Here is a 142,289-nt window from a genome sequence, read left to right on the forward strand (position 1 = left end):
GATGATTGAGCCGCACCCTGGCGTTTTCAAGGACCTGCTGATGTCCAGAGGCAGCCTCACCCCACCCAGGCTCTCAGCTTAAGAAAGCAAATGCCAAGACAGAGTAAAGGTATGTGTGTCAGAGGAAAGGTGATAAGCAAGTGGCAGGTGCAGGGGAAGCAGAGGCAACATCTGAAGATTGGCAGCTATTACAAGCAGACAAGAGGACTAACACTCAACTGCCAGGACCACAAGTTACGGTGAGCAGCATATCCTGGTGGGAGTCCTACCTGGATCTTGGAGCTCTGCCAGGAGCTCAGTAACAACTAGAAGAAGAACAGCCAGACTGAAGCAACACTTCACACCATTTAGAGTAAGAACCTTTGGAAAAAGGCAAAGGTTGCATGCCACTTTTACAGACTTTTGCTTGAACTAACTATTAAAGACTGAGTATTAAAGACGGCAACATCACCTTGTAAGTCCTAGATGGGTGGAGAGCAGTAGTCTGTTGTTGGGGAAGGTGAGTGCTGCAATAAAGCATTTTGTACAGATTGGCTATGCTGTGGTGTGTCCAGTCCTTGGAAAACAAAGAACCCTCACAGACCTCCAATCTATTAATCCAATTTTCAGCAGATTAATTTGGGAAAGGATTTCTCACTAGGGTGGAAGTAGGTATGGAGGAGGGGTTTAATGTCCTCAACTCTTTATCCAAGCTTTCCTCCACGTTAATTGGAGATGAGACTTTGGAGGACATTGTTGGGAAAATATGACTTCAACAGTAAAACCAACAGGGGCTACAACTAAATTTTGTACTGTATGTCTTCTCCTCCTTTTTAAAATAATCCTCCCAGTGTCTGAATAGTCTTTTTGGAGTCTTTGCTCTGTTTTTTGTTTAATGAGATTTGAATTTCAATAAACTTTGGAACTTTCTTTATATGTTGAAAATCCCTCTTGTTTTTCAGTGGCCCAGTTCTGGCTATTTTCTTCTTGACATTCCTCACTGACATTTGCTGTTCAAAAGATAAAACTGCTATTAACAGTTATTGAAAAGTAAAGGCTGGCTAGCTCACTTCCTGGATCCTGCTAAAAACCTAGTTTCTATTTGGACTGTGTAACAGATCAGAAGCTATTTGTTTTGGACGTTTTTCTTGATTTTTTTCATTTATTATTCATTTAAGATGCTTTCGAAGTGCTCTGAAAACTTCTGCTCACTTGTGATTTTTTTTTAATCTTATGTAGATTATATTAAACATTACAAAGATAGCCCTTTTTGTGATGTTACAAATTCCAGAGACAGCAAAAATGTTTTTCCCCTTTTAATATGTAATTTAATTTTTATGTGGCTGATTTTTTCCTCTCAGTATACTGTGGAGAAGCCAATGTATAATGTTGATTAATTTCAGTACCAGCAGATCCTTTCTATATTATAAAGTTCTGCATAATAATTGTGAGTTTGAGAATTAACTGTATCTGGAAAAAAATTAAGTAGGCAAGACAGACTTAATTTATTCATGAAAATATTGCTGTATTTACAAAGTATTAAAAACCCATATTATAAAATACATTTATTCAATTAAAATAGAAATTTTGGATGGACAACAAATGACATTATACATATGAGTATATAAATATGTTACATTCAAGATGGAAAAGCCATAATACTTTGAAACTTTTTACAGACTTGCATATTTTTAGAAATCTCAAGTGGGAAACTACACAAAGCAAAACATGACACTGTACAGTATTTAAGTAAATGAAAAGGCAGATTTAAACTATGTTAACAGGGCAGTTCTCAATGTCCTGCCATTAAGCATATTTCAAATTCTGCCAGTTCATGTCAGCCAGGAGGGAAGGGATAGCTGGGTTGGTTTGGTGGGCTTTTCAGCTTTGTAGGGCTTTTTATCTGAAATTTTCCTTCACTGAAAGCAGGAAGAAGGATTAGCCAAGTCAGCTTCAGACTGGGGGATCCTGGCATCCTGTTTTGAGGATTTCAACACCTCCGATCTTTCCACAGGCACAGAGGGGGCTTTTTCAGGGATAAAGTCTCTTTGGCAAATTCCTCTTTGCTGGTAGAGAAGCTCCAGCAAAGCTTCTTCAGCAAGTTAGATTTTTGGTTTATTTAGCTGAAACTGATAATGAACATTCCTTATGAATTTTCCATCCCTTGTTTTATACATTCCCCTATACTCTGTGCATGGGAACATCTGGTTTTAGGGTGGTAAAGGTGGGGTGTGCTATCATACCACTTGAAGGAAAGATGAGATATACACAAGTAAATGAATAATTCCTCCTTTTTTCCTTTTCTTTTTCTTTTGCTAGGAGAGAGAGCTTTCCCCATTGGAACTGGATGGTGAGTTGGGCAATCTTTTAGGAAGATGATGGGGTGGACTAGGATTCTGGCCATGAGGGGGAGATGAAGTATGTACTCACTTTTTCACTGCTGATACAGTAAAACGACTTCCACAGTTCCCCGTCCCCACTTCTAGTAACTTTAGGTTGTTTTTCAGTGTCCATTTTGGAGGAGACTTAATAAATATTTTCATCAGAGCAAAGAATATTCTAGTTTGTGATTTAATCAAAGATTGTTTGGTGTGTCAATATTATGGGCATTTTTAAGAGAGGTAGTGACCAATGGAGGATAAGCAGTTCTTGATGGGCAAGTAAAAATATGAAGCAGACCCAGTTTAGTCATTGTGATTTATTCTGACTAATTATGAATTGCCATCAGCTAGGCAAAATGCATAAATTATCAAGTTTCCAGATCCATAGCCAGGTGTGTCTGTTGCAAAAAAAATTTAAAAAAAGGAAAAAGGAAAAAAAAAGCCAAATACTTTTATAAACACCATCATAAAAGTATTGCTTTTTCCTTTTTTTTTTTTGCATCAATAAATGTTATCCAAAGAGCACATTTGCCTTCCCTTTAAACATTTTTGTTGTTGTTTAAAGATGGAAGATTGTAAGGATGTATATTAGAAGAAAATGAAGTACAGACAGGAGAATCAGTGATAATTATAATTGTTTATGGATAATTTATGCATAGGAGTTTATTAAGATGATAGTATCATCACCAAGAACTAATCACACTGTTACACTGAACAGTTAAGAATACAGAGAGCTGGAGAATTGACTGTCTGTCCTGCAAACTGTACTGTAAATGGTCATGAGGGGTCCAAATTAGCCAGTGTGGCAATTTCATTTGTCAGAATGATTATGACAGACACGCTAGCAGGGCAGTACATCTCTACAGAGATTACTTGTGCTGTTCGCCTGAAGGCCAGCCTCTCAGTTTCTGGCAGCCTCTGAAAGGCCATGGCTGTAAGAGAGCCGAGGGGCATGCTGGTCTCCCAGGGCCATGTGCCTTTCCTGAGTCCCAGTGTGAGGGGAAAGGTCAAGGCAGGACCCTCGGCTTTACACATCCAGAGTGTCTTTGGGGTCTTCCTGGCAGAGCTGCTAGATGCCTTCAAGGAATATGACACAGATCAGGACGGCTACCTCAGCTGCAAAGACCTGGGAGAGTGCATGCGGACCATGGGCTACATGCCTACAGAGATGGAGCTGATTGAGATCTCCCAGCACATCAAAATGCGCAGTGAGTGGAATATTTATGTACTTCTTCACCTTCCAAGACTTATAGTCAATAATAGTCGCAGGACGTGGCACTGACAAGGCTGCTGAGGTAACCCTGCTGGAATTGGGTAGTTTCTCATGGTCCCAGTATAATCCTAATTTTATTTGCAGTTGATCATTTTAACTGCAGCTGTTAAAAAACTGCTCTGAATTTTTTAAGCAGCATATAAAATGAAAAAAAACAACAACCTGATTGTAAAAGACCTATAGCAAATCTTCAAGTTTCAGTTTCTTTTGCAGAAGTTCTGATTGTAAGGCATGATGTGTCAATTGAGTGGTCATATGTGCACCATTTTTTGCATACGTGCTGGATGTGTTTTGACTCCATCCAGCATGCATGCGTATAAATGTGCAAAAATATCAAGTGGATTGCATGACTTGACATTTCACAGTTCGTGTCTGGTACGAATGATACTTTCTAGAACAGAATTGGCTTTCTAGTATGTTTTCAATTAAAACAATAAACATCAACTTTGATTTGAATAATATAATTGGCCCTTAGCTGTTGTTCAGCTGTTGTTTTTTCCTCAGTTGTCTAAATGCAAAATGATACTGCTCTGTTTCCATTTCCTCCCATCCCCACCATATCTACTGACATACCCAGGTGCTGTTTCCAAAAGTGTTTGAGTTGCAATAATTCTGTAAACAGTACAGTAGACTTGTTGTAAAAACTCTGTTTAATTTCCATAAATACCTTTTAGAGGATAAGTGATTATAGTTTTTGTAAAGCCTCTGCTTCAGAAGTCAGTGCAGGAATTGTGAGAAGCGGAAGGATGGGAGTGGGGTTCATCTCAACAGAGAAATGTGGTGCATGAACAGAGCACTACGTAAGATTTAGGCATATCCATGAAATGTTATTTAGAGGATGTAAATTAGGTTCAGAGTTATGTTCATAGTCCATTACTTTCCTTCTTAAGTTATCCACAAACCATTTGAATATCTTGCAGAAAGGTAGTTTATATATATTTAATAACACCATCTCCTACCTCATTCAAAAGTGATTCTTCCATCAAACAAACTAATCATTTCTTGTTATCTTTCCTCATAGTGGGAGGACGTGTAGATTTTGAGGACTTTGTAGAGTTGATGAGCCCAAAACTGCGTGAAGAAACAGCTCATATGGTGGGCGTGAGGGAGCTGAAGATCGCCTTCCGTGAGGTATGATAGGAAAGTTATGAATTGGATATATAGAGTTGTGCTGAAACCTATCATGATATTTCCATAATTATTGATACTAAATTGATTTATAGAATGAAAGAAGAATAGAGGCTTGAATTAGAAAGGGTTGCCCCCTAGCCAGAATGTATAGCACACAAAGTTACACTACTATTTTATTACTGGAATAGAATTAAGTTAAGTAACAATGGGCATTTAATTATTTAATGATGTAAAATGTATAAAACAGAGGCACTTACCAAATAATCTTACCAAGAATAGAGAGGGAGAAACTGAGGCAGAGGGGTACCACTTCCTAATCCTGCTAAACCTATGCTGGAAAGATTGAAAGTGATGGAATCTGTGGCCCTTACTCTCTGTGGGAAGTCATGTGGTCAATGTTCTGGGCCATTTCAGAAGAAGGTATGGATCTGCATGTCATCCCGCACACCAAACTTCTTTTTGCCTTTTCTACACTGGAATTCTGAAATTAGTTGGTACTGGCTGCCAACCTTATAGAAGAGGTTTATGAGGTAAGATTGATCTTCCTTCTTTTTTTTCTCTCAGGAGGGAAATCTGAAAAGTGGTATGGCTCCTGGGCCACCTCCATCTAAGCTCAGAACCATGGGGTTTTACTTTGATTAACACAAAATGTCACCTCTCAAATATTGTTGTGGCTCAAAGAAAGCTACAGGGCTAGCAAGATGGTATCATTAGGAATAAATACAAATGTTCTTTTGATCAATTGAGAGTCTTGAAGTAATCTTACTCCATGTACAAATATCCTATGTGTTTGCTATTGTTCTTTTCTAGTCTGCCAGTGGCATCAGTCTTTATCTAGCTCATTTTAGCTTTGCATGCTTATCTCACACTGGCTCCACAACATTAGAGACTATATTTGGCAAAATGCTTAACCCCTTCCCATCCCCATTGCTTGCTCTGGTTAAACAATATTAACAAATTGAAAAATATTAGTGCAGCGCCTTTTGCTTTACACACAAGAATAACATTTATTTATCTGATTGATTTGTGATTGATATATTTCTGAGTGACATGATTGGGAAAAACTCTTTAAGTGAATAGACACAGGGACAGGAAATATATGTTCCAAAGCATATCTCCCATTGTAGTGCTATATCTCCAATATTCCTTCTCTGTTTGCAGATCGGACATCTTAAAGTTATATGTACTTTGATGTTTTGGAATGAGGAATGAATTTTAAGATAAGAACAGACAGTTAATTATAGCTTTGCAAGGAGTTGACAATCTAGCTTATAAAATGAGGTTGATGCTTGCTCCATACCAACAGGGCTATGAAATGTATTTCCTGTTTGTCCATTGTTACACTTGGGAGACAAAGGACACATCCAGACAACCAGTTTAATATGATTTCTCCAATCCATGAGGCTGCATCAATCTAGATTTGCTTTATCTATATAGCCAGTCTCTGCTTTGCTTTGGTAAAGAGGCCAGTGAGTAATACTGTTCTAACAGTATTGCGGGGCTTAATAAGGTGCAGTAATTGGTGGATTTTCCAGCCAATGGAAAAAATATCCATCATTTGCTCCCCCTGATGTGGGCAATGGCTGGGGAGGAGGAAGAGGCAAGGTTTGAGAGATGGGTACCCAACTGATTCCTGTTCAATGACATGACTGGCATTCATTAATAAATAAAATAACATCACCAATCATGGCACTGCAGCAGAAATGGGTTAGGTCTGCTGATAGGACTTTGTCGTCTTTAGGTTGGAATTTGATAAAGGGATTTAGCAGGGGATGGGTGTTGGAGCTATGAAGTGCCCTAAGAACATTACACAAGGAAAGGAAATGAAGAGCCAGAGCTCTGGGCAGCTGTGGCCACTAAGAAGGGAAGTCCCTGCCAGGGAGGCTACCCAAGGATGTAAGACAAGTTGTTTCAATTACATGTTTAATTAAACTAGGGACAGGCTAGTCAGTGCTTTGTATTTTCTAAGTCAATTGGTCAATCGCTGGCCAACCCATTTTAAAAAAAGAAAAAGAACACAGTGGAAGCCAGAATGTTGGTCTTCTTCACAGACAGAGGAGAAGTGAGAGGTGAGAGAACAGCTCAGGAACCCGATGGAAGAGGGCAGTCCCACAGGAAACTGTCTGGAGTGATTGGAGCCACTAGTGTGCTGACATGGAACACATCATTTCAGGCCATCTCTTCCATGGGCAGTGATGGACCCTACATTGTCTGCACACTGTGTCTGGAGGCAGGATAAAGGGGAAGACATCACTTCCAGAGCAGAGTACCTAAAGCAGTCCTCAGGGTGCCTCGGCTGCAAGTGGGCAGTAAAATAAAGGCAGTGGCATGTACACATGGATTGTCTCATGCTAAAGCAAGAAAGCTGTGTGGGTTTGTCCAGTGCTAAATTACAGTACTATCAGCTAAACAGACCACACCACTGACCTGGCACTGCTGGGTCCAGCTCTTTAAGGAGACCACAGTTGAATGGTGGCAAATGAAGCTGACTAGGGATGACACTGCTCTGATCCCACTCACTACTGGTCACCTGACTTTGCCTCCAGTATAATGGGTGGTGAAAAGTAATAGATTTTACATATCTCACAAATGCTGTTGAATGCTCTCAGTTTAAAGGGGAAAATGCTACTTTAACACCAGTACTCCCAAGGACAACTTAAAACTATCTCACTGATGAGCTGAAGGCTATGTCATGGGGAAGTGGCAGGGGAAAAAAGTTGCCAGCATATGTTTGTACTATGATTACATGCAAGTAGGAAAAGGCCCTAAGATTCTTTTCAGATGCCATTTTACTGCACCAGCAAAATGCTTGTTTATATAACATTTAGTTATTCAGATGATACCTGTCCATCTACCACTCTGGAGGTAGGGTGATACATTTTTATCCTTCTCTCATTTGCTTCTGTGCAGCAGGAAGTCTGTCTTTTTTTCCAGAAAACTACCCCATTAATGCCATCATTCATAGCTCCAGACCTTTCTAAATACTTCTCCTTTCCTGGAGGCTAGTCCTTCTATGATGTCATGTCCAAAGACTTAATTCCCTTAAGCATTATTGTATTTGCCCTCACAGTCCCTTCAGAGTTCATTCAAACATCTAGCTGTTTTCCAAAAGCCTTGCGTAGTCTTTATGGAAGATAAACCGATGAACCAAGGCAAGGAAAAGCAAATGGTTAGCAAGTTGTATTATTTTCTTCCTGTGATAGGGAAAGTAGTCTTGTTTGTGTCAGAGCAGAGCTCAACTAAGCTCAAATGAAACAGGAAAGAAACCTGAAAACAAGTGGCAAGACAATAATTGATTAGTCAACTTGAAAGGCGCCAAGGACAATAATTAATTACATGGCAGAGTCAGTAAATATGCTGGCATTCTTCACCCATGATAGGCACGATCTTGTCATGAGATGTTCTCTTGGTCAGAGAGGAGTGGCCCATGGGCTACATGTGGTCCTCTGCACCCCAGTTGTGGTGGCAGAATCTTGAGATTTCACTTCCAAAATTTGGTAGCTAATGTCCATTTTGGGCAACATGATTTTTCGGGTTTCATTTTTCAGAAATAAAGAAGGAAATGGGAGAGAGAGGCCTGTGGGAAGGAAACTGCACTGGCATTAAATCCTCCCCCCCCCCCCAATTACAGAAATTTCAATGTGGCAAAGGAGTTCTCATGCTACTGTTAGTGCATGCCAAAATTATCTAGGCTCATGCCAATTGTCTGTCATTTTGGATAGAGAAGCAGAAAAAATTAGCAGGACTGGGGAGTTTGGATAAGTAATAGAAGAGAAGGTAGAGGAGGAAGATAGGAATGGGAAGGATAGATGAATGAAAAAGAAAGGAACACTTATTTATAATTTAGATGTATGCAGGTACTCCTTGCTTAACGACTGTTCATTTAACGATGGTCTGGAGTTACGACAGCCTTGGGAAAAGTGCTTTATGACCCCCCGCGGTCATGTGATTGTAATTTGTGACATTTTTTACAATGGTCATTAAGTGAATCACATGGTCATTAAGCAAATTCCAGCAAAAAACATCCATTGGGGAAGCTGGATTTGCTTAACAACCATGCAACTCGCTTAACAACCACGGTGATTCACTTAATGACCATTGTAAAAAATGTCATAAAACAGCCCCGATTTGCTTAATGACCAAATTGCTTAGTGACTTAATTCTGGTCCCTATTGTGGTCAGATAGCAAGGACTACCTATAAAGATGTCCTGCTCCAGACAGACTGTGGATGGCATACAACTGAACCAATACAACATCTAAAAATAGGAAAAATAAATACATAAAATAACATTAAATTGAACATAATTTGGTACAATATGCTGCAGCTAAGACAAACTATACACCAGTGGGCATGACAAGAATCTATCTCAGAGCTTGGGGTAAGAGCCAAGTTTTGAAATATCATCTCAACGTGTGTGGGCAGTCCAAACCTTCCCCGAGAAATGTTATTCCAAAGAGCAGGTGCCGCAACAGATGTTTGAGTGGGAAGTAAATACAATCAGTTCCAAGGCAATTCCTTCTTTCTCAAGTTTGATACAGATGGAGATGGAGCTATCAGCAGTTTAGAGCTGCGCCAGGCTGTGACTGCCCTCTTAGGTGAACAACTCAATGCCCAGGAGATGGACGAGATCCTGCAGGATGTAGATCTCAATGGGGATGGAAAAGTGGACTTTGATGGTGAGAAAAATCACATGCTTTGTTAACCCTTTTCCCTTAAATGCTGCATTCTGAAAGGCAGGACCTGTTTTCCATAAAAGAGGCATTGTGCTAGAGGGGATTTTTGCAAAATGCAATTGCTGCTCAGTAGCTGCATGAGAAATAGTACAGGACAGTATCAGCTGGGTTGTTCAAAGGATGCCTACCAATTCGAAAAATAACCTGGAAAAGCCAGAAAGGGATAGCACTGCAGTTGCAGGTTCCAGTAGGCACCGCAGTAATCTGTTTTCAATTTTCTCTATGAAAACATGTACAGGTTTCAACCGTGCATTTAATCTAGATTAAAAAACAAAACAAAACAGAATCCTTTCCTACTTGTTAGTTTTTTAAGGGAAGCAGCAATTGTGGCTGCTGCTGTTTCCCCTTGAAGCTTTGTACGGTCTTTAGTCAATTTCATAAGTACCATTTATCAGAGAATATGGGCCAATGTCACAATCCACAGTTGGCTAAGGATGGCTACCTGATTTGATCATCCTTTTTATACAAGTAGAAGCACCTTTTCCATGGAACAAAAAATAGACCTGCACCTCCGAAACGTATTGTGATCACCAAAGCATGCAGCTGCTCTAAGGATCTATCATAAATACAGCCAGGGGAAGATGATTTTTTTTTTTTGGGTGGGAGGAGAGGGAATTGTGTAGGAAACTAGCTTAACACCTGCACAATATATTCCATTCCATACCTGAGGGAGTTATCACACGGATAGGATACAATGCCTGTCTTGATTTTCCCAAGGACTAGGATGCAGGTGTGATGGTTTATAGCACTATCCCTCTTTTGCAAGGCCCACCCCCACTTGGCTTTGTGATTTTTGTCACTTGCTCTGTTCTTACCAGAAAGCTATGATTTTGTATCCCTCCTCTTTTACTAACAAATACTGGAATCAGTGCCAGGACTAGAGGGAATCAAACAGGCCCCTTGAGAGGAAGGCACATTGAGAAGAGGATGAGAACCCCTCGTAAATACAGGTGGGGGACTGATTTGACTCTTCCCGTCTCTTTCAGAATTTGTGATGATGCTGTCCTCCAGGTAACAAGAGCCAGAGGAGGAGAATGGAAATGTCTTTTTGTTTCCAGTATTACCTTGCACAGTAATAGGAAGGAATTGCTTTCTGCTGCCAGCTTTTTTTACTTCCTGGAGATAGGAGCATCACTACAGAAGGTGCAACTCTCTTCCCCCAAGTCTGGATCCAAACTGGCAAAGTATTTCAGGGAGCAGACGCCAATTGCATCTGCAGGGAGGTTTTGTGCTTTGAGGCAAATTGGCTGGGCCAAGCCTAGAGAACTCACCTGGCCCCATTCTTGTGGTAGGGACAGAAAGCACTTAAGTGTCCATACCTGTGTGGCTAGGCCTGGCAAATTCTGTCAGGCATGGAGCCATACCCAGGTGAACTTTGACTTCCTCTGTCATTTTTTGCCCCATCAGCTCAGAATTCTTGGAGATTTAAAATAAACTGTTTGAATTTAATAGTGCATTCATCCAGATATATTCTCTTGAACTGGATGGTGACATTTCTAATATCTTGGGAGCAAAATGAATAAATGAGTGCCAAGCCTCTTCCCAGATATTTTAAATAAAGGGGAAGGGACTCCTGGATCTCATCCATTAAGACCCCTCACTGGAAACTATAAGGATGTGTGTCCTGTTTCAGTACACTGGTTAAACAAAGATCAGATTAGCTCTGAATGAGCAAACAAAGCTATCAAAATTCTAAAGGGCAATCCCTGAAATGCTTCCCAGGAATTACATTAATTCGATGTCAACTTGGTGCTTGGAAAAAAGTTAAAGATCACTATATGCAACCATAAATGTATTTATTTCCTTTTGACAGCTGCATAAATATTAGGTATGTGTACAGTTCATGCATGTGCAAAAGCAAAGTTAGACTCTGGCTGTCTTCTTGAATGACTGGCAGTGTTATTGAAATGGTATGAAGCATAACTGAAATATTTATGTCCTGTTTTTCTGAGGCTCACGTATTAAGTAAAATAGCTGGTGATCATGAAAAGTCACAATATTAGATTACAGAAGAAGTCAAAAATCTAATAGCATGGCATGTATGGCAGACAGAACAAAGTCTTAGTTAAAATCACTTCAACCTGACCAATTAAAAGCCTGCTTCCTACCTTAAAAAAAAGTATTCTCAGATTGACAAAATGAAATTGGAAAGGAGGTCTTCAGAATTTCACTGTTCCAAAACAGTGGTGGATCTACAGAGAATGTCCTTTGTCCAACCAATTGTGCCTCCACCATGGATGGGAAGATAGAAGGTCTCCTCATCTTAATCTTAGTGGGTAGGCAGACTGGTTTGAAACGAGCTACTACCTTGGGGATCCTTGATTCAGCTAGGACGCTATAGGTCAGTGTTGTCCAAACTTGGCCACTTTAAGATGAGTGGACTTCAACTCCCAGAATTCCCCAGCCAGCCATGCTGGCTGGGGAATTCTGGGAGTTGAAGTCCACTCATCTTATAGTGGCCAAGTTTGGACAACACTGCTATAGGTAATCATCAACAATTGTAATTACACCCATAAACATTTGGCAACCAAAAGGCGTATGGCAGGATAGAAGTAATGTGGTCCCACAGGTAAGCACCTACAACTCCTTTGCACCAGCTGAAGCTCCTGAAAACCCTTCCAGGGATACCTCAGGCTGAGTGCATTGCCGTAATCAAATCTAGCAAGAACTAAAACGTGCGTAGGTCAGTTCTCCTCAGGCATCGGCACAGCATTCCAAATTAAGCTAAGCAAGGGTTGGCCATGCTGGCTAAGAATTCAGGTATTCCTCCTCTGGAAAGCATTGAGTCACTGAAAGCTGTTCTTTGGTCCAGAGTCTCTTTGCTCCTTTGCTGCAAGAAACAATATTCCCAGACAAGTAGCATCCCTTACCATCTGATCACTCTAGCAGTCAAAGAAACTCTGGGCAGAAACAGAGATGGTGTGTGTAGCTTGGCTGTGGGATGTGGTGCTCCAGAAGACTAACTACAGACATTGTTTCATGCAGGAAGAAAGTCCTGCTTCTGTGTCTGTTCTCCCTGTCACAGATTAAAAACAGGAAATACAACTCCAGAAAGGCAGAGTTTCCACAGATACCTCCCATTTCACCTTGCATGCCTCTTCTTTATCTGTGACTTCTCAGCGTTTTTTTGGAGATGATGGGTTTAGTGCGTTTTTTTTTTTTTAATGCTTAGGCCCATGGTCAGAAAAAGCTCATCTAGCAGGTACAACATCTCTGTGTTTGGGATATATTTGTTGGACAACTTGACAGGTAGCCAAACCTATTATTCAAAGCACCTATGCTTGCTCAGCCTCCCCCCACATCATGATAGGGAGGGAGCATGACTGGTAGCTGTTTTTCCCACATGCAGGGGAAACTACAAAGACTGACCCACATGCCAGGCTCATTACTGAGGCAGAATAAAGGTTGACCACTGGGGGCAGCACCCTTTATGCCAGGATACTTTTCTGTTGCTCAAGGAGTAGTGGATTGCCCTTAGCAGGGTCATCTGGCTGTGCCCTAAAGCTCTGAAATATGCAGAAAGACCCTCTCATTCCTGGTGCTACAAGTCAAGTTCCTGTATCTTCCCTGCTAAGCAGAAGGGTTGATGCAGTGCAGTTAGGCATGGGGCATGACATAAAATGGTGAGTTCTGAGAACTCACTGAGAAGTTTATACAGGATTATCTAGATCGGGGTCCCCCAAAGTGGTCAATATTGACCCTCAAGGGTCGATGGGACTATCCAAGGGGTTGATAAATGGCTGGGGGTCAAAGGGGAGTCAGTAAATGGCTGGGGGTCAATAGGTGGTCGATAAATGATGGGAGGTCAGTTGGGGTCAATCTTTTGGGGTCTCTGTAGAGCTCCATGCCAGTCCCTAGTCCTGAAGGTGAAGTGGCTAGCAGCGAGACAATGTTACTCAGGGTTGGATGGTCAGCCATCAGTGACAGCGGTGAGTTGTCTCTATCAGCTGTGTGTAGTTACTGGTCTCATTTATCTATTACGGTTGTTGTTATTTTTCATATTACTATTATTAAAGTAGTATTTATTAAATTATTTTCATATAATAAATGTTTTGGGGTCAATGAACAAACTGAAACTTCATGAAGAGGTTGATGAGCTGAAGAGTTTGGGGACCCTGACCTAGATGTTTTAGATCTGAGAGACAATATTTTTGCCGGAGCACACTGGCTCATCCAATACAACAGGTTGGCTGCATGTGCATCAAAAAGTTATCCTAGAAAATAGGTTGAGCAAGCACCAGTCTAGCTCAAAATCCTCAAATGAAACCTCAAGGGGATATAATTGTTTTAGAGAAGCACATACTCTATTGCCCCAACATGGGAGATAATTGCATTGAGCAATAAACTAAGGAGTGATTATTGTTCTTTGTTTGTTACAAAGGTGTAGATTCTTGGATTAAATCATGCATAGCTTCTTTGATTATGTGCCATCAAGTTGGTGCTGATTCTTAGTGACCACATCGATACATTTTCTCCAGGATCACTGATTCTTAGAATATACAAAACACAGAGACTTCAGTTGCCTTCAGTTATAAACCACATCATCATATTTAAAATCCCTTCTGTATTGCTGGTTGGGCAAATGTGCCCTTTTTTGTCTTGCAAAAGGCCGTCTTCTTCTCATAATAGGCTGCTTCATTGATGAAGACTGGGAAGAACGTGTCATCACTATCATCCAGAATATCCTCTCCATCGAAAGTCTGGAAAACTGGGTCCCCAGGCTTCAGGGGCTGGAAATCTTTATCCTAAGGGAGATTATTTGATGATATACCAAGAACAAAATAGCCAGAAGGTTTTCACACAGCAAGCCTTTCAATTCCCCCTGGGTAGCATCCTTTGATGAGTTGGAAACAACCCTTGCGGGAGATGAAACTGTTTTAATGAGTACTGTCACTGTTGGATGATTAATTGCAGACTTCCTTGAAGTCTGATGTGTTATCCTACGCTTTCTATCCTACTCAAGCAGACGACTCAGTGGTCAGGAACGATCAGAGAACACAAGGTCAAGAAAAGGAAATTCTGACAGGTGAAATTTTCCTCTGTCTTGCAATGCTATGGCACGCTTACCAAACCTCATGGTTTTGCATGCCTAAAACTCCAGTCCCCTACCACAACATTTCCACTCCCCAATCCTTCACAAGACAATCTGAAGCTGAACAGCAATCCTTGTCCTTTCTCCTGGCCCTGAAACACTGAGATCATGAAGAAGCAAATGAGTGCTCTCTCACTGCCCAAGGGGAGATGCAGAGAAGGGTGTTTTCCCAGCTCTGCCCTGCCCTGCCCTGCCCTGCCCTGCCCTGCCCTGCCCTGCCCTGCCCTGCCCTGCCCTGCCCTGCCCACCACAGCCTCTTGGTGTTCTGATGTAACAAACATCTCCACTCCACACAAAAAGGAAACACAGTCATTTGCTGGTGCATCCATGCTGCTGTGGTTTTTAATTTTACACTTTGCTGTGGATGTTGTGATTTTGATTCTGCTCTGTGGTTGATTTTAGTGCTTGTTGAGAGAAAAAAAAATATTCATTTTTTATGGCATGGAAAAGCTTCTGAAGGTGGAAGGATAACAGGATGCAACAAGAAAAGAGAAAGAACCTAGGAGGAGAGATGGACAAAAAAATTTTCCCAAATGGACCAACCTCAATCTGCAGTGTTGCAAAGGAAAAAAAACTCAGATTGCTCTAATTTCAAATAAAATGCAGTCATGCCAGGAAAAAAAAAAAGACAGGTCCAAGGCTACCTGATGGGGTGTGATTGCACAGGTCCAAAGTGAGGTCATACTGATACAAAATGCTCATGTAACAGATATCCAAAGTTTTAGGGGGTCCGGGTTCCATTGTGTTCTAAAGAGCAGCCAGAAAGCTGCAAACACACGCACACACACGCACACACACACACACGCCCTTTCTTCTTTCCTTCTTTTCCTCATACTCACCTGTAGATTTGGATGTATTACAGCAGAAATCTCCCCATTGGGATAACGGGGGAAGTCGGTACGTCTAACCACTTTGTATGCCTCAATTTCAAAGGCTGGGAACAAGGTGCCTAACAAAAGGAAGCAGATGGACAACCAGGCCACAGAAAGTTTATTCTCAGTCTTCACAATCAGGACTCTGTGAGGCAGGAGGATGGACAGTCTCCTTCCACACCACCCTGGACAATCGATAATCACTGTTCAGGTGTATGTTAGCTCCTGCATCTGAATGTATGTCTAGGCTTCATATTAAAATTCATGCAGAGTCCTTGGGGTTGGAAGACCAAACTTCCAGGAATCCCTTCGTGTTTTTGGATTTAGCTTAGTCTAAGATGCTGACAGTTTCCCAATTAACACTGCTATACATCAGAAACATCTCAGAAACAGCCAACAAACTCTTACAACCACATGGCATCACTGTAGCATACAAACCAACTAAAGTCCTCCAAAACATCTTAAGTAAACCAAAAGACCCAGCAGCCAAAGAAAAAAAACAGGAGTCATCTACAACATACAGTATAAGGACTGTTATAGCCATTATGTAGGACAGACAGGCAGAAGGCTAGCAGAGCGCATCCATGAATACCAACTAGCAGTCAGAAGACACAATGAAAACTCCTTAATCTCACAACACATGGACAGATTTAGTTTCAACTGGGAAACTGTCAGCATCTTAGACCAAGCTAAATCCAAAAATGCGAGGGAATTCCTGGAAGCTTGGTATTCAGACAAGTCAGCCATCAACAGGCACATAGAGATAAAGGACATGAGATGGGCGGCCATATAAATATGATAGATAGATAAATAAATAAATAAATAAATTTACACGCTATTCAAAAAAGACAATAAAAAGGAAACAAAAAGACCAGAACACCTCCTTGCTGGCAATCAACACCCAGATAATTAACACCAGGCTTAACACCAAACAATCAACTAGTAAACAATACCCTAATCAAGAAACTACCAAGGAGAAAACAACACCCCCTCCAACACTGACAGGGCAAGCTATTGTATACAGAGAGCAAACCCCACTCCCTTCCAGCACTGAAGATGTTACCTAGTTGGGTAATGAAATGTCTGCAAGAAAATAATCAAGCTCAGAGAACCCCAAGGACTCCACAGTTCAACCCTGAGCTATAGTACATATATTCTCTTCTATTGATTAAAATTCATGTCAGACGTAGAGCCTGATCAGTATAAATCTCATTACAGACCACTAGAGTGTGATACATTAGAGAAATAGGATTAAATTTCAGAACGTATTACTGAACAATGCATGATGGTTTGTTGGCAGCTCAGTGTTGGTTGTTTCCCACTCTGACTTTGAAAAAGGGAGAGATTATTGATATAACTTTCAGTTTTTTCAGTAAAACTGAAATTCTAATAATCTCTAAAATTGGTCTCACTAAAGCTAATATTTCTCACTCACACTGATGGAGCTTCCCAGTCCAAGAATCAAAATAGGTCACCTTTGTTAAAAAGTTCAATGAAGTCCAAAGCACAGGCCATAATCGATTGCATTTTAGCAAGCTGGTCAGCTCGTGCCACTCCTTGGGGTTGGGGGCCCAGCTCTAATGCTGTAGGGGATTATAGGAAGAAAGGAGGGTAGATTACAACACCACTGGAATTATGTTGGAGCGCCTTTGTTTATATTACACAGACCTTTCTTTCTTAATCTTCTACATAAATCACACATGGCAAACAAGGACTGGAGCATATGCATTTCCCACTTTTTGCTTGGGGAATACCTATGGGACATTTGAAAACACTATAAACTACAGTGGAACCTCGGGTTACGAACTTAATTCGTTCCGTGACTCTGGTCGCATCCCGAATTGGTTGCAACCCGAAGGAAATTTCCCCATAAGGTTCAATGTAATTACCGTTAATCCGTTCTGGCATGGAGGACAGGGAGGCGGCTATTGCTTGGAGGGAGAGTCCCCCTCCCTACGACCACATGTCAGGGGCGGAAAAATGGCCGTGGACCACGTGTCAGGGGTGGAAAAATGGCCGCGGACCACGTGTCAGGGGCGGAAAATGACCACAGACCACGTGTCAGGGGCAGAAAATGGCCGCGGACCACGTGTCAGGGGCGGAAAAATGGCTGCGGATCCTGTTCATACCCTGAGGCGGAGTTCGCAAACCGAGGTTAATTTTTGCGGCCGGAGCTGGTCGTAACCCGAAAAGTTCGTTAGCAGAGGTGTTCGTAACCTGAGGTTCCACTGTACTAATGTAGGAATGGTCGTTGTCTCTCAGCCTGTTTCACATTATTACTATACTGCAGTGTTTCTCAACCTTGGCGACTTGAAGATGTGTGGACTTCAATTCTCAGAATTCATGGCTGGCTGGGGAATTCTGGGAGTTGAAGTCCACACGTCTTCAAGTTGCCAAGGTTGAGAAATACCTATCAGATTCTGAGCACCTTGGAGGAAGCACAAGACAAACATTTGAAAGGCAGAATTTCTCTGTCTTATTAACAGCTGAAAGCACTTAATATGCATTCAGGAGAAAACCAAATAACTTGGGCTAGCAGAAAGGTTGCCAGAGAAAAGCAAGAAGATTTGAATAAAAGAAGAGTTTGGAAAACAGATGGGAGAGGAGATATGTGAATTACATCTTCATTAGCTTGTTGTATATTTATAAAACATCATTCTAACCTTATCTTGCTTAATTTATCTGAGCTCTCTCAGTCTCTTCCAACAAAAAGCAGCGAACTGTTAGAATATTTTTAAATCTCCCCCCATAGAAAGCAGCCCTTTGATATTATGACTCTATTGTATCTTGATACAAAGATTTCAAAATAGAAATGGGATCAAGAAGACAATATGAGAAAAAACCAATGTAAGTAAATAGGCTTGAGACATCTGCTGCCTCAAGAGACTACATTGCACCAACTAAGGAGTCAGTAGGTTCTTTTTGTGACGTTGCAACTGAAATTCATGAGCCACGGGCATCTTTCCCACTCAGTCTGCACACTGCTTCTCAGGGCACTTCTAGGAAGGGACACCAGTTGTTATCCATTAGAATTGTACAGACGGATAATTATTCCTTACCTAGCCCATTTTTAGCCACTGACATGGTGAAATTAGCCTCCTCTCCGGGTGGTTGACAGAATAAGATGGGACAGTGTCTCACTGTGCAGTGTTTCTGAGAAGGCAGGAAAAAAAAGATTGCCTTTTTAGAAATCCCGGCTTTACTTTCCTGAAAAGAGGAGAAAAATTAGCTTCTTAGGAAACTGCAGGAGCATGGCCTCACCTGGATGTAGTTACACATGTGCATGGATAACAGGTTAGATTCAGAGTTCACTAAGAGGCAGGAACCCATGTTGGCTGTGGTGTTATGTAGGTCAAACATGAAGTCATAGGCTTGAGATGAACCCTTGGGTCCAAAGATCTGGTTGATCTCCTGAGCACGTTGAATCTCATAAAGGTCTGAATCTGAAGCCTTGGTGCTGAGAAAGAGACACTCAATGCAACGGTAATCTGGTACATCTGTTAGGGGGCAGATGCCCCTTCTAATCTGGTACTATGCAGATATATTGGACTACAACTTCTACTGTTCTAGCCAGCATGAATAACATCACTTTGGAGTTGGTTGGAGATGCAGATACACTAGTAATTCTGGAAGACTCCAGAATGAGGAAGGTGAGTTTAAATTCTTATGGCAACAAACCTTGAGTGAAGGCTTAGGCACCTAAGAATCTTCAGATCTGATGCAGAGAAATGTGAACTTCAGTGTATGTCCCTCTGCCCAATAGCTCCTGAGAAGGATAGTCCTTGTTTTCCCTACAAAGCTTCTAAAGAATGGAGCAGAGTGTAATACTCACTTTAGAAAAGCTGGAGCAAATGTACGATTAAGATCCCTCCCAATGTAGCGCACACACTGCTCAACTGCACGTGGGTTGCCCACAAAAGGTGTGACCTGGAAGGTGCTGCGCTGCAACTTGGATGGATCCTGTAGCCAGTGCTTGACTAGGTAAACACCTGACATTTCATTCCCATGAGTGCCCCCGCATACTGCTACACGTCTCAAGGAGGGAAGGTATTGTGGGTGTGACATGACTGGGGGTTTCAGGCCCTGTTGTGAGAAAGAAAACCACATGGGATTATCAGCAACCCATTTAGCAATACTGGAGTGTCCTCATCTGCAGCTCACTGAGCCAAGCCCCTAATCTTACCTTTAAGTCTTCCTCAGTACCCAGTTCTGCAGTGTTTTAATGCAAGAGTGGAGACTCCATGAACCACTAGATCTTCAGCATTCAGTACAATTCACAATGATGTCACATGTGTCACGATGTCATTGTGTAAATGATACATATGACATAATTCACATCATTTGCACATTGATATTATAATTGCCCCATGATGTCACACACACATACCCAGAAACCCATGCTCCAAATATAGCTGGTCTCTGTCACCCACTGACCTGATGGGAGTGGTACAGCAATTCCACACAAGGATTCTGAGCGAGTGTGAAAGCACCTTTAGACCTCTGTGTGCCCGCGATGGCCCCCTGCCCATGTGAAAAGGCTACCCTTATCCACATTGCACTACGGCATCTCATAGGCCTTCAGAAACTGAGCCTGTTAACTTCTAGCTCAGCTCCTGCTTTTGAGAAACTCCTCCAAAGGGAGTTTTGTAAGGCTTTCTCTGGAACTGCAAGGTGGCTGGTTTGCCAGTGGTGTGGAAAACCACTTTGAGGTGTGGTCCTCAAAGTTCTTGTTTCCCTCCTGAAACTATGGAGCTATTGCCCAATCCTTTCCAGGTGCTCTGAAGCCAGCAGTGAGGACCTTCATATAGTAGTGTAAAATGCTGCATAGTTTATGAGGAATAAAGCCCCACATTGGAGAGTTAAGCTGATGTATTTCTGACTCAACTGTGGTGTAACTGAAATTGCAGCAGAACTACTCCTTCTGTCATTCCATACCATGGCTCCGTTTTCCCATTAGGAGGAAATCTTCTTCCTAGCTCCTGAGCTTCCTGGCTTTGAAGCTCCTCCTCAGTAGCCCAGACAAAACCCAAATGGCTGAAACTAACAATGCTTTATTTGTTTCTCCCGGTTCTGTAACACCGGAGGAATCAGAATGCCAAGTATTAGGCTATCTCTTTGCTTGTTTGTTTTCCTTCCTTTCTTTCTCTTTTGCATGGCATGGAGGTAAAGAGATTTTTGTAGCTACAGAACCAGTAGCAGCTTGGGGATAGGCAGTGATTTTCATTCTTTTTTCTGAATACAGGTAGTCCTCATTTAGCGACCACAATTGGGACCAGCCACTGGGTTATTAAGCGAAGCAGTTACTAAATGAAACCACAACTGTGCTTATGATCTTACTTCAGCTTTCCTTTGCTTTACAGACCTTCAAAGATCATAAATGCGAGGATTGGTCACAAAGTTACTTTTTCATCCCTGTCGTAACTGCAAATGTTTGCTAAATGAGGCAGTCACTAAGCAAGGTCTACCTGTATATGAGGTCCACAGATGTGAAGAACATCACTGATTAAACTAAGAGTCTGGGGAGTAAAAATGTCAGTAGTCTGGAAGTACCAGTAGCTCAACCACCTCTAAGAATCACATCTGCCCCACTTTTGCTTTAATGGGCCTGTATCACTTCATTTCTTCTGCAGTATCTGTGGCGAGCGAATTCTCCCCTACTTTTATTTCCCTGACTGTACCTTGGCACATTCCTCCATCTTTGACTCATCTGCTGCATGAGTTATATGCAGAGATGCTGTTTAGGGAGAATGTGGGAGAATGCCCTCCTCAAGATCACCTATTTCTACATTCAGAATAGATTAAAAACAATTCCAACGGTCTTGGGTTATTAGTACATATACTGAAATTACCGATTACCCATTTGCTTGAAAGGAAGTAAGAGAGAGTCAGAAGATGGTGCTTTGGTTGGTGACAATGTAACCTTGAGGAAATAGCCCTGCTCTGATTATTGTGAGATATATTAGGAAAAAGTACAATGTATGTTCTAAAACCAGGATATCTCTTGCAATTTAATCCTCAAGCATTTGGCATTTTGAATATGTAATGAGTTGACATTAACAAAAGAACCTTTACAGTCTTTTATCTTATACTCTTTTATCAGAGTGGAGATTCTGATAGCTCAGAATCTCTGGTCTTCAGAGTGCAATATCCATCCACCTCTGCAAGGCTGGCTCTCATCTTCAGGTAGGGGACAGAAAAAGAGCTCAGTTGCAACCATTTTCCAGAATCTCAGAGAAGACTAAAGGGGCCCAGAGGCAGTATTTAGCACTGTGCAATGTCTGATAGTGCAAGTTGGTGGTTATCTGTGAGAATCTGATACAGAGTTAGCAGACTGGCAGCAGAATAACCACCAATTAGCATGTCCTATAAAGGTTGCTAACAACCAACACTACTACTACCAAAGATTCTTCCCCATCCCTTTTCTGCTTAAAACCGTATTGATGCTTATGAATGTTACAGCGTGAGAACTTACCCAACCTGAAATTCTTGTCTACTTGCCTGATCCTGGCAGCGAGAACAGAGAGGAAATTGGTCAGTCTCCTGTCATATCTAGGAATTCTACTACAACAGCTTTGCTGATATTTATGCGTGTGTGTGTGAGTCCAAGTCAGTCTTGACTCCTGGTGACTGCCTGGACTAAACCCTGCAGTTTTCTTTTTTTTTTTTAATAGTAATTTTATTGAGCAGTACAATTAAAAAGATAAGAACTAATACAAACTAAAAATAAAAGAATACAAAGAAAAATAGAAAGTGCAGGAAAGAAAGAAAGAAAGATATATATATAAAGAAATGACTGTCCCCTTCATAACAACAAGTATAAACAATGTTAGTAACATATCACCTTCTGTTAAAATACAACAAATGATCTTTTCTTCCCATATCTCATCTCTATCTATAAATAAATCTTTAAAGCGTTCAGTCCTGGTCAGCAAGTCCATTAAGGGTTACCAGAGATAACATATCTGTTTTAACCTTGATCAAATAAACCAAATTTATGTTCCTTCCTTTTTCTTTTAACAATCTTGGTCTTTTTATATTCCTTTCCTTTACTTTTAACAATCTTGATCCTTAATCCCCTCAAATAAAGTCCTGGAACATGATTTCTTTGCATTTTTTCTTCGTCCCTTCTCACAAAATTCTTCAAAGCTTTAACAAGCCTCTTTTGTAAATCCAGTATAAGAAAGTTATCCAAGTTACTCTTTTGGTTTGGTAAAACATCAACTGGTTTCATTTGTATATCCAGTGTAGCATTTCCTTCTACATCATTCCCATAGCTTGTCATTTTTAGATCCACTTTTGTCCCTGCAGTTTTCTTGGCAACATTCAGAATTGGTTCCCAGGGCTGAGAGGGAGGGACTGACCCAAGGCCACCCAGTTGACTTTGTGCCCAAGGTGTGACTAGAACCCACCGTCTCCTGATTTCTAGCCTAGTCCTTTTAACCACTTGATCAAACTGGCTCTCTGTTGACCTTTATGTCTTACTCATAATTTTGCTTTACTACTCAGCTGAAGCATAATCACTATCATTGAGATGGATGTCATTCTTAATACTAGCAGTTATACTTCCGGGCTTGCCTGGCTAAATCTGAGAACCAAAAACCCATGGAAGTACTGGGTATGCAAGCACAATGAAAAACAACAACAACAATAGCAATAACAACAACCAAACTCAAGAGCAATTATAAGCTTTAGGACAAAGAGGACTCATTGGCTGAAGGACACACTCAGCAAGAAAATTCACTACCTTAAGTTCAATGTAGATTACAGCTTTCAGGTTAAAGAGTTCCCAGTGGCAACTGTTTAAATTTAGGATATTTGAAAGATCAGTTAAAAGCTGCATAATGAGAGGAATAGAAATAGTGTTCCCTGCACAATTGTTTCCTGAGGGCTGGTGCAAAAAGTATTACTGGCACATTGTCAACTACACTGAGGCTTTGTTTAGGATGAGGCAGAACAAAGAGATTGATAGTCTGATTCTGACGAGAGAAAGGAAACCTTAAAGAGGTTATTTGTTTGAATTAAAGCAGAGGTAGGTAACTTTTTACAGGCTGGAGGAGATCACACTTGGTGCATTTGTGGAGGGCTTTGGTGCTGGTAACATCAGGAAGTCAATTGCTGTGAGAGGTGACTACATGGGATGGAGTACAGAAATATATTCAGTGATTATTTGTGAGAGAAGGCATGTCAAATAACGGCCCATGTTTGAGTTTATGTCCTCTTCTCTGTTTTTAAAAGTTTGAAGAGCAATCTGTTTTCTGCCAACAGTGACAGACATCTGTGTTCCCTTTTTGGCAATGCAGCTAATTGAATGAACTGGATGAAACTCTGAAAATCAAGTTGATTCCCAGAATAAAAGGTATATTTGCTCAAAACAGTCAAGGGGGTGGCTGCAACTGTGTGATCAAAGCTGTGCACCTTTTTCACACGCACAATGTGGTCACAATTGTCCTCTTAACTTTTCTGACCTCTCTGCAAATGCCCCAGAGCATCATTTTAACGTGTCCAAGTTGTTGCGTTATAAACAGCTGTTTCAAAGGTGAGTCATTTTTTTCTGCCAAAAGATGTCATTGGAAGTTATTTGGTTGAACAAGGATTTAGCAGACAGGCAGGCAGTTACACAGCTCCCTTTAATTTCTTCCATGGGGGAAACACATCTATAACTAGATTGTAACCTCATTATCAAGACAAGACCATTTCTCTAATGACAGCTTTCCAAGCCTCAAATTCTACTGCCCTCAAAAGGGAGTCTTGAATCAAGATATCATGCAGACAAAATCACCATGTATGGCACATCCATAAAAAGAGCCAGCATGTCTGAGTTTCTCTGGTTTCTGAAAACCAAGCCGACAAAACTTACACCACATTTTTGGAAATCACTAAATACCTATTGCACGAGTATTTGTCTTTTCCATGTTAGTTATCATTAAAAAATCTGGGAGAAGCTGTTTCTTTCTAACTCTGAGTCAAGCTTAAACCCTAATGGCTTTGTGGGCAAGTTCATGTAATGTTATTGGCAAGTAGTATGGAAGGAGTTGGCCGCTGCCTTCATCCAGGATGTTTGTCCGATTTTTCAGGCCGGCCTACAGCCCTGATATTTCCTGGGGCTCTCCCAACCAAGTACTAACCAGTATCAACCCTGCTTAGCTTTTTCTAGATTAGCCTAGGTCAGTCGGGTGTTGCCACTTAATAGAGCAGGTGGGAAGTTAAAATACTACAAATAAACAGTATTTATTCTATAGAATACCTCTGGACTCCCTATATTCCCCAGAGGCAGTCTTTGAAAATCAAAATGAGGGTGGACTGCATTGTTTCAAAGTTTGTTTAACTGTCCAGAAAAAAACGGCAGTGTGGAGAACATCCTGGGATGGCAGAGTGGGCAGGGGGAAGCAACTGTAGCGAACTGCCTTCTGGAAAATGGGTTTATTGGGCTCAAGCAGTGAAATGCAGCAACCATTTTGTGAGAGTGCTCCTAACACGACTTCCAAATTCCATGTATGCCCATGGGCTCAAAAAAAGTTGGGACCTCTGCCGTAATATTGCCATCCCGTGGTGCAAAGGGATAGAATGAGCAATCCTGCCCTCTACTCCTTAACCCAGGAGAAACTGCATTTCTTTCACTGATGTTTTGGGGACTGTGGGACATACAGCCCATTCATGCCTTTGTGGGAATGGGAAATGCCTTTGCTGTTCTTCCAAAATGCCTCAGCTGAGGCCTGTTTTCAAATCAGCGACTTCCCCCCAACTCTTCTCCTTTCTGGTGAGTGATTTTTTTCCCCTCCTGCTGATAGCACCAACTCTTCACCCACGTCCCGATTTGTCTCTTACGCCCGTGCACACACATACACTTCTTGGCTGCCCATTTATCTCCCTCTGTCACCACCCATGGCAGCTCTAATATAACTGCTAGGCAGGTATTGAGCAGCGAGATGAGCAGGTGTGAGAAAGGACCAGGCGCAACTGTCACTAGCTTGGCAGGAGAAGATGGATGGTGAGAAAAGGAGGACCATGTCCCAGAGCCTGAAGGCTAAGCAGGAGGGGAAGGAAGACCAGACAGCTGCTCCTGTACTAGCCCACTTTTCTTCTTCAGTGGGCTTAATCTGGAAAGGCTATTATACACATAGATGCTATTATCTCCCCTTGACTTTTATACATGCCTGGGGCTCACCCAAAATCTACCCCAGATTTTGAAATCTCCTTGGCCAGGATGGCCTCAGTGAGTGATACCCCACTACTACTCTCCACATTGCCCATTCACTTGCCATCTCCATGCCCTTGCCGTTGCCCAGGCAGTAATATGTAAGAAGGGAGGACCAAGGTGCCCTGATGGCACCTGGATGTGTCAATCATCCTCAGAGTTTAGCTCATAACTGTTTCTCCCTTTTGAATTACCATTTTGCATCTGTCTCAGCCTACCCCTAATTCAGACTTTGTATCTTTCTCCAGATGTGGAGTATGAAAGCCAAGTACATTTCACAGATCTAAGTAAAAATATATACAGACTAGGGAAGACCTACTCCAGGGAACTGGAAGGAGAGAATTTTGAATTAAAACGAATGTATTTGAGGAGATAATATAGGAGAAGAATAAAACATGTTTATGGACCCAGTGAAAGTGCAATTCCAGAGAAATGGCAACATATGGGTCATAACTTTGAACAGTTTAGCATTCTCATATGAGATATCTACAACATTATGGCTGGATTTTCAAAATGCACTAAGCCATCACATGAATGGTTTGGGTTTAGTGCTATTGTAGTTTATTCAACAAACTAGGATTAAATAAACCAATTTAATAAAGTGTAGAAACTCAATCATTGCAAAGCCAACTTCCTAGGCCAATTGTACAGTAAAAGATGTGGCCAAAACAGCCAGCTTTGTACCACATAAGATTAAGGTCTCCTCCTTTGAATTAATTTTTTTTATGAATAATTTGTATTAAAAGGTTTTTCCATAGATTTAAAAAACTACAGAAACATAGAAGAAATAGAAAAATGAAAAAGATTATAAAAGGGTAAAAAAATCAGTGAAGAATAACAAAAAAAGCAAGAAAAAGAAAGTTATCTAAAGTAGCAACTTCCGATCTTCTTTGCAGCAGTTGCAAGCATAGCAATTACCATCTCCACCCTTCCATATTGCATATAGTTTCCTTCCTCCCATAAAGAAACCTTTTAATCAATACATCTCAAAATCAGCAGTTCATATTTATCCATTTTCAGTAAAACTCTATAAAGGTTTGCAGTCTTTTATAAAAGTATCGGTAGTTCCCCCCCTTAATCCGCCTTTGAATTAATGAAGCCTGCAAGTCTGTGAACATGAACCAGAGAACACTCATAGTAGATTCAAAGTTTATGTGGCAAGCTTATGCATCTTGCCCTGGCTTCTCTCTCTCTCTGATTCCAGTTATCTAAGAACAAGGGAAAAGCCATTTAATTATATAGAGTTTATTATGTTTTCTGATGGATCTTTGGGGGTATTAGGTGCCAGCTGTGCTTTAGATGTCCCTGGCAACCAAAAGTAACACTACTCTGAATATCTACTCCACAGATTCCCCGGATAACGTTCCTGGAAAAGAGAATGGCCTTAGCCACTTGGCAGCTGACAACAGGATGCAAAGAAAGTTAGGTTGGGGAGAAGACAGGTCCTATGCCTGTAATAGTTTCTTGTCTAGCAAAGAAAATGTACAAAGCTATTCCACCCTGCTGTTAAACTGCCAGGGGTAAGAAAAACTGTATTTGCTAAACTCTTCTCTTCTGTACAACATGGAAAGGCACTCAAGAACTGACCAGAAGCTCGCTGCTCGCTTGACGCTAACCACAGACTTGGACTCTTCCATCAGGGCTTCTGTTTCTCTTCCTATGAGAAACGCTAACAACAATTAGAGCTGTCATGCCCACTGTACCTCAGAGGCAGCTTTTTGCCCTCTGGCTTTAGCAATATTATTTCAGCCCAGGAGGTGGTCCCAGGACTGCTGCCCCTGGTCACCTGCTCATCGGGCTCATTAATCGATGGGCGTTGGCTGCATGGATGTGAGCACCAGATGACTCCAGCATGTGCTGCTTTGCTCGCCAAATCACCCAACCAAGCCTTTATCTGATTCACCCTCCTCCCTGCCTTGCTGCTCATTGGAGGGAGTTAAAACCTCTCTTGATACGTGTCCACCACTAGCCCCCCAGCCCTGCAGTGATGGAAAATAAAATCGCTCACACCATCCTGGAGATCCTGCTCAGAACATTACGGAGCAGGATGTGGCAAGACTGAGAAGAGAATGAACTGAACAAGGCAGAGTCTTCCCAGGGCCTTCCAGCTGCATACAATGTCAGGTAATGTTTACTGGGGACTGCCGGACCCAGCAACGCACTCATCAGTGCTTTGGATCTTGGTGGTTTTCTCTTTGGGCATTTTGATTTCTTCTATATGAGCCACGAGGTTCTCCTAGTGCTAGGACAGACAGGGAGGCAGTTATTGTGGTAAAGCTGCTTCCCCAACCTAGTGCTATACAGAAGTGTTGGACTACAACTCCCATCATCCCAGATCTAAAGGTTGGGAACAGCTGCATTAATGCCATCTTGCTCTTGCATTGCTATGCAGAGGAGCAGCATGGTTGACACTTGCGAGCTGGGCCTTTCCTGGGATAATATTCCATGTGTAGCTGCTCAGCAAAATCCTTGGACGCTGGAGATAGTAAGGTAACATCTCTTTTGCCTAGGCCAGTTGGGAATCCTAAGAGTTGAAGTCTGGGTCATCTCAAGGGAAGTCTGTTCTAAAGCTTCACCGGGAAGGTACTGATGCTGCAAAAATCTGAGTCAGTCCTCATGAGTGTCTGGAGGCGCTGCTATACCTAGAAAACAATGGGGACATTAAGCTAAAGGGGTTGTGGTAGTGGTGGGTGGAGCCCTTTGTTCCTATCACTATATGGGGAGGGCACACATGATTAAGCCACAATAATGAATTCATTTAGTTACATGCTTGTGTGCTTTTAAATGCCACCAATGGGATGAAATACGGCAAATGCCTAGGAAGGAAGTGGTGGGAGTTGCCATTTCCTGAAGCCATGATCACTTCAGTTGGAATCCTGAAGCAGTGGGAATGATAGCATATGTGTCCTTGCAGAGAAAGGTAGGCACACCTTGGCTTCTAGCAGGGAAGGCAGGTGAGGTGGTAGGGTCTCTCTGCTGGAAACCTTAGGTGCATCTTCCAACAGCCGTACCCAACTGGCAGTTCTACCCAGTGACTCTTCCTTTGGGAGAATTTGCAGGGCTGTGAGCATTGGCTGTAGTGGCTGGAAGGTGCTTGGAGCAGAATCCAACCAGCTCCTTTTTCCCCCCTGGTTCTTATTATTATTTGCAGCCCTCGAGAGCTGCAAGAGGATGATGCTCATGTGATGGATGGGATCATTTTTAAAAACCATTTTGACTGGAGAGATGCTAAACAAAGTTGATACATTAAACTCCCCATATAACTGAGGAGGTTCAGTTTGTTTTCTTTTGTAAAGAAAACCAAATTGTGATGCAAACCACCCCCACCCCCCTTTTTTACTATTGAAATATGGCAATGTAATCCAGGAGGTTGTAAAGCTGAATCTGGGGGCCGTATGTGCGCAATGAGCCATGAGCTGACCCTCCTTGTTTTAAGGGAATTTGCTGGGGTGGATGGCCTTGAACTCTCCTGATGTTCTCAGACACAGGGAAATGGAAGGAGGTTAGACAAGGAAGTCACAGGTAGATGAACACTAAAAGAATAGCAAACCGGCTTGAGCTTTGCTTGTAATAACATAGTCACAAGTTTTTCAGGGTTCTGGGGAAAGCACAAGTGTGTGAATTGATGGCTGGAGAGATTAAATACATCTCTCCAGAAACCTTTGGATTGCTGTATAGGATCAATACAACCGAACTCAATACTGCATTACCCATATTGCCTGTAGCACTGGGTCCTCAACCATTAGCAGTGAAACAGAGACAGCAAAATATGTCAGCCTTGCGAGGTAGTCCAGACAGGAAGCACAGCCAGATGAGCTAATTCTACTTTATTGTAAAGTTATATTAACAGAATCTTGCAAATCTGAAAGTACGTTTCTCTCCCATCGCCTTTACAGTCCAAGAAACTAGGGAGGGTCCCTTCTCAGATGTTTGCCATTCCCACATTTGTTCTTTGGGCTAAGCTGCCTCTTATCTGACCATTCCCCTGGCTGTGGCTCTTCTCCCTGCCTCCCAAGGTCATTCCCACATACCATTGCAAAACATTCCTTGCATTTTTGAGGGCCTGCTTTAAAATATATAGATAAATTATACATGTAATTTTTCTGAGGGCTATAGATAGGGATGAAGAAAACAAGGGAGAACCTAAGAGAAGATTTGCACAAAAAGAGCAGGACATTAATCTCCTCAGCTTCTGAACTGGGCTGTACCAGATTCTTCTTGCATACAACAGAAAGATATCCCAGGACCAGGTATTTGCCATAGCCCTGTGGTGGTGACTCTGCATGGCTGAACCTAGATCGCTAGTCAAACAGCCCTGAGGTAAAGTCCCCCTTGATTCAGACTTGACTCTGTGAATTTCATGGACCTGTATGTATATTTTTCTTGCCTTTGCTTCCTTCCCAGATTTTTTTTTTTAAACTTTCAATCCTCGTATTTCTTGGTTGTCTCCCATCCGAACACTAAATATGTTCAACCTTGTTTAGCTTTTTAAGATCAACCCAAATTAGCTAGGTGCTGCCACCTAGATGGGCATATCAAACAGTTTTAGGAAGTGAAAGTTAGTTTCTTTATCCCAAAGGAATTGCAGTTCTAATTAGATCTGGACAAAATGCAATTATTTTGAATATTTCATTTAAAGTTTGGAGCCAAAAGGTAGTACATAAAAAATAAGTATTATGCATAAACAAACTTATTTGGGAAGAGAAGACTTAAAGCAATATGTATATAAAAAGGGAAAAGGAAAATGGAGTAAGGAAACCACAAGATGGAGTAGTTGCTACATGCAAAGATTAATTTAAAGTTTACAAGGCTCTAGTGGAAAAAGCAATGTGAAAAGAAACTAAGTTAAAGCATTAAGATAAATAAGATATTACAACCATTAATTGATAAAGACTGATGGTAATAATTGATTTGTTGTTGGACAGAACAATCTTAACTCCTAGTTTCCTAACAGGGGCTGCATGGGGTGACAGTCTTTCACATCAGCTGTAGGGAGTGTGCCCTGATGGTCTAGATCTGCTCAAAGAAAACTCAGTGCCATAAAGCTATCAACAGCTGGGTGGTTCACATCAGCAATACTAATCTAAAGAAATGATAAAGCCATGTTTGGATCTTCTGGATCCAGAACAGCTCCTTTCTTCTAGCAGATTTCTCATTGGTCCTCCCAGGTACTCCAGCTTGGAGCTCACACAGCTAATCCCACTAGCACTTCCAATGTGGGAAGTACTGTTGGGGCTTCAGCTAAAAAGATCCACCAGGCTGTGAAGCCCCGCAAAACAGTCCTCACTCCTGCTCCAGCACCCATGAGGTATCAAGGCTTGGGTTTAAGCAGTAGATTTTCTTCTTTGTTGCTCTCTGATCCCACTTTATTGCACCATAACTCTGAGTTCACCTAACGTTCCTCCAGCTTGGCTAAGAAAATACAACTCTAGAATTTCCTGAAGTTTGGCTGAGAGAGAGAGAGAAAGAAAAAAAGAGAGAAGGAGAAAGAGAGAGAGAGAGGAAATTATAATTACCTGCTCCATAGCTGAGATTCAAGCGACAAACTCTTGTAGGCTCTAGTGAAAATGTTGAAACTACAATTGAAAGTCCAAAGTACAGACTTCAGGAATGTCCTGATAGAAAATTAAACCAAATGAAGCTGAGAGGGAAAAAAAATAAAAATAAAATGCTGGAACCTGAATCTCATAACCTGAATATTCATAACACAGGGGGGAAAAATTTCACAACTGAAAGGAAAACTGAATTACTGCCAAATTCTTCATGACCCAAATATCCAACTTCAGAAAGCTAGTTCAGAAAAACAGTCAAGAATAGCCTTGACACAGAAAGAACATTTTCACAGCAGGAAAATCATTCTTCTACAAAGAAAAAGCCTAAAGCAATTTCTCCTTAAGGGACCTCAAAAAAGTAAAACAGTAAAACTATCCAAAGGAATACTAAATAAAGGAGAAAGATGGAGCCCCAGTAGTGAGCCGTGGTTTCTTTTAATCTCCCAACACTTCAGGTTTTCTTGCCAGTGCAACCTTTTATTTCTTCCTCTCTTTTTTCAGTTAAAATTTAGTGTCGATCTGGATGGATAAATGGATGACTGAAAAGTTAAGGGCCAGAAACCAGGAAAAGTATCAACTTCCCCTTGTGAAAGAGGATGGCAATAATGTATTCCCATGATCTACAGAAGACAGTGTGACAAATTATTAAACTTTTCTTATACTATCTCTGCCACGTGATTTGCTAGAAGCTTTCTCAGCATAACTCTTTCTTTCCTGATTCAAGGGGCCTTTTCCCCATTGCTGAGTTGAAGGTCTCTCTATCCATCCTTGAGTCCGAAGAAAATTACCAACATAAAATTTGCTATCCCCACTGCTAATCTCTTTCAGGCCTCTTATTTTCATGTCACTGCAACCACCTGATTTCCCAGCAACGGAATACAGGACAAAACTTAACAGATTTTACACATGGTGAGGCTGGCCTTAGACCTGTGTTTCTGGCAAATTTAAGATGCGTGGACTTCAACTCTCAGAATTCCCCAGCCAACATGGCTGGCTGGGGAATTCTGGCAGTTGAAGTCCACACATGTTAAAGTTGCTAAGGTTGAGAAATGCTGCCTTAGACAATGTCAGAATACAGGGAGAAGCATTGTTTTAATACCGACATGGCCAATAATGAGTTAAGCCTCTCTCATTCCTGAACTGTGAACCAGATGAAGGCAATGTTGTAGAGATACAGCCAAAGGAAGTGGCTGGAGCATTTGGTGGCACAGCAACATGCAAATGGGGGAAGGACCTCTGAATCCAGGCAAAGTAGGAACTTTATCCTCAAAACAGCAGGCGTGTTTTGAGAATCAAATTTTGCTCCCTTTCCATCCTATGGCTCTCTTGCAAGCTACCTGTATCCCTGTACAGACAGTCCCCTACTTACGAACTTTCGAGTTGTGAACTTTCAACGATACGAATAAGATGGACCCGGAAGTCAGAAGGCAGGAAAGGGTTAGTTTCTGGCACACTGCAGATTAACCCTTTCCCACTTTCTCCCACCTTCCGGGAGGTTGGAGTTTGGAGTTAGAGTTCCTGGAAAGGGTTAGTTTACTGGGTGACGCAGGAGAGGTGGCGGTGGCTCCCCGGGCGAAGGAATGAACTGGTGGGGCATGGCATGGCCTGCTCCGTCACCATCCTGGCTCATCTGGGAATGGAGTGCACTGCACCCCACCAGCTCATCCCACTGCGCTTTCCAGAGTCTCCATACTATCACTCTTTGCATTGGCAGCAGAAGGCAGGGCTCCTCTGCCCACCCCGCTGTCCTGCCTCCTCCTCTTTTTTTTACTTTTTACAGTACTTTTTACTTGGTTGGGCTTATGAACAAAACGGACTTATGAACAACCTCTTGGAACGTAACCTGTTCATAAGTAGGGGACTGTCTGTAAAAGCAACCTGAAACAGAAAGGGCATCACCCACCCACTTCTGTAGCGCTCAAGAGGTTTGGATAATGAAGAATTTGTCTGGATGGATCATGTGTTGTTTTTGGGTGTGATTCCCTACACTCACTTTCCCTCTGACAAAGCTGGTTTCACAGAATCTAATGTAGTTCAGCATGTTGTGGGAACTGAGCTATTGTCTTAGTTTATTGTGTGAACTAAGCCATCATGCTGATCTATAATATTGTTTACTTGTTTGGACACAGTATGTTATGTGATCATACTAACTGTGTTTTGCTAATCCAAGTTTAGTGTTCAATGTGTTGTGTGAATCCTTGGTGAAGCACTGGGATTTTAGCTGCTTCCAGGAGGACAATTCCTAGTACAATCAATCAAAAAACCCAGTGCACTTTTCCATCTTCTCTTAATTGAGGAAAGCATTCTATTTCAGCTCATCCCCTTGGGATATGGCACATTCATTGAGGTCTGCTAAAATGGCATGAGAGTCCCATTCGCAATTTACACAGTGACAAGAGTACATGGTCTTTGCAATTGCATCAGGGTCTCATCTCAGCTGGATCTTCAGAAGATGCTGGTACGGTCTTCTCCTTCTGTTTTGAAGGACATAGCTCAGCCTTCAAACTTATTTTTAAATTCATAACTCAGTCTTAGAACATGTACTGATGTTTTTAGGAAAGGACACCTCTGAGTATGTGCAGACATAATTACTTATAATCAGTGAATAAGCACCATTCCCAATCATTTGCAGTGAGGGGCCAGGACTTCCATGTTAGGTAGATACACATGTTCTGGCATCTCCCCCTTCAGAAATTAACAACAGCATAAGAGTTTAGAAACAGCAGGCATGTTCTGAGAATCAAATTTTGCTCCCATTCCATCCTATGGCTCTCTTGCAAGCTACCTGTACCCTTGTAAAAGCAACCTGAAACAGAAAGGGCATCACCCACCCACCCATTCATGATTAGTCTTCTAATCTGGTTGGAATTCAGAGAAAAGCAAATGCCATCTGCAACAAATACATTTATATTCATCTAAACAATTCTTCCCTGCTTTTCAATTTAAAAACAAAAAACAAAACCCACAGGAGAATTGGAACAGAGGTTTACTTTTAGAAGAAAAAGCCCCAAGCTCTATTACGACAAGCATTTTTTCTAAGCACACATTCAACAGCTAGTATCACTGAGCTCTGGGGGGGATATTGCTGAGACATCTGTGTGAGGTTGTGCTTCAGCATAACCCAAGACTGAGTGTCACTGAGAGGCAGTTGCAAGTCACAAACCACAGTCTAAAATAAAGTCAAACAGTTTACATCCCACCCTTGTGATTATCCCACTAGCCTGTAACCACTTTTTATACAGAATAATACAAACTTTGGTTGAGTTATTCTTTAGCTAAAAAGATGACCTGATAGTTTCCTTTTGCACTCTTACAACATTGGGGGTGGGGGTGTGTGGAATAAACTAATACATTAGGAAAAAAATTAATTGTGCACATATGATTGGGGCATGATATTACTTAGGTCATCTATTTTGTCTGTAGGGATTAGGAGCATGAAATTCAGCCCCACTCCATCCTTCAAAGTTAATCCACAACTTTAAGAAAACAGAATATCCATAGAGGGATGCAATTATTATTTCTGTGGTTCCCATTCATCTGGGTCTATACAGAAAAGTACTGGGGGTTCTTCCAAAGAGGTAGCTACTTCAATGAAAGCCAACATTCAACTGGTGTAGACTAAGCTGCAGTGGCACGCTTAAAATGTGACAATGATCTTCCCCCATGGCCAGGGATTTTTCTGAATCCTGATTCTCCCACTGATGCTTATGGAAGGCTGGTCTCTGAGGCATCTGGAGCTGATGCTGTGGTTTTCTTCTTTCTAGCATTCATTGCCGCCAGTCTGAGTGTACTGACCTCTGAGGGATGCCCCTTCTCCCCCAGCCCTGTGGCTGCATCCTGTCTGCTGGGGACAGCAGCAGACTTTGAGCAATATGGGACGGATGGAGCAGGGAAGCAAGATGGGAGCTCCCAGTTAGCCAGGAAAAACCAATGTGTGTCTGGCGTCACCGTGCAGCTGGAAATGAGGAGTCTTTGGGAGGAGTTCAACAGCCTTGGCACTGAGATGATTGTCACCAAGGCAGGACGGTAGGTGTCATGCTTTTGGGATCGCAGGTGCAGGCACCATGGCCACAGGGCTGGAGAAACACAGCTTTCATCTAGTGCAGCGTCTCTCAGTCTCAGTGCCTTTAAGATGTATGGACTTCAACTCTCAGATTTCCCTAGCCAGCATGCTGAAGTTGAAGTCTACGCATCTTAAAGGCGCTGAGATTGAGAATCATTGATCTAGTGAGTGACTAAACAGGGACTAGAGAAATCATTGGCCTCTTCTAGCCTGACAAGGCCCGTGATTATTGAGGGAGGGAGGGAGGGAGGGAGGGAGGGACCCATCTTGACTCCTGGCACCTACATGGACAGGTTCCAGCAGTTTTCTCGGCACCTTTTTTTGGAAGTGGTTTGCCATTGCCTCTTTCCTAGGACTGAGGGGAGGGATTGGCCTTAGGTGACCTAGCTGGATTCCTGCCTAAGGCAGGGTTAGAACGCACAGGCGCCTGGTTTCTAGCCCAGTGCCTTTAATCGCTACACCAAAATGGCCCTCAACGTTAAATTATAATGCCCTAAATAAGTCTCCCTATAATGTGAACCCTCTAAATCTAAGCAGTCTTTAAGTAAGCATTGGCAACTACCAGCAGTGGGGAGGGAGGGGGCAGTACAGGTTCGCTTAAAGTGGTAGAGGGGACCAGGGATAGTGCAGCTGCCTGGCTGAACTGTGCCTTTGATTAAATATTGCAAAGCAAGTTTATTTAAATGGACTAAATTAAGCTTCAAATTACACATTGTACCGAATAATGCTGTGCAAAGCATTTGAAAGAGCTGCTTTGCAAAGCTCATTTGCAGGAAGAAAACCTTCTCTCTGAAGCATTTGGAAGATCTGCATAGCTGCGTCAACAGCTTCTGTGGTTGCCTCTGCACCCGTGTGTGTTCACGGGCACTTTCTTTCACCAGCAGACCAGAGGAAGTATTGCTGGTTCACGCACATGTAGACAACTAGGTAAAGCTTTCAAAGCCGACATGCAATGGCATTGCTCTGGTGCCACAGCCTCAACCAACTTAAGATGATGCCAAGTTGCAATAAACCACTTTTATGTGGCTCTGTAAAGCCACACAAGCCAGGTGTCGGAAAAACAACATTCAGCAAAATTCACAAAGGAGGTTGCCAAAGCCGCACCTATACAACATTTAGAAGAACAAAGTAAAACACAGTTAATACATTTAAGGAGATTACACCACACCGCTGAGCTTCCCAAAAGGGTGCAGCTGTTTTAATGCTTAAAAAAAACCACATTTAATATATGGTTTCATTGGTAAGCTAACTCTCTTTCAAATGCTTTGCCAGAGCTCCCTGCGTGCCATGGGAGAAATCGCCCAGCTGGATGTGCTTGGCTCTCTAAGGCAAGACTTGCAGGGGGTTTTCCTGCTTATTGGGCACAAGATATTTGCCCTTCCCTGACCAAGAGTATGCCATTTACTCAGCTCAGCATTATTTCGTCCAGATTCTGGGGTGGCCTTCAAAGCACTGAAGGGCTTAGAAAACAAAGAAAGGGCTCAACCTAGGAAAATGTCCATGCCCCACCCCACCCCCACTCCAAATCTACTGGCCCTGCACAGCATACCCAGATTCATCAGTTATCAACAACGGTCCATCTTTTTGTGGCTGGCAGACGCTAGTCATCTAAGATCCCTGCAGCCTACTGGAGTTTCCAGGCCATCATAAGCCCTTTCCTAATGCAACAGGGAGGTTAAACGAATGATCTTGCAAAGTCCTTTTTCTCTGTGGCAGGAGGATGTTCCCTACTTTCCAAGTGAAGATATCAGGCATGGACCCATTGGCTGACTATGTGCTTCTCATGGATTTTGTGCCTTTGGATGACAAGAGATACCGGTACGGGCTTGCTCTAGGGCTGTAAATTTGGAGCTATCAATGTCGATGGGACCTTCAATAAATGATTGAAGCCAATGGGACCTCAGCCAATTTTCTATAACCAGAGCTTTTCTATCACCAGAGTTCAGGGGTTCTGGGATTTTTTTCTTTTTCAAAACTAACGGGTTCTGCAGCCTGAGAAAGTTTGAGAAATTCCACTCTCTTCTATTCCTCCTCCTAACCCTTCAGATATCAGCCAGGCTTCCATTACCACTTCAGAAGGCTTCCAGGGAGGTGGGAGAACCAAGGTTTGGGTTTGGGTTTGAATCTTTCCCTCAAAAGCATTTGTGCTTCTGCAAAGCCTGAGGTGCAGTCGAGTCAGCTGATGCCATCCTCTTCTGGCGTGTAGGTGGTGCTGCTGCAGCTTCATAAGGACTGGCTTTTGCTGACATAAATATATGGCTGCGATAAATATATGAATGGGAACTGTGCCACCCTGAAAATATTGGCATTTCGCCAGAAGGGTTTTTGTAACTTTAATGAAAGCCAAGATTCTGTACCAGAATTCAGTTTCAATTCTCAGACCTTGAAGATAAGCAGTAGTAATATTGCTTGTTGAGGCAATGGCCTCTTTGAACTTGCAGGTTCCACACCCCAAAGGAACCATAGTGTCACCCCAGGCCCATCCCTGTGGAAGAGCTCAAGGTCATAAGGAATTACTTCCAGGCAGTTAGAGTGTACCTTCTGTTCCAATTTAACCATTATCCCTGACGGGGGGAAAAAAATGCATCCCATATCAGGCTCTTTTCAGAAGAGTAGAGTTGCTGAATAATGAGATACACTCTAGGGCAGTGTTGTCCAAACTTGGCCACTTTATGATGAGTGGACTTCAACTCCCAGAATTCCCCAGCCAGCCATGCTGGCTGGGGAATTCTGGGAGTTGAAGTCCACTCATCATAAAGTGGCCAAGTTTGGACAACACTGCTCTAGGGCATAACAACTCCACACCTGGATTCTGAGGATAAAAGCCACATAGGTATTATGCATTTATTTTGGATTAGTTTTCTATATTAACATGCAGCAGAGAGTCAGCAGCGATCAGTCCTTAATGCAAATCTAGCTGGGCATCAGTTGCTGACGCCAAGAAAAAACTGGGAGTCAGAGTTGGATTTATTATTATTATTTGTTTAGCACGTCTTCAGGGATGATAATCAATTTTGGTCATGGCACTGTCAAATATGCCTGAATATCAATACAAATGGAGTGTGAGTTTTTATGTGTGTGGGTGTGTGTGCGTGTGGGTGTATTAATCAATGTATGTTGCACCCTTTGGCCTTGTTCCAGGCTGATGGATGAGGCCAGATTGTTCTCACCTCTGAGACATCTAGGTGTTGGGATGGAGGATTCTTCCTGGCCCATAGCAGGAAGGAGGTCCTACAGGTATCATTTCACTATTCCATGGATGGAACTGGACTGATCTGGCCTACTTTTTTCCTTGGCCTGGAAAGCAAAGGAAAGCTTTTGAGCTGACAGGTAGAAAACAATGGGACTTCCTAGCAAACCAAACATGAATGAATCTAGTACAAGCCAGGACTGTGACAACCTGGCCCGGCATGACCCATCTTTCCTACAGGTATGCATTCCACAGCTCTGCTTGGCTGGTAGCGGGCAAGGCGGATCCTGCTACACCTGGCCGGGTTCACTTCCATCCGGATTCCCCTGCCAAGGGAGGCCAGTGGATGAGGCAAATTGTCTCTTTTGACAAGCTCAAGCTCACCAACAACTTGATGGATGACAATGGCCATGTAAGTACTCTGGACTGCTGCGTGATGAATAACTATTTAGCTTCTTCACTAGGTTCCTCTAGAATTAATGTGGCCTAAGGCAGTTGCTTCACATTCTTCCCCTGTTCTTGTTTTAAGAAAGGCAATATTATTCTTTAAATGCAATCATCATAATACCCAGATTAAAAAAATCCTAAATACCTTGCTAGCAATACTTCTATTAGTAAAAAACAAAAAGACATAAAAGAGTTTGTAAACTTTTAAAATTTCTCCAAAATTCTTTTCAGACAAGATGTTACCAAAAAAAAAAAAAAAGAGGGGGGATGGAGAAAAAGCCCAAAAAGTTATAAAATCTGACCAGATGTTGAAGAACTTTAACTTTCTGTTTCCTTATTCCATTGTTTGTAAGATTTTACAAAAACCTGAAAAGATGTGCATTCTTTGTTCAGTAAAAATGTTACCCAGTTGGGAATAAAATTGTTTTTGAGCTTCCTTATCAATATGTTCTGTAAGTCTTCCATGGCAACTACCCAGAGGTATTTTTGCAATGGGGAAATAAGGAAAGGTTAATCTTTTAAAATGCAGCCATTTTCTACCAGAATTTTTTTTTTTTTTAAATTGAAATAAATCTTCTTGCTTCTGTGCAACTCATTTTTCATATTGTCAGAGTTAGAGAAGAAGCTTCTCTTCATTTACAACAATATCTTACATTTGGGCTGGCTCAAGAAGTTTGAATAAGCAATGATTTATTAGGGCTAAACTAGCAACAGGACCCTGACCCCAAGACCCAACCAAGCTAGACCAGTTGCTCCCCCCAACTGTGTTGTATTACTGTTTCCACTGTTTCCATTCCAGAGTCACTGGGAGTACGGCGGCATATACATTATATTGTTATTATTATCTTCCCCCCGGCCTTCTCTATGACATATTGACTTTTGTAACCCAGTATATCTGGCCAATGCCAAGTTTTGGGAGTCTGCTGTAGGTTTTTTTCATGGAGACTTCAGTTATGGAAACATATGAAGAGAACCTGGGTGAATTATTTCTTCAGTACAGTACTAAAAGTTAATAAATAAAAAGCATCTTACATGAAATGTAAGATACTTGGCTGACAGCATATAAAGTTTCTGGCTAGGCTTATATGGGTGCCTGTGTTTGTACTCTCACCTGAAAGCTTTATCCTCTTAATCAAACAGATAATTCTGAACTCCATGCACAGATACCAGCCCCGCTTCCATGTGGTGGTGGTGGATCCACGTCCAGACAGTGAGCGCTATGCCCAGGAGAATTTCAAATCTTTCATATTCACAGAGACTCAGTTTATGGCAGTCACCGCCTATCAGAATCACCGGGTGAGAACACAGTGTATCACGGTTGCTCCTCCAAGAGAATGGATTTATGGAAGAGGGTTGGAGTTGATGCAGGACAGAACCCCGCTGAGTTCTTGCAGATAAATCCGGATGGCCCCCTCTGCTGGGCAGTATGCCTAATACATCTCTCATGATCCTAAGCTGATAACGTAGTTACGAATCTTAAACCAAGATACAATCTTGTAAGGGGATACAATCAATATAGATGAAAGGGACATAGCTCCCAGTCCCAGTCCGCCACATGGTTCATTGGATAACTTTAAACCAATACTTCTCAACCTCTTTTTGCTAGGGTAAAATGGGATTGATAATCTTTTATAGACAGATGTATCAATGAAGCCACTGGGAGTCAAACTCAATTTGAAGGAGACTGCCTTTTTTAATACCATCCTGCAGTCTTCAGAAAAAGGGTGGGAGGGATGTAAATCAATTAAATGTTTGTTGTGCCCCTTGGCCTTCTACTAAACAGTTATGTGAGGTATGTGGAGGAACTTAGGTCAGGGTGCTGCTTGACTGAAATTCCCTTCTCTGGGATTAGTGAAAGCCATCTGAGGAAAGATGAGGCTGGCAGGGAAGGTAGTAAATCACTGATAAAGCTCCCTCTCTTGACAGATCACCCAGCTGAAAATTGCTAGTAACCCCTTTGCTAAAGGCTTCCGGGAGTGTGAGCCAGATGACTGGTAAGTCTCTTCCTAGATCACTGTTCTACTAAGCCAGAGATATTTCTGTCAGTTTGAGGAGTGCATTGGCTTTGCACAGCATATTGAGAGCAGCACTCCAAATGTAGACAGAAAGAGGCTCTAAACTGAACTTGATTTTAGGAGGGAGGGTTTAAAGAGGTAACATGGACATGTTGGTCTCTACACATCTTAAGGCACCTATTTTGCTTTCTTAAATCCTCCCAAGCAATCATATCTTTGAACTTAAACACGCAACACACCCAGAACATACAGAATGCATTCACTGGGACTTGGTATGTAATTATATCTCTATATGTCCAAAGGGAACGGAGAAATATGAATAAATAAGGCCCTGGCAAAGCTGCACCTGTGTGAGCTGAAATGGATTCACCTTATCCTGAGTATGGACCTTTTACATTCTCTGCTCAAAAGTCAGGGCTCCCAAGTGTCCAATTTCCTGATTCTTGAGAATTGTATATATTTCCCTTCTGTCTCCTAACCCATGAAACAAAGGGCTCTTCCTCATAGCTGCATTCATGTGCATTCCTCTAATCTTTTGAGTTGGCAGAAAAAGATGCCAGCGCAGTTTCGGCTATCCTGAGGCCTGAAGTCAAATCCGCCTAACAAGTGTCCTGCCCTTGCAGCTTTCATGGGGCAGAATTTAAGGGCAGCCACTGGTGGATTCTCCTCCCATCCAGCATCACCAGCCTGTGGGGAAAAACACGCATTGCCTTTCTTAAAGGGTGTTGGGGTAGGCTTGGGCAAGTGTGGGCAGATGCCTGGCTTTAGCCACTTTTCAGGCTGCTGGCGTAGAGGGGCTCTGCAGCAGTTATTTGGGCTCTTTCTGAACATAGGTCTATGATGGGCCTGTGTCCAAGAATGACCCAGGTGACAGGTCGGTGGAATGGAAGAGAGATGTGGAATGAAGGCAGGAGCCCTGTGCAACTCATTGAGAGAGCTCCTTTCTTAATTAACCCCATCTGTCTCCCACTCCATTCGTCAGCTGGACTACTATCACTGGTAGACAGTGATTTACCAGTCTTCCAGAAGACTGGTAGACTGGTAAGGTAGTTTTACTGGCTTTGCTGTCATTCAGGCTAGAAGAGAAAGCTGGTAGAACTTTTTGTTGAATTTCACCCCGGCTAAAGTACCCCAAATTGAGAAGGGTTGCAAGGCAATGGCAGTGCTGGCAGTAACTGCAATCAGAAGCACCCAGAAGTATTCCATAGATGTGCAAAATGATGTCAAAAGTAGGCAAAATGGTATTGCCTCCCTCCCCAGAGCACAGCCGTGCAGAACCTCTTGTTGGACGAAGCAGGAGAAAATCTTTAATGCGCTAATTTCCCAGTTTAAATCAATTGGTGCTTTTTTTTTAACAGACCAGCAAAATGACCTGAAGAACAATGCCTAGTGACTGGTAGGGAGGGGTTATGCCCACAGTATCCTCAACCAGTCAAATTGGCAGATGCCAGCCCCTGACTGTATTAATATCTTATCGATACCTTACAAAAGATCTACAACGCCTAATTCATGATTTTGGCAATGATGTGGTCAGGGGCTAGAACAGCTAAGGACAAATTTATGCTGCCTCCACAGTTGTCTAGGGATCAAACAAAGGTTGAATCATGAGGACACACCCTCTAAAAAGGGTAAGTGGGACACAAGGATGAGACCAAAGCCATGCTAGTTCTGTCACCAACCCACTTTGCCCCATGAGGCTTTTTTCCCCCCTTTATAGTGCCTAGAACTGCTATAGAATCCATTCCACCAATATGTTTTGAGGATGATTGATTATATCAGCTACATCTGCATCATCCTGATAACCCAACAGAAGGGAGGACCGAAGACAACAGTGGTGGCTAAGGACATAGTTCCATCTGGGTCAAGTTCTACTCCCAACAACTTTCTGTAGAGTAGTGCTTGAGGGAAATTTCCAATTTTCATTCACAAACCTCATCATATTTAACCTTAACTGATTATGTTGTGTGTGTATAGGCCAGGATCCTCAGGACAACTCCTGGGCTGTTTATCACGGAATGTGAGTGCTTCCTCCTTGGCCCAGCTTCAAGAGATTCCAGAGAAAGGTAAGATGAAAAAATAATTTCCCAGCTTAGCAAGAAGTCTACAGGAAAGCACAATCTTAAGTCTCAGTGATGACATTGAGACTGTAGGGCCTACTAGTATCTGAATAAGGGCTTAAGGTAATGAAGCTGTACCACTTCCTACATCACTATTTTATAGTTTTTGTGAGTAAAAGCTGTCTGCTTCCATGCTGCCCTCATTGTAGGCTGAAGTCAGCTCTTTTTTCTGTTCATTCCATCAAGCCTGACTCCAAGTTTGGCCATAATCAAGTTGTATGTAATCTGGATTTTTGCTGAAGCATAAAATTATTATTAGGTGAAGAACGCAGAGGAGAACTTGAACTTTGTTCTTTAAAGATCTTCATCTTAAGGGTACCAAAAAATGTTTAAAAGCCTAGGCAATACCTGGAAAAGTACTGGAAGTTGAAGATTACGGCTTCCATGATTAGGAAATAGTATCTTGGCATCTTTTCACTTAGCAACCTCACAATTAGAAGAATCAACATCAACAAAGACTTGCATACATTTGCTTTTTCTTGAGGCAGTTTGATTCTATCCTTGTGCCTCTAACCACTGCACCAAACTGGTTCTCCAAGTTTAATAAGCTTAACTGTTAGCAAGAGAACAACTTGGACTAAACAATGAACTGGTATTTACTTAAATTGCTACCGTTTCAACAACGTGAAAATAGTAAAATGCAAATCACACTATTGTCTTCTGAGATCCTAGGTCTTAGTGAAATCACATAGCACCAGTAATCCCTGCAGGTGGATTCCTCAGTGGAAGTTTTGCATTTCCCGCTCTGATTAGCAAACAGCAGACAAGGTATATTTCTGGAGTGTCACACTGTATAGAAATGGACTAGGGCTTCTGGTAATAGCTTTCTCTCTCTACCTCTGCCTTTCTAGGGTTTTCCAGCAATCACCACCTCTCTCCTGCCCTCCTCAGAGAAGCCTCCCAATTCCAGCATCAACCTCTGGTGACATCGGCCAGCCTCCCAGATGTGTGTATTGCACGACGACCCTTGAATGAAGCCTCAGGGGCCCTGCCCTACAAGCACCTCTCCTATCACAGCTTCTACGTGGGAGCTCGGTCTGGGGCAGCACCCTATGCGCTGCCCAGCAGCCGGGCCACCAGCTTCCATACTCTCAACATTTACACAGCTGGGGGCTTTGAGCAATGAGAGACAGCCAGAACAACAGTTCCCTCTCCCCTGGCCCAGTTCAGATCAAACTTTCCCAAAGAACCCCTTTCATCTCCTGGTGGGTTGCCAGGAAGATCTGCCCATTATACAGCTTCCTCTTCACTGAAGGCACTTTGTGGATGGTATTTTTCATGCCCAACTGATACTTCTAACTTATCCCCTGCCCTAGATAAACAGAGTTTCCCATTGTTTCCTCAACTATATAGATATTGAATGCAAGATGTAGTCCAGCGCGAGACCAATCTCTTTTCAAAGGTGTGGTGGGACTCAAAACAAGAATGGAAAATGGATTTCACTGAGGTACTGGCCACCTGCTCACAACTGATTCTGCTCCTTGCCTCTCTGAAGCAGCCCACAACCCCACCCTCAAGCCCAGCAGACTGAAACCCGACAAACACACCCACCCCAAATCCAAATCTGCAAAGCAGAAATCCCAAGCACATCTTGCAACCCCAAATGCTCTTCAGGCAGAGATAAAAATGCAGTGAGTTTTATTTTTATTGCTGAGTTAGTGCTACAGGGGTAAGGATTTCAATGTTTTTAGCACAGAATTCTATGAGGCCTATTGAATGCACTGTCCTTCTCTTAATGGGAGGATGTGACAGAGACATGCTTCAATGCCTTCCTGTGGCCTCCCTGCCTTCAATGTGAAGGAAGCTTGTAGTGTGCTTCATGCCGAGAATCGCTCTCTTGTCTTTGGCAAGGTTAAGCTTGCAACTCCGGCCCACACAGGAGAGGTGCCGTTTTCATTTGCTCCTCTCTGGTCCACGTTCCATGGATGCGTTTTACTAATAGCCAGTAAGCTGAGCTCAAAAGATGGAAAGGATATCCACAGTCACCTCAATCCCCTTCCCTGTATTAACCTCCAACATGTCAACTGCTTTGCTTTAGATCAAGCCTGCCCTGAGGACTTGGATCTCACCAGTGCCTCCATCCCACACTTTGGCAGGTGCAGCATCAACTTGAGGTCTTTGTCATGAGAAAAAGCTTTTTGAGTCTGACCTGGACATTAACACCCAATAAAATTCTAGTGTAGATCTGTAGAGGGCAGAAGGTAGTTAAAAAAGTGCCTAGGCCAGGTCTCTTGTCAGCTAATGTGAGTAAGTAAACCACTCCCTTTCAACACAGATGAATAGTACAAATGGACAACGTCCTGGTACTCCTGTTGGATGATGCTTCAGTATTACCTATATTCTAATTCTCTTTAAGGTCCCTTACCATCCTTTCCCACCAGAGATCTCGGGTGACAGAGATATACATAAGAAGGTTATTTGAGCAGCAAATCATCTAGATAAAAAGATTTGGAAACGAGGTGGCATGATTCAAAACACAGATCTGGAAAATTGTTCCTTCAGTTCCAAAACGTCAGCCTAAATACTGATATTTCACATGTGAGTCAGTACAGGATCTCGGTTTAATTGTAACAGGCAGTTAAAGGCTAGCGCATGTTCTGCCTGGGCAGGAGTCATAACCAGTAGAAAGGGGGAAGCAAGAGTCAGTTAAAAAAAAAAAAGCAACATAAGCAGATAGCTTTGCCCATTAGTTCAGGATGGCACACTATATATTCCCTCTCTGGAGAGAAGCAGTCACTCTTCCTCTTAGATCCAAATGTCACTGGTGAAGGTGAAGGGGCTGAACTGGTACCCAGCACCTGCATAGAATTTGTTCTGGAACTCCACCCTGAAAAATACAGGACAGGTCAGTCCAGATTTTGCAAGATCAACTCTATGCCCAATTTTACCCAGTTCCAAGATAGATGCACTGTGTTATCCCAGGACCCAGCCACCCATCTAGGATCATAGCCTTGATCTGTTGAGGAGAACCACCTATCATCTCTATGATTCCTGAATGTTAGCATGGAGGCACTTAGCAATCCAAGCCAAACAAGGTAGTAGCATTCACACAAGACATTCCTGTGTTTGCCAAGAGAAGGAGGATTCCCTCTCTTGTGCATGCATGAGCATACATGTCTCACCAATGCAGGCGAAGGGCGTGCAGGAAAGCTGAGAGTCCCTCCATCACCAGCAAGATTGCCACAGTCAATACTGCGAAGAAAGCAAAGACAGGTACAAGGACAACCCCGCCTTGGTAGCCCATCATCTGAAAGCCATTCTTCATCACCATGGTCCACAGGACCTCTGAGAGCTCTGTGAACAGGAACAAGTGCAGGAGTTACCAAAGATTACCAAGTGGGCAAGTTCTCTTCCTACTGCATACCAGAAATCTCTGCAGACAGGACATGCACTTAAGGTTTAGCGCTGATGCCAAATCACTGGCTGGATATGTACACTGTGATATGGTTTATGGCATATCGTGTGTCAATCTGGCTAACCACATTGACTACTTTTCATGATTGTCTGGGTTTACACAACATGCTAAGCCATACACCACAGTACACAAAGCAAAAACCAAACAAATCACATGATGCAATACACAGACCCAGCCACAGCCACCATCACCTTTCCCAGGAGTTTCAGCAGAGATTCTCACCAAGCAAATAATCAGCCTCGCACAGAAGTTTGCATCCAAAGCCTTCCCTGCATCCCTCACTTCCCACCCCCAGGAACTCACGTGCGTGGGCCAAGCTGAGGGCCCAGAGGCGCAGGTACGAGGCTGTGTTCGAGATGCAGCCCAGGCAGTACTCAATAGTATGGATTGCTTGATGCATAAACACTTCACCGAAGTCAAACTGAAGGTGAGTTGAGAAAGAATTGGGGTGGCAGTGAGGACGAGCCAGATACTCTGAACTACTGGACTCCAGGCCCAACCCTGCCCCCCCCGAGCTTTTTCCAGAATCCCTCTAGAGTTAAGAGTTCAAAGGAAAGGAAAGGAAAGGAAAGGAAAGGAAAGGAAAGGAAAGGAAAGGAAAGGAAAGGAAAGGAAAGGAAAGGAAAGGAAAGGAAAGGAAAGGAAAGGAAAGGAAAGGAAAGGAAAGGAAAGGAAAGGAAAGGAAAGGAAAGGAAAGGAAAGGAAAGGAAAGGAAAGGAAAGGAAAGGAAAGGAAAGGAAAGGAAAGGAAAGGAAAGGAAAGGAAAGGAAAGGAAAGAGGTGAGCATACAGAGACTGGTGAATGAAGCATTCAGATCAGAAGGTAGCTTTTAAAAATCAACAGTATTGGAGGGGGCAAATGATAACATGAATATCATGGCAGACATGACATGACTTACAGACTTGCTTAAGATCTTGGGACACAAGTATTAAGTTGCATCCTTTATGCAATGACATTATGACAAACGTGTTGTCCTTTTGACATAATTGCAGCTTCTACAGATATTGCTGCCTGCATCCCTTTGTTTAGAACATAAGTACTGATCTATCCCTCTATGCTGGTTATTTCAGTTGTTCCATAAATTTCAGCCTTTCTTCTATTCTCCTACCAGTTTCTAAGAAATCACACTAAATTAAGTGAAAATAAACTCTTCAAGTGATGGCAAATCTGCACAATGTTCTGGTCAAACGGGTGGGAGGGAGGACACGGAACAAAGCTCCAGCCCTCACAACCAAATTAAAGATGTTACCTCCTCCTCCTCCTCCTGGTTGGTTTCCATGTGATCCATGTCACCTTCAGCAGTGTTCACAGATCTCTTTGGTTCCCGTGAGTTCAGCAGAGGCTGCCGCTCTCCTGCTGTGGAAGGACTGTGCTGCAAACATCCGAGAACACATCAACCATCAGAGAAGAGGCCCCACATGGAGAATTTTGCTGCATATGCTCAAACATCACCCAGCTTCACTCCACAGATTTAGCACCCAGGATACCTAAGCAAAAGGTCCCCCAAGAATCATAAACCTGGTATCTTCCCACAATGGCCTGTACCTTCTCTGGGGATACTTCAATGTCCATTAAAGGCCTCTCTTGAACTGGCAGGCCCAAGAGATGAAAGTCTTGGAATCCACAGAGCTGGTACGTGAACTAGGGAACCAGGTTTGGACAAAAGTCCTAAGTTAGTCCCAGGGAGGGAGTCTTACCTGAGACTGAAGAACTGTCCGGCGATGTTTGCACCAGAAATACAAGGGCGTCCCCAGCAGCAGGATGGGCACAGAGACCAGAGCCACCAACATCAATACTGTCTGCACTATTAACTGTTGTGGACAAGAGGACCTGCTGTAGTTATTGCAGCCCTATCTAAGGCATTTAAAACTAAAGTAACTTTGCAGGAGTGAAGAAAAGACTTTTCTGGGTTGGATCTCACAATTAGAACAAGACAACCGAAACAAAGACAAGTAGAGCATCCTCTTCTCCCGTCCTCTCTTTCTCACACTTTATTTCAATTCTTATCCTATGACACTTTATTGATGAGGATCCTTCTTACACTCCAATCAGGTTGTTATTATTATATTGTCTTATTAACAAAACAAAGCAAAACAAAACATGACAGTGAAAATGGTCTTATTAGCTGAAAACTAAGAAACCATTCAATGCTTCCTCCAAAGTCTTAGGGGCCACATGATCTCCCTTAAAAAATGATCACCTGCACAACAAGCTTGAAGCTACATTACCCAGTAAAGGGAATATATTCCTAATATTGAACAAGGCATTAGTAGAATTTTGACTACTTAGTTCCATTTTAATTATTTTCCTTGACAGATTTAAAATGCAGCAAAGGCAAAAAAGCAGCATCTAAAATAGCAAGCAGCAAACCCACATGGGGCCTGTGGGATCCCAAAATTGAATATTAAAAAAATTAAATGGCAGAAATTTCATGACAGTGCCAAACCACATGAAATTTCAATGTTCCCAGCTGAACTATTACTAGATTCTGGATAAGAGCACTAAAATTGTGTAAGATTTTAGGATGAGAGAATCTTGCAAGATTTATTTATTTATTAAATCAATTTATATAGCCGCACATCTTACCACAGGCAACTCTGGGCAGCATACAACAAACATTTGGCAGTTTTGTGAAATTTCTGATATTTTTTAAATTTAAGGGGTTATTTTGGCACCACCAAGCAAAATGGAGCCTGGAGCCTCTGAAGTTTGCCAATTAATGATCAAATAAAACCATTTTATGGAAGTGATTATGGATGAACTTGAGGTTTTTGACAAGTGCCAAAGGCATTTTTGGATAGCTCTCAATAGCTAGAATTACTTTTGTGCTCAGGTTCTCAATTTATAACTATATTCAAAAGTATTTTTCCACAGGTCTTAGGGCTTTGCACCTCAGGTTGACTGAGGATCAATTCACGTGTACACATTATTGATCAGTACAAAATCAAATGATGAGTTGCTTTGTGAAACCACCATCACCATTTGGACAGAAAATTCATCTCAAATAACATTTCTCAAGAAAAGCTGGTCACAAGTCCAGCATTAAACAGCAAATGCAAAAGAGTATCAATGATTGAATAAAACAAAGCCATCTTGGTATGTAACAAGGCCACCCTCCTTTGATAGTGGATGACACAATCAAGTTGGTACATATACCGGATCTGGGTGGACCCAGAGGGGATTATCTGAAGGTAGAGGATATTATCATTAATCCTTTGTCAAATCACTCTCACTGATTCTGGACTTGCTGTGCTGCCCCATAGGAAGGCTGGATATATTGGATCAGTCTGTCCCAGGTGACTAATGGACCTGGATAGGTTTCAGAAGGAGCATAGGGTTTTTCCTGAAGATCAATTGGGCAGTTCAACAAAGGGTCTAGTTTCTGCCCAGAATTGGTACGTTACAGAGCCTTGGGTCAGACTGCGCTATTGCAGCTTCTCCTTGTCTGCCAATCCTGAGAAACTTCCTAGTTTTCCAAGAAAGTCCAGGAAATGGAACAGAAGAGATACCTAGACCACTGCTGGGGAAAGATGAGGCCATCACTGGACTCAACAGTGCTGGGCAACTTTCATCCAGTATCCAACCTCTCCTTTTGGAGGAAGGTTGTTGAGAAGGCAGTCAGGCTGCAGTTTCAGAGGGCCCTGGAGGAAATTAATTATCTGCACTCTTTTCAGTCAGATTTCAGGCCAGGCCAGAGTACTGAGACAGCATCAATCATGCTTGTCAATGACCTCTGGCAGAGTTGGAATGGGGGTAGTGCAACCACCCTGGTTCTCTTAATCTCTCAGTAACTTTTGATATCATCAATCTGGTATCCTTCTGGACCAACTCTGGGGATGGGAGTGGGAGGGGGGCAACAATGTTACAGGGTTTTCCTTCTTTCTTCATGGCCAATTCCAATTGATGCTGACAGAGGGGTGGGGGGAAAGAGGTTGAGCCCAAAGCACTGATTTTCAGGGTGCTCTCACCCTCCTGTTTCACATCTACATAAAGCCATTGGGTAAGGTCATCCATTGGCACAGTGTCAGGTAATATCAATACGCTGATGATACTCAGCTGTGTATTTCAACCCCATGCTAACCAAGTGATACTGTGAAGATTGTTGGTGTCTGGAGCATACATAATCTCAACCCTAGCAAGACTGAGTGGCTGTGGGTACATGGATCATCTGTGTCAAGGGACTCTCCATCTTCAGCTCTGGATGGGGTTACACTCCCCCAGATAGAATTGGTGTGCAATTTGGGGGGTTTCTTAGGTTCTTAGTTCTGCCTGAAGAGCAGGTGCCAGCTGTGGCTAGGAAAGCCTTCACACATATTCATCTCAGGCATCAAGTGCACCTATTCCAGGACCACAAGGCCCTTTTCATAGTCACAATGGTGGACTATTGCAATGTGATCTATATGGTCTGCCCTTGAAGACCACCTGGAAGCTTCAGCTGCTCCAGAATGCAGTGTTGTATGCAGTTACAGGCATGCCACAGTACACCCATATAACACCTCTATTGTATGAGCTGCACTGGTTACCAGTAGGCTTCCGGATGCAAGTCAAGTGCTAATTGTCACCTGCAAAGCCTTACCTTGGTACTGCATCTAGTTATTTGAGGGAGGTTTTTTCCCATTGTTTCTGCCTCTCCTGTGAGAACACAAGAGTTGCCATCTTCCAGGTCCCATCTATTAAGCAATGTCATCTGACTGGACCCAGAACACATTTTTTTCTGTTGTCAGGCCTGTTCTATCAAATAATATCACTCAGGGATTCAAACAGCCCTGACCCTGTTTTCCTTTAAATATACCTCTTTCCCTAGGCTCTGGATTGGGGTGGGACACAGGCTCCCTATGTGAGGGGTTTAATAGGTTTTTACTGGGATAACCACCTTACTTTTCTGTTTTTGCTTGTTGTTTTGTACCCCCGTATTTAATTTTGTATGTCACCAAAGTCACTGACAAGTTGGACAGCCTCAGGAATGTGAATTATAAATCAATCAAAGAAAAATAAATCTCAGAGGAACATTTTAACTCTAAGCAACTTCCTCTAGTCCTGTATTGCTTGACAATGTGAACATTTGGAACAAATAAGCATTATTTTTCAATTTACTGAATCATGTATTCATCCCATCCCACTCAACCCAACAAATTCTGAGTTAGGAAAGAAACAAAGGAAGAAAAACACTACAGAATTAGAGGAAGGAATGCTTTGTAAGTAGGAACTCAAGAGACAGGATATGATGCTACAAGCTGTTACCTGGTATTCAAAGAGCAGACGATTTCCAGGATTCTCTGAAAACAGGAACATGCTAATGAAGTGGATGAGAATGCTGGGGGCCCACTTGGAATTCGAAACATCATACATAAGCCATTTGTAAAATATCATAATTACAAGGTAGCCAAAAAGCACCAGAAGGAAAGTGATCTCTGGAAGGAAAACCAAGAGGATCTTGTATCTTTGCCTGAAATGGCTGCAAACCAGACAGAGGGGAGAAGCCATCAACAAAACCATCAGAGACACTTCCAGCCCAACATTCCACCCAGATGCCTCTTGGGAAGTAGCAGCCCAGTCCCCATTATCTTCTCTGGCCGCTGGTAGGGTGAGGTATACTGCCTCTAATGAGGAGGAGGTGGCACATGGCTCTCATTATCTCTAGCTACTGGTAGTTTTACCCTCCAACTCCCTTTTAAAACCCTCTCTGTTGACTGCAAACAAGGTGGAATTTCCAAGGCCCTCTTTGTTGACTGAGCAGAGGTACATCAGCTGGATACTCACACGTGGTTGAAGATGCCAAGAAACACTCCAAAGCTCATGTGAAAAATGCCCAAGATCACAGACATCTTCATTTTGTAGGAGTTTAGGAAGGTGAGGTGGTTAACAGCCAGACTCCAGATCTGGCTCATAAGAGAGGAAGAGAAAAATCCCACACATGACAGAGATGAGAGCCAGTTCCAATTTGGGAATGGGAAACAAATTAAAGGGAAGAAGAGGAGAGACAAACCCAATTATTTTAATTCTGGTTGGATCTGTGAGAAAGGATTTTTCCATCAAAACAGAGTTTGAAAATCTAATTGAAAATCTAATTGTATGAAATTTCAATTTCATACAATTGATTGGTTACAATAAATGGATGCCAAAATAGCAGCTTCCTTAAATATATCTTTGTACGTTTAAACGAGGGGTGGGAATGGAAATAAATATATCTACAAATGCATATAATAACCCCAACCAAATCTGAGGTTACATAATTGTCCAAAATTTAAGCTACAATTCTGATTTCATCTCAGGACTACATGAGACGTTAAACTGATATTAATTTTGTTTTGCCTTAAGCCAGTTTTCTCCTATCTGCTGACCTTCAGTTGGGTTGGAACTGTATCTCCCAGAATTCTCTACCAGAATGCTGGAACAAATTGCTTGGAGTTATAGCCCAATACACCATGGACACCAGCATAGGGGTGTTTGATATTAGGAAACTACAGTACGTGCTGTCATGGTTAAGTATTCAGCAAGTATTATAATAAATACAACAGAAATTCAAATCTGTTGGGATATTAACATTCAAACCACATTAAAAACCTTTTATTACATCCTCCCCATCATATTCTTCAGTTCAAACTGTGTTTTATTACATTCCCTTTTTCCTATGGAAGCTTAAGAGAGTGTACATACTGGTCTTTCCCTCATTTTATCTCTGCCATACAATCGAGTCTAACTGGCCCAAAGAAACTCAGAGAACTCAGAGATTTAGTAGGGACCTGAACCTGTGTTAGTGGTATCCTGGCATTTTGCGAGTTCCAGTAGAAGTGAATATGTGTAGCCCGGGGTTGAACTGTGGAGTCTTTGGGGTTCTGAGCTTGGCTGTTTTCTTGCAAACATTTCATTACCCAGCTAGGTGACATCTTCAGTGCTAGAATGGAATGGGTTTGCTCTCTGTTTATATACAGTGGCATGCCCTGCCAGTGTTTGGGGGGGGGAGTGTTGTTTTGTTTTATTTTTTCCCTCTGGTAGTTCCTTGATTAGGGTATTGTTTACTGCTTGATTGTATGTCTGGTGGTAATCTTGGTGTTAATCTCTGCTTATCTGGGTGATGACTGTTTGTGAGATGTTCTGGTCTTTTGTTTTCCTTTCTATTGTCTCTTTTGAATAGTGTGTAAATGTTTATCTCTATGCGCCTTGTCTGAATACCAAGCTTCCAGGAATTCCCTCGCATTTTTGGATTTAGCTTGGTCTAACAGTTTCCCAGTTGAAACTATGGTTGACTCTGTCCATGTGTTGTGAGATTAAGGAGTTTTCATCATGTCTTCTGACTGCTAGTTGGTGTTCATGGGTGGACTCTGCTAGCCTTCTGCCTGTCTGTCCTACATAGTGGTTGTTAGTCCTAACACTGTATGTTGTAGATGACACCTGTTTTTCCTTCTTGGGCTACTGGGTCTTTTGGTTTGCTTAAGATGTTTTGGAGGGCTTTAGTTGGTTTGTGTGCTACGGAGATGCCATGTGGTCGTAATAGTCTGGTGGTAGTTTCTGAGATGTTTCTGATGTATGGCAGTGTTATCCTTTTCATAGCTTGTGTTGGTTGTGTTGTAGTAGATTAAACAGCCAGGGACTTTTTGATAAAGTTGTGTGGATATCCATTTTGTTGGAAGATGTTGTATAGGCGGTCTGTTTCCTTTTTCTGCTGTTCTGAGTTGCTGCAACGCGTTTGTGCTCGCTTGAATAATGTTCTTACACAGCTCCTCTTATGGGAGGTTGGGTTGTTTCTTTGGTAATGGTGTACTTGATTGGTGTGGGTTGTCTTCCGATAGACTTGGGTTTCGAATTTGCTGTTGTTTCCTCTGCTGATGAGGATATCCAGGAAGGGTAGCGTGTTGTTGTTTTCTTCCTCTCTGGTGAATTTTATTCCTTTGAAGATGTTGTTGATAGTTTCATGTGTCTTTTCTAGTTGTTCCTTTTTTATTGTAACAAAGGTGTCATATACATACCAGATCCATACTTTAGGTTGTATGTGTGGAAGTGCTATAGTTTCTAAGCATTGCATTACAATCTCTGCTATGAGTCCTTACACTGGTGATCCCATGGGTGTGCCTCTGATTTTGCAAGTTAGTTATTTACAAACCACCTGATGTTAGTGCAGGAGCAACACTGCTGCAAGGTGCTCAGCAGTTAGTGGAATGCCCTGAGGCCCTCTCTGCCCACAAAGGCAAGGCCTTCAGCCTTTTTCTGAAAGAGACTAGGAGACTTCCAAGACGGATGTCAGCCCCACTGGGTAGAACAGACCAGGAAATCAACTCCCCTGGAAGGCTAAAACTACTTTTATTGTGATTGGCTATAATAACAGAGTCTTGCATGTCTCACTGTGCTGTACCTCCTCCCCTTCTTATGCTCCAGTGAATCAGGGCAGAGTCTGCCTGAGCTGCTTCCAAATATTATCTTGATTCTCAAGGCTTAAAAAATGTTCCAGCCCCTTTTGGCTAGGTAATGGTTCCTCCATATTTCTGTCAAGGTCATCTTTCTTACTCTCTACACTGAGTGACTTTGGCCCAACCTACCTCACAGGGTTGTTGCTATGGGGAAAATTAGGAGGGAGCACTATGTATGCCACCTTCAGCTCCCGAAGGAAAGGCAGGATATAATCTAAGGAAGGCAGGCCACATTGCATTGAGAATTCCCACTGAAACTTCCCTAAAACCTCACAGTCAGTTATTTTAGGCCAGCTGAAAGATAATGGAACCCTCAAACTTCAACGGGGTTAAATATGCCCAGTTCCTTTTTATCCAGCACACATCAAGCAGGAGTAACCCACGTGACTATTTGTTTCAAGTTGCTACCCAACTTACCGGGTCTATCCCAAAAGGGTAGGGACCGTTAAAGACGCCAGTGACATTGGGGTTCAGGTCCAGGGCAAGGCTTTCTGTGATATACTCCAAGCTGTAAGGAAAAGGAGAGTTGCAGGTGTTGACAATGGCGTCCCCCAAGGAGACGGCAGAAAGAAGGCGATGCAGCTCTTGCTTTAAGAACAGGCCCCTTGGTACCTCCAGTCCGAGTTGTTGGCCATGGCAGCCACACTCCAAGCAGATGGGAAGATAGTCATTGCCTTGCTGAAGCACTCATTGTAGATGAAACCGGTGTAGACAGAGAAGGCACCCATTAGGAGGATGAGGTAGCGGCCCTCAAAGAATGTCTGCCAGATCTGGGAAGGGAAGGCGACATTAAGTGTATGCAATGCATGGTGGGAATATACCCAGGAGCTCATATATTATATTTAGTGTCTGGAAGTGTTCAACTTCCCAACTGGCCAGAGACACAAATTGGGGCCAGGCTACCTGCCAGCCAAAACTAACTCACAAAATCTTTTTGAGGATTTAAAAAAGGGGTAGACACCATCTTCAGTTCCTTAAGGGAAAAATGGATGAAAGTGTTCTAAATCAGATGTAGGGCAGAGGTAGGTCATCTTCCTTCTCCATCTACCTAAAGTGCACCCTCCATGGAAAGACCCTCTCCATCCAGGGCTCACCTCATTTTCCACCTTCTTTAGGCCAGGCCTGTTCTCAAACAGGACCATCCAAAGGGCAAAGAGGAACATCAACAGTCCATGGCCAACATCTCCAAACATGACGGCAAAGAGGAAAGGGAAAGTGATGATGGTGTAAGGAGCTGCAAAGGAGAGCTGGCATTAGCTGAGAAGCTCAAGGAAAGTCCCCAAAGCTAATTGCTTAACTCAACCCAAAGTGTCACCATCCCTGCCTTGTTTTTTTGAAACCATAAAGGATCAGAAATGTTACTGATCAACATATCACATCATCCTATATTCCTTCCTGTTTGGCTTATGTATTCTCTAACATCAACACTCATTCCAGCTGGCTTTCTTCTCTCTCTTACTCTCTACGTGGCTATCCCTTCTTTGGAGGTGGGGAAATGTCATGGCTGTTACTGTAACCCTCCCCCATCATTGGTAAGGAAACAGAGTATTGAGCAATAGACCAAACTTCCAAAGGGGAAGAGATGAGCAATGCAGCACATTTCCTCACCTGGGTTCATCTCTTGATAGCTGGTCACCCCATAGGCATCAACAATGTTCTGGAAGCCAGCAGTGAATTTATTGGTACGAATGAGAGTTGGGGGGCTCTCAGTGCAGACAATCCGGTGGACAAAGGACTCCACTCCAGAACCACTGCGCTGCTGCAGGAGCAAAAGAGGATCACACGGGCACTTTAGGCAACAGGCATACTTGGGGTTAGCTGGTTTTTCTCCTCTCTCTCTTTCTGAGGTTTGCAGCAGCTCAACTTCTAGAGTGCAGAGTAGCAAGCCATCCAAGTGCTCACCCAGAGGCAACCTGCAACCCATCCCAGAAGCAGCTGGGGCCGTAAACGAAGTGCACCATTGACCTCACACCAGCAAGGTACACCTCGGACTATTCAAGTGTAATTGTCTCTTTATCGAGGCCTCTGCTCAGCTGTTGCTTTCCGGAAAATTAAGTTTATAGTCTTCATGAACATGAAGGGCAGTGGGTGCTGAAAGTTCAGAAATCAAAGGCTTTCTGGGGTTACAATGTTCCAGAATTAGAAACTCTAATCATCTTCCATTGTGCTGCCTCTTACAATCCAGGGCTCTGTGGACTACTTAGGATGTTTGAAATCCCTTATCAAAGGAATCGAAATGTGCATCAGAGAGGCACAACTCTGAAAGCTGCATGCTAGCGACAGGGAGGAGCCAGGAGCTGTGCAAGACCCTGAAGCCACATTTCTCAGCCATTGGAAATCTTACTCAGCCTTTTCTCTAGCTTCTGAGATTTTAGCACAGATTATTTACATATTCCCAAGCATTTCTTCATACCCATGAGGACTAGAAGCCTATATTTAAAAAGCATGCTTTATGTAATTACTGCTTTGTACAGGAAGGGACAAAGCAAATTAATTACATACTAGTAGCAATCTCAATTTACCAGGTACTGGTAGTATGTAGCCAAAACATAAAAGAAGTACCTGCATGCTTTAAAAGCCCAAGGCTTGAAGCATTATGCATTTGAAAAAAAAATCTTCAGAGGAGATACCTCCCTACTAAAACTCAATTTGGGTGATGATGGTCACAATGGTGTATCCCGGAGGAAGGCAGGTTCCAGCCATCTGAGAATAGGGGCACCAACCCTGCAACCTTTGGGGGGACAGCTCTTGGTTGTTCACCTATGAGACTAAGCTAATTTTTTTTATTTAGGCCCCGCTATCTTGTGTGCAAAGAGGAACAAAGGCATGTTACAGAGAAAAAGCAAACATTTCTGCCTCATGGTCCACAGCATCCCAGGCAGTGCAAAATTAGGATGACAAGAGGAGAAGAGAGGCCATTCAGTGGCACTTACCGATCCCTCACGCAGGGCCAGCTGCACGGCAGGAAGGTCACGGACAGGGCACCATACCTCGCCGATGAGGCACTTATCAGTGATGCTGAAGCTGCACTGGTTGAGGATGAAGTAGATAGCCTTCATCTTCTGGATCTGTACTTGCCAAGCAGGTAGAACTGAAAGTACCTTTTGCAACACCTGGTCCAAGTATTGTTCTGTCTGGCCTAATACCTGTTTACAAGAGTTTGGGGGCAAGGCAAAAGTGAGTGAATTCATAGCAATAGGGGGATTTAAAGTTATAACAACATTTAATTAGCAATGGAATAAGATGTTCAGAGCAATGGTTGTCAAAGTGGTTTTAGATCTAGAAAATGCACGGGGGATGCAATGTTCAAGTCTCATCACATCACAAGCCTGTTGGTGTTCATTCGTTCGTTCATTCATTCATTCATTCATTCATTCATTCATTCATTCATTCATTCATTCATTCATTACACTTGTATGGCCACCCATCTTAAAACTAAACTCTGGGTGGCTCACAATCAAAGAATAAAACATTATATACCAACAGTAGAAAAAGAAAATAAAACTAAAAACAGAAAAAACGTGGCATCACAACCAAACTTCCCTGATGCAGCCCACAACACTTTCCTCCCACTCTGACTTCACACTATCCACCTGTTTTTTTTACTGATACCTTCCCCAAAATGTCCTGTTTAATTTATAAATTAGCAAAACAAACGGAAACCATTTATTCTAAGAAGTGAGAAGTACAAATAGGAGAACCTGGGGGGCAGGAAGGGGAAGGACACTTCCAAATCAGACTGGATGAAACGGAAAGTACAGAAGAAGAAAGTAATTTTGCATTTCAAGAGATAAGAGAGGAATGTCTTTTATTTGGTATGAAAGAGAAATTAAGCATTTTAGAGCAGTGGTTGACAAAGAGGCATTTCTGGCTTCCAAAAATGTTTTTAAAAGGGCAAAAACTTGTGAGATTTGGTGAACTTGTGTAAGAATGCCACCCCTTTGCAAGATCCTGAACTAGAAGACAGGGGTCTTGCAAATCCTTGCAGGATTCTGGCTATATATAATTTGTGCCCTGCACCCAAGGTTGAAAAAAGTTGCTGATTCCATCTTAAGGGAAAGATTGAAGTGGCAATATTTATGTAGAATTTGCCATTACTACACCACTCAAGTAATCATCTTTCTGTCCCTGGAAATAAAAGTACTGGATCCACCACAGCCTCCTGCACACTTCCTCTGCCCCAATCTTACAGAGCATCCTTACTGCCTTACTATGGTCAGATCTTCCACTTGAGTGCGCAGCCCACGCAAGGTCTCTGTGCGCCCAGCCTCACTCTCAGGATACGGATACAGGTGGCAGTGAAAGCTGGGGAGAAACACAACGTGCTATGAGTGTGGTCAGTCACAGACTGGATACGGGGAAGCCAGATGTGCATATGGGGAAGATGAGCTGGGGAAGCAGAAGCTCTTGAGGAACTGGGAGCATGGCTAGTGATGAGATCCTCAGAGCAGCTCCAAGGCTTTGGGAAGAGAGGCAGTATCTGAATAATGCCAAACTACATCCATGGAGGAAGGAATGCACCATGGAAACCGCCCAGAGTCCCCCATTGAGCCGCCCAGAGTCCCCCATTGTGGGGAGATGGGCAGGGACAAGTTAAATAAATAAAATAAATAAAATAAAAAAAACAACTTTGGAATGGAAGAACAGGCCTCACCAGTAAGTAAGTAGGTACATATTGGCTGCATTCACTTTATACACAGCAGCAATTCAGGACCTAAACTGTTGCATTTATATGGGTAGTCCTCATTTAGCCACCAATTGGGACCGGCAACTTGGTTGTTAAGTGAAGTGGTTGCTAAGTGAAACCACGACAGTGCTTATGATCTTTCTTCAGCTTTCCTTTACATTATAGGTAGTCCTTGTTTAGTGACTGCCTTGTTTAGTGACCATTCACAGTTACAACGGTGATGAAAAAGTAACTTTACAAGCAATCCTCACATTTATGACCTTCGCAGGTCTGTAAAGCAAAGGAAAGCTGAAGAAAGGTCATAAGCACTGTTGCAGTTTCACTGTGAAGGAATGGTTGGATGAAGGCCGCACGCGAGGAGATAAGCATTCCCTTAGCCCTCAACAGGAGCGTGGGAAGTTTAAGAAGATGAGACTGGCACCACCCTAAGGAATTCACAGTGTTGTGGCTTGCTGGCTTGGGAAGTTAGATTCAGTCTGGAGAGATTCTGTCTTGAGGTGGAAGCTAATAAACGCAACAGAACTGTATCTGCGCTGTCTCGGGGAGTTCTTTGGGCTGAACCTGACATTCACTTAGCAACCTCTTTGCTTAACAACCAGGTTGCCAGTCCCAACTGTGGTCACTAAATGAGGACCACCTGTACAAACCTGTGAAGGTTGTAAATGTGAGGACTGGCTGTAAAGTTACTTTTTCATCACTGTCATAACTGCAGTCACTAAACAAAGCAGTCGCTAAATGAGGACTACCAGTATAGTGTGTTGTTTGATTAAATTGGGAAAGTTGTTGTTCCCCTCTACATCCCCTGGTCCTGCATTGGTATGTCATTGCCTGCTGTGCAAACTCAGCTTATGGTTCAGTGTATTAGGGAACCCAGAAAATTGATTAATTCAGTAATTGGGGTAAGCACATCATACAATCATAATTGACATATAGCTTATATATATTTATGGGATATGCCTATGAGGTTGGACCACACCAGAATAGAAGTGCTGGTAAACAAGGGGCAGAATGAGACAACAGTTGGAAATGAGAGCAACAACTACCCACCACGGGTAACAGAGGGAATACGCAATATCCAGAGCACTCACCAGTTGGCGATCTTACGGATTTTCTGCCCAATCTGTTCACCCCAATAGGAGATGAGGAAGATGACCCAGGTGATGCTTTCCCCCTACACAGGAAAGGACAAGTTGCTGAGAAGCATTTTCAATAGGGAGGACAGGAGAATGGGGCCTTCTTCCCAAGCCAGGCTAAAAAAGGTATTGACCATCTCCTAAGCTGTATTTCTGCCTGTCCATCAATTGATTGATTATGTACCACCAGATCTGTGTGATCTGTCTCTGACCCAGCCCTTCAGGTCTTCCAATGCCTCATCCATGACTGCTGTAATCTAATCCTACCCATCTTGAATCCCACATGCATCCGTAGACATCCGTGAGGGCGGGGGAGGGAAGTATGAAAGCACAGACAGACTTCGATGACTTCACAGCCACACTGCCTCATTTTAACAAAACCTCTGGTTGCTGTGGTCATCCCTGCATGAAGCTAGAGTCTTTGCGTTGCCTGCAGCCATTTACACTGTATCCCAGCCTGAGGTACTCTTGTTGTTTTCAACTGCAAATGGGAGTTGCGGTCCCCACACATTTGGAAGGCACAAAGTTGGGAAAAGCTGCTGCAGCCCCTCACATGTTACTATCCCCAGCCACCCTGCCCAGTGTTTCCTCTTATTTCTCTTACCGTGGATGGATTTTCAACAGGCTCTGGCATGTCTGTGAAATGAAGAACAAGGTAGCCACGGCACGCGCGCCACAGCAGCCGTTCAAAGGAATTCACCCGCCATGGGTGTATCACACCTGCCACAAAGCTTCAGGGGCAGGGTGAAAGGGAGAAAACCTAAATTAAATTTTGAAGGCTGATTGTACAGTATCCCAAGGCAATGTTACACACATCATATATTAAGTTACGTATGTGAAGTCCACTTCAAAGTGCAAAAGTGCTTCAGGTATTCCATGAAAGGAATCCCTTGAAATACCCTCAAACTTAGGTAAACATGATCCCTTGCAACAGGTGAGAGAAGAGTCAGCAAGCTCCACACCTCCTACAAAAGTATCCCTTATCTGAGCAATCATCACCCAACCTCCACTCACTTGATTCTGAGGTCAGGACGGTTTAGCATGGTGGGGTCGAGCAGAGGATCTCTTTCGGAGAAAGCACGAGAGCGGACAGGTGAATCGAGGGGCTCCTGCTGGTAGAAAAAGAGCCTGTGACGGGACAGAAGATGCGACAACCCAGGACTCAGGCCACAGAATGCCTCCATCCACCATCCCTGGTCATTTGGTGGCAAAAGGTGTCTCACTCTCAGCCTTTTGTTCATCCCTTGGACCCAAGGCCTCAAAAACAACCCCTCATAGCTCCTCTTCTCCAAGTCCCCAAACTTTGCCTGACCACCAGAGAGGGAGGTGTGGAACAGAAAGAGGAGGGGATCGCTTACCAATTGACCAGTGAAGCGCTGGCCCTCCTGCAGCACCTGAATATGTTCCCGCAGCTCCTGCAGCTGACCAACCAGGGCCTCCCAGTTGTGGCTCACCTCCCGCAGCTCCTGCGCCAGGGTCTCGGACTGCTCCTGGATACGCAGGGCCTCGCGGGCCTGGGGTGCTGGCAGATTCTCCTCTGGAGGCTTCAGGGACTGTCCAGCTTTCTGCACTTCCTGGGCCAAAAAAGCTGGAGACAAAAAGGAGAAAAAGAGCCCCAGAACCTAGGATTGGTGACTTATTCCAGGTTTCCAACAGCTCAGAAAAGGGCTTCAGCAGGCTCAGTGCAGTCACCCAATACTGGGACTCAGCAGCAGGATTTGTGCTTTACATGCAGAAGAGCCCAAGGTGAATCCCCGCCAGCAGGGAAAAAATGCATCCAAAACCTGAAGGAGACGAGGCCAAATAGGGCCGGCAATGTTAGGCTAAATCAGTGTTTTTCCACCTCGGCAACTTTAAGATGTCTGGACTTCAACTCCCAGAATTCCCCAGCCAGCATGGGGAATTAAGTTGCCAAGGTTGAAAAACACTGGGCTAAATGAACCATGAGTAAACTCAATATATTGCAAGTCTTGCTGACTGCAGAAATGGGACACAGGCCGAGCACCCAAAAAGTTATGCCGCACAGCTTTGTGGGCTACATTCAGCCTGCTAGCTGATAAGCTGCACTGGCCCACCAAAGTCACAACTCCAATCATTCTTACATTTTTAGTAATATGAAACTTAGGAGTTCTCTGCACGCCTCACTTCTTAAAACTCTCTGCAATTTAGATTTTTATGAAATACTGAGCACTTCCCTATAGAAAAAAGGCATGAGTTTTTATAATCGGAGGACACAGAGTGTGATACAACTCCAGTTCCTTCTTCTGGCTGCATCTGAATTGGATCTCCAGAGCCCTAGCAAGGTACTACAGTGCCCACAGAACAGAGATTTGGCACAGAATGTTGTACCTAATAACACAGAGTGAAACATCCTCCTAAAAGGAAATTGTTTTCGTGCTGCATTTTCCTATGCCTTTTTTTCAATTTTAAAAGTGGGGCATTTCCCCCAAATTAATTATTAACACAATAAATGGATAAAGACCACCAGTTCCAAATAAGTAACACAATAAATGGATAGGCTGTCACCTCCATATGTTGCAATTCATGTTTTTGTGCAACTAGCCATGGAAATTTGTTATCAGGCTTTGGCACCTTCAATATTTTTTCAACACATCTATGTGTGCTATTAAAGAAAAATGTATGCTATTGAATTGTAAAAAGCAGCCTGCATGAGAAAATCCATCTACCATCTGCCAGGGACCAGAGGTTATAATTCAATTTAGAAGAGTTTCAGTTTCTGCTGAAAGAGTCTCATGATTCACTAATCTAATGTGTCTCTATTTGTAAAAATAGAATCTTATGATTTGCTTTTCTTATCATGGGCAGCCTGGTATCATACAGCCAAAATCTGGAAGTCTAACCCTGCTCTCTGCCAGCCCATAGATTAACAAAACAGTTCCCACCAATACAGCTGACATGTTACCGGCATTATTTCACTCCTACTTTCCAGGTTTCATTGCCAACCCTGTGAAAATCCCATCAGCAAAGGGAAAGCCCTACCCCAGCCTCCCAAAGCAGGAGTCACTCACTGAAAGTTTTCTCCATTTCTTCACAACGCCGCACCTCTCCCACAAAGCGTCGCTGGAAGGCACTGACATAAGGGTTCAGCTGAAAGTACAGTAAAAAAAGCCCGAGGGGCCAGTCAGGGATAGAGCTGATGCTTTAGCACCCCAAAACCAGGAACCAAAACTCTTAATGCACCACATGAAGACCTGTTCAACAAGAATAAGACACCCCTTTTTTTACCCCACCCCAATTTTATTCTTGCCGTCAATCTCTTCTATTCATCTGCCAGGCTCATAACAAACATGCAATCCCAAAACTTCTTCCATAAATAAGGAAGGGGGTAGGAGGTGGGAGATCATTTGTATACAACCACTTCTCAAGTAAATGAAAATATTAGTTACTCTTTCTGTTGCCTGCATGACCACGTCCTTATGTGACACGCTGGGCACATACTATTTCTATCTCTTTTAGTTGCTGGCCCTCACAAGCTTTGTGGGGGGGAAAAACAGTTGAAAAGGGAGCTTCTTCTTTTGTAAGAACAGTAATTTTTTTGCAAGAGACCAACTACACCCATGGACTGATTGCTGCCTGCCTTGCAATCACTGCTGCAGTTAAAGGCCCCAACAGCTGGAACATCCTTAGTTTGGTCTCCCCACCAAGCATTCCCCAAATCTTCCAACACATACATCACGGAACTCCACGAGGCCTCGCTCGCCTAATTCGCTAACACAAGCATAGGATGAAGCTGACTGCAAGAAGAGCTGGGCCAGGCACATCTCCTCACTGCGAAACATAGTCCCCATTCCAGAACAAACTGAAAGACAAAATGGTTTAATCAGCAGGCATTAATTCACCCAAACCACTACCTATTCCTGACTGGAGTGGGGTGGGGCTCCTTTTCGAATAGCTATTGTCCTAAAAAGCACTGGTGACACAGGAATAGGACCAGGGACATACCGAGAAAAGAGAGGGGAACAAAGACCATGGGTGGGGGGCAGAGAACCCACCAATGGGAGAAGTAGGCAAAACCCAAATGCTCACCCCACCAACTAAGGAAATTTATCTCTAAGAGGGGTGTTAGGCAATGAATACTGGGGCATCCCAGCCAAAGGACTGTGGATACTGCCTGGCATTAGGACTGTATCAATCAGGATTCAATGGCTGCAGCAGCCCAAGGTGGGGGGGTGGGGCGGATTGCTTACCTCTGGATACTCCAAATGCAAGACAGCAGAAAACGAGTTTCTCCTTCAGGGTTCGAGCTGGAGGCAGCCCTAAATTAAATCTTTGCTGTCCTGATGGCTTGCTGCAACTCGCTCTCTGCGCTGACTCACGTGAGGTTTTTTTCAGCTCTGGGATTGCAACACAGTTTCCAGGCCAGGCCACGACCACTCATTTCACAACGTGCGCCTGACTCAGGCCTCTCTGTTGCTCACAATGGGATTAAAATATCCTGAGATGGCAGTTCTGGAACTCAGGTTGGAGAAAACTGCAAAGAGATCCTTTCAGCTGTTGGAGCAGACACAGCATGTTGCCCATTTGGGGGGGAGGGTTGGGAGAGAGGAGGAGAGAGAAAAACAAGGCACAATAATCACTTAATTCAGTACAAAAAGATATTTCTCTAAATTTCATCCTCAGGGATTGGTGTTTCCCCTCTGCAATGAGAAAGCAGCTGTAAGCTGTAACTGAGTGGAAGATGGCTTGCTCTAGTGACAAAGAGATAACAAAGAGGAGCCCACAAGTCTGGGGAAACCACAATGTCTTGTTAAACAGCTGCAGGAACCACACCCAAAACTTTACAGGCTGGTTTGACTGGAAGCAAGTGGGTTATAATTAGGGCAACAAATTAATTAATTAAATCAGCCAAGCATGGCTGTAAGATTAAGATTACCCTTCCGCAGAACGTCTAATATTCTAGATTACAGTAGGCCATTCCAGGCCATTTTCTCCAGCAAAAAAATACACACAAGAAGACCGGATACTGCCACTCTGTCAAAGCATCATATCTAAGGGTGCAGGTCCACTACAAGCATAAAGGGGGAACTACCCTGACTTTAGAATGATTCCTGGGATGGCTGGTGCTGAAGTGAATTTGGCTTCTATTAAGGGCTGTACCACTGTATTGGGAAAAGGGTTTCTGCTCTTTTAAGTTAGGAATGGGCAACCAGTGGCCCTAAAACTACTTTCATGCACTCATCAGTGCCAACCACAAAGCTGAAATTCTATCACCAAAAGCTAAATTCCTATACCTATATGGGGAGGGACCTGAAAATCACTGTTTCATCCATTTGCATGGTAGAACACTGGTCCTCAGGGATGGAAAAAAATCTGCACCTCCCCCCCCAAAAGACTTCAAGCTTGGCCACAAAAAATAATTTCTTGCTTTAAGGAAGTTGAAGTTTCAGAGATGCAGCCTCTCCTTTGAGTAATTTGCAGCTACAACGGAGCGTGCATATGCTATTTTTCCAATGCTCCAAATTACAGAGTTCCATAACAGAATTATAAAAATCCTGTTCCATAGGTGATCTATTAATTTTCTGCAGAGCAGTGGAGCACTCCCAGCTACAGGGAGTAGAAAAGTTTTATACTGAGTCCCCAGAACAAGCAAGGATAGTTTCTGTCTACCTCTGTGCAAATTTGGAGATCTCATCTTGCACTAAAAATAATGCAACAGATTTGTACCAATAAGGAATTATTGCAATGGAACTTTGCAATAGGTTAAATGACTAAGCCACCAAGCTGGCAATAGATTTTACCAATACTGTAAATATAGAAACAATTGCATAAATAAATACATACGGCACTTAATTTTTAAAAAAAGCCAGTCAAGCTGGTGCAAATTTTTGATTATATCTGTCATTCTAATTTGAACCTCAGAATGTAACTAGACTGAATTGTGTCTGAGGAAGCTATTGAGAGATATCTTTGTATTAGAGCTATGCAAAGCGTTTGGAGGGGCATTTCACAAATTTCACTGGTGGGAACAAAGCACCCTGCCTTGATGAGTACGGTGAGCCTCCTTTCCTGGAGGGCTTGGGGCTGCTGCTTCAGAGCCTTCTTCCAATTGTGCAGCTGCTTTGCCAGCAATCACAATGGAACGGTTGTCTGGGCATGCACATGCATGCCCAGATAACCTGGAAAAGTTTTCTATACAGCAACGCCAAGTCTTCTGGAAGCCAAGGATACATCACTACTTTGAGGAAGGGCCTTTTTCCTCACTGGCATGTTTTGCAAAGAACCCCTGCAAATACGTTGCACAACCCTACTTTATATATCCTTGTTTTGAAAAAAACCCACAATGACTAAGGGTTCATCTGCCTACATGCAGAGGATGCTACTTAATGACCTGTTTTCTGGGTTTGCACTACACACTGAAACAAAGGCCAAAATGCAAAGGGTGGAGTCAGATGGCATCTTAGCCTAGTGTTTGGCTACTTTGGGATTCTGTTTGTTGGCCAAATCCAGCCAGTGGAGATCAAATAAATCCTAACCCACTCCGCTCATCATTTTAGTGCCATACATCTTCTTCCTTCCAGTTGTCACATAGACAAGAAAATACGTCTCTCAACACCCGAATCTGATAAATGAGAGACCACCTGAGAATTCCCAAAACACCCTGAAGGAATGGAATGACAACCCATTTCTGTATTGTTGCTCCAAAAAACTACATGGACGTGCCCAGGATATCATCAGGACTTAGTGAAGACTCTGCCTTTAAAGTTTAGCAATGTCTCATGCAAAGAGGACAAACAGAAGATAACATTACAGCCAAACATCTAACCACATCCTACATAAGTATTTTGTTGCTCCCTCCGCAAAATATAAGATCCTAAAAAAATAAAATATCAACTTTTTATTAGACAAATGTGAAAGTGAAAGCATCCACTAGGGCCCAAAGAGAGGAAACAGCAGCAATCATTTTCATCAAGGGGGCTCTTGAGAAAGTCATCACCATCACATCTCAAAATGGAATGCTAATGTAGCCTTTATGTTAATATAAATTAGCTTAATAAAGTATATTCCTTCTCTTATGGGTAGCGAAGCAGTTACAGCAACAGGGGAAATTTTGTGTTTGGCCTGAAAGGCTGCATCTAAACCAAGCTGATCTAGAAGCATGCAGTTATTCATTACTTCTCTAGGGCAACCAGTAAACTCTTGAAGTAGAGAGGGTGATTCTGTATTACTCTCCAGATGTATTGCATTTCCATTCCCATAATCCCCAGCCGGCAAAATTACGCTGGGTCAGGGTCCTGGTAGCTGAAATCCAACCTTTCCGGAGAACATCAGATTGGAGAAGGCGGCAAAGATCGCTTTATTTACAAGCAAGCGGAGGAGGGGCTCCTCCATCTCTCACGTGAACTGCCCCAACTTTCCACACATGACACACGCACCCCACCCCCTCCCAGGCGCCAAAGATGGGTGGCCATTCGGTAGTCCAAGCCGGAAGCATTTCTCCTACAGTCCTGGGAAGGCGCGAGGAGGGATGGAGAAAGTCCACTTCTCAAAGGTCCCTTCCTTCAGAGTCCTAAGTTCCCCGCCCCCGCGAGGCAGCGGCGGGTCTCCTCTGAGCTCTGACTCCCACAAAGGCAGACCGGAGCCGAAAGACCGCTTCTGGCAGAAGCCGCTGGCATAAAGCGCCTCTCCGTCGTCCGCCCGCCCCGCGCCGGATCCTCATCAACCACTGATCCAGCCCACACTCACCCCTCCCGGCAAGCAGGTTGCCTCGGCAGCCCTGGAGCTGAGCGCCTGAGGCGGATCGGCGTCGAGGTCCCCGAAAGCGAGCCTCCCCTTCCCTCCCCACAAGCGGGGTCAACGTAAATGACGGAGGTGCGACCAGTTTTTAGATACACGGCGGGCACGCGAGGGTGGGGTGGGGTGGGGTAGGGTGGAGGGCAGCTGGGTCGTGGACCCACTGAAGCAAAAGGGCTGGACTCCCATCCTGAGCAGGGAGAAGAGGCCCACAGATCGGGCCCAGGATCCCGCGGGTTGATGGAGGAAGCCGGATGCGAGGGGCCGAACACGCACCCACCTCGCGACGACGTCGCCGCCGCCGGAGCAGCAGCCGGGTATTTTCGCCTCCCGGGCTGCCAATTGCTTCCTCTTTGCCGGGAGGGCCCCAACTGAAAGGAAGGCCGGTCTGTCCCGCCCTGCGAGAGCTCCCTGCGCGCACCTCGAAGGCACTTCCTGCGGGTTGTGGGGACGGAGGGCGGCCTCGGCGAGCAGACGGAATCCTGCTTCTCAGAGGACGGGGGAGATTGAGAGCGCCTGTTTCCTTCTGCAGCTGAGGCCTCCACGCAGCCCGAGAGATGCACGAAGGAGTCTCTCCCCTCCCGCCCCCGCCTTGACGGAGCATCGCTTGCAAGGCGCGTGTGAAATTGTAGGCGCTCCCGACTTTTCCTTTGCTGGGTTGCACCGCAGAGGCACAGGAGCATCGTCAAAAAGCGCGAAGGCGTTATTAAGAATTTATAAAAGGTTATTGGAAGATTGCTTCCTTCCTTTTCCAGGCCCTGATAATCAGAAGTGGATAGATTTTTCTCTCTCTCTCTCCACTCCTGATTATCAGGACCTATGAATGGTTACCTTGCAGCATCGGTGCGGTCGGTAACCCAGACCAACAGGAAGGCATTTGCAGAGAGAGGCAGATGTGTGCCATTCAGCCCTGCTTGTCTCTTTCTGTGGAGATCTGCTTTTTGATGATGGGGGTGCCAGAGCAACAGCTTAACTGAGAAGCAAAATCCTTGTAAAAGCTGCAGGAAAAACTACAGGCGGATCTCTTCCAGTGCTTGCAGCATCACACTACTCACTACACTGCATTTTAGTCATGCCACATGGCTGCCCAAAACAAATTTTATACCAGGGTCACAGCCTTTTACTTGAGAATACCAGATTTTTCTGCACTATCTTCTTCAAACTTGCAGCACCCGAAGTAAGCCATTTCTACATGTGATATCTAAAATTATCTACTGTAGTCATTTTAGGATGGTTCATCCCTGAGGAAGACAAACTTTTTATCACTACAAAATGGCTGTAAGCCAGTAAAAGGTCTGTGTTTTGCATGCATCTCTCCACCCCCTTCCTCATTATTCCACCTAATGTTTCTACTTTATAGGCATTTAAAACAGGAGAAATTTTTTTTTAGATTGCTATACATTCATCTATATCTTTACATGAATACCAGCACTACATGATTATGAGGGGGGAAAAAATGGGGAGCTCTAGCTGCGGTCAAAAAAACAAAACAAGCATTGATATTTCCAGGCTATTTCACATATTACAACAAACAATTCATGTGGGTAGAACTTTCAGCACCTATCAAGTATAGCATTATATCGCATTTCATGTATATACGCCCAAGTTCTTAACACGTAAAGCACCCCTGTAAGAAACACCTATAACAACTTTGCACATGTTTATTGTTTTTATGAGTTACTTCCAGGATTCTCTTGAGGAACCAGAAAAAGAGTACAAATATCTTAATAAGAGCCTCTACATCTTTGCATTGGAATAAAGATGAGCTTTATAAATAAATAATTCATTTACCCCCATAACATCTCCAAGCCTTTATGTGGATAGTTTTCCAGTAATTTTCTAGCTTAGAAACAATGTAATAAATACAAATCCAAGTCAGTTAATTACTACACTGAAATAAATACCACCATATCAAAAGATAAACAATATATTTAAAATCTTTTTACTTGAAACGCAGGGTGCTGAACTGGAAACATGCTATATGGAAAGAATGAAGTCCTTCAGCTGACTTGCCATTCTAACTATGCTTAGAATTGCAAAAAGAGAGAGCAAAGCCTAGTATTCTTAGCAGTCTGGGATTTCTGAACCCATTAGCAGAGCTCCTCTAGGCTTCTAAATCCGTTAGCATAGTTCTAGATCAGCTAGACCTCCATTGGAACACAATGCCTCTTACTGCAGAACTTCCAGTGAAGTGTGATGGTGAGGATAAAGCATTACTAAACATTACGTTTACTGCCTCTTTTACCATGGGTGTCCTTATTTATACAACTAAAAGGCAGATGAGATTTAGAAATGTATGCAAGGGCTATCTTCTACTCAACAGCTACATACTGAATAGTCATCTCTAGATGCAAACTGAAGGAAAGACAAGAAAAAGTTTACTATGATTGGTGTTGCTCTTTATGTTAAAGAGAGAATAATGAAACATCAAAAGGAAAAGATTCTTCCAAGAAATCATTGTGGGTGGCCATGTCCACTTACAAGCTGATTTACTATTGGGGACGTATTATCATGCTCTTTACAAAAATACCCAATATTATTTTGATCAAAAATTAAGTTCAAGATGTATGTGGAGAAGAAATTGTAGAAATATGACAATTACCTTTACCTGGACTGTGTAAACATACAGTCCAGTATCAACCTATGGAATATGTTCTTAAGTATTCTACTTGATATTGGTCATAGAACTGACAAGAGGGAAAGTTTAATCCCAAGTGCTGTCCTGGGGTACTAAGTGGTGCCCCAGGACTTACTACAAGATTTAAATTGTTGAACCACTCTCAAACAGCAGCCATCAGGCTTCAGATTCAAGATACAGATGAGTGGTCTCATGCTATAAAGTAATCCCATCACCACTGATGTCAAAAGATGGAATTTCTACAAAATAAGGCAACTGACAAAAAGAAAGTGAAACTCAAGTAACATTTTTCTAGAATGTATGAAGATTGTTCAAATGTAAAATTGCAATTCAGCTACATTATGTATGTACGTATCTATGTAGATTTGAGAAAGCCACCCAAAGTCAAGAAGATACCAGCATACTTAGAGAACAGAGTAGAAAACACCCAAACAATTCAAGGCAAGAGGACTTCCTTCAGAAAATGGAAATCTCACATGCTCTTCATATGTGAAGAGCAACAACAACAACAACAAAAAAAGTTACAAACTGGCAAATAACAAGGCCTGCAAGAACAAGAAGAGTCTATTGCAAGTAAGAGATCATAATTAACTCCGCTTCATGCCTCATATTCCTATCAGCAGTGACATCCAAGATGCCTTGGGCAATATATTGTCATTCAAGATTTTTCTGCATAGTATTTATTTCAATGCTTTTTATAAGGGAGTATGTGTGTGTACACATATGGTAACTGAGCTGAATGTTGGAAATACCCATTTGCTTGTGAGCCTGACTCACCACCAATTACACAATATACAAGTTACTTTTTTTCCAGCCACTGAACATTTTTCAACTTCCTTTTTTCCATGTCTCAGATCCTATTTTAGGAGATTTGATTTTACTGATTCATTTGCACTAAAAATGTTTTAGCAGGGGATGTTATATAGATAATGACAACAGCTAACAAAAAGACTTCTCTCTCTCTGGTAGTGCACAGAAACAATATTAAATGGGACAACAATTCACTCTTCTCCATCCATATCCTGACTTTTTCAATCTCTGCCCTATAAACAATCTCAGTAGTTCTCTACAACTGTCCAATTTATTTCCAGTGAATCATATTGTATATACAGTGGGGCAAAAAAGTATTTAGTTAGCCACCAATTGTGCAAGTTCTCCCACTTAAAAAGATGAGCGAGGCCTGTAATTTTCATCATAGGTATACCTCAACTATGAGAGACAAAATGGGGAAAAAAATCCAGAAAATCACATTGTCTGATTTTTAAAGAATTTATTTGCAGATCATGGTGGAAATAAGTATTTGGTCAATATCAAAAGTTCATCTCAATACTTTGTTATATATCCTTTGTTGGCAATGACAGAGGTCAAACGTTTTCTGTAAGTCTTCACAAGGTTTTCACACACTGTTGCTGGTATTTTGGCCCATTCCTCCATGCAGATCTCCTCTAGAGCAGTGATGTTTTGGGGCTGTCGCTGGGCAACACGGACTTTCAACTCCCTCCAAAGGTTTTCCATGGGGTTGAGATCTGGAGACTGGCTAGGCCACTCCAGGACCTTGAAATGCTTCTTACGAAGCCACTCCTTCGTTGCCCAGGCGGTGTGTTTGGGATCATTGTCATGCTGAAAGACCCAGCCACATTTCATCTTCAATGCCCTTGCTAATGGAAGGTGTTCACTCAAAATCTCAAGATACATGGCCCCATTCATTCTTTCCTTTACACGAATCAGTCGTCCTGGTCCCTTTGCAGAAAAACAGCCCCAAAGCATGATGTTTCCACCCCCATGCTTCACAGTAGGTATGGTGTTCTTTGGATGCAACTCAGCATCCTCTCTCCTCCAAACACAACAAGTTGAGTTTAGACCAAAACGTTCTACTTTGGTTTCATCTGACCATATGACATTCTCCCATCCTCTTCTGGATCATCCAAATGCTCTCTAGCAAACTTCAGACGGGCCCAGACATGTACTGGCTTAAGCAGGGGGACACGTCTGGCACTGCAGGATTTGAGTCCCTGGCGGCATAGTGTGTTACTGATGGTAGCCTTTGTTACTTTGGTCCCAGCTCTCTGCAGGTCATTCACTAGGTCCCCCCATGTGGTTCTGGGATTTTTGCTCACCGTTCTTGTGATCATTTTGACCCCACAGGGTGAGATCTTGCATGGAGCCCCAGATCGAGGGAGATTATCAGTGGTCTTGTATGTCTTCCATTTTCTAATTATTGCTCCCACAGTTGATTTCTTCACACCAAGCTGCTTGCCTATTGCAGATTCAGTCTTCCCAGCCTGGTGCAGGTCTACAATTTTGTTTCTGGTGTCCTTCAACAGCTCTTTGGTCTTGGCCATAGTGGAGTTTGGAGTGTGACTGTTTGAGGTTGTGGACAGGTGTCTTTTATACTGATAACAAGGTCAAACAGGTGCCATTACTACAGGTAACGAGTGGAGGACAGAGGAGCCTCTTAAAGAAGTAGTTACAGGTCTGTGAGAGCCAGACATCTTGCTTGTTTGTAGGTGACCAAATACTTATTTTCCACCATGATTTGCAAATAAATTCTTTAAAAATCAGACAATGTGATTTTCTGGATTTTCCCCCCCATTTTCTCTCTCATAGTTGAGGTATACCTATGATGAAAATTACAGGGCTCTCTCATCTTTTTAAGTGGGAGAACTTGCACAATTGGTGGCTGACTAAATACTTTTTTGCCCCACTGTATAAGACTATATATACTATGGAGAACAGTAAATGTTCAAAAAATGAAACTTGGGGCATGGCGGGGGGGGGGGCGTTTAAAAGATTCCCAACTCAGGAGGTAATGTAATTTCTGCAGAAAACAGAAATGAGTCAAAACTTTATATAGGCTGGAAACCATGGTCTTACTTGCCCATGACCATGGTTTCCAGCCTATATAAAGTTTTGACTCATTTCTGTTTGAGTCCTACTGAAGCATATCACAGTCTTACTGATAAACACTTTACTTTTGAAAAGGATTTAGAATTAAAATACACTGGAATGAGTATTTCAGAACATTTCCTTTGAACATTTCCTTTAAATAGGTAGTCCTGTTTAACATCCACTTGTTCAGCAACCGTTCAAAGTTACAACAGTGCTGAATGAGGGGTACTTATGGCAGATCCTTGTAGTTTTGGCTGTTGCAGCATCCCCATGGTCACGATTGCAATTTGGTGCTTGGCGACCAGCTCGCAATTATGATGTTGCAGTGTCTTGTGGTCCCATGATTGCCATTTGTGACTTTCACGGCATGCTTCTGACAAAGCCAATGGGAAAGCCACAGGAGGTCACAAATGGCAATCACGTAACTGCAGGACACTGCAACTGCTTGGGATTTTCCTAACAATGGCAACTGGGACTGCTGGAACTGCTGTCATAAGTCACCGCAGTCACATGACATGCAATTTACGACCACACCGATGGAGTTTCTGTTCCCAATTACCGTTGGTAAGCGAGGACTATCCATACTTTATTGTATTTTCATACTCCACTAATACATGCTAATTATTTGTCTTTTGAGCGCCAATTCTTTTATAGGCATGGCCAACAGAACAAAGTGTTAAGTGATGCAGCACCACAGAGTTGATATACATGAATGGTACCTCAGTCCTTCACAGGCTGGAGCAAAGACATACAGCCATGCCTGACAAAGTCTCCACTGCAGGCTACAAATAATTATTTTGAACCGTGTTACTTCTATCTTTGTGTTAAAGCAGCCCCTTCCATTCTATTTAAGGCTGCTTGGCATAGGTTTCACATAACTGCACCTATCACAAAATGAGTATTCAGTGGGGGAGAGCTAACTATTTGAATCTTCATGTTAAAAGCATGCTGAAGATGGAAACTTATATCAAGAAGACATTTAACCTACTTTCCTGCACCATGGGCTAGCATGTTTCCAACTCGACAGAGCGCTCCAAATAATACTAGTCTCAAGAATATCATAATGGGGTTTGCTGATTCTTCAAACAGACTTCTTAAAAGAAGCAAGCAAAAGGCGTATCAGTTCCATAACATTCCTTCCCAAAAGTTTGTTGAGCAGAGAGGATACAAAGCAACAGAACTATGGTGCCGGGCATCTCTCTCTCCTTAACCACCAATTCTTTCCCCACAAAGAGTCTTACATTTATTCCATAAGGTCAAGGTTCAGAAGCCTTACGTTAAAGAAAAGATGGACTTGCTTTTCAATCCCACCCATCCTTTCCACTGCAAATAAGATGATGCATGCTACATTATCAACATAAGGGCTGCCTAAAAGTGCTACTTATCCTCAAAACACAGGGAAACAAAGAGTGAGTGCATGCCCTTTATTACAGACTTGACTGGATGAGCATGCTGATAAGGATATGCAAAGGCCGAGGGAAATGTTCTGTTATCGATACAAGTAATCAGCTTCTATGTTAGCAGCAATCTCAGCTTCCCACTTGTCTCCATTGTTGAGCAGCTTCTCTTTGTTGTATAGAAGCTCTTCATGTGTCTCAGTGGAGAATTCAAAGTTGGGGCCCTGCAGATGCACAGCAAAGAGCTGGAGTAAAATCAAATCTAGACTGGAATCTTAACCACCCAAACCCACCCGTCCACTACCCCATTCACCTCCACAATAGCATCAACAGGACAGGCTTCCTGGCAGAATCCACAGTAGATGCATTTGGTCATGTCAATGTCATAGCGAGTGGTCCTGCGGCTACCATCAGCTCGAGTCTCTGCCTCAATAGTGATTGCCTGTTGAGAAAAAGGCACAACTAGCACAAGGGTTCTCAGAGTCATCTTAGCAGAACACCCTGAGACTACTCAAAGTTTAGCAGCAAAATGACCAAATCCTAGAAGTATGATTTCAAGCAGAAGGGTGGTGCCTCCCAGAGGCCTCCTACTCCCACTCCCAGCCTTACAAATTCCCCAGAAAACACACCAACAAAAACTGACCCCACCTCTTCTAGTTACAACACTGGATGGCCTCCTGAGGGCCTCCAAATGGTCTTGAAGCAGAGTTGCAAACCCAACCCCACAGAAATTATCAATTCCTATTTGAGCATGCTGACATTCCAAACTCCAGTTTCAGGAGTCTAGATAATCCAAGCTGAAATTTATCCGTGCTGTAATAAAGATAAATTCATTTGGAATGAAGGACCTGAATCAAAGACATGCAACACTTAAGAGAGCTATAGAAGCTGGATAGAGTTGTGTGGATACCACAAAAGAGAAGGGGTTCACTACAGCCAACAGAACTTTAGCATTAGAGCAGTGTTGTTCAAACTTGGCCACTTTAAGATGAGTGGACTTCAACTCCCAGAATTCCCCAGCCAGTATGGCTGGCTGGGGAATTCTGGGAGTTGAAGTCCACTCATCTTAAAGTGGCCAGGTTTGGACAACACTGCATTAGAGGGAACATCCGTTCCTAAATAACTTTGCCCCATCTCTGGAGGAAAACCTCCATTTTTAGCATTAGCTCTAGAACTGTATGCATGGGCGAAGTAATCAGATAATGATATAACTTGGGCTAAGCTCCTGCATTAATAAAAAGCAAATTATTTCAATTCTCACTATTGACAGCATGTGAATGGAAGTCTGCAGCTGAAAGACATATTCCTGTACAGATCCACTGAGATCACAGAAACTCTTCACATATGCATTGTCACATCCAGATCTCACTAAACTCCTTGCAACTTACTTGACCTCTATGAGGCCTTTGGGAATGCACTCCTAGAAGGGAAATTAAATCACATACCAGGCTGGAAAATATCAGAGCACAGGCTTTAGGAAGCTGCCCAGGGCCTCCTCTAGTTCCTGCCTGGTGCAGGGAAAAAAATCTTCCATCACATAAAAAGGAAAGGAAGGTGCAGCCAACAAGGCGCCACTAGACCCATCATATGGAAGCTCCTTAACCCTGCTTACAATTTTCATCTGCAATATGTAAATATGCGAGGCATGAAATACTTTTTGCACTGAATGTTTGCAGTATCTTAGAAAATGTTTATGATAGCAGCACATGTTGGGAAAGAAGGAAAAATTTGATAAGAGAGGCCTCACCTGAGCAGGGCACACCGCTTCACACAGCTTGCAAGCAATGCATCGCTCCTCTCCAGATGGGTATCTGCGCAGGGCATGCTCTCCACGGAATCGTGGACTCAACGGGCCCTTCTCAAAAGGATAGTTGATGGTGGCAGGCTCTCGAAATACATAACTCATGGTTGTAGCCAAACCTTAGAACGTTAGAATGAAACAAAATACACCGTTGGTTTAAATAAGCCAAAGAAGGGCAGAACTGGTGCCCTCAGATGGCTGGGACGGCAATTCCACATCCCCCTGTCATGAGCTAGGACTAATGTGAACTGAAACTCAAATTATCTAAGAGTACCAGGTTGCCAATCCCTGAAATGCACTATGGATCTCATCCTCAAAGTTCAACTAAGTCAGGAAACAAACATCTGGAGTTTCACTGTTTACTGTAGCACAACAATTTGGCACTTATCTGCTCATACAGCACTCTGCAGTTCTCATCAGGTCATACACATATATAACTCCTTGGTAAAGTTACCCTGGCCATCTCCACTGTCCACCCACAGTATAGACAGAAACCATGGAAGAATCACAGCATAGAACTACAGCAGCCCTCCTAACTTCCTTCCTCAGTCCTGATTTAAAGGGACATATCAATTGAATACATGCTAGGCTTATATGATACTGGCCACTTCAGAGCCTGCAGGGCAAAAACTAGAGGATGTCACAAGCATTGTCCTCCTGTGTCATGGTATGTGGGAAAGACTTTGGGAGATGGGGCAAAGAGATGCTGCCTAGGGAATGATCAGATAAGAGGCAGCATAGCCCACAGCTGTAAAGTGGGCAGGGCAAGAGGCTCAGAAGGGACCTCCCTAGTTTCTTGGGCTGTAAAGGAGACGGCGTGAGAATTGTACTTTCAGACTTGCAAGATTCTATTAATGTAGCTTTACAATAAAGTAGAATTAGCTTATCTGGTCATGTTTCCTGTCTGGTCTACCTGGTAAGGTTGACATCTTGCCACAGACTAAAGCAGGGGTGGGCAACCTTTTAGTGGGCAAGTCCCATGCAAGATTTGGGAAGGGGGCAAAAGGCCAGAAAGAGGATAAGTCCACAACTGGGTTTGGCAAGGAATGTAGAGTTTTTCTTTCCTTTTTTTAAAATCTCACTAGATCCCTTCTAAGACTTGAATAACAATTTTTGTAGGTTTTCCACTTCAAAGTGAACGGGGTGAAGACCTGTACTCTCTTGTTCTAGAACACAGGTGATCACAGGAAAGTAAATTCCAACTGAATGCTAGGAAAAAAAAGTTCCCTAACAATAAGAAGAGTTCAAAGAGGGAGCCCACAGAGGTAGGGGGCTCCCTCTTCACTGGATATGTTCAAATGAAAGCTAGGCAGGCATCTGTCATGGAAGCTTTAATTTGGATTCCTGCACAGAGAAGGTTTGACTAAATTGCAGTGACTCCTCCTGATACTAGTTTTATACAGATTTTTTTCCTCTACTAGTAGTCTTCTTGGAATGCCCATTTCAATTAAAAAAACAAAACAAAGGTTAGATCAGTATTTCACAACCTCAGCAATTTTAAGACGTGTGGACTTCAACTCCCAAGAATTCCCTAGCCAGCATGTCTGGCCTGGGATAAAGCAGCAAGTTATATATCCAATTGTTAGGATGCAAGGACAGTAGGAAGCATTATAGGACGGGACAACCAACTTCCTTTGAGTAAATCATTTTATGTCTATAGAAGAGATTCTTTCTCTTCAGTTAGTGCCCAGAAATAACAGTCATCACTTATCTCACTACTGCTCACCTCGGATAAGTTCTGTCCACAGGAGAGTCTGTGCAGCTTTGTCAGTGACCGATTTCCAATCTGTTGGCTCCTCCCTTGCATTCACATACTCTGCAGCAAAACAACAACTTGAAGTGGGAATTGTTGCCATTCAGAAGTCTCAAAGATGTCACAAGAAGCATTTTATAGGAAAGAAACAGTAGGGAAAGAGAGATGGTTAACCTATCGAGAGTTGTTAGAACAAGAACATGGGGAATATAAGATGAAACCAAGAGAACTGGCTGCAGAGGGATTTAGCTTTCAACGGTTTTCGTACGTACAGTTAAGAGAAAGATTTAAGGTAGATAAAAGGACATTTGGAAATGAGCAACAAAAGACAGAGTTTGAAGTTGAATTATGTACATATGATGTAATTGCCAAAATGTATAAACTCTTGCTGAAATTAGAAATGGAGGACGAACAAGTGAAAGAGTGTATGATAAAATGGACTAAGAATTTTGGATATAACATACTGTTGAAACACTAGGAAAACATGTGGTTGAAAGGATTGAAATTCACATTATGTTATAACCTATAAGAGAATTTAAAAAAAATAATGGACCATTGGTATATGACCCCAGAAAAATTATCCAGAATGTATAAAGGTACTTCAAATTTATGTTGGAAATGTGGACATACATGAAGGGTCATTTTATCATGCTTGATGGACTTGTAAAAAAGCCAGAAAATTTTGGGTTCAAATACATATACTGATACAAAGAATTTTAAAGACCAAGATTCAACTGAAACCAGAACTTTTTTTTGTTGGGATTAATGGACAGACGACTAGAAAAAAGCCAGGGAGATTATTTTTATATATGATCACTGCTGCGACAACTACATGCACAAAAATGGAAAAATTCTGAAATACCCACAACAAAGGAATGGTTGGTGAAGATGACGGATCTAGCAGAGACAGCAAAATTAACTTGTTTGCTTAGAGAAAGATCAACTACTACATTTATTAGCAACTGGAACCCCTTTATGTTCTTTTTGCTGAAAATAGAAAAAAAATGAACTGATGATTTATGGATTTGATGATTAGAAAGGGTAGCTTATGGAAAGAAGGAAACTTTGATGCAGCCTTAGAGAGAGAGGGTAAAATATAAATGTACTTACAGTTGCTGTTAAGAAGATTGGAAGACACTTCTTTATTGTTCTTCCTTATTGTTCTTTCCTTTTTTCCTTCTTTTCTATCTCTTTTTCTTTATTTCTTCTTCACTTTTCTATTACCTTTCTCTATTTCTCTTTTCTTTAACTTAAAATTTGTATTGTTTTTACTCTGTGGAAAAACTTCTGTGATAAAAGTTGCCTGCCTGCCTGCCTATCTATCTATCTATGACATCATTATACAAAGGTGACCACTCTCATAAAATATTTACTATGGAAATTGCACAAACAGGAGAATGGATCTCAATGTTCTTAGGGGAAAAAAATCTTGAAAAGCAACATTGTCCATTCCCAAGAACACTGGTAACTATTCCCTTGGCTGTACTATTCCCATCAGCATCCTTGAGTTTTTTTTAGGAATGATGCCTTCACAAGCTCACTAGCATGGCGTGATTTTCTGGGCAACACATTTCACTGAGAAAGACTGTCCAAATTAAATTCTATGTTCCCCAAGAGCCGCCTGTCTAGCAGCATTTGTACCATCTGTAGATTAGGACAGCCGAATGTTTCCAATTATCTCTTGTGTTAGTAACTGCTACATTCCTACAGCGAGCCCTACTTCGACTTTTGCAAGGCAGATGATGCACTTACTGTAGGAAGCTCTGGAGGCTGTGCTGCTGAGATGTCGGGTAAGACTCAGGCACACCGGAATCCCTAAAGAGTAACAGCAATGTTATTTTCAAGCAAAAGTAAAAATACTCATCCCAGATGCCTCAAAGCAGGAATTTTCCAACCTAGGGCTCCCTTAATATTGCTTTTTTAAATCTTGAACAAGCTGTTTCTAGAGCAGCCATATCAGTAAACAGTTGCCTGGCAGCTATAAGCAGCAAGAAATAGCACAGAGGAAATGAAGTCAAGTAAGCTGGCTAGCACCAAGGAAAGAACTAAGGGGGCTGCCAGAGAAAGCAAGTCCGCTTTATTTCCAGCAGAAGCCAAAGAGCTCTGCATCCCTCTTTTGTCAGTCCAAATTTCAGCTAATATTATGACCAGGATTTGTCTGCAAACAAGCATGATACAATTATTACAGACCACTAGACTCTATGAAGATGAGAAGCTCAAGTGCCGGTGTTTAGAGGCATCATATCAGGCATTGCGATAAATGGGAAATGACTAAGCCACTGTTTATTTCAATGTGATTTTCTGAATAAGCCAGAACTGGCAGCTTTACACAATGCACTAGGTTATAAACAATGGTTTACAATCCACAATAGCTGTGTTCACAAGTTACATCAAAACCAAAGAAACTGTATTAAGGCTTAAGACAATGAAAGAATCCAGCCATAGTCTGTAACACGTCATGCCTATACAGGTAGTCCTTGTTTAGCAACTGCCTTATTTAGTGACCATTCGCAGTTATGACAGTGATGAAAAAGTAACTTTACGACCAATCTTCACATTTATGACTTTTGCAGGTCTGTAAAGCAAAGGAAAACTGAAGTAAGATCATAAGCACATCACTCAGCAACCACTTCGCTTAACAACCGAGTTGCCAGTTCCAATTCTGGTCACTAAATGAGGACTACCTGTACTTGATATAGCATCCTTATAATGTCTCCTTTATACTTCATCTGAAAATACAGAGTAGACCTATAATATCTGAATTCACAAATACATTTTGAAATTAAAGTATGAAATTAAGTTTTGGGAGACTTCTGCTACAAGCTCTGCCTTGATAAAGTGAATAGAATAGAATAGAATAGAATAGAATAGAATAGAATAGAATAGAATAGAATAGAATAGAATGTCATAAAATTAGCAAAAGCACTTGGCAGAGAAAATATTCCAAGGTCAGTGCTGGAAAAAATATGAACTAAATTCCACCTTCATCAAACAATGACCTCTACAATACACACAAACATATACAGAATTACACACCGCTGTCTCTCTGGGCTCTTCTGTGACTACACTTAATTAGATGTCAGTGAAGGAGTGATCTAACATGCTATTTCAAGAAATACAAATTTCAGAGAAACTGTTCAAAATCCAACAACAATCTATCCTTATCACCTATTTGAAGACTTCTATTTAATCCGAGAATGTTGGCATAAAGTTATAAAGTCATCAAATAGCTACCTGAATAGTTGGTCCTCACTTAATGACCACAATAGGGATCAGAAAATTGGTTGTTAAGCGGGACAGCTGTTAAGCGAGTGACCACATGGCCGGATCCGATTTTACAACCATCTTTACAGTCGTTAAGCGAATCACTGATAATTAAACAAATCCAGTTTCCCCTATGGATGTTTTTTGCCAGAATTCACTTAATGACCACATGGTTCATTTAACAACCCCAGTGATTCACTTAATGACCACTGTAAAAAAGGTTGCAAATCACAAACATGTCACCATGGGGGTGTGTGATAGTTTGCAACAGTCATATTGTATTGTAATGTATTGATACAGTTGCAACAATGAGTTAGGTGTCAACATTCTGGCCTGAAGGAGGAAATGACTGACCAGCCACTGATTTTCATCTGTAGTCTCTTACATAGCTGCCCGTTTCACATAAAACGACTCTGGGCGGCTTCTCCAGTAAGGCTTGCCAACAGTTCATCCTACTGGATGACGTTGCTACCACTGACTGAGATCCAGGTACCTTAATAGCTTCCATCTGAAGCATCCTGACTCCAAATGGTGGCATGGTTTCCATTTTTCAAGGTAAGAAACATATTGGACCATCCCCCAAGACTTGATATAACTGAAAGAAACTCACCAAACCCTCAAAATAACTAGAAAATTCCAGCCTATGTATGTGATGGAATTCAATATCTTTGCATCATGGCAGTGGGGAAGTAGTAATCAAGATCACTGTTTATTGAGTGATTGGTCTCTGCTTCAGAGATCCAATTAACTGGAATATGCAGTTAATTTCATGAATAAGTATGAATAAGGCTTTGTAAGTTTCCTGGTGAAAACCAGCGTACTTGGATTGGGAAGACTTGACCATGATCCTCACTGGGTGGCTTTGGGCCAGTCAGAATCATTCTCCCAATCCATCTCACAAACTCATTTTGTCAGAGAATGACAGTATAACTCACCCTGAGCTCTTAGCAGAAATGAGGGCTATAAATGCAATTAATTAATTAAGCTGCATGTAGCTTCTTACCGCAATCTACAGAGTACATTCAGCATAAATTGCATTTTCTGAAGTCTTCATCCTGAAGAAACTCTGCAGTGCAACTTACCTGTCTGGGAAACATGGCGCATCATCCAGAGGACAAACATTTTCAGCTTGAGTCTAGGACTCCTCTACAAAAGTAGCAAGGAAAAATGAGGTGCTTAAAAAAATTAACGCAGGTCCACTGGTTACTATAGAAATCCACAAGAATATGATCAACTAAAATGCGATAAATAATGAGCATGCTTGTAGGTTCACCAAAACTCAGGTAAGGTGGATGGTAAACAAAGTCTGAAAAAACACAGGGAAAAGAAAGGACCTATACACAATCAACCAGAAATAACTCCCCTTGAGCACTGTGGGACTACATTTCAAGTTAACAAGACCCCACAATTACCCCACTATAACCTGTGTTCACTTATCCACGAATAATGCAGGCCCTGGAATTAAATCCTGATGTTTCCCTGTGAAAGTGTGTCTGAGGCAGCTTATCAAACACTTCTAAATAAATAGGACTGTATTGGTTATACTTTTCTCAGCTGCTGGGGGGGGGGATGCCCGCCAAACAGCAGTCGCCGATCCCCTTTTGAAAATAAAAAAAACTGAAACACGGGGATCATACTAGAAACTATTCGGAATCCCCAGTCACAGACCCAGGGCAACCCAACCATGCTGCAAACGTGGACAGTGTTTCATGAAGGGCGCTGCTTACATTCATGGAACAAAGGAGGAAGCGCAGAGAGCTTCAAAAGCACAAGACTCCGCAGAAAAGAATCTTTCCTTCTAACTCTTCGGAAGACCCAATCCATCGAACGCTGGGCAACAGTAACGCGCATGCGCAACTCGCTTCGAAGCTACCTCTTTCGCCTGAAAACCTCGCCAAGGAGCCTGCGCCATCACCAGCCTGAGTAACGCATGCGCATTTCTATGTCCTCTGGGGCACTCTTGAAGGTCTCAGCAATCTGATGCTACTACGCTCTCCCCCGACTCTCCTCTCAGCGGAAGAATTTCCCGGCGCCACGGGAAGCCGAGCAGGACAAAAAGAGTCAAAAACTCACCCGCGAAAACAGTGATAGAAACTACTGCTCTGCTCAGAGCCGCCGACGAGCGGCAAAAATAACTGGCTCCAATCACCACTTGGCTGAAAAGTCATTGGTTGAAGATGACCCGGGAGAGGCAGGACATCCTTCGCGCTTTGGTCGAACGCTCGGAAACCTCCGAATATTTGGGGGCGGGGGAAAGGTTAGGTGCCGCCAGTTCAGGCTAAAAATAAGTCATTGATTGGCTGAAGGAAAACGAACTCTGCGTGGATTGGTGGATGTAACTTACCGAGAAGGTTGGTAGAACGTTGGGTCTGTGCTGCTAGAAGTAGCCTCTATCTCTTTCATAATGCTTGGCTTGCTCAGTTTAATCACGTTTCTGTGTAAGCCACTTGCTATTTGTAGTTTTCACCGCCTTCAAAATGCCCAGGAATCCGCACAATCACATTGTCTGGGTCGTAATTTTGCCCCCCTCTCAAGACTTAAATTGGTTTGCGCTGCTTTAAGTTCTGGGAAATACCAGCTTTTACCCGCTTTATTCCTCACAGGGTAAACTTCGTACACTTCATTCTTGTTTCTAGCAAAGCAAGCGTGTGTCATACGACCTTTTGGGGTAAGCAACGTTATGCGAAGTGCAGAACAAGCGAAGTAATGAGCAGAAGAAATTAAAGGCGGGAGAAAAAAATCTAAGCAAATCTAGTTTACACCAACACCCTTCACCATACCTGTCCGTTCCTTTCTATACTTTAAAATCATCCCACCTGGTCCATACTAGAACTGCGAATTACCTCCTATTCTTTAAAATTCTCATTTCTATTTGAGGAACTGTCAACCACAAGTTGGTTTTCTCAACCCATTCACTCTCAATATTTATTTTGCAATTCAGTCCATCTTCATTCACCAACCAATCTTGATATTTGTGCAAAATATTCCATAATTTAAGCCTAGTCACCTTCTAATATCCTTTCTCATGTCAACAAAGTACAATAAACTTTCCTTGACACATTCGTATATTTCTCAGTTACCCCAATGGTGAGCAAAAATGCTTGGCATAAACCTGTATTTCACTTCTCGATTTTGTTCTTGTCATCTCACTTTCTCAGTCAATATTTTGTCAAACTGTTCCTGGGCCCACTTAACAACCTAACCTGCCTGTAGTTTTTGCATTCACTCTTACTATCTTTCCTTTTGTGTATAGAGAAATGGTAGTGGCATTTTTCCAGTTGCCAAGCACAGATGAATTCTTCACATGCATGTTAGACAAGCTGTACAATCACTCCATAAGCAAACTACATCCATATTAGCATTTATCCAGTTGCTCCTGCAACCTTACTTTTTTTTAACTTTCTCATTGCATTTGTGATTTCCTTCTCATACCTTTTTTCTTAGACGATAATATTTGTGACATTCGTTACAATTCCATTCATCAACACATCACTATTGTTTCCACTCACATCTCAAAAATGCTTCTTTTAGGATGTTTTCACTTCAATTTTATCCAAATCATTTAATCACTTTTATCCTTAATTCTGTTCACTCTGCTGGACACTCCCTGTTTAACTCTTTTCATTCATTTCCAAAACAATATTTTAACATCTTAACCATTCAGTAATGTCTTTGACTACATGCTTTTCAGCTATTGTTTTCTCCCTGCACATTCTTATCCTCCATTTGTGCTGGAGTCTCTCTCTTCTATTTCTTCATCCATGGACTCTTTCACTTCATCATTCCAACAGACATCCTTTTTCATACTTCCCCTTAGCATAACTCCACACACATCTGTAGCATCATGTAAAAAATCATTCTTTTCACTCTGTTCCAAGCAACTTGCACATCTTACCTGAAGTCCATTTTCCATTATTATTATTATTATTATTATTATTATTATTATTATTACTACTACTACTACTACTACTACTGTTGGTCACACAGTCACCCAGATGTTTAGACTGGATTTGGCATTTTTACCCATCTATCGAGTCCTTCCCAAGGACCTGGGATAGGCAGATGTTGTTTGATGGTGTTAAAGGTATCATTGTAGGATATAAGCTGTTCCAAGTAAAGCTGCCTTTTGCAATTGATGGTGATTTCATCAATGTCGATGGTCTTCAAGTGGTATCCAGATGTTTTGTGATTGCATCTAAGGTGCCTGTAACTATTGGTACTACCTTTGCTTTCTTTTGCCATAGTCGTTCTATTTGCAGGTCTTTGTATTTCATGATTTTCTCCAATTCTTTCTCTTCTAGCCTGCTGTCTCCAGGTATTGCAATGTCCACTATCCAGACCTTTTTGTCTTTCTTATCAACAATTGTTAAGTCTGGGGTATTGTGTGGCAGGTGCTTGTCTTTTTGAATTCTAAAATCCCAGAGCTTTAGCTTCTTCATTTTCTATTACTTTGTCTGCTTTGTGGCCCCACCAGTCCTTGCTTGCAGGCAAATGGTATTTCTTGCAGATATTCCAATGCACTATTGTTGCTACGTTGTTATGCCTTTGTTTGTAGTTAGTCTGTGCAATCTTCTTGCAGCAGCTAGCTAGGTGGTCCACTGTTTCTTCAGCTTCTTTGCAGAGGCGACATTTGTTGTCTGTTGCTGTCTTCTCAATTCTGGCTTTGTATGCATTACATTCTTAAGGCTTGGTCTTGTGCAGCCAGAATTAGCCCCTTGGTCACTTTCTTCAACTTTCCTGCTCTTACCATCAAGACCTGGCAATGGCTATCTGCTTTGCCTCCCAGGTTTGTGTGCGTGTGTCTATGTACTGGCATTGTAATACCTTGCCTTGCCATGTCTTTTTTCTATTCTTCATTTGGTCTTTCTTGTAGGCCTGTTTGGTCTGTTCAGTATTCAGTAAGCCTTCATGGTATACTAGATTCAGTGCATCTTCTTCACTGTCCTTCAGATATTCTTCTAATTCCCCTTTCTCCTCTTCAACTGTCTGGCGTACTTGCAACATTCCACGCCCTCTTATGCTCGTTAGTAGGTAGAGTCTGTCAACATCGCTGCATTGATGAAAGGCATGATTCATTGTCATTATTTTTCTGGTCTTCCTATCCAAGGACTTTTAATTCAGCTTGAATCCAGTTCACTGTTCCAGCTGTGTATCTAATGACTGGAATTGCCCAGGTGTTAATTGCCTTGATGGTATTTCTTCCACTGAGTTTGGACTTTAAGATCTTCACTCTCATGATGTATTCACTAGTAACCTTTTTCTTGACTTCAGTGTACTTGATGTTGTCACCTTGAAGGATGTCCAGATATTTATAGTGATCTTCTTCATCCAGACTCTTGATGTTATTTCCATAGGGCATCTTGATTCCTTCAGTTTTCACTATTTTTCCCCTGTGGATGGTAAGGGTGGTACATCTGTCCAGTCCAAACTCCATTGCAATATCTTGGCTATATATTCAGATAGTGTTGAGCAGTGATTCCATTTCAGATGGTGTTTTTCCATACGGCTTCAGATCATCCATGTAAAGGAGATAGGATAGCCTGGCAAATGTTTTTGATGTTTGATAGCCATGGCCTGACTTGTTCAGTATTGTTGACAGAGGAATCAATGCAATGACAAACAGCAGTGGTGACAGTAAATCTCCTTGAAAGATTCCTCTCTTGATGCTGACTTCTCCCAGTCTATCGCCATTGACCAGCAACTGTGTCTTCCATTGTGCCATTGATCTTTGTGCAAAGCTTCTGATGTTTCTACTGACTCCTGTTATTTCTAGGCACTTGATTATCCAATAATTAGCAGGGAGTCAAATGCTTCTTGTAATCAATCCAAGCTACATTCAAGTTAGTCTTCTTTCTTCTTGCAGTTTTTCAAAATCATCTTGCCAATTAGGAGCTGATCTTTTGTTCCTCTCCTGTTTGTGCGGTTTCCTTTCTGCTCAGATAGAAAGAGCTTGTTTTTAACTAGATGCTGTTGGACTGCATTAGCTACCATGCCAGTTAGCAATTTGAAAGTTGTTGACAAGGAGGTAACTAGCCTGTAGTAGCCTAGTGCTGCCCCTTTTGCTAGATCTTTCATTATCAGGTAGGTTTTGTGAGATGTTAACCAATCTTCAGTTTCACCTCCTTGCAGTATGTTGTTAAACTCCTTGGCATTGAGTGGGTACAGACCAGTTAGATGCCAAGCAGTTTAACAACATACCTCAGGGAGGTGAAATTGAAGATTAGTTAACATCTGACAAAACCTTTTATTATAATTATTATATTTTTATTTATACATATATACATATTTATATATATATGTCAACTCAAGGCAGTGAACATACCTAATATTCCTGTCTCCTATTTTCCTCACCACAACAACCCTGTGAAGTGGGTTGGGCTGAGAGAGAGAGCGACTGGCCCAAAGTCACCCAGCTGCCTAATGCCTAACGTAAGCCTAGAACTCACGGTCTCCTGGTTTCTAGGCCAGCACCTTTGCCACTGCACCAAACTGGCTCTCATGTTGGCTGAGGAATTCTGGGAGTTGAAGTTCACCTTAAAGTTGATAACACTGAACTAGAGCCACAATGGCTCATTGTTAGTCTAACAAAATACTACAGCAAATGCTGTGTTATGCTAAAGATGTGTAATGAAGACAGATTTCTTGAATAACTGCAGCTGCTTGTTTATACAAAAAGCATATAAAACTGCTAAGGTACGTTATTTCTACACACAAACACTTTGATTTGTGCAATCCCAAACAGTAACCATACTTTAAACAGACATGTTTTGTGCAAGGTCAGATAGTCACCATGTATAAATGAGCCATCATGGTAGTAGGCTGCACTTAAAAAAAACAAACAAACATGTATGTTGTAAACTTTCAAGAGTGTAGTAATCAAGAAGTTCACATATTGGTTAAAGCTGTAAAGAAGTAGTAGTACCTGATAGCCATGCTTCCTGGAAGCCATATATTTAGTGGTAGTGTGAAAGGTCCCACATATGTATAGATAAATGCATTATGTATTATATATTATGCATTATGTATTACCTGACATTTGTTTTGGACTACTTTGCACATCTAATTTAGCCTTTTTATCTTTTCCAATCCTTTTAATGCTCTTTATTCCTTCTATATATTTACATTTCTGAGAAGCCTTTTTGGCTTAAGCCAAGCTGATTTAAGAATCTGCATGTGATCTGAGAGTTGCATTATGACATCTTCCCCAACAGATTAACCAATTAATTAATTATGTATCTCTTAATAACTGCGCTCATCAGTACAGATAAATGTATGAATGCCTCTAGTAATAGGCAGATAGTTTCTGCCCCCCCCCCAACCAAAAAGGAAATGTATTCTGTATGGAGATACTGTATTGTAGAAGGCATATGTTATGACGTCTTCATTCATACTACTAATGCATCTCAAAAGAGGATGCATCAGTGTTCATCATTGTTAATTAATGATTCTGTAATTCTTGTTTCAGAACCTTCGGAAGCTCACAGAAAACTCTTTGTATCCATTCAAGGAACACAAGACTGATTGTGACTTACTTGCTACTATTTTACTCCAGGGCGTACTCTCTAAAATGGATACTCCCTTTAGAATGCCAAGATGCTCTTTATTTTATTGTAGCAAATTGCTTGAGCATTTTTTTCTTTACTTCGTTCTGTTGTTTTTGTTCCCCAATATCTAAATTTCAGTCAAAAGCTCCTGGTGCAGGAACCAGTTGTTGACTCATTTTATTATGTAATACATTATGTCAATTGATGACACTATTAAATAATTAGTCAACTATTTGTAAGGTTTGATGCAAGATCTTTATTGCAGAAGAAAGACATTTACCTGAAAAATGCAAGAGTGCAGGAAATCTCAGTATATTGGCAATTGTTAGCAGAATTATGTGGAACTCGATAGGATGTGCTGTACTTCTAAATTAGTATGCTTTGGGCTGGGTAGTGTAGAAATCACTGATGGAACAAAGAATCTGAACTGTAACTGTAGGCAAGGATATTGAAAGCAATATAATTAAAGGGGGCATGTCTGAGCTTTAGAGCATCCCAGTATAGAAAATGCATTCTCAACAGAGTATCTTTACGTATAACAACCTGCATTAGTTCAGCTGTGAATTTCTTTGGGAATTAAATTGTTTAATGGATCCACCTTTTGAATATTCACTCAGAAATAGTTTTATCACTTTACAGAGACCATCCGGGCTATCTTTATTGTACAAATATCTTAATCAGGATGATTGCTCCACTGTAAAGTGGAGCTGTACTTGTCCATTTTTAACAAAGAATCTGATGCTTGTAGATTTTAAAGCAGAATTGGCTTTATGTGTTCCAATGAAGATGAAATTTTACCAACAAACTTTAATTAATTGTATAATTAGCTGTTACTGGAATTGAGGATATGTTCTATATCCAACAACTGCACAAAGAGAATTGGAGGGTGTCACCTAAGTTTTCTAACCATACTAAATGTTGAATTTCTATAAGCTGATAGAGGATAAAGAAACAATATAAGGAGCAAAGATGGTGAAAACAAGGTTCGTCAGAAGAGAGAGTGTTTTTCAAGGATCTCTGCAGGTGATGAGGCAAAATTCTAGGACCAGCTGATGAAGGGAAAAACCTCTCAACTACAGCAAAAGTCTTGGCCGGATTCCTTAAGAATGCAGGTGATGTGATTCCAGGCCTCACAGCAAAGTGCACATGCCCTTGCGCCTGACCTCCAAAGCAGAGATTGTTAATCCCAATTTATGATCGTTGTATGGGGGGTAGCGTGGTTTGTTGATTACCTCCAGCCCCATGCAGCGCAAAAGACAGCCACGAAAGTGAGAAAATGTGTCGAAAGTAAACTTGCCGTGGTATTTTCCAAATCCACTGAGTCCTGCAATATTAAAAAGAAGAAGAAGTTCAGATGAAATCCATCTTTCAGCTGACAACACAACCTGTGCAGCCCTTGCTATTTATTCTTTTTCATCAGGCTGGACAATAGCTGCCCTTAAAAAGCACTCTCCTCATTGTGCTCACTATAAAAGGTTTTATATTCAGTGGACTCTGCAGAACTACTCTTAAAGAAGGGACTAAAAAGGAGAATCTAATAATGACAAGCAAAGCTTGGTTAGATAATAATTTACTGGCCTGCTATGTTTCATGATTATTGAACTACAACTGCCTTAATCTCCAGTAAAATGAGACTATTGCTTCTTTTGGTACAAATTAAATCTGTATATCTCTTCAGTTTAACCATGTTTTGTACTCAAAATGCAATAAACTTGATTTACACAGCACGTTAAGCTGGGTTTAGTGCAGTGCGTGACCAGGCCTATTGAACCAGAGCTGTTCATCCTGTGGAACACATTTTGGTCTTGTTAGCACCACTTACAAAATTAAAAATAGTGGGCCTCCTCCGCTTACTCCTGCTTCCCAGCGTAATGTACACCAGGAGATTTCCCGCCCTCTTATTTATTTATAAATGACCACCTAGCTTATAGCACAGTGGTGTATTTATTATTTGATTGCATTTGGTTAATCTCCAAATATGCTGGAAATAGTAAAAAAAAATGGACTCTTAATATCTTTGTCTTTAGTCTGATGAAAATAATCATCAAGAGGGAGAACTTTTCAGGTTGGAAGCGAAGGGTAAGGATGGAGGTAAGAAATGGAGATAGCCTAGGAAATAAAAGGCTAATCATACCAATGCCACCAAATGGTAGGTTAACCAATGTTACGTGTGTCAGGGTATCATTGCCGCAGAAGCCGCCACTGCTAACACAATCCAGTACACGGTTCACAATCTATAAAAAGAAAAAGAGTAGAAGAGTATTAGGAGTCCTGTCCTTAACCTTCCAAACATGAGTTGTATCAAGTCCCAGCTCTATAATAATAAGGGACATGATACTTGCTTGTCCTTAATTTTGCCACAAACAGAGGCTCCTGCCCCAAGGACAAGGGGTTTAGAGTGATTTTGGTGCACCAATGGGAATACTGATCTCCTAGAAGACCCACATTTGTGCCCTAGAATGTCTGCCTGGGAGCTCTTCTGATGCAATAGAAGGGGAAAGACCACTGTCGTACCAGAACAGCTTAGAGCAATTGCTGCCTCCTGAGCAGCGGGCTGGGGATGAGAGGGAGGCTATGTGTTAAAGACAGAACCTTAAAAATATTACTGTTAATGTACTTTCCTTTGCACTGTGGATGTGTGGATAAGCCAGTTATTTTTAACACAGGCTTATTGCTAAATAAACAAGGATAGGATTCGGCTTTCCTTCTATCACCCAAGCTATATTACCAGCAGGCCAAGAACTGCTGCCATGTTGGTTCATAACAGCTTACGACTAAGCACATTTTGAAAATAGTGCAAGTCTCCTTTCTTTTAGCCATCGTGGATAGGCTGATGGAAAATAATTCAGATTCTCCCAGATACAGTATGCTGTAACGTAAACAATATACCTTGCAATCACAGGAGAAGGCATAGGCAGCTAATGGGCGTTCTCTGCAATTGATGAACTGGATGGCCTCCTCCAAATCATTCACAGTGAAAATGGGCAGGATGGGCCCAAAAACCTCCTCCTGCATGATGGGCTCCCATGCCTTCACATCCACCAGCACTGTGGGAGCTGTAATGGGCAAAAGATCACATCAAGACCTGCTCTGCTTATCTCTCATAACTTGATTGTCCAATTTAACCAGAGCTTTAGTTTTCCCCAGCACTACACTTCCAATACGCAAACCCAGGAAAACATGTCTGTCTTCTTGCTCTCTCCAAAACACTTTCCCAATCTGACACTTGCCAGATTGTGGGACTTCTACTTTCAAAATCCCACACAAAATCTGTCAATCAATGAGAGTTAAAGTCCAACACATTTGTTCAGTACCAACCTGAAGCCTGATTTCATCCTTATACCTACTCACCATGCACTTTTTAACAAGCTTGATTAATTGACTGATTGACTGATTATGTGCCATCAAGTTGTTTTTGACTTCTTGCGACCACATAGATTTTCTCCATAAGCTTACTAGATAGTAATCATAAAATGTCTTCCTGTCTTTCCCCAGCTCCAAACTTTTCCCCTGATTCTTCCCTAAGCCCCAAGCTATATACTCACCAATGTAACGGTCACACTCATCGGTCTCTCCACCAATGACCACCCGGCCACATTTCAGCAAAGCTTGGACACGCTGGAAATGCTTGTCATTGACCATGCGGGCAAAATCAGGGGACTCCTTGGGATCAGGGCCATAGAATTCACGGATAGCTTGGCGCAGGCAAGGTATTAACTTCTCCTGTGTTTCAACTGTACAGATCACATAATCTGGTGCAATGCATGTCTGTCCAGCATTGACAAATTTTCCCCATACAATTCGGTTGGCTGCATTCTGGAAATTGCAGCAGTGATCCACGTAACAGGGATTTTTACCCCCCAGCTCCAGAGTCAAAGGTGTCAGATGTTTTGCTGCAGCAGTCATGATGATCTTTCCTACACGGTTACTCCCTGTAGAGGTATGGCAAAATTTGGGTCAAGAGAGAGATACAGACACCCACAACTCCCGTCCAGCATCAGGGGCCACAACTGTTTCTTCAAAAACACCTGTGTTGTTTTTTGTCTAACATTCCTCCATACAGATCAGCAAAATTCCACACAGGTTGTTTAAAAAACATCCACTAAATGTTAATCATTGGCAAGGCAATACTGCGTGGCAGTTTGTATGTAATGTAAAAAATATTTTCAGATCTACAAAGAATTTGGAAGATACTTATATTTTAAAAAAAGATAAAAACATGACAGCCTGTGATATCCTATTCAACTAAAGATAAATGTTCTGGGACAGATGGAAAAACAGTGATTTACAAATATTTAATGTATTGACTGCTGCAAGAATTTGAATTACATAAAGTTAAACAACAAGGAGTAATTATTTATGTAAATTTGTAAAAAGTACAGGGATGTCCAGCTTGTTAGCAAAATTTGAGAGTTTCTGACTCTCCCCAATTAGGATTCAGTCCGGCAGAAATTCAGACACGAAAGTACCAGGTGAGATTTTAAAGTTTTATTGAAAGTAAGCCAATAGAGTCAGCTGGGGTCTCCCCTTAACGCAGAGGAGTACCCCGATCACACTTGAAGATTTTATACACGTTTCTTACACAGAGATACAGCAATTGACAAACTGATTGGCTAAAATTGGCATAAATTTGGGATCCTCATTATTGGGGGAAATTTATCTCCCCGTTGACCCATTGGTTGCCAGTCAAAGTTCGGGGCACCCCTTTTGGTCTTCTGATATTTATTGTTTCCTGGAATGCAGAGGCATCACCAGAGCAGCTGAAGGGTGTTGTGGAGGCTATCAGATTGGGGTCAGTTCATCCCATATCTTTATGGCCTCGACACTTAAGGAGACAGGATGTCTGCCCAATGTCTTTCAGCAATAACAGAAATGAGACAACAATAACAGAAATGAGAGGAATGTGTGAAGGTTCTTGAACATTAGTTTCCTTGTCATCCCTTGACTCCCCAAATGTAAGAAAAAAGATGAGAGAAACTGAAAGCCCTTTTTCATAAGGTTTCAAGCTATCCGAGTCTTTCTTTTTTTTTAGATTTTTTTAATCTTGCCTTTTTATTCTTTTTTATACAAAACTCAAGGTGGTGAACAAGCCTAGTACTCCTTCCTCCTCCGATTTTCCTCACCCAGTGACCTGTGAGGTGAGTTGGGCTGTGAGAGTGGGACCGACCCAAAGTCACCCCGGCGCCGTTCATGAGGAACTCACAGTCTCCGGGATTCTAGCCTGGAGCTTTAACCACTAGACCAAGCTGGCTCTCGACTCTTGGACTGCTCTTACTTTTGGGATGATTTCCCTAACTCACTGAGAATCTTTCTTCTTGCAGGCTTTCTTCTATTTACAGTGTGACAACTCGTCTTTTCCTCCACTTGTGGGCAAGACCTACAATCTGGAAGCTGCCACTAACTTGCCACGAACTCAGCTGCATTGCAGTAGACGTGATAAAGCTACTGAACGAAGACACATGGCCAACTGCTGCTATTATTAACAATTTGCTCTTCTAGAAAGGCACTGCAGTAGCCACAGAGAGAAATTCTACTGTAGATGGTGTGTGTGTGTGTGTGTGTGTGTGTGTGTTTGTGTGCTAATGCATGATCTTAGATAAATTACCCGAACCTTTCAGTTTCAATAGTTGGATATTGGCTTACCACACAGATTGTTCTGCAGACATTAATGATCAATTAAAAAAAAACAATACTATTGAAAAGAATATTCAAGAAGAGAAAATCACCTGTATAGAAGATATAATCAAATTTATTTTCCAGTAATTTTCCTGTTTCTTCAGGACCAGCTGTCACCACGGCAAAGGTTTGCTATAAAACAGAAAGGGAAGTTCACATCCATTCAATCTGCCTGCACATCACACAGGTGCTGTTTTCTGTCTCTGAAACGTGCAGGGCAAAAAGCCTCTGGGGGGCAACTGGGAGCAGGGAACTGCTGCATTAAACTGAAAGGAAACTAAGATTTTCCTTCAGTATTTTAATTTTAAAATGAGATGATCATTTTTGATTCAGTGAGCATGCAGTAATAGGGGACCTATGATATTTTTTCTGTCCAGCCTTCCTGTGCGAGTGGAATTGTCTTACACTCATCGTGGTCTCCTAGCCTCATTCTCCCCAAAAGAGTTTTTCATTAAAATAACAACAGTATATAGTCAGTCCCTTACGCTGTACTTGGATCTTACGAGAAAAAAGAGCACATAACCTACGTCCAAAGTGAACTGACACTGATCACCCCACTGTAAGCTCTCATTTCCCTTTTGATATGGCTCCACAAAGAGAACTGAGGCACATCAAGCTGGCTGCTCCCCTTCGGCAGCCTTCTTAGTCTTCACTGAAATCGAGGGGCTGGAAAAGCAAAGTAGTGTGGGAAGTATTACTTATAATGGAAGAATGGAGGGCAAAGTTGATGGAGGTGGCTGAGACGGTGAAATGCACAGCTTTGATTAGGGAAGAGACATTAACTAATTTTAACAGTAATTGGAAGCCCCTTTTGGATTTTTTGTGGGAAACAGAAAAAAAATGAAATTATGATGTATGGATTTGATGATCAGTAAAATCAATAGATTATAGAAAAAAATGGAGGTTAAGTTGTAATCTTGGAGTAAGACTTCAATGTATGTTTATTTATATCTGTAAATACGCTGTAAAAGAAGTCAGAAGTCATTTTTTAAATTTCTGTTTCTTTTTCTTTCTTTTTCTGCCCTTCTGCTTTCCTTCTTCTTTATTCTTCCTTTTTTCTATTCTTTTTCTTGATGATTACTTCTTGCTAATTTTTATCTTTCTGTTTTTTTAAACTTTAATAAAATTATCATAAAAAATTAAAGAAAAAGCAAAGTACTACACTTTGATGCTTCAGTTGTAAACCTCAGAGGGTTACCACCATCACAGTGCAGAGGAATATACAGTTTTGGAAGGATTTCAAATGAACTGGAGCAGCTAGAAATAAATTGACTCAGCTTCCAAAAACAGAAAACAGTTTGAGATTACTTCAGATCCAGAGGTTTTCCTGAAGAGGCCCAAGGAATTATCAGTCAGGTTTCCGGCCTGGTTATGGAACGGAAACGACATTGGTCGCACTTATGGATGATCTCTGGCGGGAGCGGGATGGTGGAAATGCGACCATCCTTGATCTCTCAGCGGCTTTTGATACTGTCGACCGTGGTATCCTATTGGGATGGCTCAGGGACTTGGGGGTGGGCAGCAAGTCTTGTGCTGTTTCACCTCCTTTCTCCAGGGCCGATCCCAATCGGTGTTGATAGGGAGCAAGAGGTCCCATCCTCGGCCCCTCCTGTGTGGGGTGCCGCAGGGTTCGGTTCTCTCCCCACTCCTTTTCAACATCTACATGAAGCCGCTGGGTGAGATCATCTGTCATCATGGGATGAGGTATCATCAGCATGCTGATGATACTCAATTATATATCTCCATCCCTGGTGAGGTAAGTGTTGCCGTGACCGCCCTCTCACGGTGCCTGGAGGCTGTGAGGGTCTGGATGGGGAACAACAGGCTCCAGCTGAACCCTGGTAAGACAGAGTGGCTGTGGGTTAATGGCTCCTCTGTATCCGGGACATTATCGTTGGTGCTGGATGGGGTAGCACTACCCCAGACAGACCCAGTGTATAATTTGCGGGTCCTCCTGGACTCACAGCTCCTGCTCAAAGAGCAGGTGGCAGCCGTGGCCAGGAGGGCTTTTGCACAGCTCCGGGTTGTGCACCAGTTATGCCCTTTCCTGGCTCAGGATGCCCTTCGAACGATCACTCATGCCCTCGTTATCTCCCAGATAGACTACTGCAATGCACTCTACATGGGGCTACCCTTGAAGAGTGTCCGGAAGCTTCAGCTGGTCCAGAATGCAGCCATGCGAGCTATTTTTGGGGTCCGAAGAAGGACTCATATAACACCATGAGCTGCATTGGGTGCCAGTCTGCTTCCAGGTCCAATTCAAGGTGTTGGTTATCATCTTTAAAGCCCTACATGGCATGGGGCCAGGCTACCTAAGGGACCGCCTCTCCCCCATGATTTTAACCCATCACACAGAGCGGGCATGCTCCGGACCCCCTCGGCAAAAGAACTCCAATTAGTGGGGTCCAGAAGGCGGGCCATCTCTGCTGTAGCCCCTGCCCTTTGGAACACCTTGCCCCCGGAGGTGAGACAGGTCCCCTCACTCTCGGCCTTTCAGAGGGACTTGGACCTGGCTCTGCCATCTGGCCTGGGTGGGGAGGGAGGTCATCAGATAGGGGGTTGGCTAGCCCCCTAGAGGCCTGGTGTTGCTTCCATCGGCCTCTTGGATTTTTCCTTTTCCTTTTATTCTTTGTAAATGTGTCCTCTTTAAATTTTAACTGTATATTTATTTATTGTTTTAATATGTTGTAAGCCGCCCAGAGTCCCCAAATGGGGGGAGATGGGCAGGGACAAGTTTAGTAAGTAAGTAAGTAAGTAAGTAAGTAAGTAAATAAATACATAAATAAATAAATACATACATACATACATACATACATAAATAAATAAATAAATAAATAAATAAATAAATTGCCCAGTCGTAATTTCCAGGAAATCAAGGCAAATGACAGAGGAAAAGGCAAATCAGAAAACCTCAGTTACATTTTGATTTTTTAGCAAGGCGAACTTGCAGCTGAGGAACTCACCGGATCAAGATAACAAGGCAGCAATTCTGCCAGGAGCCTTTCAGTGGAGCTGCTCACCTCTGAAGGTTTGAGAATCACACAGTTCCCTAGTAGGGGGGAGAGAACACTGTAACCCAGCTGCAACAGTTGAGCATCCACCACATGCCTGGATCTCTTGGAAGATCCAATGTCTAAAATGAATTAGCAGATAACTTCTCACTCACCTGCTGCAATGGCCCCCACGAGGGGCATCAAAGTGAGGTTAATAGGGTAGTTAAAGGCTCCAATGATCAGCACCACACCAAATGGCTCCTTGCGAATGAAGGCATGATCCAGCTGTGTGAACTACATAAAAACCAGAAATATGCAAGAAAGCAACTGGGTGAAGCAGAAAGGAAAATTAAAAGAAGATTTTGTAGGGGTGGAAACACTTGAGGAGCTACAAAGTATAACCCCCTTGATGTCTGCTTTCAGACCAATCTTTGCTCTAGCGCATATAAGTTAGCAGTGTTTATCCTCTTTTCTTTATAAAGGCAGTGCAAGGCTTGAATAGCACTGGACACTGAAAAGCTGATGCTGAAGCACTTCCATTTTCAGTCCTGTATTCTTTATTTGTTTAGTTGGTATTTTGTTTAATCTCAGTAAGATTTGTCCTTGCTATCTACATCAGGTATTTCTGACATAAAAAGGTCTCTTCCAGAATAATTGATTATGAGTGGGCAACTCTGTTGCAGTTTGGAGAGCTCATACATACACACACAGAGAGAGTATATGCGCTTGCTCTCCAGGAAGCATGGTGGACTATCTCATTGGAGTGAGTGGGCTAAAATATTAGAAGTCCTAGGAATTGTGAAAGATATATTGTTATACTTGGGGGAAATGGTTAAGGAATGGAATGGTTGCCTTAAGCCCCCATTAGGCTTACAGGTCTTTAAACCTCCAACCTCCCCCAAACCCATATTACAATTACAATTCAGCCACATGTGAGTTTAATATCTAAATTGTGGGGAAATGCCAAAATGTTTGGTCTTATCACACCATCCACAAGGCTCTGAGGGCATCAGGGAGGATTTATCTCAGATATGGGATTCTAAAAAATGTTCTCTTAAAGGTCAATCCCCCTGAAAGTAATTGTAAGGAACTATGTCAGTTGTAGGTAGGACCAAAGAAACAGTTCAGGTTAGGGCCAATCCAAGCATGAATGGAGTGGTTCATTCTCTTCTGGTTTCCTTGTTTTCCTCTTTCTGACACTCCTTTCTCTTTTTCTCTCTCACCACGTAGCAGGTTTGAACAGATTATTCCTACTAGAGGCTTGAATCAATAGCCTGCAGACAGCTTTCAAATCAGGCCATAGGCTCCATGTTGCTACACTTGCCTTAGATGATATGTGCATGTATATGTGCACATAAGGATGTTTTCACACCTAACACTTCAAATCTTTTAATCTCTCTGGCACTGTGCACAGATGAGATTGCTGGCCACACAACTAGGAAGCAAACACTAGCAATAGTAACTAGGGATAATTGAGAACTATGAAGATTACAATTTGATTTATTTGGAGGGCAATGGGTTGGGAAAGGCTGTTCTAAACCAATGTGACTTTAATGAATCTAAATTGGAGTGCAGAAGTTATCCTACAAAAGCAGCTGGAACTTGTTCCTCCGATGGCACAGCAAGTATGACCCTAGAGACCATCATTTGGAACCTGCTCCAGGACGTTTACATATCAGTAACCTGACAGCATCCTGGTATGTTAGATTACAGATCTCATCATTCCCAAACACCATGGGAAGGACATCAGGTAGGGGAGGGTGAAACATCAATACCCTAGTAGTGAGTCTTGCCTTCCAATATGAGCATGCACCTGTTTTGAAAGGGCACAGATAGAAAGTCCATCTTCAGTCTGATGAGATAATTAACCCTTCAGACCTTCAACCCTTCAGACCTTCATCCCTGTCCAACCTAGAACCATTCTTTTCCGTTTCATCTCCTCCCACTTAGTTTGACTCCTTACCAGGCTCTTGTGCACATATTCATCCTTCATCCAGTGGCTTAAGTTGTTAAGAGCCTCAGCCAGTTCATTTCTGACTAAGAGAATCTCAGTGAGCTCAGTTTCAAAGCAGGGCTGTGGAGAAGAAAAATAAAATGAGATGCATCAGTGATGTCCCTACTGGCTTCAAGAGGTGAACTTTGTAGCAGCTCTTCAGTGAGCAAATCTTGGGTCTCGTTCATTGCATGGTAGTGCTTTATCATGCAATCATCCTAACTGATTCTGGAAATGTAATCTTTGGACTTTACACCAGGATATGGCACTAAGTTTTGTTCTCTTGATAATTAACCCTTAATCAGGTAGAAGACTCATAAACTCAGCTACAAATGAAACCATATATAGCCAGGTGAATTGATGCAAAGAAATCAAAGGCTTTATAAGTTTAGACTTTTTCTTCCCACCTTTCTGAGATAATGAATACTTTACTGTACTCTTGACCATTTAGGAGGCATCTCAACTATGTTTACATAATGTTTTTCTGTAGTCTGAGAACTGCATAACTTTTTCATGGAAAATCCACTGAAGGGAAAAATGGAATAGCTGCACAATGTCTATCAACTGGTAAGCACGGCCTTGATCTGCAAGTCCCCTCTGAGCTGTTAGATGCTCTGGCTGGATGGCCCACTCACCTTGTGTAGGTCTGCACACAGGGCATGCTGGATATCAGCCTGTCTTTCCTCCAGAAAGTGACACAGGCCCTCCAGCTGTTTTACCCGATATTCCATAGGACGTGTCTTTCCTGTCCACCAGACAGCACGTAAGGACTCCACTAGGCCAGCGTAGGGGTTTTCACTAGAAGAAAACAAATACTCATTGAATCCAAATGGCTATGGAAGAGTCCCACTCCTTAGGTCGTTTGTGTTAACCCTGGCCCTGCAAGGCAGGATGCCCTGTAGGAACTGGATGGATAACTGGTTTGCCTTTCTTTCATTTTCTAACCCAGTTTGGAAGTTTCTGCCATGGCTCAATACCTTTTTAGCTTCCCAGCACTTCATAAAAAGACTTCTACTTCAGAGAAGGATCCAAATAATATTTTTCTCTTGTGACTAACACTTGTGTCATTATTTTTGTGAAGAATGACATCATCTTGGGCGGAAGTAAGAATAGCTACTCTCATACTTTTCTCATAGTTTTCTTATTTTTGAATGTGACAAAACTGTATTTGAAAGTGAGATTATGTACTAATGACGAACATACTAATGACGTTCACCCGAAAAGGGTGCGAAGCAATGGAAACCCCGCCTCCTGCGCACGCCAGCTGGGCTCTGCTCTAGGAAGGAGGCTCTGGCAAACCACTTCCGAAACACTTGCCTTGAAAACTGCAAGGACTCGTCCAAGCAGTCACTGCAGAGTCAGTAATGACTGAGCGCAGATTAAAAAAAAAAAAATCTTAATTTTTTTTTTTCTAAAATGATGCATCGATGGTATTTATCACTGGAAAGATTATCAAAAATGTATGAAGGGACTTCAAATATATGTTGGAAATGTGAAAAACAAGAAGGAACTCTTTATCATCTTCGGTGGACATGTAGTAAACCTAAAAAAATTTGGACTCAAATATACATACTAATTCAGAAGATTTTGAAGATTAATATACAATTGAAACTAGACATTTCTTTTGGGGATGATGGACAAACAATTGGAAAAATCTCATGGAATTTTGTTTTTATATAAAATAACTGCACCAAGGCTTCTATACGCTCAAAAATGGAAAGACTCAGTATCACCTACGATGGAAGAACAGATGGTGAAGTCAATGGAGCTAGCTGAGATGGTGAAAATGACAGCTTTGATTCGAGATAAGACATTGTGTAATTTTAATAGTAATTGGAAACCCCTTTTGGACTTTTTGCAGGAAACAGATAAAAATGAAATTATGGTTTGGCCTTGATATGGGCACCTGCTCTCCTCAGCTGCAGACGTCCTGCACGACAGTGACCATGAAGAGCAGCGCACAATGACCAGAAGGGAGGGAGCAGCCCTGTCCAATGTCCCATTAGGGTGCAGATGTGTTTGGATCAAATTAAATTGCAGCATCATAACTGCGTGGCTGGGCTTTTGCTGGTGCAAATCAGAAAACCCGCTTTAGAAGAGGAGCAGGAAAGCACAGGTGTAAGCTTCCTCTGGGCCACAACCCAGGAGAGCTGAAAGAGGCATCAGCCATGCAAGGCCCCTCAACTGGGCAGCTGCAGCACTGCCAGCCAGGCCGTGGATGCGCAGAACAGCCCTTTGTATTGCGCGTCACTGAGCTCTGCATGGATGGCCTTCTCTTGCCAAAGGCTTGCAGTTCTGTCCATATAACCCCCCCCACACACACACACACACACATACACACACACAGAAATTATGCTGCCTTATTTGGTCCACCCCCGGCCCTTCTGTTAGGTATCTCTTGGCAGTGATCACTGGCCAGAGAACAAAGACTATGGGGATTCGTAGGCTTTTGGGGATCTTCTCAAGCCGAATTCCTTAAATACTGGAGAAAAGGGTTTTGGTTTGGTTTCTTGTGACTACAAAAGGATGCTTGACCCATATTTGTAATTTAATATGTGCTACTGCTCACTTGCTTAAGCACATTCTTTGCAAAACACTTCTTATTCTGACAAGATATTTCAGTGTTTTGTATGTTTTATTTTCTCTTTGGCAGCCTTGATGTGACATGCTAATAGATAGGATAACTGAACTATGGTTCTCAATTCACCCAGTTCCAAGTTGTTCTTTCTCTAATTACCAAGAGATGCTGAGCGTGGAAGAAAAGGTTCAGCCTACTTATGCTTTCTGCTCATTTATATCCACGGCCACTCCCGCCTTGGTCATTTCCTGTTTGGATTACTGCAATGCGCTTTACATGGGGCTGCCCTTGAAGAGCACTCAGAAGTTACAACTGGTCCAGAATGCAGCAGCGCACACAGTGTTGGGTGTTTTTAGGTTTGCCCACATTACACCTCTATTGCATGAGCTGCACTGGCTTCCAGTTTCCTTCCAGGTGCAATTCAAGGTGCTGGCTATCACCTTTAGAGCCCTACATGGCACAGGACCTGGTTATTTGTGGGACCGCCTCTCTCTGAGAATATTTGCCAGTCCCACCAGATCGGATAGGGTAGGCACCCGCCAGACCCCTTCCCTGAAATCCTGCCACTTAGTGGTGCCTCGGAAGCATGCCTTTCCATGGCTGCCCCTCCCTGATGGAACACCCTCCCCCCGGCCATCCGGGAGACGCCCACCCTTTTCGCCTTTCAGAAGGCCATCAAGACGTGGCTTTTACCCAGGCACTGGGATGGCACAGAATAGAATCGAGAGAATGGAATTAGGGTAATTGGAACTTGCTGTGGGGCATCCTAAGGGAGTGATTAAGGTGCCAGGTTTTTGTTTGATCATTTTATTGTTTTATGGGGTTTTGGTTATGTTTTATAGTTACTGGGTTTTATTGCTACTGTGAGCCGCCCAGAGTTGTTTAAGATGGGCAGCCATTCAGATCTTTTGAATGAGTAAATAAAATCCCTTTCTGAATGGAAGCTAGATCTGCAAGAGTGAGTCCACTGCTTACATATAAACCAACTTAAGTTCTCCATAGCTTTTCTCTTGGAAAACCTCCCCCAAAACCTTACACTGTGATTTCTCAATCTGGATACCAAGCACTTGAACAAAGATACTCATCTGTTAAAGAAACAAGCATGGCAGGAAAGCAGTAGAGTATTTTGGCAAAGGACCAAGAGATTGAGGTGCATAGAAACCAATGGACTCAGATCAGGTTGATACCGCTCAACTGGTATGCTGAAATAATTACTTCTACAAGAGTTCCTAGACTGAACTTTTGGTTGGTTGAGTCCCTCTGGTTTGTTCATGTTCGCCACAAAGAAATACAAAAAATCTTTGAAGTCATCTGGGTGAGGAGAAACAAGCTGCCAAGATGTCTGCTTGGAACAGCTACAACCAGGCCTGAAGCTTGCTAGTGCCCCGGTGTCATCCTGCATTTCCCAAGCTTGGGGATGAAGTCAGTTGCTTTGTAACAGGAGAAGTAATTCATGCACAGGAACAATTCATATAGGCGGCCCTTACAATTATTTTTTTAAATGCAAGATGCTTTTAGAGTTTATCTGTTGCTCATTTTCTCAAGAATCCTGATTATTTTGTTTTGCCCAAAAAGGTTCTATGCCTTTTGCGCAACAGGCAGAAAGTGAGGATGGAGAATGTTTCCAAGAACAGAGAAGCAGTGCTGGAAAGAAGCAACACAGAACCTACTAAATGTTTGCTGGTTATGTTGTTATTACAGGTACAGAACTGCTTTTATGTGGAGAAAAGAGATTCTATTATCCCAGGTCAAAATCTACCATACTTTCTATGTAGAAAATGTGTCTTTCTTTGTCTTTGCTGACCCCTTGTGAGCACAGTTCTAAGTGCACTGTCTGGCTGGATTCACACATCATCTTAGTCCATAATATGGTTTGCTTAGTTTTGATATAACATGTTATGTGAACCCTGCCACAAGAATTTTAAGCAACATTTACAGCTTAGCATGATGTGTGAATGAGCCACTTGCTATAGCCTCACTAAATCCCCTAGACTTTCAGCTGAATGTGCTTCAGATTCATCTCCGTACATGACTTACTGTACTTTCATGCTGTATACTCAGCGGACTCTGATTCTTCTGTTTTACCAATAAAACATCACACAAACTGAGCTCAGCAGAAAATGCAGTCCAGTAATCTGGAGAGATCTCACCTAACCTGTTTTGCTCTGTGCCAGTTTCTTACCTCTGTCTGTCTTGGCCTCCACTAGAAATCTTCTGGATTTTGTCGCATTTTGGACCGGGTTTCCCTGAACTCTGTGTGTTCTCACTTGGGCTTTCCTGGGGCGGTCTGTTTTCTTGCCTTCTACTACATTGTCCTGAAGAGCCGCTTTGCTGGGGAGCATCTTGGCGTTTTTCTTGTGGCTTCCTAGGCTGTCCTGAGCAGCTACTCTGTATGCCGTCGTGTGAGCTGGTAATTTCCTTGAGCTTGCACTGCCTCCTGATAGTCTGCTTCTCTGAAGTCCCAGCACCCTGTGTGCGTTCATCCTGGAGGGGGATTTCATGGAGTTTGTGCTCAGCTGAGGTAGTACCTTGTTGGTCTTCACATTGCCTGGAGACTCCCTGAACCTTGTGATGTCTCACGTTCCAGTGTCCTAGAAATACACTTTGCACTACTTCTCCAGCTAGAAAAAGAGAAGAAAATAATCAGATGTGCTATCTTGCTGCTATTAATGCCTACACATTTTCTGCTTATAGCTGCTAATGTTTACTTCTTCTAATAAAAGGGAAAAGATTCTATATTGAAGAGAACAAGTCATGGGCTGTGACACATTTCAGGGCATTCCCTGCCAGTTAATAAAAACAGCATGTATTTTAAATTATCAGAAATATTTTTGAGCGCAAAGGGATCCAGCCAGGTAGGCAGTGAAATAAGATGGTAGAATCAACAATGTCACTTTAGCATATGGACAGAATTGCATTTTTGAATGATTTAATAAAGTGCCTGTAAATTTATCACCTGTAAACTGAAAAGAGGCATCATAAAACACTGGGCTAGGACAATTTTATTTAAGTTTTATTTTTAAAGTTGCATGTTTAACATTGAATGTATTATATGGAATCCTCTATCATTTCACCCACACACACACAGATACATATTCACCTGCAGTTTGAAATTCTACATATCATTCTGCCATTTATGTAGCCCAGTCTTCCACAACCAGTGGCTTCCAGCCCAATTGTACTGGATTGCAATGACCAGAACTGTGAGCAAAAATGCTGTTAGAGAATTCTGGGAATTGTAATATCTACACATTTGGAAGCCATTGAAGTGAGGAAGGTTAATGACTGTAGACACAGACAAAACCAGCAATGGATACAAATAGCAAAATTGGGTGTGTACAAGAAGTCCTAGTCTTAAATTCAGTAGGACTTTTCTTTTGTAATTTTCTGTGACTGCAGTTTGACAAAAGAGCTGACTAACAGATTCTACTGGCAGTGAGACACAATTTGAGGAATATACATAAATTCTAGTACTAAATAAATTTAACTTAAGCCAACAATAACTCCAGCTTTGCCACTTAGACAGAAAAAATATTCCATAGTAACGGATTTTCAAAAAATACAGTAGAAGAGCTTTTTAAGTAAAAACAGAAGTATTACCAGAAGCATGTGTTAGAATAGTATGGTTACTTAAATATGATGGTGGTTAAGCTTCTCAATAACATCAGGCCTATCCATGTTTTTAATTGCATGGGTGTCCAATTGTCCTATTTTATCTTCATAGTAATCTTGAAACGTGGTGACTTACCTGTAGGCATCCAGGTGAACTGCCTTGCTAGACTGGGCCTCTTCAGTTCAACTCTCCAACACTACTTATTTTACCTCTGGGCGAATAACACAGTGATTGATCTTGCCTCTTTTGATTTCCATAACTAATATGAAAATCATATCAGGAATTTGGAAATACTGATCTCCCCATTCATTACTGCTGAAAATCACAATATTTTCTTTTTACAGAATTATTTCTAACCAAAATTCACCCAGCCAAACATTTTATAGAACGTTTAATAATCAAGGGGCTAAACAATCTCATTCATCTATGCATTTATGCAGTAGTATAGAACATTATAAGATACTAAAGTGGAAAACTTAGTGGTGAAAATTGTTCATATTTCTTTGCTATATTCTTTATAGGGTGAGTATACCCGTCCTCTCCAACCTTGCATCCTCCAGAGGTGTTGAGACTCCCAGACCTGGTTGGGAATTCTGAGTGGTGAACTCATCGGGAAGTACCAGGTTACAGAAGGTATCCATACCTATGTGTTAAAGTAGGGTAACCAGATTCTAATGTGGAAATAGTTTAAAGCACATTATGGGTTGTATTAATATCTTCTCTGGTGAGTATGTTCTCCTAGAAAATTCCTCCAGAGCTAATTTTTCCTCCAGAGAAATTTAAGATAAGAAGTAATATTAATTGTGAGAGGGGGAAATAACTGGGAAGAAATATCAGGGAGCCCAGTATGCCAGTTATTTCCATCACAGTTCCCCTTCTTTTTTAGACAAGATTTATGGTGCTGCAGGATCTGGCCATGAAAAGCAGACAAGATTTATGGTGCTGCAGGATCTGGCCATGAAAAGCATGTATAATACAATAATATCTGAATAGTCACAAGTTGCCCCTATCAGACAGATATGGAGCAACCTCTGAACAGAAATTCCCTCATATGAATTGTTTTTGACTTAGTTATCATTTATTTTTATATGTATTTTTATTCATTAATTGTTGAAGGCATATCTCATGGCAGTCATTTTATACTCATTAAATTCAGTTCTGTTGATTTCATGTTGATCTATTTGTGGACTAGATTTGGATTTCCCCCCTTGTGAACAAGACAATATTACATCTAATGGTATTTCCTTTTTATAAAGCTGTACAAAATTAATTAAGTAATGAATGAAATAAGAGGAATCAAAGGAGCCAAGAATTCTATGAAGTAAGTCAGAAATCTTCAGTAATAGCAACTTCCAAGGAAGAAATGGCAAACTGAAGACAGCTCTGCAAAAAGCAGAGCTGACAACTGCAGCAGAATGAAGAGTTGACGAGTAGACCAGCTCTTCAAAATCCTCTCTGGACAAGGAGAGGACTTGAGATCGCCCACAAGTGCTCCAGACAGCTGCTGCTTATGAGGAGACCACAAGACAGCAGTCTCCAGCAAGTTTAGATCTCTGGGAGACGAGGAATAGCCATTTTGCTCAAACCGCAGTTGGCGCCTTTGGACACTGGATTTGCATACTCTTTTCTAATCAGTTTCAGAAATTGCTTGTTAACTGCTTTTCAGCTATTAGGAACCTTCAGATTGACAAGTCTGGAAATAGCGAAAGAAGTTTTAAATATAAGTTTAAAGAATATATATATATGAATAAACAGCAAAAGGATAATTAAAACTTTGATTTTAGAAAGTTACAAATGGACTAAAAGTCCAGATAAATTTGAAATAGATTTTGGAATTAATTATAAAAAATCCTTCCTGTGGGAAAATGCTTTTGTTTTGAATTAAAAAAAAATAGTAAGACTTTAAAAATTGGACACTAGAGGAAACTAGAAGGAACTAAAGATTACAATGAAAGGAGAAGAACACTCAAACTCAACTTACTAATACAGAATGAAGCAAAATATTTTAATGTTGGACATGCTGAAGGATATTTTTGAACAATGGACCCAGAAGTTAATTTTAGGAGTATCTGCCTCCATAGATAGACTGAGTTTAAGATGTTATAGCAGAGGAACAAGTTTTATCTGAGAAGATTGAGACTGATTTGAAAGTGAATTTAAAAATGACAGGCTGTAAGAATGACATGAAAAAAGATGTTACACTAGACATACAAAAGAAGCCTGCTGATGTCTTCATAATTAAAAAGGATATACAAATAACAAACCAAGAAAGTGACTTGGATAATTTTCCTATATTGGATTTACAAAAGAGGCTTGTTAAAGCTTTGAAGAATTTTATGAGAAGGGACAAAGAGAAAAAGAAAAGAAATTAAATTCTAGGACTATTTGAAGGGACTAAGGATCAAGATTGTTAGAAGTAAAAGGAAGGAATATCAAGTTGGTTTATTTGTTCCAGGCTAAAATAGATATGTTGTTATCTCTGGTAACGCTTAATGGACTTTTGCTGATATCAGGACTGAAATGACAAGGTTTTATGGATTTGTTTATAGATTATAAATTACAAAAATTATTTATACTTGTGATAAAGGGGAAGTCACTTCTTTATATGTTTCGTTTCTTTTTCTTTACTATATTCTTATTTTTCCTTCTTTTCTCTTTTTTCTCTTCTTTCCTATTTTTTCTTTTTATTCTTTTAGTTTGTATTAGTTTTTATTGTTGTAAATTGTAATCTTTAATAAAATTACTATATAAAAAATCTTCAATAATAGCAGAAAAGATGTTTCTCTCCTCCACAAACTAAGCTCTTGCCATAAAACACTTTGAAACTCTTAGATCATATTCACGTTTCCATAACAGTTCAAAATCCAGAAGACAAGTAAAACTAAAGCCATCGGCACCTTCCCCATTTTCAATTTTATGATATCGCGTATGCTGCGTGAATTGTTCTTTTTCCTTGTAGTTTTATTTCTGTAAGAAATGGGCCTGTAACAATATGTACCTGGTTGCCAGTCAGTTATGGGAGGTACTATATTTTGAATCTAAGAGCTCTTAAGCAATTGAAGTCTTTTAAATGTGCCAGCATGACAAGATAATTAGAGCTGACAGAATTGCATCCACTGGGTTGTGGCTGGAAAATGAGGAACCCTGACTCCATTATCCCTTAAGGCCATTGGGTGAATTCTGACACAGAGACATGCAGAGCTGCTATGTTGGAAGGACTGTAAAGGGGGACTAAAAACATGTCTACATGGCCAGAGTCCCCCATCTATCAATGAGGCCTCTTCACCCCTTGACTCACTGCATTTGCCTGCAGAGAGGAAGGAAGAACAGTGGAAAACAGCTGGACCATAGACTTATATAAGATCAAGGTGGCACTAAAGGGCCTTCATAGCCAAGGCCAGGGGAAGAGTCACAGAGCTAGGAGGAGTTCCCGCAAGTGGAAAAACAGCCCACTTCCAATCACATGCAGTTGAGGTAGCTCAATTGCAAAACACAAGTTTTGCAGTTGGAATTTTGGATAGCCAAGTTGTAACAAAATGTGGGAACTTAGGGGCATTGTGCTGCTGTAAGAATGGCACTCGAACACTCTGTACAGGTGCCCATAATCAAATCCAGAAATGGCATCCTACTGGAAGAAAGTATAAAAACACCAGCGGGGTAAAAATATCCTTGAGAAACCCTCAGGAGCCTATATGTGATTTCTACTGCAACAAATATCCTACCACTATGTTTTGACTGCTTCAGCTAAAGCCATGTTGTCTTTCTATCACAATATCTGTCACCTATCTCCTTAAACCTTTTCCTCTTAGCAGTATCAAGCCTTTGCTGCCCTACCTGTTAAATTTCTCTTTGAATTGGATCAGATATGTATGGTAGTCATTGGGAGAGTTGATAATAATCCAACTAAATAAAACAACCATCTGCCCTGAAAAGTTCTGTTTTTGAATTGACACTTGAACACATCAGAGTTCTGTGTGATTAGTTTTGATGGGTAAACCACACAGTGAAGCTGTGCCACAAAACAAATGGATGGAAGGAAGTAGTTATTTACATCGTGTATAATTAACTTGTGGAATTTACTGTCACACAACGTTGTGAAGGCTTCCTAGTTTCAATGGCTAGAAAAAATGGCTAGACAAATTCAAGGATATGAGGTCTAACAGTTGGTAACTGTGGTAGGTACATAGAACGTCCTATCCAATGGCAATATACCCTGATGCTGGAGACAGTTTTATATGTAATAGGCAGTATCCTTCACTTTTATGTAAGATGCTTGTGGAACCTCATATTTGCAAATTCTGAGGTAAATTAATCTACACTTCCCAGACTAAAAGGTGGACCAAAAGAATGAGAGATACTTATGACCAGCAAAAGTTGAAAGAAAATGTTGATAAATATATGTCTGGCAGTCCTTCACTGTGAGACAGGGCTCTGCAGATGTGAATCATGTGCGGTTGGTTTACATCCTCTTTTCTCTGTATAAACAGTATAGGCAATTATAGGCCTGTTGTAACTTCCAAGCCAACATACATTAAGTATATATCCCACAGTTATATTACTTGTTTTCTGATCTGTCCTGAGTCCTCTAAATGAAGATTTAGTCTTAGTAGTGGACTGCAAGGAGTCTCTCATTGACCAAAAGACTTCAGAGAAGGGGGCTTACAAGTGGAAGCCAATTAGCTATATCCTGGCACCAGAAGTACTGTATTCATGGATGGGGAAAAAACCCTTCATGGCAGCAAATGCTGCCTCAGAAATAGCAGCACACCAGCCCTGTGTGCACAAATGAGTGTTCATTCTTGGCTCATGCTGTTTTAGGCTCTTGAGGCCCCATCATAGCCATGTGAAGAAGCCCAGTAGCTAGCATTAGGAGTTTGGAAGGCAACAGAAGCAAGGAAGAAATTAGCAATGTATCTTATTTTGTTTATATATGTATGTGTGTGAAGATGGGGAAGGTCTTTAAGCTTGGACAGGAGGTATTTAGTTACTGGACGGTCAGCTGCAGCTCTCTATGCCCAGCTGTTGGCCAGAAAGGGCAATCACAGATTGGCTGGCCTGCTCTGAGAATTCTAGACTTGCAAGCATATAAATATACCCAATCTAATAGCATCCTGACATTAATCAAAATAGATGTGAAAATAATCAAACCAGGCCAGATCACTCTCAGCTGCTTTTTAGACTAGATTCAGAAGAGTTGGGAAGCAAAAGGCTAGTCATCTGAAAGAACCTCCAACAGATATTCTTGAAAGCAAATGGAAGAGTGTTGCATTTCTGTCTATAGACTTTTTCTCACAGGGGAGTTAAATTGCTTTCCCGCCCGCCCTAAGCTGGAAGGAAAAAATGCTGGCATAAACTATGCTGCTCCCATAGCCATTTGCTACTCAGCCATGATAAAAAGGTCAGTGAATGGGCTTATTGCGGATCAAGATATGGGATGGGTGAATACCCCTTGTATTTTTTTCCCCTCCTACCAAGTTTCTTCTGCTGATGGAGAAGCAATCACTAATTTTACTCCTGAATGTAGGGTGGGATGTGTTTAGGTAGATCTTAGAATTGTAGCTTTAGCTCCCAGTGAAGGTGCCTAAGCAACAGGTGCCAGGGGTTAAGGAGGACTATGGGATGAAGCCAAAGAGAGCTCCTGGTGCACCAGCTTTGGATAACCTCTTTTCTGTACCTGTCACCTATCAGTAGCTGTACGTTCTGAAAGAGCAATAAACCCACATTCCAAACTGGCAGGTGCAAAAGCAGCCTGGGCTGCAAGGGGAGATAGCAACTGTTAGCAAGTAAGCATTCTCCCTGACCTGGGCTTCAAGCGAATGGCAGTGCAGGCAGCAGATGACCAGAGTCCAGTTTTCATCATGTGGTTAGAGATCCAGAAGTAGCCATGGAAGTAGCCATGCAGAACATGCGTGCTAGAGTGGACTTCCAAAGCCATGTAGCCCTGATTGGCCTGCCCACAATGAAACGGTCATCACCATGGCAGATGGCACTGCCAAAGCCAAAATGGAAAAGGCAGAATACTGTCAGCCCCTACCAAGAGCTACGTGAGTAACTGTGGTGTGTTGCAAAACATCCACAGGAACTGCAGCTGTGTGATCCTGGTCCCAGGAGCACTGCCCACGCAGGGAGATACCCGTAGTGCTCTTATCCTCAGAGATAATAACAATAATACAAGTAATAAAAATTATGGCCACACAAAACCCCTTGTTGGCATAAGCAGCAGAAAACTTGTAATAAACCCAGTAGTGACTGAACTAGCAACAAACAAATGGCAGGATTCATCTCTCATTCCTAGTTCAAGTCAACCTTATTTCCTGCACAGAACTAGCAATATTTTTAAAAAGCATTGAAGCCATGGTTGTAAGAAGCCCACAAAAGCCCCAACAAGCGTCATGGAAAGGCTCCATGAGGCATTTCTGCAAGTAGATGCCTCCGTGAAAGGCAGGTGTCTGGTTCCTCCTGCAGGCCAAGCCAAAATGGCCCTGGAGGGCGGTGACCAGAGGGGAGGGGAACGCTCGCAATGGCCTAAAGTGGGCAACAAGATCTCAACACTTGACCACGTCAGTGGCAAAATGTTCCGTAAAGCATGCCAGATCATATCCCCATCCAAAAAAATGGATTGGAAGAAGACAGACATTACTTAAAAATCAAATCAGCTAAGGATGATTTTAATCCACTTCAGGTCTGAGTGGAGGATAAGATGAAGGTGACATCATGAGACATGGCAAAAAGAAGTGCTTACTGGGGTACATTGATATTGTGATCAGGAACAAGTGAGGAGAAGTCCTTTCCCTCCACTTATGAGCAACCTAAAAGGTAGGATGGAAATATTTCAAGTAAAGTGGAGCTTAATTCGCCAAGTCAAATGTACCTGGAATCATAAACTGAGCTAAAGAGCCTCGCTCTAAAACATTTTCTGAGCCTTGTTGACTTCCAGCTGTGTGAACTTCAAACCTCAGAATTTCTCAGCCAGGATGGTCATTGCTGAGAATTCTGGGAGTTGAAATTCACACAGCTGGAAGTTGACATGGTTAGGAAACACGCTCTAACAAAAGGATTACAGAAATTGAGGGAATTGAAGATAACATAAGGGCTAGTAGTGAAGTGTGATGCCCCTTTTTGGAATAACAACTTATCTTCCTCGGTGCTGGCATTCCTGGGTATCCAACTTGCCTCAGGATGACGTTTGTTCTGTGCTGAATTGCCTAGAGTTCTCAACAGGTGTTACTCATACCATGCCAGTTTACCATGCATATATTTTCCCCCTTGGGAAGCAGATGTTTTTTTGCTTAAGCTGCCCAATATCAACAAGCTGGGTGTTGCACACAGACTCTGTGGGGCCAGGTTCCACTAAAGCTTTTGCTGTCTCTGTTCGTCTTGGCACTGGCTTTGGTGGGGCAGGTATTACTATCCCTGTAAAAAATTTAAAGTGTCCTGAATAGCTGAAAGAGGGATAAATTAGTTGTTACCAGGGCAGTAAAAACGGAGGCACTTTCTGTTTCAATTCTGTTGAAACTGAAAATGTTGTTCTGTAATGTTTTATTATAGCATAAACTTTTAAAAACAGAGCCCATTCTTGTGTATTACATTCATTGTAAATTAAAAGTGTGATTGCACACAATAGATTTGTAGATTAAATGCAAGTTTAAAAAAGGAACTTAAATGTTATATTGCATCTTATACACTTAGCCTTCAGATTTTGCTGAATCTTGTCCTGCTTTCTTTTACTATTTTTTTTTTCAGGAAGCAGGCTGGATTACTGAAAGACCATTAGCGATACTCTAGGGTTTAGTATAATTTAATTTTCCTCATTTCCCTGGACATATAGTGAAAAAAACTAGTTATTGCTAATCCAAACTGTTCTCCCTAGAAATTGCAGAACTTACTTATAGAGGGAACCTTGCTTGATTGTCCTAGAAAAGGTCTTCTGCTCTGGTCCTGCACCTTTCCTTTGTCATCATTTATTTCAGGGAGGCTCAAATGCTTTCCATAAAAAGTGATATAGCAACAAAATAAATAAATAAATAAATAAATAAATAAATAAATAAATAAATAAAAAAAAAAAGTCTTCTTCTCCACCCCTGAAATAGGGATGGCATTGTTGCCACTGGAAGAAGAAACAAGGTAACAGCATTATGTGCTGGGCATGCTGGCTACTGTAGTCCTACATATCAAGGGTACCAAGTGCAGACTTCCAGATGAGGTTATCACCATGCAAGTGCCTTTCTCATTTCATAGGGACTCCAGATGTCACCTTCATTGTGGGATTTTACCATGCTTTCCCATTGCTCTTGCTTTCCTTTTTATTCCGCCCCAAAAAACCCCATATTCCATATGAAAAAAGAAAGATGGTTCCTTAGGAGACCAAAGAGTGGTTATCTGAACGTTTCTTTGACTGAGTGCTCAACATATGTCCAAAACAACACAGAAGCCTCGGCAAAAGCCATTGTTAGCAATAAGCATCCTTGAACTTTTGGTATTCACTTAAGTCAACATCTCATGATTTGCAATATACCTTTGTGGTGACGGCTCCTGCTTGCTTCTTTCCTAGCACAACTCAGGTATTAACTCTTTAACTCTTCAGATTTTCTCTCCTCCCCCAAACAATTTTGCAACATCCGGGGATGAAGTACCCCACTATCCTCAAATCAGTAGACAAATTGATCTGCATGCTGATAGGCAAACATGCTCCTCCCTGCCCAAGTAAAAAACAAAAAACAAGTTTAAGTGCGCATCTTAATTGCACACTAATTCTTGCTCTTCACTTGACAGTATAGAAAACAATTAGTTAAATAAATCAACTTCCTTTTTGACTCAGCATGTTTCCTCTATACTTCATCGCTGGCAACTGTAACTGGGTGTCTTAACATATTCTTAGATATATAATCCAAAACATTGCATGCAATGTTCATTTTTACAATTATTTTATAACATTTCCCTTATTAATAGAGGTAAAGATGTGCAGCTCATGGTTGAACTGTGGAGTCCTTGGGGTTCTCTGAAAGGATAACATTGCAATACATCAGAAACATCTCAGGAACCACCAACAGACTGTTAAAACCACATGGCATCTCTGTAGCACACAAACCAACTAAAGCCCTCCAAAATATCTTAAGTAAACCAAAAGACCCAGTAGCCCAAGAAGAAAAAACAGGAGTCATCTACAACATACAGTGTAAGGACTAACAAATACTATGTAGGACAGACAGGCAGAAGGCTAGCAGAGTCCACCCATGAACACCAACTAGCAGTCAGAAGACATGGTGTAAACTCCCTAACCTCACAACACATGGACAGACTGAACCATACTTTTAACTGGGAAACGGTCAGCATTTTAGACCAAGCTAAATCCGAAAATGCAAGAGAATTCTTGGAAGCTTGGTATTCAGACAAGGCAGCCATCAACAGGCACATAGAGATAAACAGCATCTACACACTATTCAAAAGAGACAGTAGAAAAGAAAACAAAACACCAGAACATCTCCTCACCAACAATCATCACCCAGATAAGCAGAGATTAACACCAGGCACACAATCAAGCAATAAACAATACTTTAATCAAGGAACTACTAGAGGAACAAAACAAAACCCCCACCCCTACCGACACTGGCAAGGCAGGCCACAGCACATAAATAGAGAGCAAACCCCATCCCATTTCAGCACTGAAGCTCTCACCTAGCTGGGTAATGAAACATTTGCAAGAAAAGAACTAAGCTCAGAGAACCCCAAGGACTCCACATTTCTCTTAGTTCCATTTTGCAGATAGAAACCTGAAACTGAGATATAGTAACACTGAAGTCACGGCAAGAAGTTCCCATGACAGGGACCCATGTCTTTCAAATCCAGTACCAGAACACAAGTGGGCTAGCCATTGAGTTTCTCTCACTGATTTCTACACCACACTCCCCAAAGCTCTGATTATATCCAGCCCCTTTCTATCTGAACCATTTATTCCAGGACAGAGAATCTATGACCCTCCAGATGCTATGCCAGCTGAGGTTTCTGTGAAATATAGTTCAGCAACATATGGAGGGTCATCACTGCTTCTTCCCTGAGATCGGAACTGTTAAATCTTAGCAGAGAATCCAATCAACCCTCCCTTAACTCCCTGGACCCATGGCTGAGCTGGGAATAGCTCCCCTATATCAGAGGGGGGCAAACTGGTGTCTTCCAGATATTTTGGGCTGAAAAGCCTGTCTCTTGCCACTGGCCATGCTGCCTGGGCATGAAGAGAGAGGAACTTCAAAAGCTCTATAAGAAAGCAGATCGCCATCTCAGCCTTAAGAGGAAAATAAGGGATTTGCTTCCAGCCTATATTCTTCTTTGGTACCTTTTTCCATTGCAGTAGTTGTATTCCTCAGCCTGTACTTCTGCTTCTTTTTGCCTGGCTGGTTCTGGGTGCAACTGGTAAGTCTCTTCTTCACCTTCTTTATTTCTGGAGAACTGTTTTTTACTCAGCACGCTTTTGTTGCTTTGCTTTTTCAGCACTTCATCTCGGGCCATGCTGATTGGTTGTTAACCAAAGCTTTCTTGTAGTTGATTGGATGCTCAAGGTGCTATGGGCGTGGTGCTGCAAAATGACAGGAATACGAATGGAATATTCAGTACAAAGGATATGGCTGGAGGGGTGGGGATGATCCATATGGAGCACGTGTAGGCTGAGCTGGTCTTCTGGAACTATGTAGGCAGGGTCAAGAAAAGCAGGCAAACTTGGGTGGGGCGAGGATGGGGAAAGCACAGGAATGGATCCTAATAGAATAGAATAATTTATTAAATTTATATGCCACCCATAGTCGCTGGCAGTCGGGCAGCATATATATTTAATATCATCATCATCTAGGGTCTGAAACAAATTATTTTCTGTGCCAAACATACTTGACGAATGTGAGTAGAACTCAAGAGGAAGAAAGATCTTCCCACTCCTAGCACACATGAGTTTAAAATATTGCAATGTTTAATATTTAAAACAATCAGAAATGTAGTATTTTGCATTGTTGGCTAGGAAACAGTACAGCTCCGTCCTAACAGTGCAATAGTGCCATGGGAATCTCTCTCTCTGGCACTAACTCTGATGCTCAAAATTCCTCTCTTCTCTTTCATCAGTCACAGGAGGGCTGGGGTTCGGGAGAAGAAACTCCCTCTTCATATGTGAAGATCCTTGTTTTCTTTTGTTTTATTTTCAGAAACATGAGTGAGCCATGATCTTGAAATACCATGCTTCTATCATAATCCTGCACATGACACAGGAATCCTGTCTGCCCAATCACTACTATTATCCCTTTGCACCTCTGACAATAATTACATTAAACATAGATGTAATTTCAGGATATAATGAGAGTGTTTTTGAGGTCATATCTTTGAACAGAGTTCTTAATTGAGCATCCTGTGCTGGAGGGAACAGGTAACACTGGAAAACCTTTGGCACATTTACTGCGATGCAGCTACGTGTTCAGCCAGAAGAATCTGCTTTATGAGTCATTCAGCAACAAGGTCTTTGATTACATATGACACTACCATCCAAGACTACCTGTAAATTGTGGCATCATGAGTTTCTGCCACCGAACAGACTATTAGGCAACTCAAATGGTATTGCTCTGCTGTAGGCTACATGCAGAATTACAATGTCTTCACCATTAAATTTTTATTTTTATGAAGGTGAATGTACCAAAAACCCTGATCAGTGGAAAGATGGTTAATATAGACTGCAAGGCTTAGTTCTTGATAAAACAAAGATGAAATCTTCTTTAAAGAGATCTTCATTTTACAAACAGTTACAATATTACATACACTTTGGACATGCTACATGGGAAGCATGAGACAAGGAGAAAATTAAATTGTCAAAGAGGAAATGAAGGGCACTAAACTGGATGATTTATAAATAAGTATATTTAGATGGACTGGAGCAGACACTTTAAACCAAATGATCATGTGGTTTAGAGGATGACACCAAATAAAGAAATGGAGTGGGTAGCAATGAAACTCATAAAGGACATTGTATACATATCCCAGTAAACCATACGCTGCCTGTTAGAATTAGTGGATATTCAGTGAACATCAGTGTAAGAAAAAGGTATGCACTTACTACAACTGTAGCAAATGCGGTGGTCAAAAACACTGAAGAATTCTATAGCAAATTGTAAGAAGTACTCGGTGCATTTAGAAAGGATGCAATGCCACCAATGCCAAAGTTGGAGAAATGGGGAAACCTGAAATTACAAGAAGAGTTGGATTCAGAAGTGAGATATGGTAAGCAACAGACCAGCCGTTGAGCAGGAAAGCACAGATTCAGATGAAACTAGTCAACTCCTCACTCGTTGGGTCATCCTTTCAGAGATATTTCCTTACCTAAACAGAGAAACAGAACAACCACAGGTGGGCAAAAAAGCAGTGGGAGCAGGACTGACTTCCGACTTCCCACTGGCTTCCCCACTGACTTTGTGGGAAGCTGGCAGGGAACATCAAAATTCACTCATCCTCCTCTTCCTCTGCTGATCCACAGAACTGCCTGCTACTTTGCTGGGAGGAGGGTGAACAAAGGGAGCTGCGGACCATGAGGAAAACTGCACCCCCATTCCCCATCCCAGCGTGTCCTCAAGGGCTGTCAGGTCCAGCCCAAGAGCAGTGGTGAAACAGTCCAGTCCAGTCCAGTCCAGTTCCTTTATTAGCTTACACCTTATAGACAGAATCTTGCCAAACTAAATCTATACTACAGCAGCTAGTGGATATACTCTGGGGGATACTAGGGAGTGGCTATCCTGAACCTCTTTCATTTCCCACACTCCTGTTGCGGACTCAACTGCCTCTTGCCTCCTCCTTTCTCTTGGAATGCGCCCCCTCCTTCCTGATAGCCTTGATCTCCCACATCACTCTTCTCCTCGTAGATACATTCCATCACATCACCCCTTCAGAGTCAGACTCCCCCTCTGAGTTCTCAGGGGAACTGGGCAGCTGTGGTAGAGATGAAAGTGCAGGTGTGGTGCTTCCCTCTGAGTTCCTTGACGATTCCTCCACATCAGGCGGCTCCTCCTGCAAAACAGATGTAGAGTTAGGAAGACCAGCCCCCCTCACCCCTGGGAGTTGGATGCCGGAAGTCAAAGGCCAAGCAATTTCTGTCTCAGCACTTTCCTGCCCCAGGGCCCCTACCAAACCCTCCACCTGTTCACTCAGGACCTCCTCTGCTTGTTCTTGAGTGTGGGGAGATTGGGATAGCTTGTGAGGCCTTGGCTTGTTAGGGAAATGCTGATGAAAGTTGTGGACCAATACAGGAGTACGCACATTCCTTGCATTCTCCCACAAACACTCTGCCTCTGGGTACCCCTTCCAATGAGTTAAATATTGAATTCCCTTCCCTCTCCTTTGTGAGTCCAAGATTGCCTCTACTTCGTATTCCCCTTTGACTATGACTGGTGGGGGTAGCAGATCCTGGGACCTCAAGGCACTTTGAGGCTGCTTCCTTGACTAGCAAGGAGTGATGAAAGACAGGATAGGCTTTCATTGAAGCTGGCAGTTGCAAACAGAAAGCTACTGGGTTCACTTGCCAAATGACAGTGAAAGGCCCCACAGATTTAGAGTCTAATTTCCTAGATGGCCTAGTGGAAGTTAAGAATCTAGTAGAAAGCCATACTTTGTCTCCTTCTGAAATCACTGGCCTACTCTGCCTGCGTGCATCTGCTGCTTTCTTGTATGCTGCCTTCGCCTTTAGCAGTTACTCTTTCAATAGCTCCTGAGCTGCCTGTTGCTCTCTGAGAAATCCTGCTGCATCCTTGCTGTATGGTTGTTGGCAAAACTCATGGGTGTACTCCATACAGTGCTTGAAATGGTGACATTCCAATCAATGACTGCACTGAATTATTATATACGAATTCTGCTAAAGGAAGGAGTGAGGTCCAGTTGTCTTGGCTGTATGTGCTGTAACACCTTAAATACTGCTGCAATACCTGGTTAGTCCTCTCCACTTCACCATTTGTGGAAGGGTGGTAGACGGAAGACAAGTGAATCTGCACCTTTAGTAACTGGAAAAGGGCCGTCCAGAACTTGGAAGAGAAGTGACTTCCTCTATCTGTTATTATGTGGTTAACCGTTCCTCTGTACCTAAATACGTGGTCTAAAAAGAGCTGTGCAGTAGCCTGTGCTGTGGGTAACCCTTTGCATGGTATGAAATGTGCCATTTTTGTAAATAGGACTACAACTACTAGTATTGATGTATATCCTTGCATCAAGGGTAGATCAGTGATGAAGTCCATTGACACCATATCCCATGGCTGAGGGGGGTATCTAATGGCTGCAAGAGCCCAGCCGGCTTCCCATAAACAGGTTTAGCTCGTCTGCACACGTGGCAAGATGCAACATAGTCTTTAATGTCTGCACCCATCTTTGGCCACCAATACTCTCTTAGAGTCCTGTGGAGTGTTTTAAAAACTCCCCCATGGCCAGCTGCCTCATTGTCGTGGCAAAGCTGCAATACCTCCTCCCACAATGGTAGGGGAACATACAGTGAACCCTTATGCCAAAGTTGCCCCCCTTCCACTGAAAAAGGGGAAATAGAACCTTGTTGGGCCCCTGGAGGTCATCCATTCAGGCCCTCGCATATGGGTCCTGCAGTTGCTGTGTCTTTATGCGTGCAAAGAGGTCTTCAGCCTGTCGACCCACTCCCAACTTCTCGGGGCTGTAATCCTTGCTGTGGTGCCTAAAATTGTGGGGTTGCAAGATTGCAGCGCGGGTGGTGGTTGTTGAGCTGTTAAATATTCCAGTTTACAGGAGAGCACATCTGGTAGCAGGTTTCCAGAACCAGGCACATATGTTATGTAGAAGTAAAAACGGGAGAAAAATTAGCTCCATCTTCTCTGTTGGGGGTGAGTGACTGTGTATTCTGCATTAGCTCCAAGTTCTTGTGGTCCGTGCAAACCTGTATGGGAAATTTTGCCCCCTTTCAGCCATTGCCTCCATTCCTGGAAGGCTGCCTTGATTGCTAGCAACTCCTTATTAAATATATCAGTTTTTCTCTGCAGTGACAGCATGCAAAAGAAGCAATTAACTTCCCTCTCTTTTCTTGGCCTGTAGAAGTACTGTTTGACCACAGCATCTGAAAACCTCAGTCTGGAGGACAAACTGCCTCCAGGGATGGGGTGATGGAGGCGGGGCTGAGAAACAAAGAGCTGTTTTAACTCCTGAAATGCCAGTTGCTCTTGTGCTGTCCAAGCAAATTTCTTTCCTTTCTTTAAAAGCTATGAGAGAGGCTTAACCCTGTCAGCAAAATTAGGAATGAACTTTCTGTAGAAGTTAGCAAACCCCAGGAAGCGCTGCACGTCTTTCACATTACAGGGGGTGGGGAATGCCATGACAACACTGTTTCCACTTGGCAGGATCCATTTGTAGCCCCTCTGTTGAGATCCTAAACCCCAAATAGTCTAACTGACATAAATCAAATGCACACTTTTCCAATTAGGCAAAAAGCTTATTCTCCCTCAGTCTCTGCAAGACATTTCTGATGTGCATAGTATGAGACTCTGGATCCTCAGAATACATTAAAATGTCACCCAAATAAATTACCACATTAGAATCAATTATGTCAGAAAAAATATGACTCGTAAATCTGGAAAACACCGCCCCACAATTAGCAAGTCCGAACGGCATTACTGTGTACTCAAACTTTCCATACCTTGTGTATGGCACCTTTTATTTCCCAAGTTTCAGTAAAGCCAAATAAGAAGACTTGAGATGAGGCTTTTAACAGAGGTTTTACTGGCCAATGAAACCACCTGGATGGCTCAAGGAGTGCTGCCCAGAACCACACCTTGCAAAGCAAGCAGCAAAGATTTTATAGGTATATTCAGATATCTCAGATAGTACATCCCCTCATATCCATACAAGGGAATTTTGGGATGACCCAGGGAAAAGTAAAGGTGGGCCTAAAGAGGTAAATCTAAGTTTAAATACCTAACTTCTTTGGAGTTTAGGGCCTCTCTCGTTGCAACTTCTCTGCCTGGTACCGATCTAATTTATGGCTTCAGGCATCTGGCTAATTGCTTTTAAGGAAATGGGGTGGGGGTGCTGTGCTCTCTTAGAAAGCAATCAGGCAACAAAGAGATAAAGTGGGGGAAAGAAACGCTGTGCTCTTTACAAAGCAAGTTAATCCTTTGTAAATAAGATAGAGTGCACTATCACATGCATGCCCACACATTATGAGAGAGAGTAAAATTGTGTATCAAAAAAATGCCCTTCATTTCCTCCTTTTGCTTTTGAACATAAGATGCTTCTTATGTATGTGATTCCACTTATACGTTTTATTACGTATAATAAAGTGAAGGATCATAAGTTTGGCAAATGTTTGGACTTGATTTCTGGGGGCTGTAATTACAGTTAAACCATCAATTGTGGAAACAACAACAACCTTTCCTTTCCTTTCCTTTCCTTTCCTTTCCTTTCCTTTCCTTTCCTTTCCTTTCCTTTCCTTTCCTTTCCTTTCCTTTCCTTTCCTTTTTTCACACACATATACACACTCTATGGCAGTTAGCAGTCCACAGCCATTGCTCATCACACATCCTGTTGCCTGCACCAGCTCGCTCACTTGGTCTCAAAGTGGATTCAAAATCTTTTTCCTGTGAACTGTCACCGAGCCTCACAGTGAAAGTCTCAGTCACATACATTCCAACCAATGGTTGCACCCCTTCTTATGGTTTTACAGGGGCTTCCATTGATTTGTTTACTACCACCCCTGGCAGGGAAGGGTCCACAAAATATGAGGAGTCTTCCCATTGTCCCTCTTGGGACCTTTGGGGAATAGGGAAAACAATTTTGTCCCTTCTTGCTCTTTAAGAGCCAAAGGGGGAGGTCGAACTGGGCGTAGGGAGGTTTATCCAGGCACCAGTTCTCTCTCACTTTTCCTTGCAGAATAGTTATTCTGGATCCTTTGGTTAAATACACATTTTTGATCTGTTTTGTAGGTATATAGCTTTCATCATCGTGAGGGTATGATTACAAACCATTGAAATCACAACTAGCATTCACATCAATTCTTCCCACTTCTACTCCTTTCTTAAGTTCATGAGGATCATGTTGCTGAACACATATTGGTGGTTTTATCCAACATTTCTACTCTAAGAACAACAGGCCCATCTACGGGGGGGCCCTGTTTCAGTCCCATTCCCATTATCATCCTCTTAAGTGTATCAAAATAAGCTTGAGCAATTCCACTCTGAGGTCTTTTCTCAGTGAAAACCAACTTAGTTCTGATTTTGTACCATCATTCTGCTGGGACAGGAAGGGGTTAGTGAACCCCTGGGGCTATAGGTAAACATATCCAACAATCCTTTACTATTTTGGGGTTGCATTCCTGCAGCAGAGTTTGGGACAAAATCACAGTATGCATTATATGTCTTATTAAGCCATAAATGGGACACAAACTCCTCTTTATCTTTTCTATGTATTACCTTATAAGTCAGTGCAGGCGGGGTGATTTCCAAACTCCATACCTTTGGATATAAGCATCAATATTGTCAACCAAAAGGAACACTTCAATTATCAGTAGGCTTATGATCAAATTTTTCAGACACACACTTTTTGATCTGTCCCTGGGTGGGCATCCAGGGCATTAAGACATCTTCCCTTCAGAAAATAGTAATTCTCTTCCCCAAAACATGGGGAAACCAACAACTAAGGAAAAGTATTTCAGAACAAACAATCAACACAATAAAAACAATATCAGTTTCACAACTTAGTTTGTGACAAAGCCAGCACGTCTACGGGCCATCTGCCTGGTAGAATCTATGACGCCAAATCTTCTGGTTGTTCTTGAATTAGGTCACTACCGGTGGACCTAATCAGTCTTTGAAAAGATCTGTTGGAGAAGCTAGAGAGCGCTGCAATTTTAATTTGAGTCTATCGACCGAGGAAACTTGCCAAATGTCTGGGGGTTCCTTCACCTGCTCGATCCTGGATCCGTGCACCCGAGCTTTGATGCCCTCGATTTTTACAGCAGTTGGCATGCTCAGTAGTACTTGCTTCGGCTCGGACCACTTCAGATCAGTGCAGGATGGGAACAGCTCCTTCACTCTGACCCACTAGCCTGGCTGGGCGATGGGTGGTACGTCAGGAGCAATTGGCAAGGCATCTCGGATCTGCAGGGAAATATGGAACGTGCGCCAACTGTCCATACAGTTTGCACTTCATGAGATACAAATGGTCTCCCATAAAGCATTTCGAAGGGGGACAGCAACATTGGCCCTCTGGGCATAGCCCTGATATATGTTAAAACAAGGGGCAGTATTTTTGGGCCATGGCAACTGAGTCGCTTTGCAAGCTGAGCTTTTAAAGTACGATCTTCAGCCCTCTTTCATGTCTTCAGCCCTGGCTGAAACCTGAGGCTTGTAATTAGAATGTGAATACCAAGGAATGTCCAGGAATTTACTGACTTGCTGAATGACTTCAAAGGTGAAGTGCCGGCTGTTATCTGATTTAACCTTTTAGGGACCGAAAATCTTGGGATGATGTGCTCCACTAGGCCCTAACCATTTTTCCCCGCAAACTGAAATGAAGCAGGGAAGGCTTCAGGCCATCCGGAAAACAAATCCACAAAGATTAAAAGATGATTTTTGGGTCCCTTTTTGGGAAGTTCAGTAAAGTCCACTTGCCAGGCTTCTCCTGGGTATTGAGCAGTACGGAGGTGGCCTGGAGGGGTAAGTTTATCACTCTTTGGATTATTTCTGTGGCAGATAGCACATTGAGCTACAGCTGATTGGCAAAGATGCCTCAGCTTCTTGTTGCTGTATCTTTGAGAAAGCCACTTTCACAGGATTTGAAGAGGTAGTTGAACACGATTGTTAACAATTTCACCTTGATCAGTCTGGTGGCCTCTGCAATAAACTATTGCTAATTGGGTAGATCAAAAAGAGATTTCATTTTCAGGGCTTTTCCATTCCACATATCCTCGGGCCTTCCAAAAAGCAGCACGTGTGTGAGCGGCCGTCAGTAAAAATGTTGGCAAGATAACAAGCTTCTATGAGGGCTAACAGTCCAGCTGCTTGGGCTGACCAGTGAGAGGGCAGCTTACGTAGTAAAATAGGTCCATCAGTGGTGACCACAGCCAAACCTGTCTGGCGGACCCCATTTTCAACAAAAGAAGGACCATCAGTCCAAAACTGACATTCTGCCAAGTTAAAAGGTTCAATTTGGAGGTCAGGGCGAATTAGTCTCTAAAACCTGATGGCAGTCATGGGGGCCTTCTGATGAGCTAGCCTCCTCTGATGGTCGAAGCAGGAGGGTGGCTGGGTTGAGCTGTTCACAGCGAAACAGTTTAACTAAATCATTTTCCAAAATTAAGCTGGCATATTTAGTCAATCGGGCTGAAGTAGCCCATGCAGGAAGTTTTTGTTCCAGCAATGTTTGAACAGAGTGGGGGGTGCAGACATTTTTTGAATTAAAAGCGCAGTAGCTGCAATTGAACGAAGGCAGCCTTTTACCACAGCATCCATGACTTTGGATAGGTAAGCAATTGGAATCCTTTTCAGGTCTTAATTTCTGGGTAAGGACTCCTAATATGCATCCTTGTTTTTCAATAACTGTATACCATACTTAGTCACTAGACAAGGTGGTCAATTAATATTTTAATTCCCAGGCATGCTTCCCATCTGATAGGACATTGCTTGATTGAGATGGGTTGTGCCTCAGGGAACAACTGAGCCATGTGGGGCTTGACAAACCGAGCAAGCCCTGGTTTCCCTTGATACCACACCCGTGGGTCAATCTGGGTGTTATCAAGTGGGCTGGCTTCAGTTGGCTTGGATAAAAACAAAAATAAGCCTGTTCTGGGGGAATGTGAAGACTCAAGCCTTGGTCATTGAATTAAATGGTAGCTCTTAATTTTCCTAAAAGGTCCCAACCAAGAAGATTGATGGGACAATGTGGCATAAACAAAAAAGAATGATCCAGTTGAGGTCCCTGGGAGCAACAACTGAAAAAAGTTAGCTGATTGGTGCCATTTCCATAACTCCTGTTGCACCAATTACAGGAGCAGAGGAAATGGTCAGGCAAGGAATATTTTTGTCATTTAAAACACTATAAGTTGCACCCGTATCAATGAGAAAATGATAGGGTTGGCATTTAATTCAGCCAGAGGATCGGGGGAAAACAAAAGTCCTCTGGAGCCCCTTCAATATGAATTGTCCTCAGGGTAAAATGCAGAGGCTTGAGCACTTAAAAGAGGCAAGGGGGGTCCAGACCTCTGCTGGGAGTTTTGAGGTCGGCCTCTTTGTGGCTCTTGGCCTTGCAGTGTTGGTCCTCTTCACCCTCTATTGGCCCTTAAAAGTTGGGCATCAGGCTTGGCATTCCACAAACATTCATTTTTCCAGTGGCCAATTTGTCCACATTTTGCACACATTGTTCTTTCTATATGAGTCTCTGAGGGGGAGGATTCCTGCCTCCCTTTGCTTTGTGGGCAAATGGCCAGTGCAAGAAGAGATGCTTGTTTATGCATTCTCTTATCTTCTTTCTTTTCATCTTTTTTCTTTTTCTTCGAGCTCTCTCTCAGAATAAACAGTGAAAGCCATCTAGATAGGAGTTTCAAAATTTTGGGTTGATGGGGCAGGTAACTTCTGGAGCTTTTTCCTAATATCTGGAGCACTTTGGCCAACAAAAGCAGCTTTGATTATAACTTCATTGGCAGGGGCTTCTGGGTCAAGATCAGTGAAGCGGTGGTGGCCATCTTTAAGGTGTGTCAGGAATTCCATAGGGGATTCTTTAGATTCCTGAACAATTTGATGGACACAATGAAAATTCACTGTCTTTAGCACACCCAGCAGTCCATGAAGGAAAGCAGTTCTAACCCTTTCCAAAACTAGTGCTCTCTCTGGGGTGTTGGAGTTAGCCTCATAACTGGGCGGCCAGGAACCCAGTGGGTGGCCAGCCTGTGCATCCAAGTTTCTTGCAGCTGTGTATGCTTCAGTAGCTGCTTTAAGCACTTGGCATTTTTCTTCTGATGATAAGAAGGCTGACATCAAAGTAAAAAGATCTGGGATAGTAGGCTTGTGAGTAAAAATAATGCGTTGAACAAGATCCACATATTGCTGGGGAGACTCATGATAAGGAGGCAGTCCTTCTCTCCAGTTAAATAAATCACTAGCGGTGAAAGGAGTGTGAATAAAAGCCAATTGGTTGCCCATTGGTACTTGTCTAAGAGGGGCAAGGAGATTAGGGTCCTGCCCCTGTAGTGAAGCAACAAAAATATCAGGACAGTCAGTGTTGTAACAAGTCCTGTCCTGGTATGTGAAGGGCTACTCACAGCTGCTGGTAATTGCAAAGCTGCCACTAAAGATTCTTGAGAAGCTGGCTGAAAAGCAGCTGCAGAGGTTAAAGGCAGTGGGGGGGCAGTCCCAGCTGCGGGGGTTGCTGCAACAGCGGAGCCCGTGGGGGCTAGCGATGGAGTTGCCTGAGGAGCTGATGCAGGGGGCAGAGGAGGAGCCGTTACAGTACAATGGGGGGGGGTTCCTCCTCCTCTTCTGTTTTGTGCTTTAGCTTTGTTTCTGTGTCCTGCTCAGCTCTTGGCCGCAGGAAAAAAGTTTTGCAGGATTGGTTTTCGGCCCACATAGATCTTGAATGTCTGGGCGAAAATAGAGGTTAAAGAAAAATTTGGCATAAACCTCTTCCTCAAGCCTACCGCTTGAAGCCAAAAAACTGGCAAAAATATTTATAAACTCTCCATCAACAGTACCCTCTGGTAGCCAAGATCCTACATTTGGACCAATATGATAATGTGGCCAAATGAATTCACAGAGAGTTTTTAGTTTATTCTTTTTAAAATTCCTCTCCATTGCTACTCTGGGTTTTAAAATTTCCCAGTGCCTGATAATGCATTGCAATGGGGTAAAACTTCTTTTTGCTATGGATTCCTTCGTTGCTGTTTCATTCAGATGGCTGTTTGTTTGTTTTTTCTTTTTCTTTTCTGTTAACTAGAGGATTTCTCGGGTCTTTCCTTCAACTCGGGATTTCTGTGAACTTCACCTGGAGAATTTCTCGGGCTCTTTATTTTCCCTCCCTGTCCATCTTTCCCTCGACGCAGGGATTCAGCTCGGAATTTCTAGGGATTTCTCGGGCCGATTTTTCCTTTCATCAGCTCGGGGTCTGGCCAGTGTACCCTCCCTAATGTGAAATCCTTGTAACGGTGAGTCCTCCTAACCTAAAATCCTCCTCTAGGACAATATATTCCAACAAGCACACATACTGCACTCACCTCGTAGGCAAGCCCCTAGTGGAATTTCCCACGTCTCACTCACGCACTCTCAAGGCAGCTCTCCCCACCTAATAAAAACATACTCACCCTTTTCCAGTTTCCCCAAATCCACTTTATACAACAAATATAAAAGAAAAAGCCTCAATTTTGAGCGTTCAGGTTCAGCTGGAGCGGAGTCTATCGACGGTGCCCAGCACAAGGTCACTGGAAAACTTTCCAGGCACACGCTTGACGTTGTTAAAGGTCCCCGTCGATTTCCTCCGTCCGCTGTAGTGAAGGCAATTTAGAGAGGGGCTAAAAGCAGCCTCCCCAAGGAATCCCTGCCTTCGGGACTCCTGGCTGGCTCGCCAAAAATGTATGACACCTTTTATTTCCCAAGTTTCAGTAAAGCCAAATAAGAAGACTTGAGATGAGGCTTTTAACAGAGGTTTTATTGGCCAATGAAACCACCTGGATGGCTCAAGGAGTGCTGCCCAGAACCACACCTTGCAAAGCAAGCAGCAAAGATTTTATAGGTATATTCAGATATTTCAGATAGTACATCCCCTCATATCCATACAAGGGAATTTTGGGATGACCCAGGGAAAAGTAAAGGTGGGCCTAAAGAGGTGAATCTAAGTTTAAATACCTAACTTCTTTGGAATTTAGGGCCTCTCTCGTTGCAACTTCTCTGCCTGGTACCGATCTAATTTATGGCTTCAGGCATATAGCTAATTGCTTTTAAGGAAATGGGGTGGGGGTGCTGTGCTCTCTTAGAAGGCAATCAGGCATTCAACAAAGAGATAAGGTGGGGGAAAGAAACGCTGTGCTCTTTACAAAGGAAGTTAATCCTTTGTAAATAAGATAGAGTGCACTATCACATGCACGCCCACACATTATGAGAGAGAGTAAAATTGTGTATCAAAACAATGCCCTTCACTTGTATCAAAGGCCATCAGATATTCATGCCCCTCCTTAACACGAATGAGGTTGTAAGCATTCCTGAGGCCTAACTTTGTCTTTCTGCAGACAGTCCAAAAGATCAGATATCAATGGCAGTGGATAATGATCTCGCACCGTGACCTTATTTAGCCCCTTGTAATCATGGATGGTGCACATGGGAGATCCCTTGCTCGATCTCTGCATTGAAGTAATCTGTGGGTTTGATTTCTTTGGAACAAAAAATGTGGGAGCAGAGGGTGGTGACTTTGATGGTCTAATTAATCCCTTCTTAAAGTTTACATCCAGGTACTCTTTCAGAATAGCTAACTCCTTGGCAGACATAGGGTATTGCCGCCTGGCAGGGATCTTTGCACCCAGTTTCAGGTCAATAGTGCAATCACAGTCTCGATGGAGGGGGACAGCGCAGTAGCTTCTTCCTCCCCAAAAATGTCTGCAAAATCAGCATACTTGCTGGGCAGCTCTCCTTCCCCAACCTGGATGTGCCTTGGGAGTGGAGAGACCGGCCATTTGTGCGGTTGTTAAATTATCACATGACCACTTTGCTTAGCAACTGCAATCTCAGCAGTCCCAGTCCCAGCATCACTAAGTGAATGTTCCAGTCATTAGCCAAGGCAACTGCCTGCCGGTTTCCCACAATCAAGTCAATGGGGAAGCCAGCAGGAAGTTGCAAGCCCCAGGTCCCTCCGGGTGAGAGAGGGAGCAAGGGGGTGCATGGGGTGTGTGGGGAGGTCAGTAAGGCTGCGTGGGGGTGTGGTGCAAGTCAGGTGCGCAAGGGCCTCAGAACCATTTGAATTTTCAGCCCCAGAATTGAGCAAGAAAATGGTGGGGAAGGTCAGCTGGGGCAACGGAGCGCAGGTTGGCAGGAGGACAAAAGGGCTGAGATGGGGGGGATAGGCAGGTGCAGGAAGCTGAAGTGTCCCTGCGATCGTAAGTGCAGGTGGGCTGCCAAGCACCTGAATTGAAACTGGCTCCAATCACCAATCACCACTTGGCTGAAAAGTCATTGGTTGAAGATGACCCGGGAGAGGCAGGACATCCTTCGCGCTTTGGTTGAACGTTCAGAAACCTCCGAATATTTGGGGGCGGGGGAAAGGTTAGGTGCTGCCAGTTCAGGCTAAAAATAAGTAATTGATTGGCTGAAGGAAAATGAACTCTGCGTGGATTGGTGGATGTAAATTACCAGGAAGGTTGGTAGAATGTTGGGTCTGTGCTGCTAGAAGTAGCCTCTATCTCTTTCATAACGCTTATGTTGCTTAGCTTAATTACATTTCTGTGTCAGCCACTTGCTATTTGTAGTTTTCACCAGCTTCAAAATGCCCAGGAGTCCCCACGATCACATTGTCTGGGTTGTATCTTGCCCCCATCTCAAGGTTTAAATTGGTTTGTGCTGCTTCTTTAAGTTCTGAGAAATAGCAACTTTCTACAGGTACAGTATCTCCATCCAGAATGCGTTTGCTTTTTTTTCCATCGAAAAGAAGGCATATGTTATGACATCTTCATTTATACTACTTGTTGTTGTTATTGCTGTTCAGTCATTAAGTTGTGTCCGACTCTTTGTGACCCCATGAACCATATCGCGCCAGGCCTTCCTGTCCTTCACTGCCTCCCTGAGTTTGCTCAGTTTCATGCTCATTGCTTCAGTGATGCTATCCAACCATCTCATCCTCTGCCATCCCCTTCTCCTTTTACCTTCAATCTTTCCCAGCATCAGGGTCTTTTCCAAGGAGTCCTCTCTTTGCATTAGGTGACCAAAGTATCTGAGCTTGAGCTTCGTTATCAATCCTTCCAATGAGCAATCAGGGTTGATTTCCTTTAAGATTGACTGGTTTGACCTCCTAGCAGTCCAGGGGACTCTTAAGAGTCTTCTCCAGCACCACAGTTCAAAGGCATCAATTCTTCGGTGCTCAGCCTTCTTTATGGTCCAGCTCTCATAGCCATACATTACTACTGGAAAAACCATAGCTTTGATTATGTGGATCTTTGTCGGCAAGGTGATGTCTCTGCTTTTTAATATGCTGTCTAGTCTAGGTTTGCCATAGCTTTCCTCCCAAAGAGCAAGCAACTATTAATTTCATGGCTGCAGCCTCCATCTGTGGTGATCTTGGAGCCCAAATAAATAAATGAAATCTGTTACTGCTTCCATTTCTACCCCTTCTATTTTCCAGGAATTAATGGGTCCAGATGCCATGACCTTAGTTTTTTTAATGTTGAGTTTCAAGCCAGCTTTTGCACTCTCCTCTTTCACCCTCATTAAGAGGCTCTTTAATTCTTCTTCACTTTCTGCCATTAGGGTGGTATTGTCTGCATATCTGAGGTTGTTGATGTTTCTCCTTGCAATCTTAATTCCAGCTTGTGATTCTTCCAGCCTGGCATTTCTCATGATGTACTCTGCATATAAGTTAACTAAGCAGGGTGACATTATACAGCCTTTTTGTACTTCTTTCCCTATTTTGAACCAATCAGTTGTTCCATGACTGGTTCTAACTGTTGCTTCTTGGCCCGCATACAGATTTCTCAGGAGGCAGATAAGGTGGTCTGATACCCCCATCTCTTTAAGAATTTGCCACAGTTTGTTGTGATCCACACAATCAAAGGCTTTTGCATAGTCAATGAAGCAGAAGTAGATGTTTTTCTGGAACTCTCATGCTTTCTCCATGATCCAGCGAATGTTGGCAATTTGATCTCTAGTTCCTCTGCCTCTTCGAAACCCAGCTTGTACATCCAGTAGTTCTCAGTTCACATACTGCTGAAGCCTAGCTTGTAGGATTTTGAGCATAACCTTGCTAGCATGTGAAATGAGCGCAATTGTGCGATAGTTTGAGCATTCTTTGACATTGCCCTTCTTTGGAATTGGAACGTAAACTGAACTTTTCCAATCCTGTGGCCACTGTTGTGTTTTCCAAACTTGCTGGCATATTGAGTGCAGCACTTTAACAGCATCATCTTTTAGTATTTTAAATAACTCAGCTGGAATACTGTCATCTCCACTAGCTTTGTCGTTAGTAATGCTTCCTAAGGCCCACTTGACTTCACTCTCTAGGATGTCCAGCTCAAGGCCAGTGACCACGCCAGCATGGACATCAGGGACATTAAGATCTTTCTTGTATAGTTCTTCTGTGTATTCTTGCCACCTCTTCTTAATCTCTTCTCCTTCTGTTAGGTTCCTGCCTTTTTTGTTCTTTATCATGCCCATCTTTGCACTAAACGTTCCTTTGATATCTCCAATTTTCTTGAAGAGATCTCTAGTCTTCCCCATTCTATTGTTTTCCTCGATTTCTTTGCATTGTTCATTTAAGAAGGCCTTCTTATCTCTCCTTGCTATTCTCTGGAAATCTGCATTCAGTTGCTTATATCTTTTCCTTTCACCTTTGCTTTTCGCATTCCTTCTTTCCACAGCTATTTGTAAAGCCTCATCAGACAGCCATTTTGCTTTCTTGCATTTCTTTTTCTTTGGGATGGTTTTAGTTGCTGCCTCCTGTACAATGTTACGGACCTCTGTCCATAGTTCTTCAGGCAATCTGTCTACCAAATCTAATCCTCTAAATCTATTCATCACCTTCACTGTGTACTCACAAGGAATATGATCTAAGTCATACCTGAGTGGTCTAGTGGTTTTCCCTACGTTCTTCAATTTAAGCCTAAATTTTGCAGTAAGAAGCTCATGATCTGAGCCACAGTCAGCTCCTGGTCTTGTTTTTGCTGTCTGTATAGAGCTGCTCTATCTTTGGCTGCAAAGTATATAATCAATCTGGTTTTGGTATTGACCATCTGGTGATGTCCATGTGTAGAGTCTTCTCTTGTGTTGTTGGAAAAGAGTGTTCCTATGACCAGCTTGTTCTCTTGACAGAACTCTATTAGCCTTTGCCCTACTTCATTTTGTACTCCAAGGCCAAACTTGCCTGTTATTCCAATTATTCCTTGACTTCCTACTTTAGCAGTCCAATCCCCTATGATGAAAAGGACATCTTTTTTTGGTGCTAGTTGTAGAAGGTGTTGTAGGTCTTCATAGAACCGGTCAACTTCACCTTCTTCGGCATCGTGGTTGGGGCATAGACTTGGATTACTGTGATGTCGAATGGTTTGCCTTGGATTCGCACTGAGATCATACTACTAATGCATCTCAAAGGAGAGGATGCATCATTGTTAATAATTGTTAATTAATGATTCTGTAATTCTTGTTTCAGAACATTCTGTAGCTCACAGAAAATTCTTTGTATCCATTCAAGAAACACAACAGTGACTGTGACTTACTTGCTACTATTTTATTCCAGGGTGTACTCTCTAAAGTGGCTACTCCCTTTCGAATGCCAAGATGCTCTTTATTTTTATTGGAGCAAATTGTTTATACATTCACTTGAGCATTTTTTTCTTCACTTCGTTCTGTTGTCTTTGTTCCCCAGTATCTAAATTTAAATCAAAAGCTCCTGGTGTAGGAACCAGTTGTTGGCTTCTTTCATTATGTAATGCATTATGTCAATTGATGGCACTATTAAATAATTAGTCAACTATTTGTAAGGTTTGATGCAAGATCTTTATTGCAGAAGCAAGACATTTACCTGGAAAATGCAAGAGTGCAGGAAATCTCTGTATATTGGCAATCTTTATCAGAATTATGTGGAAATAAGTCTCTGAACTTGATAGAACGTACTGTACCTCTATATTAGTATGCTTTGGGCTGGGTAGTGTAGAAATCACTGATGGAATAAAGAATCTGAACTGTAACTGTAGGCAAGGATATTGAAATTAATTCTGTAATTAGTCATTACTGACATTGAGTATATGTTCCATACCCAACAACTGTGCAAAGACAATAATGTAGGTGATGAGGCAAAATTCCAGGGCCAGCTGATGAAGGGAAGAACCTCTCAACTACAGCAAAATTCTTGCCAGAATTCCTTAAGAATGCAGGTGATGTGATTCCAGGCCTCATAGCAAAGTGCACATGCCCTTGCGCTTGATCTCCAAAGCAGAGATCGCTAGTCCCAATTTACGATCATTGTATGGGGGGTAGCGCACTTTGTTGATTGTCTCCAGGCCCATGCAGCGCAAAAGACAGCCACGAAAGTGAGAAAATGTGTCGAAAGTAAACTTGCCGTGGTACTTGCCAAATCCACTGAGTCCTGCAATATTAGAAAAAAAAAGTTCAGATCAATTCTGCTGACTGCCATCATTCAGCTGACAACACAACCTGCACAGCTCTTGTTATCTATTCTTTTTCATCAGGCTGGACGATAGCTGCCCTTAAAAAGCACTCTCCTCATTGTGCTCACTATGAAAGGTTTTCTATCCAATGGATGTTGCACAACTACTCTTAAAGAAGGACTAAAGAGGAGAATCTAATAATGACAAGCAAAGCTTGGTTGGATAATAATTTGCTGACCTGACGTGTTTCATGATTGTTGAACTACAACTGCCTTAATCCCCAGTAAAATGAGACTACTGCTTCTTTTGGTACAAATTAAATCTGTATATCTCTTCAGTTTAACCATGTTTTGTACTCAAAATGCAACAATCTTGATTTACACAGCACGTTAAGCTGGGTTCAGTGCAGTGTGTGTCCAGGCCTGTTGAACCAGAGCTGTTCGTCCTGTGGAATACATTTTGGTCTTGTTAGCACCACTTACAAAGTTAAAAATAGTGGGCCTCCTCCCCTTACTCCTGCTTCCCAGCGTAATGTACACCAGGAGATTTCCTGTCCTCTCATTTGTTTATAAATGACCACCTAGCTTATAGCACAGTGGGGTATTTATTATTTGATTACATTTGGTTAATCTGCAAATATGCTGGAAATAGTTAAAAAAATGGACTCTTGATATCTTTGTCTTTAGTCTGATGAAAATAATCATCAAGAGGGAGAACTTTTCAGGTTGGAAGTGAAGTGTAATGATGAAGGTAAGAAATGGAGATAGCATAGGAGATAAAACATTAATCATACCAATGCCACCAAATGGAAGGGAAATAAATGTAGCGTGTGTCATAGTATCATTGCCACAAAAGCCTCCACTGCTAACACAATCCAGTACACGGTTCACAGTCTATAAAGAGAAAAACAGTAGAAGAATATTAAGAGTCCTTAATCTTCCAAACATGAATTTTATCAGGTCCCAGCTCTATAATAATGAGGGACATGATACAAGTAATCCTTGATTTATGACCATTTGTTTAATGACCACTCAAAGTTACGATGACACTGAAAAAAATGACTTATACCCGGTCCTCGCACTTACAACTGTTGCAGGATCCACACGGTCACATGATCAAATTCAGGCCCCTAGGATCCAGCATGTATTTACAAAGGTTGCAGCGTCCCAGGGCCACATGATCACCATTTGTGACTTTCCCAGGGGCTTCTGACAAGCAAAGTTGATGGCGGAAGCCGGATTCACTTAACAACCACATGATTTGCTTAATGACTGCAAAAAAGGTCATGAAGTCAGGCACAACTGACTTAATGACCACATCGCTTAGCAATGAATGTTCTGGTCCTAATTGTGGTCGTAAGTCAAGGACTACCTGTACAAACAAAGACTATCAACATTTGGAATGTTGAAAATGTGCCACAGGCACACTCACAAAATGGCTAATATTGTAGGTGTGGTAAATTAGCCATTTCCTAAAAGACAACTGGAAAGCAAAAATAAAAAACAATTTCTCTATGAATCCTAGTAAATAGTTGGGATTTTGAAAATGCAAATGAACCCTTTTGGAGCCCCTTTTTCTATTCCCATGCTTATTCCATACAGAGCCAACAGCAATGAGTGGAAATAAAGATGACAACTTTAGTTAAAAAAATCAGTACCCTGGTCAGTCAAGAGAATGGTGTACATTTTTGTAAACTGGGCTCCACATATCCTAGCTTTTCAAAAAATACAATTTGATTGTCACTTGCAAGATTGATTTGTCTCCAAAAGAAGAGGGATGGGCTGAAATAACTAGTCAAAAATAACATACTTTTATGCTACGAGGTCAAGAGGGCATATTACACAAATTATTTCATTTTTTCCCAGTTTTTATTTGCCCAAAGGACAGCACGGGTTGTGGGAGCCTCTCTTTCTCCCAGATGGGGGATGGAGTGGAGCTCCCTGGGAGACAATTGGGACAGAAGTAGCTACCAAACAGCTGCACCAATGCTGCAAGGAAGGGCAGGGTGTAGAGACCCAGCAGGCTCCTGGGAGGACATTTGAGACGGGAGGAAGGACAGCAGCTCAACAAGGCCAGCAATATTGCTGCCCTCACACAGTATCACCACCAGTTGCTCTCCTGAAGATGTGGTGGGACATCGTTGGTGTTCAAGCTCTCATTTTTATCATTTGCTTAATTTTGCCCTCCTTGGCTACTGGACTTTCAGTGTAGATACTTGCTTGTCCTTAATTTGGCCACAAACAGAGGCTCCTGCCCCAAGGACAAGGGGTTCAGAGTCTCACAACTGATTTTGGTGCACCAATGGGAGTAGTGATCTCCTAGAAGACCCACATTTGTGCCCTAGAATGTCTGCCTGGGAGCTCTTCTGATGCAATAGAAGGGGAAAGACCACTGTCGTACCAGAACAGCTTAGAGCAATTGCGGCCTCCTGAGCAGTGGGCTGGGGATGAGAGGGAGGCTCTGCTTTGAAGACAGAACCTTAAAAATAGTACTGTTAATGTAGTTTCCTTTATACTGTGGAGGTGTGGATAAGCCAGTTATTTTTAACGCAGGCTTATTGCTAAATAAACAAGGATACAATTCGGCTTTCCTTCTATCACCCAAGCTGTATTACCAGTGGGCCAAGAACTGCTGTCATGTTGGTTCATCACAGCTTACCACTAAGCACATTGTGAAAATAGTGCAAGTCTCCTTTCTTTTAGGCATCGTGGATAGGCTGATGGGAAATAATCCAGATTCTCCCAGATACAGTATGCTCTAACCTAAACAATATACCTTGCAATCACAGGAGAAGGCATAGGCAGCTAATGGACGTTCTCCGCAATTGATGAACTGGATGGCCTCCTCCAAATCCTTCACAGTGAAAATGGGCAGGATGGGCCCAAAAACCTCCTCCTGCATGATGGGCTCCCATGCCTTCACATCCACCAGCACTGTGGGAGCTGTAATGGGCAAAAGATCACGTCAAGGCCCGTTCTGCTTATCTGTCATAACTTGATTGTCCAATTTAACCAGAGCTTTAGCTTTCCCCAGGACTATACTTCCAATATGCAAACTCAGGAAAACATGTCTGTCCTCTTGCTCTCTCCAAAACTGTCAGGTTCAGCCCAAAGAACTCCATGAGACAGTACAAATGCAATTCTGTTGCATTTATTAGCTCCAACCTCTCAGACAGAATCTCTCCAGACTGAATCTACACTTCCTAAGCCAGCAAGCCAAAACACCGTGAATTCCTTAGGGTGGTGCCAGTCTCATTTTCTTAACCTTCCCATGCTCCTGTTGGGGGCTAAGGAAATGCTTATCTACCCGAGTGCAGCCTTCATCAAACCATTCCATCACATCACCCCTCCCTCGATCTCCATCCTCCCCCTCGGAGTTCTCATGAGAACTAGGCAAAGGCGGTAGAGACGAAAGGTCAGGTGATGATGCTCTCTCGGTACCTCCTGGCTCCTCCTTCCACACAAATAAGGTTGTAGGCATTTCTCAGATCTAGCTTTGTGAAAATGGGAGCTTCTTGTAGCCGGACTAAAAGATCTGATATCAATGGGAGCGGATAATGATCCCTAATGGTTACTTTGTTCAGTTCGCATTCCGTGCGCATTGGAATTGTCCCACTAGCAGCAGTTCTGAAAGTCTGCAGGTCTGGTTTCTTTGGCACAAAAAATGTGGGGGCTGAGGCTGGAGACTTTGATGGCCTGATAAAACCTTTTTTCAAATTTACCTCTAGGTAATCCTTGAGAATAGCTAACTCTTTTGCAGACATGGGATATTGCGGCTGGAATCTTAGCTCCTGGCTTCAAATCAATCGTGCAATCACAGTCTCTATGGGGAGGCAAAGGCGTAGCCTCCTCCTCCCCAAAAACGTCTGCAAAGTCTGCATACTTGGCAGGCAAACCCCCTCCCCCCGCCTGGATGCCTACTTGAGAAATGGGGAGGATAGTTCCCTGTACCTTGTGGTGCTGACAATCTGGAGCTGAAAATGAGAGTGTCCCCGCTGACCAGTCAAGGTCAGGGTTGTGTAACTTAAGCCATGAAGTGCCCAAGACCACCGGTACCTGTAATGATGCCATTACGTACTGGGGTAATAACTCGGTGTGATCCTTAATGGTCACCTACAGAGGGACTGTCGACTGCACCACCGGACCCACCCTCAATGATTGGGCATCTATAGTCTCTACGTCCATGGGTTTCTTCAAATCCATTGTAGGTAACTGCCATTTCTGTACAGTTCAAACTTCTATGAAACTTGTGATAGCGCCTGAATCTATGGGAGCTTCCAACTCAATCTTGGACCTGGAAGGCAATGTCACTGTGAGAGGCACTAGCATGAAAGCCTGGCTGCCGTCTCCGGAGTGAGCTCTCCTTAATTGTTTGATGCCCCCCCCCCATGAGCTCTGAGGAGGTGGGCTCTGCCAGTTTCCCTGCTGCTGTGCTGGAACTGAACTTGCTCTCTTGGTGGGTGGCTGCTGTGTGCGTTTGGCCCCCACTGGTACACTTCTCGCCGGACAAGCTCTCACCATATGCCCTGGGGCTCCACAATAGAAACACAAGTTGAAATCTCTTCTCTTCTGCCTCTCCTCTCCCGAAACTGTTCTCCGAGCAGCTCCTAATTGCATCGGTTCTCCCTCCGCTAGCTCACATGTCACGGTACGAGGGGAGGGAAGGGCAGCCAGAGGAGGTTGAGGAGCAGTGAGAGGAGTAGACAGAGCATACTGCTTTAATTCCAGCAGCTTGGCATCAACTACTATACAAAGCTGATACAGGTCATCCAGAGTATTCGGAATGCCTTGTTTTGTCAGCTCAGACCAGAGCTCAGGGTCCAATCCCTCCTTAAACTGGTCCATAAGAGCCACTTCATTCCACTTAACATCCCCTGCCAACAACTTGAAATCTGCAATGAATAACCTTACTGGTCTGCCGCCTTGCTTGAGCTTGCAAATGTCCCGACAGGCAGTTAATCTTCTCACTGAATCTCCAAAATGCCCCCTAAAGTCAGTTACGAAATTTTGGTAGTTGTTGAGCACTGGATCACCTGTCTCTATGAGAAGGGTCACCCTCCTGGCTGCAGTGCCCTTCAATAAACTTATCACAAAAGCCACTCTTGTTTGGTCTGTAGGGAACTCTCCCGGTCTGCCGTCCATGAACAACTTGCATTGTGCCAAGAAGGTTCTCATCTGCTCCACCTCACCTCCATACTTCTCAGGCATGCTACCAGGTGAACGTAGCAATACCGCCAGTGGGGAGGTGGCGGCTGGGCTTCCGGTGCGAGCTGTTGTATTAACTGCCCCATAGCTTCTTGTAGATTATTAATTTGTGCATCCACTAGCTGTTGATGTTGTAGCAGGGCTGCTGCCAACAACTGTGGTGTCAAATTTGCCCCCTGGGAATCCATTGCCATGATTCCAATTCCCCCCCTCAATGGTAGTAGCAGTCTGGAGAGACTGGTGTCAGGTTCAGCCCAAAGAACTCCACGAGACAGTACAGATACAGTTCTGTTACATTTATTAGCTTCCACCTCAAAGACAGAAATCTCTCCAGACTGAATCTAAACTTCCCAAGCCAGCAAGCCAAAACACTGTGAATTCCTTAGGGTGGTGCCAGTCTCATCTTCTTAAACTTCCCACACTCCTGTTGGGGGCTAAGGAAATGCTTATCTCCCCAAGCGTGGCCTTCATCAAATGATTCCATGACAAAAACAGACTTTCCCAATCTGACACTCACCAGATTGTGGGACTTCAACTTTCAAAATCCCACACAAAATCTGTGTGGCTAATGAGAGTTAAAGTCCTACACATTTGGTGAACACCAACCTGAAGGCTGATTTCATCCCTATACCTACTGACCATGCACTTCTTAATAAGCTTGATTAATTGACTGATTGATTATGTGCTACCAAGTTCTTTTTGACTCCTAGCAACCACATAGAATTTCTCCATAAGCTTACTAGATAGTAATCATAAAATGTCTTCCCGTCTTTCCCAAGCTCCAACCTTTTCCCCTGATTCTTCCCTCAGCCCCAAGCTATATACTCACCAATGTAACAGTCACACTCATCGGTCTCTCCACCAATGGCAACCCGGCCACATTTCAGCAAATCTCGGACACGCTGGAAATGCTTGTCATTCACCATGCGGCCAAAATCAGGGGACTCCTTGGGATCAGGGCCATAGAATTCACGGATAGCTTGGCGCAGGCAAGGTATCAACTTCTCCTGTGTTTCAACTGTACAGATCACGTAATCTGGTGCAATGCATGTCTGTCCAGCATTGACAAATTTTCCCCATACAATTCGGTTGGCTACATTCTGGAAATTGCAGCAGTGATCCACGTAACAGGGATTTTTACCCCCCAGCTCCAGAGTCAAAGGTGTCAGATGTTTTGCTGCAGCAGTCATGATGATCTTTCCTACATGGCTATTCCCTGTAGAGGTATGGCAACATTTGGGTCAAGAGAGATATACAGACACCCACACCTCCCATCCAGCATCAGGGGCCACAACTGTGTGTTCAGAAGACACCTGTGTTTTTTGTCTAACATTCCTCCATACAGACCAAAATTCCACACAGGCTTTTAGAAAAATATCCACTAAATGTTAATAATATTTGGCAAGGCCACTCTGCCTAGGCAGTTTGTATATAATGTAAAAAATATTTTCAGATTTACAAAGTATTTCGAAGATACTTACTGTATATTTTTTTAAAAAGATCAAAAGATGACAGCCTGTGATATCCTATTTGACTAAGGATCAGTGTTGTGAGATAGGTGGAAAAACAGTCTTTTCCAAATATTAAATGTATTGACGGCTACAAACATTTGAATTACATAAACTTGAAATCTACACAAATTCCTATCATCTTGGTAAAAAAAAATCAATACTGCATTGAAACATTTAAAAAGAACTGATCCACAAAATAACAAGGAATAATTATTTATGTAAAATTGTAAAAGTACAATAATGTCCAGATGTACAACATCCCCAGCTATACAAATCTTTTTTTAAAATTTTTTTAACCCTGCCTTTTTGTTCTTTTTTATACATAACTCAAGGTGGCAAACAAGCCTAGTACTCCTTCCGTCTCCTATTTTCCCCACTCAACAACCCTGTGAGGTGAGTTGGGCTGAGAGAGCGGGACTGGCCCAAAATCACCCAGCCACCTTTCATGAAGGACTCACAGTCTCTGGGATTCTAGCCTGGAGTTTTAACCACTACACCAAGCTGGCTCTCAACTCTTGGACTGGTGTTACTTTTGGGATTATTTCCCTAACTCACTGAGAATCTTTCTTCTTGCAGCCTTTCTCCTACTTACAGTGTGACAACTCATCTTTTCCTCCACTTGTGGGCAAGACCTGCAATCTGGAAGCTGCCACTAACTTGCCACGAACTCAGCTGCACTGCAGTGGACGTGAAAA

The 142,289-nt window shown here is 42.5% G+C and overlaps 7 protein-coding genes across 13 annotated transcripts in view; 2 read left to right on the top strand and 5 right to left on the bottom strand.

Moving 5' to 3' along the window:
• Nucleotides 1–221: 221 nt before the first annotated feature.
• CABP4 (calcium binding protein 4) lies at nt 222–11,359 on the top strand. The gene is made up of 6 exons (XM_007425126.4): nt 222–239; nt 2,299–2,329; nt 3,425–3,568; nt 4,655–4,764; nt 9,295–9,442; nt 10,486–11,359. The coding sequence occupies exons 3-6, from the start codon at nt 3,499–3,501 to the stop codon at nt 10,512–10,514; spliced, it is 357 nt and encodes a 118-aa protein (XP_007425188.2). The 5' UTR covers nt 222–239; nt 2,299–2,329; nt 3,425–3,498; the 3' UTR covers nt 10,515–11,359.
• A 1,252-nt stretch (nt 11,360–12,611) lies between these two features.
• ACY3 (aminoacylase 3) lies at nt 12,612–32,617 on the bottom strand. 2 transcript variants are annotated; one of them, XM_025164710.2, is made up of 9 exons: nt 32,580–32,617; nt 31,175–31,299; nt 21,936–21,967; nt 19,296–19,546; nt 18,725–18,920; nt 18,523–18,616; nt 16,939–17,046; nt 15,431–15,540; nt 12,612–14,244 (listed from the first exon to the last, which is right to left on the bottom strand). In XM_025164710.2, exons 4-9 carry the CDS (start codon nt 19,526–19,528, stop codon nt 14,050–14,052), a joined length of 936 nt encoding a protein of 311 aa, XP_025020478.2. In that variant the 5' UTR covers nt 19,529–19,546; nt 21,936–21,967; nt 31,175–31,299; nt 32,580–32,617; the 3' UTR covers nt 12,612–14,049. The 2 variants fall into 2 exon arrangements, with proteins under 2 accessions (XP_025020478.2, XP_007425197.2); XM_007425135.4 differs by lacking the exon at nt 21,936–21,967.
• Nucleotides 32,618–33,301: 684 nt separating this feature from the next.
• Nucleotides 33,302–44,535, top strand: TBX10 (T-box transcription factor 10). The gene is made up of 8 exons (XM_088145127.1): nt 33,302–33,338; nt 34,975–35,236; nt 36,990–37,091; nt 38,704–38,875; nt 40,051–40,206; nt 40,837–40,904; nt 42,900–42,988; nt 43,894–44,535. Exons 1-8 carry the CDS (start codon nt 33,302–33,304, stop codon nt 44,166–44,168), a joined length of 1,161 nt encoding a protein of 386 aa, XP_088001253.1. The 3' UTR covers nt 44,169–44,535.
• Nucleotides 44,536–45,688: 1,153 nt separating this feature from the next.
• TCIRG1 (T cell immune regulator 1, ATPase H+ transporting V0 subunit a3) lies at nt 45,689–69,069 on the bottom strand. 5 transcript variants are annotated; one of them, XM_007425124.4, is made up of 21 exons: nt 68,715–69,069; nt 64,891–65,194; nt 64,375–64,502; nt 63,712–63,790; nt 62,041–62,270; nt 61,697–61,794; nt 61,287–61,413; nt 60,638–60,720; nt 59,074–59,167; nt 57,796–58,008; nt 56,471–56,621; nt 55,957–56,096; nt 55,475–55,632; nt 55,280–55,370; nt 52,218–52,336; nt 51,699–51,912; nt 48,155–48,268; nt 47,707–47,829; nt 46,761–46,878; nt 46,165–46,336; nt 45,689–45,869 (listed from the first exon to the last, which is right to left on the bottom strand). In XM_007425124.4, exons 3-21 carry the CDS (start codon nt 64,489–64,491, stop codon nt 45,788–45,790), a joined length of 2,523 nt encoding a protein of 840 aa, XP_007425186.2. In that variant the 5' UTR covers nt 64,492–64,502; nt 64,891–65,194; nt 68,715–69,069; the 3' UTR covers nt 45,689–45,787. The 5 variants fall into 5 exon arrangements, with proteins under 5 accessions (XP_007425186.2, XP_088002426.1, XP_088002425.1 ...); XM_088146300.1 differs by lacking the exon at nt 68,715–69,069 and adding an exon at nt 68,599–68,704; XM_088146299.1 differs by lacking the exon at nt 68,715–69,069 and adding an exon at nt 68,387–68,526.
• Nucleotides 69,070–75,371: 6,302 nt separating this feature from the next.
• Nucleotides 75,372–84,389, bottom strand: NDUFS8 (NADH:ubiquinone oxidoreductase core subunit S8). 2 transcript variants are annotated; one of them, XM_007425121.4, is made up of 7 exons: nt 84,250–84,389; nt 83,259–83,322; nt 80,665–80,727; nt 78,886–78,975; nt 77,106–77,278; nt 75,672–75,800; nt 75,372–75,582 (listed from the first exon to the last, which is right to left on the bottom strand). In XM_007425121.4, exons 2-7 carry the CDS (start codon nt 83,296–83,298, stop codon nt 75,451–75,453), a joined length of 627 nt encoding a protein of 208 aa, XP_007425183.1. In that variant the 5' UTR covers nt 83,299–83,322; nt 84,250–84,389; the 3' UTR covers nt 75,372–75,450. The 2 variants fall into 2 exon arrangements, with proteins under 2 accessions (XP_007425183.1, XP_007425182.1); XM_007425120.4 differs by lacking the exon at nt 84,250–84,389 and adding an exon at nt 83,904–84,189.
• A 6,461-nt stretch (nt 84,390–90,850) lies between these two features.
• ALDH3B1 (aldehyde dehydrogenase 3 family member B1) lies at nt 90,851–100,397 on the bottom strand. Its single transcript, XM_088146303.1, has 8 exons — nt 100,353–100,397; nt 98,563–98,683; nt 98,360–98,445; nt 95,447–95,528; nt 93,266–93,652; nt 92,610–92,776; nt 91,855–91,954; nt 90,851–91,044 (listed from the first exon to the last, which is right to left on the bottom strand). The coding sequence occupies exons 1-8, from the start codon at nt 100,380–100,382 to the stop codon at nt 90,851–90,853; spliced, it is 1,167 nt and encodes a 388-aa protein (XP_088002429.1). The 5' UTR covers nt 100,383–100,397.
• A 34,266-nt stretch (nt 100,398–134,663) lies between these two features.
• Nucleotides 134,664–142,289, bottom strand: part of LOC103059634 (aldehyde dehydrogenase family 3 member B1-like) — an 11,134-nt gene continuing 3,508 nt past the window's right edge. Inside the window, exons 6-9 of the mRNA XM_088145162.1 lie at nt 140,913–141,299; nt 137,655–137,821; nt 135,673–135,772; nt 134,664–134,857 (exon numbers count right to left, since the gene is read on the bottom strand). Coding sequence (XP_088001288.1) covers nt 134,664–134,857; nt 135,673–135,772; nt 137,655–137,821; nt 140,913–141,299 — 848 coding nt within the window. The remainder of the gene's footprint in view (nt 134,858–135,672; nt 135,773–137,654; nt 137,822–140,912; nt 141,300–142,289) is intronic.

This window comes from Python bivittatus, unplaced genomic scaffold (genome assembly GCF_059951505.1).
Source record: "Python bivittatus isolate LINGU-HERP-01145 unplaced genomic scaffold, Pbiv_v1 ctg000480_np1212, whole genome shotgun sequence".
NCBI lineage: Eukaryota > Metazoa > Chordata > Lepidosauria > Squamata > Pythonidae > Python > Python bivittatus.

What these genes read in the sequence shown, in the direction of transcription:
- CABP4 (XM_007425126.4), top strand. Translation starts at nt 3,499, where the DNA reads ATGCGGACCATGGGCTACATGCCTACAGAGATGGAGCTGATTGAGATC. An exon ending in TGAAGATCGCCTTCCGTGAG is followed by an intron (nt 4,765 to 9,294) that starts GTATGATAGGAA and finishes TTCTTTCTCAAG; the next exon opens with TTTGATACAGATGGAGATGG. An exon ending in TGGAAAAGTGGACTTTGATG is followed by an intron (nt 9,443 to 10,485) that starts GTGAGAAAAATC and finishes CGTCTCTTTCAG; the next exon opens with AATTTGTGATGATGCTGTCC.
- ACY3 (XM_007425135.4), bottom strand. An exon ending in TTTGCTCCAGCTTTTCTAAA is followed by an intron (nt 18,921 to 19,295) that starts GTGAGTATTACA and finishes TCTCTTTCTCAG; the next exon opens with CACCAAGGCTTCAGATTCAG. An exon ending in TAATACATCCAAATCTACAG is followed by an intron (nt 14,245 to 15,430) that starts GTGAGTATGAGG and finishes AATCTCCCTTAG; the next exon opens with GATAAAGATTTCCAGCCCCT.
- TBX10 (XM_088145127.1), top strand. Translation starts at nt 33,302, where the DNA reads ATGCTGATCTATAATATTGTTTACTTGTTTGGACACA. An exon ending in ATTGTCACCAAGGCAGGACG is followed by an intron (nt 35,237 to 36,989) that starts GTAGGTGTCATG and finishes TCTCTGTGGCAG; the next exon opens with GAGGATGTTCCCTACTTTCC. An exon ending in TCAAGAGATTCCAGAGAAAG is followed by an intron (nt 42,989 to 43,893) that starts GTAAGATGAAAA and finishes CTGCCTTTCTAG; the next exon opens with GGTTTTCCAGCAATCACCAC.
- TCIRG1 (XM_007425124.4), bottom strand. Translation starts at nt 64,491, where the DNA reads ATGGGGACTATGTTTCGCAGTGAGGAGATGTGCCTGGCCCAGCTCTTC. An exon ending in AAGTGGAAGATCTGACCATA is followed by an intron (nt 58,009 to 59,073) that starts GTAAGGCAGTAA and finishes TCTTGTAAACAG; the next exon opens with GTATTAGGCCAGACAGAACA. An exon ending in CCTCAGCTTGGCCCACGCAC is followed by an intron (nt 46,337 to 46,760) that starts GTGAGTTCCTGG and finishes TCCTGTTCACAG; the next exon opens with AGCTCTCAGAGGTCCTGTGG.
- NDUFS8 (XM_007425120.4), bottom strand. An exon ending in AGCCTCCAGAGCTTCCTACA is followed by an intron (nt 78,976 to 80,664) that starts GTAAGTGCATCA and finishes GTTTTGCTGCAG; the next exon opens with AGTATGTGAATGCAAGGGAG. An exon ending in AAGCGGTGTGCCCTGCTCAG is followed by an intron (nt 75,801 to 77,105) that starts GTGAGGCCTCTC and finishes TTTTCTCAACAG; the next exon opens with GCAATCACTATTGAGGCAGA.
- ALDH3B1 (XM_088146303.1), bottom strand. Translation starts at nt 100,382, where the DNA reads ATGAAGGATGAATATGTGCACAAGAGCCTG. An exon ending in CCTTCTCCTGTGATTGCAAG is followed by an intron (nt 91,955 to 92,609) that starts GTATATTGTTTA and finishes TTCTTTTTATAG; the next exon opens with ATTGTGAACCGTGTACTGGA. An exon ending in CCTACCATTTGGTGGCATTG is followed by an intron (nt 91,045 to 91,854) that starts GTATGATTAGCC and finishes TTAATATTGCAG; the next exon opens with GACTCAGTGGATTTGGAAAA.